This window comes from Dendrobium catenatum, unplaced genomic scaffold, assembly GCF_001605985.2.
Source record: "Dendrobium catenatum unplaced genomic scaffold, ASM160598v2 fragScaff_scaffold_114, whole genome shotgun sequence".
In the NCBI taxonomy this organism is placed as follows: Eukaryota; Viridiplantae; Streptophyta; class Magnoliopsida; order Asparagales; family Orchidaceae; genus Dendrobium; species Dendrobium catenatum.
Genome location: NW_021318576.1, coordinates 1442244 through 1582249, shown reverse-complemented (window position 1 = coordinate 1582249; position 140006 = coordinate 1442244). Strand labels below are relative to the sequence as shown.

The 140006-nt window shown below is 33.6% G+C and overlaps 2 protein-coding genes across 4 annotated transcripts; both read right to left on the bottom strand.

Annotated features, from left to right (window-relative positions):
- Positions 1-53321: 53321 nt before the first annotated feature.
- On the bottom strand, positions 53322-121331 carry LOC110105967 (protein timeless homolog). Of its 3 annotated transcripts, none has more exons than XM_020835667.2 (19): positions 121154-121331; positions 120909-121061; positions 120618-120777; positions 119491-119809; positions 107521-107655; positions 107246-107435; positions 107042-107169; positions 97288-97506; positions 84763-84929; positions 76346-76424; positions 75519-76070; positions 75081-75442; positions 74861-74974; positions 74652-74753; positions 74186-74401; positions 63871-63939; positions 63431-63646; positions 55937-56053; positions 53322-53915 (listed from the first exon to the last, which is right to left on the bottom strand). In XM_020835667.2, the coding sequence occupies exons 1-19, from the start codon at positions 121266-121268 to the stop codon at positions 53633-53635; spliced, it is 3696 nt and encodes a 1231-aa protein (XP_020691326.1). In that variant the 5' UTR covers positions 121269-121331; the 3' UTR covers positions 53322-53632. The 3 variants fall into 3 exon arrangements, with proteins under 3 accessions (XP_020691326.1, XP_020691327.1, XP_028553467.1); XM_020835668.2 differs by having other exon boundaries at positions 63871-63936; XM_028697634.1 differs by lacking the exon at positions 55937-56053.
- Positions 121332-123383: 2052 nt separating this feature from the next.
- On the bottom strand, positions 123384-125264 carry LOC110105965. Its single transcript, XM_020835665.1, has 3 exons — positions 124626-125264; positions 123902-124448; positions 123384-123829 (listed from the first exon to the last, which is right to left on the bottom strand). Exons 1-3 carry the CDS (start codon positions 125262-125264, stop codon positions 123384-123386), a joined length of 1632 nt encoding a protein of 543 aa, XP_020691324.1.
- Positions 125265-140006: the final 14742 nt, after the last annotated feature.

Genomic DNA, 140006 nt, shown 5'->3' with positions numbered 1-140006 from the left:
ACAAAATTTAAAAGAAATTTTTATTTCGGTTTAATAATTTTCAAAAGGGTACTTAAATTTTTAAACTACCAATTCACCCCCCCTCTTGGTAGCCTTGGGACATTCACTTAGGCTTAACAACCTAATTACTAGACTCAACAATTTGTGGTGAGGAGACTACTCATATAGTGTTTGATGAATTTGGTCCTAAGAAGTCTAGAGTTGAGGAAGAAGATGAAGTGGGAGAAATTTCCTAAGGAGTAGAAAGTACAAATCTAGATAAAAGGATAGAGCCTCAAAATACTGATGTAGTAGGTGAGATTACCCAAGGATTAGAACCTACAAATTTAGAGGAAAGGGTAAAATTTCAACACACTTTACCTAAAGATTAGAGATATTATTTGAGATATTCTAAAGAACTGATCTTAGGAGACCCTTCTAAAATAATGAGTAAGGAATTTGAGATAAGTATGATGGGAGAATTGTCCAACTTTTGGGGTTTAACATAAGACAATTTGATGAGGGAACCTTTCTTAATCAGTTAAAGTATATCATAGATATCTTAAAGAAAAATGAAATGGATAAAGTCAAGCTAATAAACACTCCTATGAGCTCCAGTATTCAGTTAGATAAGGATTCAAATGGAAAATTTATTGATCAAAAGAAGTATAGAGGAATGATTGGATCACTATTTTACTTGACTGCTAGCCAACATGATATAATATTTAGTATTTGTCTCTATGCTAGATTCTAAGCTGATCCTAAAGAATCCCACTTGACTACACTGAAGAGAATCCTCATATATCTCTTAGGGACCCAAAACTTAGGAATATGGTATCATAGGCACAATACTTCTTTTGAAATTATTAGATATTCTGATTCTAATTTTGTAGGGTGTAGGATGGATAGAAAGAGTAGTTCTAGAACTTATAAATTTGTAGGAAAATCCTTATTCTCACGGTCTAGTAGAGAATAAAACTCTGTTACACTTTCCACTGCTGAAGCTGAGTATATTTCCTTAGGAAGTTATGCGGCCCAAGTCCTTTGGTTGATGCAACAAATTTTGGATTTAGGATTACCTGTAGGTATAATTTAAATTCTATGTGACAACACTAGTGCCATCCGCATCTCTAAAAATCCTATCCAACACTTAAGGACCAAACACATTGACATAAGGCATTAATTTATTAGGGACCATATTACCAAAGGAGATATAGAGTTACACCATGTAACAACTGAAAACCAACTGGCTGAAATATTTACTAAACCATTGGTCTTTGACACATTTAATATCTTAAGGACTAGATTGGGTGTAACTGACATAAATATATGGACTTGATGATATATGAACTCCAAACTTTATATTTTCTAATCTTTTTCTTGTTTTTGCATTCTGATTTTTCTTTTGTTTCTAACATTTCTTTTGTTTTGCTTAGATTAATGATTTTTTATTTATTTGTTATTATTTTTCATATTTTTATCTTTTATGTCTTTATTTTTCTTTCAATTTTCTTTTGATCACTATTGAAATGATATTTTATGTTTTTTTAATTTGTAATCAATGATTGACATTCCTATATCAGTTAAAGGAAGAAATACCGTTGATTGTTTCCTTCCTCTAACTCCTTTAGAGGTGTAAGTTTCTTTTCAAAGCAAAAAATCTTTTTTAAATTAAAAATAGGACTTTGAAATTGACATCTTTTTTATCTTCCTATAGTAATCTATCTCATATGAATGACGTTCAAAGACATTAAATCACTTTCAAGCATTTCTTGATCATGTTGTTGCATTTATCATATAAATATGATTCTAATTTATGGTCTATTCTTCCTTATATTAGAGAGTGAGATTTTCTTCTCTGTTATCCAAAAGATGTTCTCATAATTGAGAGTCATTAAAGGTTTCGAAAGGGAGCTTGCTCACAAAAATGACAAAAGACATAAAATGAACCCAAAAAGAAAAAGTGAAAAGATGCGCAATGATTACAAAAAAAATTGAAAGATACACAAAGTGCATTAAAAATTAAAAGATATGTAAAGTGTGCCAAACAATTGACAAGAGGCATAAAGTGAGCCCACAAAAATCAAGCTTCCTTCTCTTTAAAACCTTTAAATCTTAGAAGAATTCTAAAGTCACTTGATATCTTCAATCACTTAATTTTTTAAACCCTTAATTTTGACTAATTACTTTGGTACATTACTCTTTCAGATATATTTTCTAGAACGAAATATTGAATAGATCACTTTTCTTGGTTGATTTTCTTTTTGAGTTAGATTTTTATTTTCCAAAGATCTTTACCCTGTAGGGAATCCGAGCTGTGGATAACAGGATTGGTTTTTCTATCATTTTTCAGATTTCGATGATGTTAACTCATTATTTACAAATTTTTAATTCAATCACATGGAAAATTTATCATATTCTTACTTTCGATTAAAAATTTTTTTTTGTTCTTTTTATCAATTTCATCATCTTTTATTATTTTATATTTGATTTTTACTAGGTTTTTATGTTTGGGTCACCTTCTGATCACCTCCCTCCATCATCAAAATTTTAATTTTTTTATCACATCATCATGGACGATATTCATATCATCCTAGATGATATCATCAAATCACCCTTCATCAACCATCTAATGGTTAGTCTGACTCAATCATCTTTGATCGTCCTGGATGATCCACATTATCCTGGATGATCTAATTGAATCCTGCTCAATTATTTATGATCACCCTGAATGATTCACTTATTCATCCTGAACAATCCATGTGGAAAAAATGGTTACATATTTTAAATTTGACCGGTACGATGCATTATTATTGATCATCCTGGATGATCCACCTAATCATCCTAGATGATCCATTTCATCAATGGTAATCCAGCATGACTCCTCCGGATGATCACCTGAGTCTAATCACCTTAAAAAAATGTCTAATCATCATGGACGATAGGATCGCCTTTCTAACTAATCATCCCAGACATCCTAAATTCGTATGATCGTCTTGGACGATATGGCCAATTCTTTATAAATAACTGAATTCAAATAATTGTCTCACCCCTAAATGCTTCAATCCCTCTTTCATTCTCCCTCAAGTTCTAAATCCTTATCAATGGCTTCTGGGAAAAGGTCTAAGATGGTGATCGATAGTTTCTTGAGGGCGTCTGTCAATCCTCATTTCACTAAGGCGGCTGACCAAGCCACTTATCTTTGATACAAAACCACTAGGATCACACCTTCAAGGATCATCAATCCTTGAACACTCACTTACCCGGTACTTGATCTATTCTCTCACACCTCCCTCACTTTCATTCTGACTCTGGCTTTCCCTTTCAACTATGAACTATTATATGAGTTCTTTGCTAGTTTTAGGATTAACTCTAGCTACACCTCCCTATAGTATTATATATATAGACGTCCGGTAGAGATCACCTATCAGGATTTCATGAACTCCTCCAACTCTCTACTACTGGAGAAAATATTCATATTTTATCTTCATATCTTGATCATGATTGGGGCCCTTCCAAAAACTACTGAGACACACAAATATCTCCTACCATGATGGGGTGTCAAGCACCTTAGTCAAGTATGCTAGGACAATCCAACATGTTTTTAGAACCTCAGTAATCCCAAATTTAGGTGACCATATCCACATCACTCCCCTACTCTTAATCACCACCTTTTATATAATGGCCCATAGGGAGTTCAATGCCATTGATCTTCTCTTTCGATATATTGAGCACTTGACCAATATTAGGGATCCAGAGCACTAAAAATCCCAATCTTGTCTTAGGACACATCATAGATTTTATCCTAGAAACTAAATACAATTTTCAATATTCTACCCCACCAGATTATCAGCCTGTTTACTACACCAATAGCTCCTTCCATGTTCTTCACATCACTTATCTACATCTGGGGCACGAGGAGGCTAAGGGAGCTGAAGAGGAAGATGCTCCTGTACCTGCTCCTGCACCTGTTCATGTATCTATTTTAATCCACTAGCATTCACTGTTGGATCAGTTGGTGGAGCAATTCGTTCAATGGGAGGCTAGGTTTGACTCTTACATTGTTGTATAGGAGCAGCAGCATGCGACAGATGTTGCTAGATTACATGTATATGTGGCACACCAACAGCAGTAGCATGACTAGGATATGACATGGTTTGGGAAGTAGTTTGCTTCCATCCAAAGTTTTTTTCAGCCACCACCACCTCCTCCTTCGCCTGATAAGGGACCCTCATACTTGTAATCTATTTTGATATTTTTATGTGATGTTTTTCTTATATTATTGTTAGTTTCTATGTTATATTTTTTTCTTTGTGTCTATTTTCTATTTCCTCTTTTTTATGATGTCAAAAGGGGGAAAAGTATTAGTGTTAGTTCATTATATTAATATTTTTCATACTACTGTTGTTTAGTGTTTGTACCACCTACTTATTTTTAGTAAAATTTCCATTGCTTGGTTCATGTTCATACTATTCTCCTTTACTTTTTTTTTCATTAATCTGTTTGAGTTGAATTTTCTAACAAATATTTGTCATCATTAAAAAGGGGGAGATTATTATAAAACTAGATTCAAGAATTATAGATTTGATGATAACAAACATTTATGGCATTTTTGGTTCTCTATTATTGCCCTACCCACTAACACTTCAGGTCCACAAGATCGATTGCAAATCAAACCATCTCAGTATTGGGTAGATTAGAATTGAGTAAGTATGTGAGTGTAATTCTAGTATTTTTACCTTTTGTTGAGTCAAATATAATAATATGGTTCCCGATATTAAGAAATATTGCACACACACTTAGGAGAGAAATTCTATAGGACTAAGAGTTTTTATATTTTGATCACATCGTACAGGATGATCCAAAAATCATCCTGGATGATATATTAAAATCAGAAACCCTAATTAAGACGTCTACATTAAGTCAGTCGCATTAAGCAAATTGTCCTAGACAATATTTATATCATCTTAAGTGATATGCTCAAATCATAAAGAATTAGCTGCCAAACAATTTTAGTTATGTTATTATTTTTGGAAAAGATATAGGATGATCCCAAATCATCCGGGACAATTCAATTACAATCATGCATAAATTAGTTAGGTGATTAAGGAAAGAAATTAAGGTTTAATTTGATCGACCATATCATCCCAGACAATCGCAGGATCATCCTGGATGATTAATTAGAAAAATCTTAATCATCTCCTAGATCACATGGATGACCAGAATGATATGCTAGATGATCATTGAAATTCACTATTATCCAGGTGTTTCATGTGGATGACCAGAATTATGTGCTGGATGAAAATCCCTATTATATAGGATGATTAAAGAATCGTCTTGGACGATATATTATGTTTATTTATCATCCAACATGTATCTTCTGGATGACTAGAATGATGTTCTAAATGTTATATAAACTAATCATATAGAATTCTGTCTACATCATCCTAAATGATCAGAAAAAATAAGGCTTCAAATCGTTCAGCCCTCCTAGATTGTCCTGGTCGAATTGGCTCAAAATACACTAATCGTATAGAAGGATCTTTGATGACAAGTTGCAAATTAGGATAAATTTTAAGCCCTTCTTTATAAGATCTCTTGATTATTCAAGAATAGATCTTTTATTGTTGTCCTAACCTAAGAGAGCCAAAAGGAGTAGGAGAGCTTGGGAAAGAGAGAGATGATCTTGTGAGGGGGAGTTTGTGAGGGGTTCAAAAAGGTTGCTCCAAGAAAGAATCTGAGTCATCATCCCTGGTTCCTTGGAGGCTCTAGGGAGGTCTTCTTTAGTAATTGATCAAGGTTCTCTGCCTGCTTTAGGAGAAAACAAAAGGAGTCTGGGTTCTCTGCCTACTTCAGGAGAAAGCGAATGAATTCGGGTTCTCTTCCTCACCGAGGTTGGTGGAAAGGAGTTTACAAAGGCTTCTCTGCCTTACTGTGGGAGAAAAAGGAGAGTCACTGTGTTTGACAGTAATGCCAAGAGGAGAGGCTCCGGGGAGTGGACGTAAGTCAAGTTGACCGAACCACCATAAAATATGGTGTGTTCTTTCTTATTATATTTCTGCACTTTAATTTATGAACTTTATTTTCTTGTGGGTGAACGTATGATTTAATGTTTTAAAATAACTCAAAATTTTACTTTTTGTTTAAGGTTTTTTAAAATTATCAATTCCCCCCCCCCCCCTATCAGTTAGCCTCGGGCTAGTTCATAAGGGCTTAACAACCCTAATGAACTTTCATAGCATATATAGATAGAAATTGTGGGGAAAGATTAATGAATATTTATGTTTAAACTATTCATTAATCAAACTATTGTTTATGTTAATTATTTTTATTAAGTGTATGTATAGGATGCACAAATGTACTTAGCTTAGGCTCTCATAGTTCTAGGGACTTGAGTGTGATGTTTGTGCCTTTATATGTGTTTTATAAAGGGTTAGTTGAACTTTTATTTGAAACCAATCAACCTAGTGAAATAAATAAGGACTAAAACTAAAAAATAAGCTTAGAGTATTTAAAAAATTTTATGGACTAAGTCATGTGTCCAATAGGTGTAGAAACTATAACACTGAAATATAATGACATTACCCATTTAGATTAGGAGTTTGTTAGTCTTGAAGTCAATTAGGACCTAAGTGCAAGTAATCCTAAGTTAACCCTTACTTAGACTTATGATTTCAAAAATTCATAATTAATTAAAAACAAATCCAAAAACTATAAATAAAACATCAAAATTCTAAAAAATAAACCCTCAATCCAAAAATAATAAAAGCATTATGATTAAACCCTTAATTTAATATAAATTTAATTTTTATTAAAAATAAATAATTAATCCAACTAATTAATTTAAAATATTTAAAAAATTGAAAAAATATATAAATGCTTGGAAACATCCCCTCAGACCATTTCTGACCTTTGGGGATGATTCTAAGAGGTTTGAGGCTGATTTGAATTAAAATCTAAAAATCTCCTTAATTACGGCAATTTAAAAAAAAACTTAAACTTTGAAAAAGCATTAATTCCAGATAATTCCAAATCAATCAAACTCAAATCTATTGAACTCTAATTAAAATCTAATATTTTATAAAAATATTAACTTCCAAAATCAAGTCAATGTGAAAAATTCAACTCTCCGGTCAACTATAGCTCAAATTTTGGTCTGAACTTTAAAAAATCATAAAATTTCATAGAAAACTCCAAATTAAGCAACTAATAGTCTAACAACTCATCATAAGGTCTAATATTTATTAAAATTCTAAAACCTTCAAATTTAACTTTAATTTAAAAAGCCAACTTTTAATGCCTTAATTAACACATTAAAATAAGTCTAATAATTTTAAAAGAATCCAATAATTTATAAAAATTCCTTAAAAAACTTTAATTTTATGAATAAAATTATTAACCAACATTCTGATACATAATAACAACTTGAAATATGAAGTTATTAGTTGGACTACTCCGGGTTATGTGGCTATGTGTCCTAAGAAGGACTAGTTCCTTGAGCTTAGTGGCACAACACCATGAATGAATTCAATGGAGTGCAAAACTTTAAATCAAATCATTTTCAATTCTTTAACTAAATTAAAATCTTTAATTCAACTACATCAGTAAGATTTTTAGGATGGACTACTCCAAGCTGCGGGGCTATGTGTCTTAAGGACGTTATATTCCTCCAACTTGGTGGCACAACGCCTCGTACATGTTGATGGAAAATATAAATTAATTTAACTTTCAAAATCAATAATTAATTAAATTAATTAATATTAATCAACCCTTAATTTCTAATTGACTAAATCTACTTAATTTACCCTGTTTGCTACTAGGTAATCCATGCCTACAAGGCTATTAACTTAGCCCCAAAGAAGGTGAAATAAACTTCATGGCCTCGATGAGTAACGAAGGTAATAATCACTTAATTGTTAAAATATATCTTAATTAAACATTTAACACGTTAATATTTAAACACAAACATAAATCTCCCCTTTAACCTTTAAAAAAATATAAACATTAGACAACCTCAACAAATAATCCAGTTTAGGATCTACCCTAGCCACAGTGCCTTCTACACACACTTTAGATGATTTACAAGGACAACCAACTCAAACCTAGGCAAGGCAAGTGTTTAATTTACTAATTTGTGCTGTGTTTTCCAAGTTTTCATTACAAGTTGTGACTGAAGTTGATTGGTGTATTTATTTACTTTTTTATACTTTATGGATTAATGTGATGGGAAATTAGATTACCCTTAGGTTTGGAATGATCTGGATGCTCATTGGGTTTTTTGCAGGTGGTCGTGCTCATATAGGACAACAAAAAGAGGTTAATAAATAATAATCATTATAAATGTTACAGGTCCTTCTGCTGATTAGCCCTCAAATAAATAAGAGCATGGCTTAGCATGGCTGGATTGAGTATTTTAATTTCATTATATAATTGATTATGATTATTTTATATTTAAATGCTTAGGATAACCCTATAGAAAAGTCTAGCATTTTCCTTTTTATATTAATGTAATTTATTTAAAGTTAAGATTTGTAATAGAGTCTTTGAGTTTGGGATACTTAGACCCAAAATTGAATTCATAAGAGGAAAGGATACCACTTTGCGGGATAGTTCTTTTTCATTTGGAAGTTCAATTTTAGATCATTACACTACCCAAAGTGGGAAAATAACCTCCCCTTTTGGAGTAGAGTTGTCTTTCCCATTTGGATATCCAAGTGCAATGACTCCAAGGAGTCTGAAGAGGAGGAGACCAAGGAGCTAAATATAGAAGAGTATCCCACTCAAAGTCTATTTGCGTCTATCCTAGGATTAGATTATGGGTTTGTGGTTTGTGGTACATCACCACTTTTAATTTATATAATTCTAGTTTGTAATAAATAGGGCACTTTTCTACAGATATTAATTTGAGAATTAATTATATTTATTGATGTTTAATATACATTACTTGCATATAGGATCTTGCTGACTTTTCCAACTTTTTTAGTGCTTGTGTGTTGATTTTTCTTTAGCCTGGATATGCGGAGGCATGTGAGGGTACGCCAAAAAATTTTCTACTAAAACCAAAATAAATTTTAAATAACAAAAAACTCTAACGATCAAAGAAGCATATTTTTACCTTATCTTCCATGTTAGGCACCTCCCCTCTTGTGGATTTTGGCAAACCACCTGGCCTTTGAGGGTGCAGATCTATCAAGGAGATATTATGCAATCCCTAGGAAAAAGTATTTTTTCAAGCCTTTTTCAAAAATTGCTTCATGTCATTTTATGCTTTTAATTGAGTCAATCAGAATGCATTGCATTGGAAACTAATTTAAAAGTATGTCTAAAACTTTAATTGCATTCTACTTTAGCATTTTTACTATACATAAGTCAAGGAACAAATTAGAACAAGCTCTAGATATTGGTCCTGATTCTTAAAAATCTTAATAAAAAATGTTCCTACCACTCTTTCATAAAAAAGACCGGACTCATGGATTTAAATTTGCCTAGGTGGTTTGCTAGCTCCCCAATCCAGGCCAGGGTAAGTCTAGGTTTTTTGCACTATATAAGTTAGGTTTGAGTCACCATTATTTGGTGCCTAATTAATATTTAGGATTTGGGAAAGATTCTAAATCAAAAGACCCCAACCTCTGAGAATATAATCCTAAATTAATAATAAAATGCTCAACTCAAACTAAATTTTCTATTAATCCAAAATTTAAAGCCCAAAAATTAGCTTAGGTCTGGGAACTTCTGAATTATTTTAGAATCCCAAAGTGCCTCCTACACTTCTTCCTTTGACCCCAAAATAAGCATTCAATCTTGCTCCAATCCCATTTAAAATTTCATTTCATCAGTTTTGACATCACTCCTAGGAAGTTTCCAAACAAAATTTTGTCATTTTTTTAAACGACTGTTTTCATAGGGGACTTTGATTCCCTATGATGTAATTAACTATGAGGGCTTATGCTTGTAGGAGTTTTAGAATCCACACCCACCTTTTCAAAATCAATTTTCAAAATTTAAAAATTAATCTTATTTAGGGAAAATTGAGTTTTCAATGATCATTATTATCATATTCCATCAATCAATAGTAGTTGATATTTTCTCTCTTTGAAGAGATTTATGATTCCTTATTGTGATTTAGAATATGAAATTAATGATCTTTCATCTGAATTATAGTTGCTGAATATTGTCAGAATCTCATTTCAACCCTTTAGGGTCATATATAATTCTCCCTTAAATTCAATCACTACAATCACTATGAATTATTTTATCTAAACTCGTCAACGAATGATATATTTTCCTTTAGAGGCAATATATCATTTATAACAAGTCATTCGATTTTGAGACCATAAGTTTAAAATCAAATTCCCCAAATATGTTTATGTTTTTCCAAAAGTTTCTTTTTTAAAAAAAATTCCACCAACACAAATAAATCAAAATTTTTAAAATTCAATTGATATTTTTTAATTTGGGAAATCTAATTTATAAACATTGTTATCGTCATAATCAAATGATTTCTAATTGATGATATCTTCTTCCTTTGGGAAGATATATCAAGTGTTAACATAAGTTCGAATATGAAAATAATGATCACTTCTCTTGATTATAGTAGTCTGATATTTAACTGAACTTCATTTTGACCCTCCGGGTTCATATGTGGTCCTCCCTTAAATCGGACTATGACATTCAAGAGAAAATTCATAATTTTGAGTCTGAACTCGTTAGAAGATTTTATTCCTGTCTTTCAAGGAAATATAATATCCCTAATGGTCTGTTCAATCTCTGAATTGAAATTTAAACTTAATTCCTAATTTTCCCAAATAAATTTAATTTAGAATTGCTTTACACCTCGCAAAGCACATCACTCTTTTCAACATTAACACTTCTCTTTGCCTAAAAATTGTTACTGATGAATCATGATTATGGCATAGGAAATTATGTCATACAAGCATGAAAATTTTTAGAAAATCATCCAAAAAAGAGTTAGTGAGAGCCATACCCAAACTAGAGTTCACCAAGGACCACTTGTGTGATACCTATCAGTTAGGAAAGCAAGTCAAATCCTCCTTCCACTCAATCAAGGATATTAACACTAGCAAACCTTTAAAAGTTCTTCATATAGATCTCTTTGGATCCATTAGTACTGCAACCTTATGAGGAAAAGTTTTTGGGTATGTGATTGTTAATGATTACTAGAGGTTTACCTAGGTTAGATTCTTATCCCATAAAAGTGAATCATTTGAGAAATTTAGATCATTATCAAATTAAATTTAAAGGAAGCTAGGTTTTGATATTTCGATAATTCACAGTGATCATGATAGAGAATTTGAGAATGAGAAATTTGAATCTTACTTTAAGAAATAAGGGATATATCACAATTTTTCAGTTCCTAGAACCCCTCAATAGAATGGGGTTGCTGAAAGAAAGAATAGGACCTTGGTAGAAGCTGCTAGAGTCATATTAGCTGAGTACTCACTTCCTAAATACTTCTAGGTAGAAGCGATGGATATAACCTATTATGTTTTGAATAGGGTTAATGTTAGATTCAAGCTGAACAAGACACCCTAAGAAATTCTTTAGGGTATGACATCCAACCTCTCTCAACTCCATGTATTTGGATGTAAAGTGTTCATTCCTAATAATGGGAAATATCTACTAGGGAACTTTAACCCCAAATCTAATGAAGGAGTCTTCCTAGTGTACTCAAATGTTAGAAAATCCTTTTAAGTTTTTAATAAAAGGACACTAGTGGTAGAGGAGACCACTCATGTTATATTTGATGAATTTGGTAACTCTGGAGGGTCTAGGGTAGAAGAAGAAGAAGTTATAGAAATCACCCATGCAGTGGAATATGAAAATCTACAGTAAAGGGTAGAACTTGAAAAATCACTTCCTAGAGAATGGAGATATTCTTCAAGTCATCCTAAAGAATCGATCTTAGGAGACCCATCTAAGGGTGTTAGAACTAGGCATGAACTTAAAAAAGAAGTGAACCACTTTACCCTCATCTCAATGATTGAACCCACCAATATAAATCAAGTCCTATCTAATGAATTATATATTCTAGCCATGCAATAAGAGTTAAAATAATATATGAGAAATGATGTTTGAGAACTAGTTAAAAGACCTAAGGCCCAGAGTGTTTTTGAAACTAAATGGGTTTTTAAAACAAAAAGAATTATTCCAATATAGTGGTGAGAAATAAAGTAAGATATAAAAAGAAAAACTATCAAACATAAAATTCCTATCCAAAGCCATAGTAGCACAATGATTAGCTACTTTATTACAACTTCTATAAACATGAAAAAAGATCACCTTATTAAACTCATCAAAAAAATAAAGCTTCTATCCACATGCAAAACCTTATTCTTCAAAGAATTTTGAATGAATGTAATAATATTAATGTTTTCACTCTCAATAATCATCCCTTTGCACTCAAGCATCCAGCTCTGAATAAAATGATGCACTGTGCATACCGCCTCCAGCTCTAACTGAGCAATATCCCAGTGGAGCTTGTTCTTCCCGAATGCAAGGATGAGCCTACCTTTGTGATCCCTGAAGACCCCTCCAATTCCGGCAGTATTTGAACTGAGCAATGAAGCATCCACATTGATCTTAATCCAATCTAGCGATGGAGGGCACCAAGCTTTTGGAAACTTCCGAAGGAGATTAGTACCCCAGCAATCTTGATATGGACTAGACTTGAAACTGGCCATAGATAGAGCATTTACCGCTAATACAGAACATGGTAAAGTAGTTTTACCATGTTTAACTTCATTCCGATTTTTCCAGTTCAGATAAACTATGGTACAATACATTCTAAAAATTCCAGAATTCCAGTTTGTTAAACTTGTCAGCTCCATTAAACAATCTTCCAAAGACTGAAAGATGGCAATGTGGATACCCAACTCACACATCTTTACAATAATATCAATCAGATGTCTACAAAGAACCATAATATACTCATAATTCTTGACCATCTAACATCCCCTAGCACACTGATCATTCAAGGAAATCCTTCTGTATTTAAGGAAATGATTAGTAGGAATCACAAATTTGCAAAGCCTCCACCAAAAAATCTCTACCTTTTTGTTAAGCTTTAACTTCTTGAGCCAATTACCATAACCATCATCATTCCCATGATAGCTATACTTCATCAAGTTCTCATATGACAATGCAAACACTATCTTACCCGAGAACATGCTCAGCAATTCCAGCTGATCCTCCACTTCAATAGCATTGATCTGAATTTGGCTGATTAATATAATGATCTCTGTATGAAACAACTGCTGAAGCAAGTTGTGATTCCAGCTACCATCTAATATAAGATGCTATACAGTCATACCTTCTAGCGCAGCACAATCGACAAAATTAGGCCACCAATCCAAGCATTCGACTAACAGCCACACATCTTTAAGCACATTTATTTTGCTCCCATTACCCACATTCCACTTAACAATACCTCTCAGATTTTTTCCCCCATCCAGTAAAATTTTCCAAGCACTAGAACCAGTTTTTCTGTGTGAATCATGCATAACATTCGTTCCATACTTAGCATTGACAGCTCTATGAAACAGAGTTTTCAGCTTCTGCAGATACTCCACGCCAGTCTTGCTCTGAGAGAACCAATTCTGAGCATAGGAGAATGTACAGCCCCCCACTTCTGAGAATAGGGGAATGTACACCCCCCCCCCCCCCCCCTATTTTGTGGTTTACATATCTCCCCCCAAGCAACATAATGCATACTCCTCTTACCATCATTTTTTTGCCAAATAAAGTTTCTACAAAGTCTTTCCAACTCAGACAACATTCTTTTAGGCATCAAAGAATGTGTCATTAAAAAATTCAGCATAGATAAAAGAGAAGTTTCAATAAGAGTAAGTTTACCTCCCATTGATAAAGACTTCTTCCCCCAAGTATTAAGTCTTTCCATAACTTGGCTCAATAGATCTTGAAAATCTTCCATCCTTAATCTGTTAAGAGAAATCTTCACTCCCAGGTAATGCAAGTATTTCACAATTTTGAAGCCAAACAATCTAGCAATCTTCTTCTTCAAAGGGTGCCTAACCGCCTTACCATATAAAACTTGAGATTTGCTAGAATTAATTTTCTGTCCCGTCCACTTACAGAAGTCCTCCACAATAGCTTTTAAAACTCTAGCAATGGCCAATGAAACCTGAGAGAAAACAAATACATCATATGCATAGAGGAGATGTGTTATCTTAGGACCATTAGGAGAGACTTGCACTCCAAGAACCTGCCCCCTTTGTTTCAAAGAGCTTGAAATAAGTTGAGAGCACATGATGAAAATATAAGGTGACAGTGGACATCCTTGATGAAATCCACTTTGAGAATTGATCCACTTGGAATTCCTCCCATTGATAATAATAGAAAACCTTACATCCACCACACACTCCATTAGAAGATTAGAAAAAAAGGTGGGAAAGCCATACCACTTAAGAATCTGACAGAGCGTCGGCCACCCCATACTCTCATATGCCTGCTCCATGTCCAACTTGATAGCCATCAATCCTTTCTTGTTTCTAGAAACTTTAAACTTGTGAAAGACTTCCTAAGCCAACAAATAATGCTCAGAAATAGATCTACCAGGAATAAAAGCTATTTGTTCCTCTGAAATCATCGTAGAGATACACTGTTTTAATCTATTCACCAGCATAACTGCAACAAGCTTATAAGTAGTCTGACAAAGACTAATCAGTCTATAGTTGGATGGAACTAACGGGTTCTTTAATTTAGAGATCAGCACAATAAGCGTGTCCTTCCAACCCGTGTTCATATGTCTAGAATTCAGAAATTTTTTTACAGCATTCCAAAGTGTTTCATACACAATAGTCCAATAACATTTGTAAAATGAAGAAGTTACTCCATACATACCTGGGGACTTATTGTTTCCTTGCTGAAAAACCAAAGTTCTCAGCTCATCCAGAGAAAAATCTGCAGCCAACATATTGACATCCTCTACATTTAGCATTTGGTTTTCTGTTATAGTAGGCCATCCCGACAGAGTGCAATCTCTGAACTTCCACTTTTCTTCAAAAAAAACTATAAAAAAAACTTTCTATATTTGATCATCCTCTTCAATCTAATTATCATCCTCTTCAATCAAATTATTGTTGGCATCCTTGACTTGTCTTATACAATTTCTATTCCTCCTTGCCGAAGCATAATTGTGAAAGAGCTTAGAGTTGGTATCTCCCTCTTCAAGCCATTTTGTCTTAGCTCTCTGGTTCCACCTAGTGAACAACCTCCTTAATGTAACATTGAGTTCATGGATTTTACTTCTGAGAAGAAACAAATCAGCATTAGACCATTCCTCACCTAAAGCTTCCTTGTATTGTAACTCCAGGATTTCCTTTTTCAACTTCTCCTTCAACAGATTTAAACTCTTGCACTTATTTTTGTTCCAAAAAAATAGTGCCTTAAGAGTTCTGTGAAGCTTTCTATCCAGAATTTTACTCTCATCACCGAAATCCTTCTTCCTCCAAGAATGTTGCACTATGCTTCTAGCCGCCGGGTATGATCTACAAGTGCGCTCAAACACCCCCCCCCCCCCAATAATAGACGACATAGAGCCCTCCATACCCTTCTCAAGCTGGCTCCAAAGAACCTCCCTCTCCTTACAGCATCTACTACCATAAATCGTAGCTACCTTCCACGATCCCATACAGGGAATAGTAAGAATACCCAAAACCATTTGAGAAAAACTCTCCACCACAACAAAAGAAGCAACCTTCCTATTCCATAGTACCAAGATACCTCCTGAGATTCCCATAGTAGGGAAGTGAAAAAACTCCCAATCATTACCAATAAGGCAGTCAACATCTCTCCTATCAATACTGCTTAGCTTTGTCTCCATTAACCCTATGAAGAAAACATCCTGATCCTTGACAACCTCTTTCGAATATAGCGAAGCCTCCTTCTTCTTGGCCCCCCCTACAATTCCAGAATAAAATGGAAGACATTCAAAACCTCTAAGGGGATCTCTCCCCACCCAAGAGATTCACCTTAACATCCCTCTTTTTCTTTCTATGATCAGGCTCAAGAGGACCCAGGAACTTCACCTCTTTGGGTAGCTTTGATTTGGTGTTTCCACTATATGCTGGAATAGGTTTACCCCTCTTTCCTTGCAAAGCCTGAACAACAGCCTCATTCTTCACTTCCATGATGTCTTCATATCTTTCTACATTCACTTCTTCATTATCCTCACATAAAGCATCAAAACGATTAGCAACAACAACCTCTGTCATCTTGTTTTTACCAGCCATTCCATTATCATAGGTATTCTCCGTTACCACATGATTTTTATCAGCATTCAAAATTTCAACTGCACTATGCACCTGTTCACTTGGCATTTCCACAAGAGTTGTATCAGCATTCAAATTTTCAGCAAAACTCTGCCTCCGTTCACCTGGCTCTGTCACCTTCCCTTCAGGATTATGATTACCCGTGTTTCTCAGCTTGAGTCCACCGACACCCCCTCCTATTCTTCCTGCAATTCCCCCATTGATAAACTTCTCCTTCTTAAAATGGACGTGTATCCAAGGACCATACTCAGTCTTTATTACTGAAGACTCATTCTCAGGTTTAGATCCCTTGCCGTCCTCTATTGCAGAATGTTGTTCCTTATTCACCTGGTCTTTAATACCGTGAATAACATTCTCCAGGCATTCCTTCCTATCATGTCCAACTCTACCACATTGATAACATAATAGATCGATTTTCTCGTATTCAACTCGCTAAAAAAATCTCCCAGTTGAACCTTCAACCCAAACTCCATTGGGTAATTTCTTCTCCAAATCTATCTTAACACAGACCCGAGCAAACTCCCATTTTCTCCATTTAAGCGTATTATCATCTATATACATTGGTGATCCAATCTGCGAAGAAAACCTCGCAATGTTTTCCTCATCCCATCAATAAAGAGGCAGATAGGGAAATCTTATCCAGACAGGAGCGGAGATACCTCTTAAGGAATTTGGATCAAAAATAGGGGACCATTTATCCATGCCGACTATATGCCCACTAACATACCATGGGCCGCCATTTAAGATTTCATCTACAGCCTCCTTCATTTTGAATGAACAAAGAATCCAATTCATCCCAATCGATGTCATGTGAAACCCACCATAGCTTCTCCATTATCTCCTCAGGTCCACCATGCAAATAGAGAACGACACATTACTTCCCAAAACTTTTATCACCACTGAATTCTTTAGAACCTGAGAATTCTTTGTTTCCATTTCAACATTCAGCTTGACTGCAAACCCATCATCGGAGAGTTCACAAAATTTTTTATCAAAATCAATCTTTAAATGCTTCGTCTTCACCCAGGCAAAGGCAACTTCCCCCATCTCCTCTAATCTATTATTCTTTTCCACAATGTTAGACAAACCTATCCTCATCATAGCTCCCTTCACTGAATTACTATTATCTTCAACCATCTGTGATTCTATATCATTCACAATTTGACGAAATCCATTCATCTCAAGATTTCCATAAATCTTCTTTGCTCTTCAATCAATGACGATGTATCAAGAAAAAAAATACCTGCTCCCTTTATCACATCCGCATCACTACTAACATTCGTATCATCAATATGCACATTCTTCCCTTTGCCTTCAGCAAGAAACTCACGCCGACTAGCAGGTCCAATAACCTCCTTGCAACCGAGACTATTATTCAATCTACTAGTGATATGAAGGGTACCAGGTGGTCGAAAAACAGCCATGTCACCGGCAAGGAGTGCGTGTGAACATCCGGCACGCAACCCGCCATCCGTAAAAAAGGCGTGAAAAATAAGAATTCAAAAGCGGTGAATTTTCTCTCTCTAGAATCTCAGAGCTTCTCTCCCTAGCAAAAGATTCCTACCCCAGACAAAACCATCTAAAGACCTTTATCTCTTCCTCCAAAAGTTCAAATCATTCACGAAAGAAAAAAAGAACTTCCTTTGAAACCCAAAACTTAAAATTCGATATCGTTGGCATATCACTTCCTTTAAAATCATAGAATATTCTAATTCAAATTTCATAGGATATATAATTGATAGGAAAAGCACTTCTGAAATGTGTCAGTTCATAGGATAATTTTTAGTCTCATGGTCCTGTAGAAAACCAAACTTAGTTACCCTATCCATTGTTGAAGCTGAATACATAGCCTTAGGACGTTGTGTGGCCCAAGTTCTTTGGTTAAAGAAATAACTCTTTAAATCTAGGATTACATGTAGGCACCATTCAAATCTTATCTGATAACACTAGTGCCATCTACATTTCAAAAAATCTAATCCAATACTCGAGGACAAACCACATAGACATAAGGCACCATTTCATTAAGGACCATGTCACCAAAAGACACAGAGCTACACCATGCAGCCACTAAAAATCAAATTATTGATATCTTTATAAAATTACTAGTTTTTAAAAACTTTAACACCTTAAGAACCATATTAGGAGTGATAGATATTCATGCTTGAAATTGATGTTTATATTTCTATTATTATTTATTTTATTTATATATTTGTTTCTATTTATGTGCTTTTATTTTATGTTGTTGATTTTCTATTGTTTTCCATTAGTGTTTTAAGAATTAGATTATTGCTTACTTTTACTGTTGAATTTATTTCTTAAATGACATTTTTTTCATATCCACTTATGAATAAGAACAAGGCCTCAATTACCTTATTCTTTTCAAAATTTGCATGTGTTTGTTGCTAATTATTTTCATATTAAAAGTAAACTCCCCTTACGTTAAAAAATTCACCTTCTAAGAGGGGGATGAGGAGATAGCAAAGAATCTAAGAATCCTTAAACAACAATGTTTACCATCATCAAAATCGGGGAGAGTGTTGCAAATATGATCCAAGCACTATGATTTTGATGATAGCAAATATTATTATATATGTTACTGCTTTCTCCTAATTTTATGATATTCTATTTTTTTGTGTGTACTAACATTTCAAGAAAATAGTCCATCGTTCACTTGAAATTTTAATAGGGTTATAGTCTGTTTTTTTCAATTTGTTATGTATTTTTTCCTTTCTTGAGTCGTATCATATAATTTGGTGGATATCATTGATGAGTAACCTTGCACAAATACAGGGGGAGAGAAAAAAATATTTTGAGAGATTTTTTTTAGCAAATTGCACTGTATGACTTTGGAATGTTTAGTATGACATAGGTTTGTACTATACGAATTTGATTCATACTATATAATATGTTGTGTTTAGTCAAAACCCTAGTCGTCATATGTCAAGAAATATACTAATTTTATTCTGATCGTATGGTACGATTTGGTTTGTTTTATATGCCCTAATTAATATCTTTCTTAATTAATCATTTAAAATCATGCAATCAAATCATGGCATTTATGATCACCCGAACATGTAGTATGATACCGTTTATATAATATGATAGAAAGAGTATGACTTTGGTTATCATAGAGGTTGTACCAAATGAAAGCAATGAGTTTTGTACTAATCGTACGGTACAATATCCAAAGTGCTGGATGATCGACAGTATACAAAATTGGTCATCCCAGAGATCCTACCAAACAAAAGCCATAATTTTTATACTTATCATATTGTAAGATGTCCACTGTGCTGGATAATTGACATTTTATAAAATTGGCCATCCCAAAAATCATCCCTAATGAATGAAACAAATTTATGTAGTTTGTACCATATGATCTTATAATCGTACGGTGCGAAGTGTTATGAGTTCTAAATAGTACATCTAAATGACCACTGGACAAACCTAATTTTGTACTGATCTTATTGTACGATGCTTATATCATATGGTATGAATAGAAGACATAACTCTTGAAAATTAGGGTTTCTTGAAGCCACTACTTCATATTTTCTAATACTCTTATTAAAAAATCTTTGGATGTTTACACTTCAAGAGAGAGAGCCTTGAGGGAGAGAAGAATGAGAGTTTTGTAAGAGAAGAGAGGGAGATTTTATAAGGGAGAAGTTGTGAGTGGATTCACAAGGTTGATCTAAGCAAGAATCTTGCCTAGTATCTATAAGTGTTTGCATGGATTCTCTATGGCTCTGAAGAAGAAGTTCTTCAGTAAAGATTGTGATTCTCTGACCATCACCTGGAGGTGAAAATAGAGATGTGGTTCTCTGACCATCACTTGGAGGGTGAATATAGAGTTGTGGTTCTCTAGCCATCACTTGGAGGGTGAAAATAGTGTTGAGGTTCTCTTCCTATAATGAGGAGGCAGAGATAGTGCACTTCCTATATAAATCTAGCCTCCAAAAGTTTTTTAAGTCCCTGATCAATTGCTAATTGGCAATATGGTACAAAATTTCATTTCTTCTTGATAGTCAATTCTAGGTATATTAGCTAGATTCAATGTAAAAATATCATGGTTCTCACATAAAAAATATACATATTTTTTCTTCTCTTCAATTGAGAAAAAAGATCCAATCACACAGTCCTTAAAGGATGTTCTTTTGATATATATACAAAAGTGAGTTATTCTACGAGAGAATCCCTATGAGGGATATCTTAATTCTAGATATCAACATCTTTAATGCTCATGGTAACTTATGGGTGTGGTTAAGCCTATCTAAGATAGCATAATTGTGCTACTTATTGATCCTTGCATATTATACTGACTCTTTCCATGGTAAGAAACTTTAGTTTAAGGTGAGGGATTAAGGCAATAATCCCAAAGATCGACTGAAGTATCCTACCAAAGATAGCATTATAAGCTAATTTTGATTTTACTACAACAAATTGGATGGAGTGTGTAGTCTATCGATAAAATTTTTCAAGTGTAAATGGGAGACTTATATTCCCTTCCACTCGTATAGGTCAATTATCAAACCCATAGTGAACCTATAGCACGTTGAAGTTCTTCTTTAGTGAGACCCATACTAAGAAGAGTATAGCATAACAAGACATTCATGGAGCTCTCATTGTCCACCAAAATTCTTTGGACATTGTAACATGGGTCACATATCCTTGCAATAATCACAAGCATATCTTGATGAGGGATTTTTAGTCCATCCAAATCAAAATCATCGAAAGTAGTAGAATGATCAATATGATACTTCTTCAGTGTCGACTTTTCTTTTATTACAAATAAGATTTGATTAGGTAATATGAAACTCCCTGCATTGATTTCAATCTCTCCAACAATTTGATGATTATTCAACAATTGTATTTATTATTGTTGATTTTACTCCCCCTAGTGGTACGAACTTCCTCTCGAGTAGGTAAATCTTGAATAAATCATATAAGGTAACATTTGTGGATATGTCTCTTAATTTCATCCTTGAGCTGCTTACAGGTTTTAGTGGTGTGCCCATGACTATGAAGAAAATGATAATATTGATCCTGATTTATTATATTTGACTTCAAAGGGTTTGACCACTTTATATTCTCTTAATCTTGGATGGACATTAGTATATTTTCTCGAGATGTAATGAGTGGTGTATAGTCTTTCCCTTACCAAGATTTGTGTTATGGCAATGAGGGTCTTAGAGGTAGGTTGTCCTTCCCTTGTTTATTTTGTTGTGAGAAACAACTATCCACACATGGCGTACTTCTATGTTTTCTATTTGTTTGCCAAAACTAATTTCTATGAGTATTGGTGGCTTCATCTATAGAGATTTGTGCCTCCACAAGATGGATCTGGTCAGTGTATGAATGAACTGTGTCTCGTATGAGTGCTGAGTAAAACAAACCAGGATGGAGGACTCCAAGGAAAACTCCTCTTAGTAATTCAAGATCTACTCCTAGAATTTTTATAGCCTCAACGAAAAATCATTCAAAATACTCCTTTAGCAATTCTCCTTCATTTTAGAGGATCTTAGAGAGGTGAGAAGAATCATTAGTAATTCCTTGATTGGCGAGGAATTATTTTATGAACACTTTGGCCTATTTGACGAATGTAGGAATCATTCTGTTTAGAAGTAAATAAAACCACATTCGAGGTTGTCCCTTGAGGGTGGAAGGAAAAACTTGGCAAATGAGTGCATCTAAGGCTTGTTAGATATTCATTATGGTTCCATAATTTGATATGCTTGTAGTGGTGGGATGTCCCATCATAAGAATCAATGCCTGGTAGTTTAAATCCTGGCATAATGGGGTGTTGAAGGATGGCTTTAGTAAAGGGTGATAACATATGGAAGTCCCACTAACGAAGAGACTATCTTACACCTCCCATGGGGAACTCTTCTTGGACCAATCTTCATAGTTCATGTCATAGGGCATTGCATGGTACTTTAATAACTTACGACCAGTCTAAGTCATCAGGGATGTATGGAGGAATACAAGGTTTATGAACTATGTGTGAAGGATGGGTAGAGCTTAATGAGTTAGCAAGTTCATTTTATTGACATGACGGAGGATGCATCCTTGACTGAGGAAGAGGAATATATGCTTGAAGATGTTTAGATCAAACACCTTCGGCTAGTGGTGGATCTCAACTTCTTCTTATTATGCTAGCACTGGTTGCCAAGTCTCTCATAGAAGTTGAAGGATCTCATTTTGAAATTCTTCCATCTTTTGGATATGATCTTCTAGGGAAGGTCCTACAGTTCCTTCTCCAATAGTATTTCTCCCACCATGATGAAAAGAGGTAGATTCTTGATGTCTATAATTCATAGACTAATTTTTGGATTGATGTGTGTTATAGCGGGAGGATCCCAAGATGCGATTGCTATGCTTGTTGGCCATTGAAGCAGTGCTTAGGATAGTGAGATAATAGTTCCCATATATGGATCCAAATTGTTGCGCACTAGAATATATGTAGCGATAGAGTTAGAAATTTTTGACTTAGTGTTCTATGGATATCCAGCACACAAATAGATGGAAAAATAAAAACCAGGATTTTTATTTGGAAAACCTTAAATAAGAGAAAAACCATAGGGCCATGCCTAGTTGAAATGATTCCACTAGTGTTTGAATATATAACAGGTGACTGATTTGCCCTTGAAATTAAGGATGATTAGATTGAAAGTTCATGTAGGTTGTTAGACCATATAGAACTATCCCAAGACTAACCAAGAGGGGGGTGAATTGGTTATTTAAAAAATTTATTGGATTCTTGAAAATCATTTCTAAATAATTTAATCAATGATTCTAAAATATGCAGTTATTTAAATATAATTATCACAAAAGATTTTTTAAAGTATGGAAAAATAAAAATATAGAAAAATTAAAGTGAACAAAAAAACACCAAAATTTAAAATGGTTAAGTCCAAATTTGACCTATGTCTACTCCCTATAGACTCCTCCAAGTATTGCACTAAATCAAATTTACTCTTCTTTTGCTCACACAGTAAGGCGGAGAAGCCCTTAAAAACTTTATTTCACTAACTCGGTGCAACATAGAACTATTATCCTTTTCCACCTTCCTCACGAAGGCAGAGAACTATTACGAATCTGGATTTAGGAATTATAATTTTGATGATAGAAAATATTTCTGATACTTTTATTTTTTCTACAACTGCCCTGCTTATTAACATTTCAGGTCCACAAAATTAAATTACAAATCAAACCAGCTCAAGATTGGGTAGATTAGGACTGAGTCAGTCTGTAAGTGTATGTCAAGGGTTTTTTACCTTTTCTTGAGTCAATTCTAACAAAATGGGTCCTGATGTTAAGTAGCATTGCGCACACACACACTAAGGGAAAAATACTAAACGTTTTTAAAGTTTTTTATTTTTGATCATATCATCTGGGATGATCTCAAATCATCCTGGACTATCAGTTAAAAATAGAAACCCTAATTAGGGCATCCTGGGTTAAGGTATCCTTAATTAAGCAAATCGCCTTGGATAATATTAATATCGTCCTAAACGATAGGCTCAAAATCGAAAGAGTCAACCGCCAAATCCTTTTAGGCATGTTTTATTTTTTGACATCATCCTAGATAATGTACAAAAGTATGTCTAAATTACTATGGTAATTAAGGAAAGCAATTAAGATTTGATTGTATGATCATATCATTTGGGATGATTATAGGATTGTTCATGATGATCAGTTAAACAAACATTAGTTTCTTCCTAGATGACCAGAATGATGTTCTGGATAATGTGTATTTTTTGTACTAATCGCCCTGGATAATCGCAAATCATCCTGGACAATCTATTATTTTTCCATCATCCAGACATACAACCATGGTGATGTTCTAGACAATATTTGAAATTTTGAACTAATATTTCAGGACATTCATGAAATTGGCCTAGACGATCAATTTAGTTTGCCATCATCCATACATACAAACAGGGTAATGTTCTAGATGATACTCAACAATTTTGAACTAATCATACAGGCCGATGTTCTATCATCCTAGACGGTCAGAACAAATAAGTCATTTAATCGTCCAGACTCACCTAGATCATCCTAGCTGATTGAGATGAATTTATACTAATCATACAGGATGGTCTATCAATCGTCCTAGATGATCTATGTCAGTTTGTTACAATTAAGAGAAAATTTAAAGCTATTCTATATAAGACCTCTTATTTACCCAAGATTGTATCTTTTGCTATTGTCCTGGCCTAAGAGAGCTAAGAGGAGAGGAAGAGAAAGGGAGAGAGAGAGAGAGGATCTTATAAGAGGGAGTTTGTGAGGGTTTCACAAAGGTTTCTCTAAGGATCCACATCATCTTCTTCTGTTATCATCCCTAGTTCCTTGGAGGTTCTATAGAGGTCTACTTCAGCAATTGATTGAGGTTCTAGATATTTCCTACCATGCCACTTGAAAAGCAAGTAGAGAATCTCGATTAATTGTTGAAGTAGACCTCTCTAGAACCTCCAAGGAACCTGGGATGACGATCGAAGAAGACGATGTGGATCCTTGCTTGGAGTAACCATTATGAAACCCTCACAAACTCCCCCTCACAAGATCCTCTATCTCTCTCTCCCTTTCTATCCTTCTCCTCTTGGCTCTCTCAGGACAGGACAGCAGCAAAAGATACAATCTAGGGTAAATAAGAGGTCTTATATATAATAGCTTCAAATTGGCTCTTGATTGCAACAAACTGACATAGATCATCCAGGATGATCGACGGATTATCCTGTATGATTAGTACAAAATCAACTAAATCAGCCAGGATAATTTGGGAGAGTCTGGACGATTAAAGGACTTATTTGTTCTGATCATTTAGGACAATAGGACATCGTCCTGTACAATTAGTTCAAAATCATTAAGTATCATCCAGAATATTGCCCTATTTGCATATCTAGATGATGGAAAATTAAATTGATCGTCTAGGCCAATTTCATGATCATCCTAGATGATTAGTTCAAAATATTAAATATCATCCAAAACATCACCTTGGTTCCATGTATGGATGATGGAAAAATAACAGATCATCCAGGATGATATGAGATCATCCCGGATGATTAGTGCAAAATAATATGCATTATCTAAAATATCGTTATGGTCATCCGGGAAGAAACTAAGGTTTATTTAACTAATCATCCCAGACGATCCTGCGATCATCCTAGATGATATGATCATGCAATCAAACCTTAATTGCCTTCCTTAATTACTATAGCAATTTAGGCATAATTGTAGTACATCATCTAGGATGATGTCTTGGCCAATGTCTACAAATAAAACATGCCTAAAAGGATTTGGCAGTTGAGACTTTTTATTTTGAGTCTATTGTCAAGGATGATGCTAATATCATCTAGGATGATTTTCTTAATTGTAGCTTCCTTAACCAGAATGCCCTGATTAAGGTTTCTATTTTAACTAATTGTCTAGGAGGATCTAAGATCATCCCGAATGATATGATCAAAAATAAAAAACTCTAAAAACATTAAGAATTTTTTCCTGAGGGTGTGTGTGTAAGATTACTTAGTATCAGGACCCACTTTATTACAATTAACTCAAGAAAATGTAAAAAAACCCTTAACATATACTTACATATTGACTCAGTCCTAATCTATCCAATCTTGAGCTAGCTGGATTTACAATTTGATCTTGTGGACTTGAAACATTAGTAGGCAGGGCAGTCGTAGAAAAAATTGAAGTATCATAAATATTTATTATCATCAAAATTATAATTCTTGAATCCATATTTGCAACAATCTCCCCCTTTTTGATAATGGAAAATAAAAACAATTTAATTAGTTTAATTGAAACATCACGAGAAAAAAATAATGTGAAATAAAAAGTTTGAAATTTTACTAATAACAAACTGATGGTATAAACACTAAACAAAAAATGGTACAATGAAACAACATAAAACACTACCACTACTCCCCTTTTGACATCACAAAAATGAGGAGGGAATTATAAAAGAAAAAAATAGAATAGAAACTACCAAAAAGAAAAAAAATGACATCACAGAAAAAATAACACAAGAAAATAAACTACAAGTAGGACGACCCCTGATCATCAGAAGGAGGTCGTGGTGGCAACTGAAAAAAGCTGGAAAGAGTAGCAAACTGCTCCCCAAACCAGGCCATATCTTGATCATGCTGCTACTGCTTATGAGCCGCATATGAATCAAAATGAGAAACATCCTCTGCATGTTGATGCTCCTATACAGTAACGTAAGAGTTAAACTAAGGCTCCCACTGGTCGAATCGCTCCACCAGCTGATCCAATGGTGAGTGCTGGCGAAACAAAGTAGGTGCATGAACAGGTGTAAAAGATGCCTCCTCGTTAGCTCCTTCAGCTTCCTCATACTCTGAGTGGAGACGAGTAATATGAAGAACGTGGAAAGAACTGTTGGTGTAGAAGGTAGGCTGAAAGTTTGGTGGGGCAGTGTACTTAAGGTTATACTTGGATTCCATAATATAGGCTACGACTTGTCGTAATGTAAGGTTTAGCTTCCTACTATGTCCTGGATCCCTAATGCTAGTGAGGTTCTTAATATAATAAAAAATAAGATAAGTGGAACTGAATTCTTGATGGGTCATGATGTAAAAAGTGGTGATTAAAAAGAGGAGTGATATGGACATGATCACCAGCTTTAGGAATAATAGATGTTCGAAGCACGTGTCGAATTGTCCTAGCATCCTTAACTAAGGTGTTGGATGCCTCATCATAATAAGAAATAAAGGTGTTTCACAAAAGTTGATTGGCTGGAGCCGAGCCAAAATCAGGATTGTGAGAAAAGACGTGAAGCTTGTCTCTAGTGGTGGATAATTGAAGGAGCTCCTGACAATCTTGATACGTGATTTTGACATGACACTTATTGATGTAAGACTGAAGTGCAGTGTATGAAGAGTTGATTCAGAGGCTAGAAAAAAATTCAAAAAGCATTTCATAATTGAAAGGAACGATGAGGATAAAGATGAATATAAGAGAGGTGTACGCAAAAAAGGTCAAGAATAGGGTAAGAAAGCGTACGTGGATTGACAGTCCAGGATAAGGTGATCCAGACTATCTTATAATGCAGGTAGGTAGCTTGGTCGGCCGCCTCAGTGAAATGATGGTCAATGTTGGCCCTCGAGGAGCTTCTAGTAGGCATACGGGATCGCTTGCCACCCACCATGAACACAAAAAAAGAGGAAGAGTGAGAGCAAAGATGAATGGAGGAGTTTGGCTGAGAAAAAAGAATTTAAAAGCTTCAGTTTATAAAGAAACATATCGATCATCCAAGACAATTGCAGAATCATCCAGGACAATCATGTGAAATTATTGTGTCCGGGACGATTAGTCAAGAAGGCAGTTATATCATCCAGGATGATCATACATCGTCCGGGATGATAAGACAGATGATCTTGCCCAGGAGTCATTCTGGATGATCATTGAAAAAGCAAATCATCTAGGATGATTAGGTGGATCATCCAAGATGATAGACAATAATGGATCGTACCAGCTAAGTTTAAAACATGTGATGACTTTTTCCATGTGGATAGTCCAGGATAAATAGGTGGATTGTTAAGGACGATCAATAATAATTAAGCAAAAATTAAGAAGATTATCCGGGATGATCACAAATAATTAAAACATAATACGATCAAATCATCCAGGATGATAATAGATCGGCTAGAACGATTATAAACAGGAAAACTATATCAACCGTTAGAGGGAAGATGAAGGGTGCTGTGAAAATATCTTTCAAGACAATGTGAATATTGTCATGGACGATGTTATTAAAAATTGAAGATTTGGGGATGGATAGAGATGATCAGAGAAGGCCCAAAAATAAGAAAAAACCAATAAAGAATAAAAATAAAACAACAAAAAAGATTATAAAAATGACAAAAGGAACTAAAACAAAAGTTTTTTTTATCAAAGCACAAATATGATAAACTTTTCATATGATTGAACTAAAAATTTAAAATAATCAATGAGTTAACATTATTGAAATCCAAAAAATGGTAGAACAATCGATCCTATTAGCCCTAACTCAGACTTCTCATAGGGCAAACTGTCTTTTAAAAATAAAGAACTAACTCAGAAAAATCAATTGGATAAGAAAAAGAGATCCATTCAAAACTTGGTTCTAGAAAAATATCTTATAGAATAATATACCAAAGTAATTAGTCACAAACATGAATTTCAAACATAAGTCCTTGAAATTATCAAGTGACACATGAATTCTTCTAAGATTTAAATGTTTAAAAGAGAACGAAGCTTTCTTTTTGTGGGATCATTTTATGCCTCTTATCAACTGATTGGTGCACTTTGCATATCTTTTAATTTTTGATACACTTTGTGTATCTTCTATTTTTTTGCATTCATTGCACATCTTTTCAAATATGACCTTGTCATTTTTTTTTTCAAACTAGATCCCTTTCAAAACTTTTAAATACTCTCAATTGTGAGAATATCTTTCAGATACTAGAGAAGAAAAACTCACTCTCTAATATAAGAAAGAGTAAACCATAAAGTATAATCAAATTCATATGATAAATGCAACTACAAGATTATGAAAGCTTGAAAGTGATTTATTGACTTTGAACATTATTTATATAAGATAGATTACTATAGAAAAATAGAAAAAATCTCAATCACAAAGTTCAGTTGTTAATTTGAGATAGACTTTTATTTAGAAAAGAAAATTAAACCACTAAAAGAAGTTAGAGGAAGGGAAACAATCAATAATGTTTCTCTCTTTAACTGATTTAGGGATGTCAAACATTGACAACAAATTTTTAAAAACAAAAATAATGCACAAAATATCATTTTAGTAATGATCAAAGAAAAAAAGAAAAAAAAAGTTAAATTAAAACTACATAAATTAAAACACGAAAAGAATGATAAACATCAACAAATAAAACTAAAATCAACGTAAAGAAAAGAAAACAACAAACAACAGATCAAAAAATAAAATTCATAATTCAGTAAGTATCAAGTTTATGCATTTATGTCAATCACACCCAATCTGGTCCTTAAGATGTTAAATGTGTCGAAGGCCAGTGGTTTAGTAAAGATGTCAGCAAGTTGATTTTCAATTTCCACATGGTCTAACTCAATATCTCCTTTGGTCACATGATCTCTAATAAAGTGGTGACTTATATCAATGTGTTTGGTCCTTAAATATTGGATTGAATTCCTAGAGATGCAGATGACACTAATATTTTCAAAAATGATTGAAATTGTGCCTACAACTAATCTTAAATTCTGAATTTGTTGCTTCAACCAAAGGACTTGGGCTACATAACTTCCTAAGCCAATATACTCAGCTTTAGAAGTGGAAAGTGCAATATATTTTTGTTTTATACTCGATCAAGAGACTAAAGAATGTCTTATGAATTTGCAAGTATCAGAAGTTTTCTTTCTATCCACCTTACATCCTGTAAAATCAGAATTAGAATATCCAATAATCTCAAATGAAGTGATGTACCTAAGATACAAGATTCTAAAGTTTTTGGTCCCTAAGAGATATCTTAGGATTCTCTTAACTACAGTTAGGTGGGATTCTTTAGGATCAGCTTGAAATCTAGCACAAAGATAAACACTAAACACTATATCAGGTCGGCTAGCAGTCAAGTAAAGCAGCGATCCAATTATTCCTCTGTACTTCTTTTGATCAACAGATTTTTCATTTGAGTTCTTATCCAACAGAACATTGGAGATCATGGGAGTATTTACTGGCTTGGCTTTATCTATTTCATATTTCTTCAATATATTCTTAATGTAATTTGATTGATTAGAAAGGTTTCATTATCCAATTATCTTATGCTAAACCCCAAAAAGTAGGACAACTCTCCCATCATACTCATCTCAAACTCCTTAATCATTATTTTAGAAAAATCATCACATCGCTTTTTATCAGAAGATCCAAAAAGTATATCATGAATATAAATCTGAATAATGAGTAACTCATCTCCTACTTTTCTTAGAAAAAGGTTAGTGTCTACGACCCCCTTAACAAACTCCCTCTCTAGTAGGAATGTGCCAAGCCTCTCATACTAAGCTCTGGGTACCTATTTTAATCCATATAAGGCCTTTTTTAATTTATAAATATGATTTGGAAATTGGGAACTCTCAAAACCTTATTAGACAGGGCTTGATTAATGTTGGTGGGTTTAGTAATTGAGATAATGACAGAGTAGTTCACTTCCTTCCTAAGTCTACGCCTAGTTTTAAAACCTTTAGAAGGATCTCCTAAGATCCGTTCCTTAGGATGACTCGAAGAATATCTCCAATCTCTAGGCAAAAAGTGTGTAGGTTCTACATTTTCCTCTATATTTGCATTTTTTACTCCTTGGGTAATCTCACATACTCCTTTAGTGTTTTATGGCTCTATCCTCTTCTCCAAATTAGCAGCTCCTTGGGTAATCTCTCCAACTTCATCTTCATCATCAACTCTATACTTCTTAGGATCAGATTCATCAAACACTACATGATTAGTCTCCTCCACCACTAATGTCCTCTTGTTAAACACCCTAAAGGATTTCTCCACACTTGAATATCTTAAGAACACTTCTTTATCAGATTTTGGGTTAAATTTTTCTAAGGGTGACTTCCCATTATTAAGAATGAAAATCTTACATTCAAAAACATGGAGGTGGGAAAGGTTGGATGTCCTACCCTTAATGATCTCATAGGTTATCTTATCTAGTTTGGCTCTAACATTCACCCTTTTCAACACATAATAAGTTGTGTTTACCACTTCATCCCAAAAGTATTTTGAAAGTGAATACTCAACAAGCATGGCTCTAGGCTTCAACTAAGGTCATGTTCTTCTTTTTAGTTACCCCATTCTATTGAGGAGTCCTAGGAGCTGAGAAGTTGTGGTTAATTCCTTTATCCTCATAAAAGTTTCTAAATCTCTTATTTTCAAATTCTCCTCCATGGTCACTATGAATGGTCAAGATTTTATAACCTAACTTTTTCTGAATCCAAGTGGGGAATGATCTAAACTTATCAAAAGACTCACTCTTATGTGACAGAAATTTAATCCAAATGAATCTCGAGTAGTCATCGACAATCATAAGTCCAAAGAGTTTTCCCCCTAAGCTTGCAGTGCTAATGGGTCTAAACAAATCCATGTGAAGAACTTATAAAGGTCTAGAGGTGCTAATGTGCTTAATGGAATGGAAAGAGGATTAGACTTTCTTCCCTAGCTGTCAGGCATCACATATGTGGTCTTCAATGAACTTAAGCTTGGGAATATCTCTAATTAGGTCTTTTTGGGTCACTCTCCTAAGGGTTTTCATACTGGCATGACATAACCTCCTGTGCCACAACCAAGACTCATCAGCAATAGTTTTTAAGCAACAAGAAGCAAAACATTCAATGTTATTTAAATTAAGCATGTAACATTTTTAATCTACTTTTCATACAAAATAGTGTTGTTATTCAAGCTAATAATGCATGTATTTGTCAAAAAATTATGATGAAGCCCTTATCACATAGCTAACTGATGCTTAGCAAGTTATTTTTTACTCCATATACAAGCAAAACATTTTCAATCAAAAGGTTCTTTGAGTTTCTGATTATACCTGCGCCCACCACTTTCCTGGTGGTGTTGTCTCAAAGAGTGAACTTGCCTCCAGCCCTGGCCTCCAGTGAAATGAATTGATTGGCATCTCCTGTCATGTGTCGTGATCATCCGCTATCTAGGTACCACATGCTCTCACGAGGTCTTTGGTGAGAGCACACCTACAAAATTATCAAACATAAAATTTAGGAACCCAAACAAGTTTGGGTTTCTTTTTATGGAAAGAAAAATGCGATGCATATGTGTTATAATGTGAATCATGTAATTTGGGTTTTCACACCCAATGTGTACTACTGTGAAGAGTGCAAGTGTGTGGGATGTGTCCTAGCATGCCACATGAAAAATATTAATACCAGGAAAAGGTTTTATTTATTTATTTATTCGGGTTATGGTGTCTCTTCCTAGGTTTTAAAACTTTTAGCTTTAGATCAAGATTGAAAAACTATTCAGGTGTGGGTGGAATCTTATTTTTCTCAAGTCAATCCAAAAGTGGTGCTTTTGCTTTTTCCTTAGAAAGCTTTTGAATTACCTAGAGATCAAGGCAACATCATCACTTTCAAACCCGAAAGTATTAGTATCTATATCGTTAGATTTCAGCGCCATAGTTTTCTCCTTCTTTCGCTCACCTGTATCAAATTCTCTTTGGTTCATTCTTTGCTCGTAAGCAATGAGTAATCCAAGTAAGTTATCAACATAATAAGTATTAAAATTCTTAGATTCAGTAATTGCAATAATCTTAGTATCAAAGGCAAAGGCAAACATCTCAAAATTTTATTCACTTTTTTTCTCTTCCTAAGGCATGTAGTGAGGTGACAATTTGAGTAAACCTAGTCTACATGTCAAAAATTGATTCAGTAGATTTTATATAAAAAAGTTCATAGTCATGCAATAAAATATTCAACCTTGATTCATTAACTTCATTTGTTCCTTCATAAGTAATACACAATCTATCACATATTTCTTTACCACTTGCACAAGTTAAGACACGAATGTAATATTCTAATTTCAAAGCACATAAAAATAGTTTAAGCATTTTTCATTAAGTTGCATTAAATACCTATCATCAAAATTCCATTCAATAAAAGGAAGTTCAGTTTTCATGCCATTGATTTCAAAAGTTGGTGGTGAATATCCATCCTTAACAAGTATCCGCATGCGATAATTAATTGATTGTAAAAATATGGGCATGCGAGTTTTCTAAAAATCAAAAGATATATTATCAAATAAAGGTGGTCAGGTAATAGAATACCCTTCAGCAGTATTGTGATTACTGAAGATAGCCATGGATTGAAATTCAAAAAATTTCAAAAACTTGATTTTATGAATCCAGCTCTGATACAACTTGAAAGTTCATTAGAGATGTTAAGCCGTTATGAACTAGCCCGAGGCTAATGAAGAGGGGGGTGAATTGGTGTTTTAAAAAAATATCTTAAACTAAAGATAAAGATCTTTTGAAATAATTTAAAATCACAAACTAAACAATCAGTCACCACAAGAATAAAGTGCAAAAATGCAATAAGAAAGAACACATAGAATTTTATAATGGTTTGGTCAACTTGACCTACGTCCACTCCCCAGAGCTTCTCCTCTGAGTATTGTACTACTTAGTGACTCTCTTTTTGCTACCACAGCAAGACAAAGAAGCCTGTACAAACCTCCTTTCCACCAAATCCAGTGAGGCAGAGAACCCGACTCCTTTCGCTTCCTCCTGAAGCAGGTAGAGAACCTCGATCAATTGCTAAAGTAAATCTCTCTATAACCTCCAAGGAATCAGGGATGATGATCGAAGAAGATGATGCGGATCCTTGCTTTGAGCAACCTCTGTGAAACCCTCACAAGAACCTTTATCCTTTTCACCCTCTTAGTAAAGGTACATAACCTTCATTCTTTTTTACCTTCCTAGTGAAGGTAGAGTATCTTCTCCCTTTTTTACCCTTCTAGCAAAGGTAGAGAACCTTAACACAATGTTGAAAATCTTCCCTCAAAAGCCCACAGAGGAAATGGGTAGAAATTTGAAGAAGATAAAGAGATCCTCACATTGGGCAACCTTGTGAATCCCTCACAACTCTACCTCACTAGATCTCTCACTCTTCACTCTCACAATCTCTCCCAAACACTCACGTTCAATGGACACTCTCAAGAGAAATTCCTAGAAAAAGTATTGAGAGTAAGTTTTAAGAACTTATATAAAAAATGCAAAAAAAAAAGTCCAAAAACTAAAAATTACAAGTGAACCAACTTCAGATCATACAATACAATCGTGGATCATTTATATGAATAGTTCAAAAAATATTGATACGACCCCATATTAACTTAATTTCATACATTGATAGTCATCTGTATGAACTAACATTGTACTGTACGAATAGTTTAAAACTTAATGTGTTTATATGGTAGAAATCTTATTTCATACACTGTCAGTCTTCAGTATTACTTGACATTGTACAATACGAATAAATATTACAAATCACACTTTGCCTAATACGATAGTGGATGAACCCAATTTCTTACTATGTTAGTCATCTATACGAATTCATAATGTAATGTACAAATAATACAAAAATGAAAGAATTTGTTTGGGAAGAACTGGTATGAACCCCTGATTTTATATACTGTTAATCGTGTGTATAAATTTATATCATATTGTATGAACAATACTAAAATGAATGAATTTGCTTAAGATGAACTGATATAAACCCAATTTTATACATTATCGATCATCTGTATGACTAAACATCGTTCAGTATGAACAGTTTAAAAGTATAAGAACATGATTTGATTAACTATATTTAGGAGAAAAACTATCAAATCATATAGTACGAATAGTTTTAATATTTTAAGTTTTGACTTTCACCCTCTATATGTGTCTGCACAGTTAGCCAATTACAATCACACTCTCTCAGACTCAAGAAAAAAAATAAAGATTTATAGACTTTATTACATGAAATCCTTATATAGTCTGTCATGAAGTCTTCAACAGTCAGAAGTATTATTTTCCTAAAATGTTAGTGCACATAAAAAATAAATAGAAAATGACCAGTATATGCTTGGAAAAATAATAAAATTAATAAAAAAATAATATTTTGTTATCATAAAAAATTACAATCTCAATCTGGATTCCTGAGTTGTAATAATCTTCCCCTTCTTTAAGATGAAAAAAATAATTATTGTTTGAATTATAAGTAAAGGTTCTATACTACTAAACTCCCCATTAATGAATTAAAAAGAAAAGTCATGGGGAATAATAAAATTTCATCCCTATTTTTAATTTTGACTTTTATAAACAAACACAAAACAAACTAGTACGACACGAATCATAGGAAAACCAAAACCATAAATAATGTTCCCCTGAGAACATTTTATGATAGAACATAATTTACAAATAAACTTAAAATAAAAGATTTATAAAACTAAAAACACAAACAAAAAGACTTCAAACAACCATAAATAATAACCTCCAATTTTGTCATCAGAAAAAAAAAAAAAAGAATCCCCAAAAAAATAAGTTGATTTAGACAAATCTAATAGATGATGAAGAAGAGAATTTTAATTTATTTGCCAAGAAAATATTAAAGTCCTGATGGGAAAAAGAAATACTCAAATTTTAAATCAAAGAACAATTTAGATAAGAAGAGTTGAACGGTTTAATGTTCTTTCAAGAAGGTAGAAATATCAAAAAGAATAATCATCACAAAATTAATTAAATATAAATCATATAGTTTCAAATTCAATAGTTAAAATTATCGTTCAATGCAAGGATTTTTCTAAGAATTAAAGATAAAGAGGAAAGAACTAAATGTAATATGAGCTCATTTTATACCTCTTTATCAATAAGAATTATTTGAGTGGCGAATATTGCGCATATTTTCATATTAGGCTCATTTTGTGCCTTTTTTCAAATTTGGTGAACATTTTGCAACTTTTCATGTTGGGCTCATTTTGTGTCTCTTTTAAAATTTGATGCACTTTATGCATCTTTTGATATTTCATTCTTTACACAACCTAACTTAATAAATCTTAGCTTGTGTGATTATCTGCCAAACAAAAGAAAACCCTTTCTCATATAAAGAAGAATAATCCACAAAATAAAATCCTATTTTTAAGAATAAAATTAACACATTGAATAAGAAAATAAAAGAAAACATAAATTACTAATTTTGCAATAATTATAACTATAAGACACAAATTTATTAGAACATTAAAATGATCTTCTTATCTAAATCTAATTTGTAAATTGATTTAAAGTTTGAGAAGAGAAAAATAATTTTGTTAGAAATTAAGATGCAGAGTAAAATATTTTAAAATTTTCTCTTATATCAACATTAGTAATTTGAACAATAAAAACTTAAAGACAGCTTAAGAGGATTAATACAAATACAAGACAAGTATTTCATTAAACATATAATGTAGATACAATTAATATAGAAATACAAACATCTAAATATCATCACATGAATATTAAAAAAAATAAGCATACATCAACTATAATAGAAAAAAAAAAACTAAAACGCTGGAGGATCTTGATTTGAAGGTGGCCGAGGAGGAGTGAACATAGTAAAGTAGCCATTGATGGTAGCTACTTAAGCGTTGAATGAATCAAACTGTCCTCCTACCCAGCCTATATCTTCATTTTATCTAGCATCCTGCTAGTCTAAGTGAGTCTCAATATGAACAAATCGTTGATCAAAATGAGACTCAAGTAGATCAAATCCCTGGACCATTTCTTGATAAAAATGATGCTCAGTCCAAGAGCAGTTGTAGGTATAGGAGCAGGTGCTTCTCCTTCTCTAATTTCATCTCCCTCATCCCCTTGATCATGGTGAATAAGAGTATGAAAGGAAACATTAGTGAAATAGATTGGAAGATTATTTGGAGGATCATGATGAATCAAATTGTATTTCTTTTTAAGGATATAGACAATCAAGTGTCCTAAAGCCACATTATTCTTCCTTCTAGTGGTAGGAAGTCTAATATTAGTAAGATTATTGATATATTCCAAAAACAACTAGGCTTCATAAATTATAGTGCTTAACATTATAAGATATGTGACAACAGAAAGCAAAGGAGTGAGGTTGATTCGATCAACAGCTTTAGGAATAATGCATGTTCTTAAAACATGATGGATGATCTTGGCATTTTGGTTCAAAGAGTGTACACATGATAAGTGATAAACTGAAGGTACACCTCTAAGGGTTTGATTTATGGTAGACTAGTCAAAATTAGCTCTTGAAGTCATAGTGTGTACCCTTACTTCAGTTCTAAGATATAGAAAAGTACCTAAATCCTCCTTAGTGATTTCTACCCTTTCTTTAAATACAAATGATGACATTTTGGTATGGTTTTCTCTCATTCTCATATTAGCAAGAAAATAATAAAATGTAGCAGAATGAAATGCATAGATTAGGGTGAGAATGAAGGAAAATTTACTAGAATCGAATAGAGGCGTTACATAAAAATTAATGTCTTCTTGAATAAGAAGACGAGGAGTTATTTTTGCCTCAATATTGAAATGGTCAAAGGCTTGCTTATTTTAATTTTGAAGAAAAAGTTATCATCTACTTGATTGGAACAAGATGAAGAGCCTTTTGAGTGTTAAGCTTGTTTATCGCTAGTGCTTTCCATAAGGAGAGGGTTGAAGGCAATATACTTTGAAATTGAAAGAGATTGTGAACAAAACTCAAAAAATTGCTTTCAATTTAAAGAATTTGGGTACATTTGTACAATACAAAATAAGGTTCATACATATGACTATGATTTCATATAGGATGAAAAACATTTTGTACATACGACTGGAAACAGTCAAAAACATTTATTGCAATGAAACGACTCTTCATAAATTATAATTCTCGAAGAGTCATTTCATATAACTTTTGACCAATCTGATTGTATAGATGAACAAGTGTTTATCTGGAGTAATCAGGAAATAATGATCATACCTGACAGTTAGGTTCATCCACATGCAAATTGACAACATAATCATACAAATTAATAGGTGTTCATACATATGATCTTTGAAAAAAATTAACTTGGAATTCCCTCCCTATTCATACAGACAAAAAATTTACTGATTAGTATAATACGTTGACATAATCATACATTACGTTGTCTTATAAAATCACACTTTTTCATCTTACCAACTCAAAAAAATTATCATGTAAAATCTAGTGTTTTTGTACAGTATGAAAGTGGTTTGTACAATATGAAGAGAAAAAAGAATTTTTAGATTTACTCATGATAATCATGATCAACACAATCCATGAGACACAAAAATGAAAACAAAAATAATATAAAAGAGAAAATAAACCAAAATAGAGAAAAACAAAAATCAAACAAAGATAAATCACAAATAAAGAACCAAAAAAACAAACATTAACAAAAAGAAATACACTATAAATGCAATTCATAAAATTACAATTGTCAGGCATGAATATCAATAACACCCAATATAGTTCTTAAGGTGCTAAACATTTCAAAAGCAAGCAGTTTTGTGAAAATGTCTGGAAGTTGATTTTTAGTAGCTATATGATGTAGATCAAATTCTTCATTAGTGACGTGGTCTCTAATGAAGTGATGTCTTACATCTATATGCTTGATTCTGGAGTGCTGTATAAGATTCTTTGAAATGCATATGGTACGTGTATTATCACAAAAAAAAATTGGAATAGCGTCGATTAAAAACTCTAAATTCATAATTTATTATTTTAACGAAAGAATTTGTGCCACATAATTACCTAAGATAATGTATTCTACTTCAATAGAAGAAATGGCTACTGAATTCTATTTTCTATTAGACCAGATAATTAAAGAAATTCCAATAAATTGACAAGTTCTAGAAGTACTTATTTGATCAATCCTACATCCTACAAAATCTGAATTATAATATCTAATGATTTAAAAGAAGAACTATGCCTAGGATATCATATCCCTAAATTTTGAGTTCCCAAAAGATATCTCAGAATTCTTTTAACAACAGATAAATGGGATTCCTTTGGATCAGCTTGAAATATAGCACGAAGATAAACACTAAATATAATATTTGGTCAACTAGTCATTAAGTAAAGTAATGATCTAATTATTCCTCTAAATTTCTTTTGATCAATAGATTTGCTTTTAAAGTCTTTATCTAATTGCACTGAGGAACTCATTTGTGTACTTATTGGTTTAGTTTTATCTATTTCATATTTCTTAAGGTTGTCATTAATATATTTTGACTGACTCAAAAATATGCCATCATCTTTTTGGTTTATGCTAAAATTAAGAAAGTAACTCAAGTCTTCCATCAAACTCATTTTAAATTCACCCCTCATTATTTTTGAAAAAGGTATTGTATGGACTAAAAGAGCACCTAGGGCATGGTATGAAAGGCTAAGCACATTCCTACTAAAAAGATTATTTATTAAAATAAGTGTGAACACCACTCTCTTCTTAAAAAGAGTAGGAGATGATATACTCATTATTCAAATATATGTTGATGATATCTTGTTTGGATCCACTAATAAAAATCTTTGTGATGATTTTTCAAAAATAATGATTGGTGAATTTAAAAGGAGTTTGATGGGAGACTTGAGTTGCTCAACATAAACAACCTCTTGTATCACCCCATTAAGAAAAACACTCTTAACATCCATTTGAAATAATTTAAAACCTTTAAAATAGGTAAAGGCTAGTATCGCCCTTATTGCTTCAAGTCTGGCTATAGGAGCAAACATTTCCTCAAAATCAATTCCTTCATTGTACCCCTTGACCACTATTCTTGATTTATTTCTAACCACTACACATGAATCATTCATTTTGTTTTTAAAACCCACTTTGTTCTAATAATACTTTGATTTTTAGGTCTTTCAATCAACTCTTAAACATCATTTCTAACAAATTAATTCAATTCTTCCTACATGGCCAAAATTTAAAATTCATCAGAAAGTATTTGATTTATATTAGTAGGCTCAATCATTGAAATAAAGGCTGAGTTGTTCACTTCTTTGCTAAGTCTATGCCTAGTTCTAACACCTTCACTGGGTTCACCTAAAATTAATTCTTTAGGATAACTTTTAGAATATTTACATTCTCTAGGCAATGCATTTTTTGTTTCAACCCTTTCTTTGAGATTTATATTTTCAATTTCTTAGGTTATTTCTTCAACATCTTCTTCTTTCAACTTAGACCCTCCAAAAATATTAGATTTAATAAAAACTGCATGAAAGGTCTTCCCAACTACCAATATCCTTTTGTTAAAAACTTTATAGGATTTGCCAATGCTTGAATATCCTAAAAAAATTCCCTCATAAGATTTATAATCAATTTTTTCTAAAAGAGTTTTACCATTGTTATGAATAAACTCCTGACATCCAAAGACATGTAGATATGAGAGATTCGGTGTTCTTCCCTTACGAAGTTCATAGGGTGTCTTGTTCAACTTAGATCACATGTTCACCATATTCATAATATAACAAGTTGTACTAATCACTTCAGCCCAAAAATATTTTAGAAGTAAATTTTCAGCCAACATGGCTCTAACAGCTTCTATCAAAGTTTTGTTCTTCCTTTCAACAACCCCATTCTATTGAGGGGTCATAGGAGTTGAAAAGTTATGATCTACTACTTGCTCTTTATAAAAAACTTCATATTTTTTATTTTCAAATTCTCATCCGTGATCACTTTAAATTATAAGAATTTCTTAACTTAGCTTCATCTAAATCAAAGTAGAAAAATTTCTAAACTCACCAAATGATTCACTCTTATGTAATAAGATTCTAATCCAAGTGAATCTTAAATAATCATCAATAATTACATACCCAAAAACTTTCCCTCCTAAACTTACCGTACTAACCGGTCCAAAAAGATCTATGTGAATGACTTCTAATGATTTGCTAGTTCTAAGATTCTTAAATTAATGAAAGGATAACTTGACTTGTTTTCTTAATTGACATGTATCACATAGGTGATCTTTAGTGAAGTCTAATTTGGGTATGCATCTAATCAATTCTTTCTAGATAATCTTCATAAGATTTTTCATGCTTGTATGACAATCTTCTATGTCATAATCAAGATTCATCATTGATAGTTTTGAGATAAAAAGTATTAGAAGATTTAACATAATTTAAATGAACCATGTAAAAATTATTTACCCTATTTTCTTACAACATATCAATTCCATTTTAGCTTATAATATAGATTGTAGGTAAAAATTTAATGTTAAAACTCCTATTATAAAGCTAACCTAATACTTAATAAGTTATTTTCTTAAGCTTTCAACTAACAAAATAATTTATATAAAGAAATTAATCTTATTATCAATCATACATATACCTACCACTCTCCTGGTGGTATTATCTCTCAGAGTTACTTTGCCTCCATTCATGGCCTTCAGCAAAATGAATTGAGTTGTATCTCCAGTCATATGTTTCGAACATCCACTATCCATGTATCAAATGCTCTCACGAGGGCTTGTATGAGAGGGTTTCTATAAAATTATCAAACATTATTCTTGGGAACCTAAATAAATTTGGGTTAATCTCTTGAAAATGATAATCTAAATGCATGTTTGATATGTTATGATTTATACACCTTGGGTCTCCACACTAAATATGTTCTACTATAAATAGTACAAGTGTCAGAAATATGTCCCATCATTCTACATGAAAAGCATTTGACTCCAGGACTTGAATTTACCAATCTATATGAGTTTTAATATCTTTTCCTAGATTTTGAAATTATATGCTTTTGATCAAGATTATAAAATTGTTCCAAGTGTGGGAGGTGTCTTATCTTATTTAAAAGCTTTCAATTTTTCTTTAAGATATGAGTTTGCACTTTCTAAGATTGAATTGTCAACTCTCAACTCATGTTCCGTTTGATCTGATTTAGCCATAAACACCTTAAATCATTTTCAAGTTCAGCATATGATGTTTTCAAAGAATCATGCTTCTTATTCAAATCATCAAATTCATCCAACAAAACTATGTGGTTGTTATCTATGGATGTATGATCTTTCCTAAGATTTTTATACTTTTTTTTTTTAAATTCAAATGCTCGAGGTTAAGATTAGCATGAACATTTTTAAGCTTCCTATATGCATTATGAATTTTCTCAAAAACTTTAAATAATTTATCATAGGATAAATCATATACCTACTCTTGATCTGAACAATCAAGTTTATCTGCCACTAAGCATAAGTTTGTGACTTCCTCTTCTGCTTCTATTTCTAAGGAGTATGAATCCGAGTCAGCGTAGAAAGCTCTTTGCATTCTTTTCTTGCCCTTCCTAACATTAGTTTTCTTCTCAACTTTCTCCTTTCTAGGATTTGCTTTGAGGTTTAGACAATCAATCTTTATATGTCCAAGCTTTCTATATTCATAACAAATGACTTTATTAGAAACTTTTGAATTCTTATTGAACTTATCTTTGTTTCAATATTGACATCTTCGTTGCTTTCTTCTAAAGAAACTTTTGAATTATCTAGTCATGAGTGTAATATCTTCTTCATCCTCAGGTATTGATTGATCACTTTCTGAATCGTCCACTTTCAAAGCTATATTCTTATCACATGCATTAATATATCTTTTATTCACTCCTTGCTTATAAGTAATTAGTGATCCATGTATATTTTCAATAGAATATACATTCAAATTTTTAGACTCAATTATGACAATTATCTTTGCATCATAAGCAGTATATAAATAATATAGCATTTTATTAACTTTTTCTGAATTAGTTAGTTCTCTACCTAAAGCATATAATGAGATAACAATCTGAGTAAAACATGTATACATATCAAAATTTGACTCATTTGGTTTCATGTGAAATAGTTCATAATTATATAATAAAATATTCAACCTAAATTGTTTCACCTTATTTGTTCCTTCATAAGTTATGCAAAGTCTATCCCGGATTTCTTTTTTAGTTTTACAAGTTCAAACATACATGTAATCTTCATATTTTAAGGCACATAAAAAACTATTTAAACATTTGGCATTTAATTATACTAAATCTTTTTCTTCTAATATCCAATTAGTGAATGGTGCTTCAACTCTAATACCATCAACAAGTCTAGTGGGTCTAGTGTAACATTTATGTACTAATATTCACATGCGATAGTCATGAGATTACAGAAAACTAGACATGCTAGTTTTCCAAAAATCAAAATGAATGTTATCGAATAAAAGTGGTCTAGTGATAGAGTAACATTTAAGAGTATTCCGATTTCGAAAAGTATCCATGATCATTTTTCAAAAAGTTGTATAAACCTTAATTTTTTATATAGGCTTTGATACCACTTGAAAGTTCGTATAGGTTATTAGACTTTATAGAGCAGTCCCAAGGCTAACCAAAAGAAGGTGAATTGGTTATTTAAATTTTTTTTTAGATTCTTGAAAACTGTTTCTAGAAAATTTAATCAATGATTTTGAAATATGCAGTTGTTTAGATATAATTATCACAAAAGATTTTCAACTATAAAACTTTAAAGTGCAAAAAAAAATACAAATAAATTAAAATGAATAGAAAAAAAACTAAATTATATAGTAGTTCGGTCCAAGCTTGACCTACATCCACTCCCTGGAGACTCCTTCTCCAAGTATTGCACTAAATCAAAGTGACTCCCCTTTTTCCCCCACAACAAGGCGGAGAAGCCCTTATAATCTCTCTTCTGCCAACTCAGTGCGGCAGAGAACTGTCGTCCTTTTTCACCCTCTTTGTGAAGGAAGAGAACTTTCATCTTTTTTCACCCTCCTAGTGAAGGCACAGAACCTTCATCCTTTTTCACCCTCCTCATGAAGGCAAAGTACCTTCATCCTTTTTCACCCTTCTAGTGAAGGCAGAGAACTTTGACATAATGTTGAAAATCCTCCCTTGAAATTCCCCAGAGGAGATGGGCAGAAATTTGAAGAAGACAAAGAGATCTTCACTTTGGGTAACCTTGTGAATCCCTCATAAATCTCCCTCACTAGATCTCTCACACTTCACTCTTATAATCTCTCCCAAACACTCACATTTAATGGACACTCTCAAGAGAAATTCACAGTAAAGGTATTGAGTGTCAATTTTTAGGACTTCTTACATAGAAAACATAAGAAAAAACATCCCAAAATTAAAAATTATAAGTGAGCTGACTATAGATTGTACATTACAATCGTGGATTTTATGTATAAATAATTCAAAAAATCCTAGTATGACCCTATACGAACCTATTTTCATACACTATTAGTCATCTGTACAATTGACATCGTATTGTATGAATAGTTCAAAATTGAATGTACTCGTCTTATACGATTTAGAACAAAACTTATTTTATACATTATCTGTCATTCGAACAACTTGACATCATGCAGTATGAACACTTAACACAAATATGCTTTATTTGGTATGATCATGGAATTTTGTACTCTATCAGTCGTTTGCACGAATTCACATCGTATTGTATGAACAATACAAAAATGAATGAATTTGTTGGGATGAATTGGTACGAACCCGATTTCGTACACTACCAGTCGTCTGTATGAATTCATATCATATTGTACAAACAGTATAAAAATGAATTAATTTATTTATGATGAACTAGAATGAACCTGATTTTGTATACTATTAATCATCTGTACAACTGGACATCATACAGTACGAACTGAAAGTTCGTTAGGGATGTTAAGCCCTATAGAACTGGCCCAAGCTAACCAAGAGAGAGGTGAATTGGAAAACTTTAAAACCCAAGATAAAACTCCAACCAAAATCACCACAAATAAAGTGCGGAAGAAAAATAAATGCGGAAGCGATAATAAGAAAAGAACACACCGGATTTATAGTGGTTCAGTCAAACCTTGACCTACATCCACTCCTTGGAGGCACCCTCCAAGTATTGCACTAAAAAAAGTGTCTCTCCTTTAGCCCCCACAGCTAGGCGGATAAGCCCTTACAAAATCACTTCCACCTTCCCCGATGCGGCGGAGTCGCTGGGTCCTTTGACACCAAAGAGATCTTCTTCTTTGGTGAACTTACCTCGAGACAAGCCTTGAATCTGATGGTACTAAGGTGCGAGTTCGCCGGAGCAACCGTGTGGAATCCCCTCCGCAATCCCTTGAGTTCCCTCCCTCACAGGATCTTCTCCCTCTCAAACTCCACCCTTTCCTCTCTCCCTTTCAAGCTCTCTCTTCAAGTTTCCCCCACAAGAACGAACCTACAATGGCTGCTAAAGACACTTACAAAGTGCCTTGCCATAGCTTAAATAGAAGCTCTCAAAATGAGCTCATTAATGCAAGTTGCCGACATTATCATCCAGGATGATAGGCATATCGTCCTGGCCGATTAGTTCAAATTCAGCTCAACGGCCTGGGACGATTTGGTACGATCAGAAGAAAATTGGTTATATCATCCTGACCGATCTCACGATCGTCCCGGACGATTAGTTTAAAACCAATTTTAATCGTCCTGATCATAGCCCTGATTTGGTGCTGGCCGAAGTCAATCGTCCAGGACATCGTCCTGGCCGATCATAAGATCGTCCTGGACGATGTGATCGTATCAATCATCCATTAATGATTTCCAAATAATACCAGATCAATTTAGGTATAATTGAGTTAGATCGTCCTGGATGATAGGAATATCGTTCTGGCCGATTTCCTAAAATAAAGAATACCTAAAATGATTATGGCGGCTGATTCTTTCTGAATTGAGAATATCGTCCTGGCCGATACATGTATCGTCCAGGCTGATCTGTTTATGAAGGCTGCCTTAATGAGGATGCCCTAAATAGGCTTTCTATTTTTGGACATATCGTCCAGGACGATATAAATATCGTCCCGGTCGATATTACAAAAAATAGAAGTCTTTTAGGGAATAACAGGAAATCTTCCAAGTTACAAATCAACAGGTCCCACACCAAATACAACAAACTCAAGAAAGGAAAAAGATTACAAACTGACTCAGACCTAGTCTACTTAATCTTGAGCTGATTTCAAAATGTAGTCTGATCGTGTGAACCTGAAACGTTAGTACATAAAGAAATCGTAGAGAAATAAGGAATGTTTTCTATCATCAAAATCATAAACCATAGATCAGCAACACGAACAATTCAAAAGTATAAGAACATGATTTGATTAATTGTATTTAAGAGGAAAACTGTCAAATTGTACAATACAATTAGATAACATACAATACGAATAATTTTAATGTTTTATGTTTTAACTCTCTCCCATTGTATGTGTGTGCACAGTTACCCAATTACAATCACACTCTCTCAAACTCGAATAAAGGAAAAATAAAGATTTATAGATTTTATTACATGAAATCCTAATATACTCTGTCTAAAATCTTTAGCATTTTAGAGCATGATTTCCCTAAAATATTAGTACAAATAAAAAATAAATAAATAATGTCTAGTACATGCTTGGAGAAATAATAAAATTAACAGAATAATAATATTTTGGTATCATCAAAAATCACAATCTCAATCTGGATTCATGAGTTGCAACATAGATTATAATGGTCGACTATCAGGTTGAAATCTAGTTAAAAAGGAGGTCGGACGGAAGTCCGACGTCAGTCCATGACTGAGCAGAAATCCAGTGTCGATCGGTGGCCTGGTGGACGTTTAGTGTTAGTCGGTGATCGGTCAAATGTTCAGCATCAGTCAGCAGTCGGGCGAAAGTCTAGTGTCCGTCGCTGATCGGGTGGAAGGCCGATGACAGTTAGTAGTCGGGTGGAAGTCCAATGGTGGTCAAGGAGTCTGGAGGCAAGAGAACTCTCTTCCTTGCTTCCTTCCCCTTCCATGAGACATGAGGGGTCTATTTATAGTTTCTAAGAGTGGCATGATCAGTAAATAGGATGGAGATTAAGGGTAAATTCGAAGTGGTTTGAATAAATGGTTGATATATATTTCCTTAATCATGAACCAGTTATTACGAATTTAAATGTCTTAATGAAATAAAAATTTGGCGATCTTAGGCTCATTGGATTTGTCTCGTCGAGCCGAATGATTCAACTATAAGCATGTCATGTTTGGAAACCATTTGGTAATTCAAATTATGGTTTAAACCTTCCAAATGTGCTTCGGGTGTTCGATTTGGACCCATTAAGCTCGGATTTGGTCGAACTTGGTGTCATTGGGTTCATAATTCTGAAATGTTTAGTTCTACTATAAGTTTGCTTAAATCAGAGTTCGTATGGTCCCAAATTTAATTTTGGAACTTTCCAAAATAATTTCATCTTAACCTTTGGATTAAGGGCTTCAAGGGGAATCCTATAGGAGACTTCAAACCAGAGGATAAGAGCCAAAAACATTTAAACCAACTTCATTCATCAGAGTATAAATCATATTTAGATCTAGCATACCCTCGGTTGTATTTATATTTTAAATAAATGAATAAAAATTTTATTTATGCATTTACTTTATACGTCATACATAACGCTAGTTAGACGTATTTGCATATCATATAGTCTTGATTTAATTATTTGGATTAAAATCCTTCATTCCTTAGGATTAAAGCTATCTTATCTTACATTCATAAGGCGATTGATTGTGTTTAGGATGTTAGCTGGTAGCTCACTCTAAGTAAGCATAAACCAAAATTGTAAACCCTTTAGTGTCTCCTCTAAATCATAAATAAATTCTAAACTTAAATTTCTTCTTAAAGGATAAAGTAAAATTTAGGCTTTTAAACTCAAATTTTTAATCAAATCTTCATATATTTAAAAAGTCCAATGCTCATTTTAATCAAGAGTTTTCTCCTCATAGATGTACTTAACTATAGAGATTTAACTTTGTAGGGAGTCTAGAACCCAATATAAAATAAACCCTATTTTAGTTTACTAAAGTAGGAGAAAAATCATTGGATACAGATTAAAATTTATTACTTGGTTAATTTCATAATCAAAATGATATTTGAAGGTGAATTTTATCCCTCGGGACGAATTTTACATTCCTTATGCTAAGTTTGATTATGAAAATAAATTTGTTTCTCATCCTAAGTCAATAGTGTAGAAATAGTCCATCTCTCGAGGTAGTATAATGTTAGCTATACATATTTAACTAAAAAAGCATTATAGCGAATCAGTGGTCATACATTTATTTATTTATAATGTCGACCGAAGATAAGTGGAAATGGTGGCAGCTAGCGGGTGGCATCAATTGATGAGTGGTGGTCGTAGTCAAGCGAGCTTTCTTAAGGTGTAAATGATTCTAGCTCAAAATTGGGCAAGTTTAGTTTACCTCAAAAATAAATAAAAATGATTTACACTATATTTGTTTTACTTAGTATTCATTTTTCATCCAACCAAACACCAATATTTTTAAAACCCTATATTTGAAATATTTTACAACCTCTTTACTTTAAACCAAACAACCTATTAGATAAATTCATCCATGATTTGAAATAAAATGATTTGGAGTAGGCTTAAATGGGTTTGGGCCAAAGTTAACTGCACTGTCAAGAAAGTGAATAACATGGTCATTCCGGCAATCTTTCTCCTTGATACCCTTGATAAATATATAAACACTTTCTCCATGAAAGGAAGGTACTAGACTTGTGTGGCACTTTTTAGAGCTTATGAAGCGTACCAATTATAATTATTTGTATGCCAATGTTGTAATGTTTTTGAAGGACAAATCAAACTTGTTTGAGGATCATATTCATAGCTAGCTAAGATAATTGGTGATGAGAAAAACGCTACTAAAATTTTAGAAGCAGCCATAGCATCAATACATTAGGACATGTCATCCATTGATCTAATAAATGTCAAGAACTTTGATCAGAGGGTTATGAATTTATCTAATTACATAAATAAGGTATACAAGTATCTTGTTACAAATATGAAGGTCATAAAACCAAATTTGGCATCTTTAGCTGGTGAAGTTATCAGTACACGTCTTATTTCTCATGCTGGAAATCTCATATCTTGGCGCAAATGTGCTTACACGTTAAAAACTTATTTCTCTACTGCCGTGAATGTTCTAGTACACAACAATATGTGTGTGTGTGATTTAGATTTATATATGTATGTAGAGTCATCTTGATTTATATTTTTTTGTCTAAAGAAATATAGAGAATATATTGTTATCAATTTGAATCGCTCTATGCAAATATGTTGTAATTCCTGAAGTACCAAATCAATATTAAAATATAGAACTATGCTATATATATACATTATATTACCACTAATGCACTACAAAATTTTAAAATAATTAAAAAACAAATGCTCTCATGTGTATGCTACATGGTATAACATCAAAACTTGGTGTATAGTAATTTGGGCTTCATAAAAGACATTCTCATGGATTATATTGCTCTATCTTTTGGGTGTACAATTTCAATGTAAGATAAAGCTTAGTAAGATATATCTATTATGAAAATTTGAAAATATACAAATTAGTCATGATGCTTCATAGTTAAATAAATTAAATATTTTTGGAGATGCTTCCACTCAAGTGAGTTTTATTAATTTTTAAATTCTTTTGATTTAGAAATTATGGTATGTAATAGATAACTCTTCTCGCCACATGTTGAAGTACAAGAGTGATTATCCTCAGAGGTGTCTTCATGTTATAGATTATGAATGTACCATCAAATTCATATTTGCCTCTCTACTACCTCCCCCTTCCAATCTCTTGAACCTAGGGTCAATCGGCTACATGTTTATACATTATATAGCTCCAAACTACCTCATAACTTGATATAATAAGTGCAACTCAACTCAATGCCGCAAATGACAAACACATAGGATTGCTAAATTGATAGCGCATATGTGTATGAATTAATAATCTCAAGTATAATGTAGAGATTATAGGGCTCATAAATCACATGTATATGGAGATTAAATATGTAATATAACATTCTAGTGAGAAGGATAAAATATAAACAAATAAAAAGATAAAAAATAAGCATATTAGCTTTGTAGCAAGCAATCAATCTTATACCTATAAACCTTAATAATGCTAGGTTGCATCTCCCAAACTTGATTCTCACTCCACCTACAAAAGAAAATGTAAGCAAAGATTGAATAAATTAAAGTTAAAAAATATACACCATTTTTTATATTACTTTAATCCCATGTATCCTATGCTTTTTTCCTCAAGCTTCTTAGGGTAAGTAACTGGTAGTGTTGATCTACCAACAAGCAAACACTCTCATATCCTAACATAAGGTGCAAATATCACGCCATATACACATGGCTAGGCTTTGTGGCTTCTTTTAACTCTACATATAAATGTGTTAATATTGCTCCACCAAAATTGTACTGTAAGAAAATAGCCAAGACCTCCATAAGTAGTAGATATGCTTTAAGTTATTATATTTTGCATAAAAATTCCCTTACATTATCATTTTGTGCAGGAAATTTTCATAAAGCAAATAAAAATAAGCTATGACTGAAGTGACATCGTGGCACCACACCTCAGAGCATCATTATGCTAGGATCCAAAAATCTAGAGAGAAGAGTACTGAGACATTACCAAGTAGCACCATAATGCTAGATCATAGAGTGCCATGATAGCATGGAATCCTAACCAAGACAAACAACAAGACACCACAAAGCCTAATTTCCTAAACCCCACAACCAAACAGTTACTACAATTATGCCACCAAAATTACATGTTGATTCAATCAGAGCATTGGGACAGAGTGTCTATTAAGCGATGGGCATTAGTGCATTTTAGAGTGTTGTAGTGTTTCATAAACCAATGTCATGGCATTATGCTAATTTATTGGACTTCTAAAATAAATTGTGGCTAAATTTCTAAGAGGGGATTTTTTTTTTTTTAATTTTTGTTGAGTGTTCTTCATTATTTTTTTGTGTTGTAGGAGAGGGAGAGTGAGAAGGAAGATAGAAAGGAGATTGGGTGCCATCTTGTATCATTAATTTAGGTTCTATTTTTCTTACTCAAACTTTTATAATTTTTTTTTAGATTTGAAATGAAGCAATTCCTAATTATTTTTATTACAATGATTGGCTAAATCACTTTTCTAGGCTTATGATGTGATAGGAATACATGAGTTACATAGAGACAATCTAAGTACTGAAAGATTTTGCTTTAGTATTTCTTTTCCTCTCAAAACTAATTTAGTTGTGTAAATGTCGTGAAAAAATTAAAATGTAGTGTGATCTACGTCCTTGATGGCATGTGGTGGAACAAATAGGGGAACTTGAATGAAATGCTTATAAATATAGATATATGTTTGCATAGGACTTTAGAATTATTAAGGAGAAATTTAAAATGCGATTAAGTAAGTGACTTTGCTAAAGATCCAATGAGCTCAATAGAGATGAGGAGCTACTAATGATTTTATTCACTGTATATATTTGGTGGACCAATCTATGTGCACATAAATTCTCATCCTTCATAAGTTTAAATTACTAAAATTTTATAACTCATATGTAATGTACTATAATTTGTTTCCTTTCTCTAGAACAAACCCTTAATCTGCGGTAAGATAAATCTAGCGACTAATAAAATTAGTAATAAGTTGATAACTGAGAATATTTAGATCCTGTTGGAACTATACTCAACTAACTTCTTTTCCACTTGACATGACATGGCCACTTGCGTATTACAATTTTAGTAGCAAAAAAAGGAATGTTATGCACCTAACAACCTGATGTGTTGGTTAGAAGGAAGTTATGTATGTATGCAACATAACACATGATCTAGAACTCAATGTCACTAGGTGTATGTATGATTCACAACAAAATGTCTAACGAAGATATCATAAGCACAAATATGTCTAAATAAGGGTTTGCCCCATTCAGAATGTGGAGGATAATGCTAGATGACCAAAATAATGGTAAAGACTCTTGGCTTGAGATGGCACCCCAGAAAATCATCGGAGTAAAAAGGCCAAGTCAACCACCTACAACCTCCAACATCAAGTTTTTGCCAAATCAAAGGAGGGGGGCATCAATATAGATCCATAATATATAACTCCATATTCATGTAGTATGATGTTAAGATTAACCTCAAAATAGTCAAATGTATTGATCTAGTGTGACTAATGCTCCATAAGTGTTCTCAATAAGTGTTGGTTTAGTCATGTATAATGCATTTGCTTATGAAAATCCAGGACTGAAATCCTCAAACCTTCAATCATAAGGAGCATCTAATAGGCACTTCCTAGTAATAACTATTATGGATAAATAGAATAAGCAAATGATTCACTTTATGTTTCTTTAGTCAAATACACATAATTAACATTATACTACCTTGAGAGATGAACTAATGCTTCATTATCGACTTGAAAAGAGAAATAAATTTTATTTTTATAATCAAACTTAGCATGAGGAATGTAAAATTTATACATAAGGATAAAATAAATATTCACTTATCATATTGGAAATGAAACTAATCAAGGATTCGCTTTGGCTTGTGTTCAAAAAATTTTCCCCTACCATAAAAAGGAATTTATGCATGATATAATTTAATATGGGTTCTAGAGTCCATATAGAGGTAAGCCTCTGTAGTTATTTATATCTCAAGATAAATCTTCAGAAAATCCTTGACTAAAGAGAGGATTAGTCTTTCCAAATGTATAAAGTTTTAAATAAAAAATTTGAGTTTAGAAACTTAAAGATTGATTTACTTTTAAGAAGAAATTTAGAATTTTAAAATTTATATAGTATTTTGACAAGACACTGAAGGGTGTACAATCAGAACTTATGCTTGTCTTGAGTGAAAAGTTAGCTAATATCATAAACACAATCAATTACTTAAGCATGCAAGATAGGATTACTCTATTCCTAAGGAAACGAGGATGCTTAGTTTAGACAATTTAAGAATAGAATAATTGCATAGGGTCCTTAAGATTTGATTTAAGTATGTTAATTAGTGATTTAAGAGATAATTATTATAAAGAATGTGTTAATTAAGATACTCTAAATTTCTTTAAAGTACTCAACCCCACATCCTAAACCTTACGAATCCAAAGCATGTCGGCCCTCCAAATGGAGTCAAGCATAAAAGGCTTCTGATTTGGTTTAAGTATTTAATTAGGTGTGTTGGTGTTTTAGATTTAAGTTAAGGTTGTTTGGTTCAATTATCTTGAGTTCAAGTGACGTGATTTTGGTAACTTGAATGTTACATGAAGTTCTCTAATTTAATTAAAAAAAAAAAAGACTCGATCAAATTACTTAAAGTTAATGCAGTAGCAAGGAGACAAAAAGAAAAGCAAGTCGTTCCACACTGGCACGATTTTCTCTTAACGTGACACACTTTAATCCGTTCAAAATTTTTTAATTCCATTTGGCACCTACTAAAAAAAATAAACCACAACTTACTTCAAAATTTCACTAATCTACATCAAATGCATATATTATGAGAATTTGAATATTTAATAGAATAAATTTAAGATATAATATAATTCATTGATAAGTTTAAAAATTATCATCTAAATTTAAAAAATAATACCTTCCATTTTATTATTTTCTTATAATAACAAAATTGAAGATGATATACACCATACTACACAGATGTTTGAATGTATGCACTCAATAATACTTCATACCAAAAAGCTTTAATGTAAAATGTTCAGCAAAAATCAATTTATTTACACTTTCAACAACGCGAAGGGAACATGTTGGGAGAATCAATAGCATTAATTAAAACATCTTTTTACATGGTTACTTGTAGCCCTACGAAGCCAACAAAAAGTTCTGGGCATTGAATTTTCAGCCATTGTTCCCCCCGAAACATTGATATTCCAAGCCAAATACTAGCAAATCTTAGCTCATCAACCTGTTCAAAAAATTTCCCATTCAGCTAAATAAATTTTCATCAACCAATGGATATGGTTTCTATAATTCAATAATCATCTTCTTCAAAATCGAGTATCATTCTTTTTTTAGATCCCATTGTTTTAGGTGCCACAGGACCCATATCATCCCCTGAATCTATCGAGTCCTCTAATTCAAAATCTTCAACCTGCACATCTTGGTTTGATGCAGAAATTTCACTCATCTGGTTACTTTTTCCTCTATCAAGTTCAATTGGAGTGTTATTCATAACCCAATCAACGGAGTCAACTGCTTCTGGACCATTTTGATCCTCCACAGATTGTTTTATCTTGCGTTTGGCTGATGCATCTCTGTATGGAAAAATGGTTGTCACGGGTAATCAGAACAAAATTTATAAAAAAAAAATAAAATCATGTTGTGCTGCATTCATAACGAGGTACGTGTTAAGTTGCAAAGCATAATTTGGCTAACAAAAAAAACTAGATAAGCAAACCTCTTCCCAGCTATCTTAAGCTTCACTTGAGACAATTTTCTTATAGTTTTCTAAAGTAGTATTTAAGCACAAATTTTTTTAAAAACAACAAATTAAAAACTATTTCAAATGAAGCCTTTGTTTTCACTTTATAAACAAGAGGGGGTATCTTTATATTGCATCTAAAAATTTAGATTCATAAAACTAAATAAAATTATAATAAAATGTATGATGATGACAATAGGATGTAACAATTAATTGAATGCACACCTCATAATTATATAGTGAATTGATCTTTTTAGTTGTTTGTTCTTTTTGCTCTAATTGGTTGAATTATGGCCACATCTCATCATTTAAAAATAAAAAATAAAAAACCTACTGCACTGTAAAAGAAAATACGTGAAAGCAGAGATGAAGAACTTTATTCCAAAAATATTGGTCTAAATGTAATATCGTGCAGTAACCTGTCACGAAACAAAAGTATAAATTATGGTTCATGAAATGTTTAATGCATTAAAAGCCGAGTACCTATGATGCACCGACACTTCTCCTCAAAGAGGCGTGCAGTGTCTGACACCGTATCCGACACGACACTCGTCCGACACTCCTCCGACACGTGTCGGACACGCCGAACGCCGAAACGTGTCCGATTAAAAAATATTAAATAAAAATTGGACACGCGTGTCCGACACGCGTATCTTAAATATTTTATGAATTTTTTTAAATATAATTTCTTGTATTTGGCGGCATTTAAACTAAATTTCTTATTTCATATCCACAACATTAAATCAACTTCCACACTTAAAACCCAATTATCGAATATTCTCATTTTCATTTCTTTTTTGCAGTGAAGTTATTTTCATCTCCTCTCTCGGTGACTGATAAACGGCATCAACGCCTGACTCTCAACATCCTAATACTAATCATTTTAAGCACAAATTCTAGTTAAATGACTTATTATTTTCAAATTATTTTTAAAATTATACTTATTTAATTTTTAAACACTATTTTTTAAATATGAAAACTATAATAACGTGTCTAACCCGTGTCCGTGTCCTATATTTTCAATAACTGACGTGTCCGTGTCGTGTCGTATCTGTGTCGCCGTGTCCGTGTCTGTGCATCATAGCCGAGTACTTATGGAGAAATCATGCATATTACCATTTGGCCGGCACAAACAAAGAATTATAGCGAACTAATTGCTCAGAAGAAAAATCTTAGGAGAGCTAGAGGTTGGCTCACAACCACTTGATTGCTTTGATATTCGTGATATAACATCACTGAGAGTTGATCATCTCAGAGTTGTACACTTTCAAACCAGATCCAATAAAACCTTCTTCGTGCATTAGCTTTTTTTTATCTTCGGACTAGTAGCTTTAGAGCACACAGTTACCATGATTAATGCATTAAGCATAGTACGAAAATGGACATGCATTCATGCACACACACTTCATTTTGAAGATAAAGAGAACAAGTATACCGGAAAGCTTAATAACTACTACTTGTTATGGCATGAGATGTATGTGTTTTTAAAAATTTAAAATTCTAAGAGATCCATAATATAAGTAGATTTGCCAAATCAAATAAATCATCTATTTTTGCCATCAGTAAGAGATGAACTCTTAACAGCGTCTAGTATAATGTCCATGCTAATTTGCGACTACTGCATCATAGGTGCATTGCATAATTCTTAATATCGTAATGGGAAAACCTGAATGGCGTATAATATTGCTAAGTGGAATTTTTGGGTTTTAAATGGAAGATGGCGGTGATGAGGTTATGGAAAGTGAAAGAGTGGTGTTTGAGCCTGATTAACGTGCTTAAGGATTAAAAACCTTGTGTTGGCACCAGTTCAAATGAAAGGGTTGGCGCTTTAATGCCAGAAACAAAAGGACTTACTTGAAGAACGAGCTCAAAACCAAATCATGAGAATCATTTTCTTGAGGAGCTTCTTTCAGGGTAGGTGAACTACTCGTGGGAGCACGTGTTCCTGGCACACGTTTCTTTCTATTGCTTCTGGAATGAAAATAAAAGACAAGAATTAGCATGATCAAGCATCTAAAAATACAATGTGAGTTGATCTAATCTTCCCAGGTGATAATTATAACTAGATACTTTCAGTTCATAGGAAAACATCTTATTCGTCATGTAGCTGTAAGATGTGACACAAAATCCTTTTAGATTAAATCTTGTTACCATGAGATGTAATCGATGCTATCCTTGAATGAATTGACAAGATGAAATGATTTGCTTACTCTGCAATTGGGATGCAAATGAAAAACTGAAAAGTCAAGGATAACCTTTCTATTTTTTGAGGATAACCTTTCAAGAATGGGGAGTTCCACAGTTCACTTGAGAGTAACAGCTGAGGATAACCTTTCTATTTTATTACTATAAAGCAAGGTTCAATTTCCATATCATAGCTGAGGTAAAATCTCATTAGATACATCAGAATGCCTAACATGATAAGAGAAATTGCTAATCAATTACAAAATGACTATTTTCAAATGATATGTAATTTTAACAGGATTCAAGTCTTGATGTATAAATTACTTGCCGATCCATGGGTGAAGCAAGGGACTTTTGTTAATTCCATACTGCATATTAAGTGCAAATTCAACTTTTATTTGTAAACTTGATAATAAGACCTAAGCATTGCTAAACTAGTTTCTTTTGTACTGTAACTCCGTATCATAATTCCTTGCAAATCATGGCCTGCGGGTCAAGAGATCATAATCAAACAGGCTCACCACTACACATCAGCCCCTTAAAAGACCATTGTGATGGGAGTTTCATCAGGTGCGCCCCTATCTAAATGTTTTTTAAGGCATGGGAAATGAATTCTAGTCAGGCTCTGACCTATTGGTGGGACAAGTGGACAAGTAATCTCCTATTTGCACCTATTTTCATCCAATGTAGCATTTTTAAACCTTTAATAACGTGTATTGCAAAACTAACACAAACCAAGGCATTTTGCATAGGATGAAAGAATAAAATAGTATAAATTAAATAATCACCACACATAAAAAGAAGGATAAAGCATCAGGATGAACTATAGGAAAAACGATACACATAAGCACCAAACATCATTAGTTAGATGTGCCGCACAAAATGCTCATTTTGTTGAATGTATTGAAACTTAGTGATTTTCAAGAAAAGCAAGAGAAGCAAGCGAATAAGTAGACTAGAACTCTAGTACCCAAAGAAAGCTCTATTAGAGAAGAAACACTCAGGAGTGGAAAAGAGCAGAAGAGTTAAGGAAAAGGGCTCTAGAAAGAAGGGTGTAGTTAGCTAGAGATTTGTAATCTATCGTTTGCCAGAGGGGAATGCGTGTTAATAGATTGCCAACGAGGCAGGGTGAAAACTAGATCTCTTTCCTTTGGCATATAGTGACCTTCCACGCATGGGTGTAAAGTGTTGAATCGACCGAAAGCCTTTCTTTAATGTGGAGGGGGAAACCTTGACTCTCCCAGTCATGGCAATCATTGCATTTGGTATTAACATAAATATTAATTAATTAAAATTAACTTTAATTAAAATTAATTATAATTAATTTAAAATTAATTATAATTATTTAATTAAATTAATCATTAATTAAAGATAATAAATATAATTAATTAAAATTATTACAATTAAAACAAATTATAATTAATTAAAAATCAACTCTAATTAAACTTAATTAAGTCATTAATCACCCCTGACTCCTTTACCTCTGTTTGGCTGACTTACGGGATTTGGCTGGAGAAGTGCGTGAAAGGCAGAGAATTACCTTCACCGCAAGCTCCCTTTGCTTCTTCCGATCCGAGAGAAAGGGAAAGTCGCAGAAGGTGCGGTCGAACAGCAAGAATGGAGCCGGAGAGGGGATGAAAGGGAGGTCGTTAGCTTCACAGTGAGCTCCCGTCTTTGAGTCCGACCAAAATGTCGGAACTCCCAATCCGATTGTAGAGGGAAGCCGGAGAAGGAAGCAAAGTCGAGCGTCCACGAGAAGCCGAAGAAGTTACGCAAGGGAGAAAGTAACTTCGCAGTGCGCGAGCTTCCGTCCCGCTTCCGATCAAAGTGTCGTCATTTTCGATCCGATAGGAAGGATAAGTCGTCGAAGGAGCAGAGCCGAGCGACGATGAAGGATGTCGAAGAAGTGATCGAAAGGGAGAAAGTTATCTTCACAGTGAGCGGCTCCCGTTGCTTCTTCCGATTAAAATGCCGTAACTTTCGATCCAACGGAGAGGGAAAGTCGAGGAAGGCGCGCGAAAGGTACACAGTTATCTTCAATAGCCAGCAAACTCCCGTTTCTTTGCTTCCGATCGGGTGTCGTAACGTCCGATCCGTGGGAAGGGAAAGTCGCAGACCGAGCGAAGTCGGATGTCCCGGGAGAAGCCGAAGAAGCTCGCGGAAAATGGAAAGTGAGAGCGAGAGTGATCGAATGCCTTGCTTCCCTCTCCCTATTAACGACACTAAATCGTGCGGAGATGTGGGGACGCGACATCAGTCGTGAGCGACGTGCGGAATTTGGCGCCGAACAGGTACGTTATTATTATTTTTTTTTCTTTTGTATACAGTTACGGGTCAACATTGGTCGAAAAGACTAAAGCAAAGAGTAAATGAAAAGATCCTAAAGAGTGACTCAAGACCAGACATTAGAATTGGGTGTGAGAAAGCATAAGCGGATATGCCGATGGCCGGAAAGTAGCTACACGCCTCAAAAAAGAGTTTATTGGGCAAGGAAAAGTCGAATATCGAAGTCCGTTCAAGCTTTCAGAGTGATAGCAAGAAAATCAAGAGCAAAGTAAGATGTTGTAGCGATCTAAGCCGTCAACGAGCAATTCATCTAAGTTGAATCCAAAGAAAGAGATCTAGGCTCGAGGAAAGAGAAATAGGAAAGAAAGGGAAGGAGCTATTCAGATGGGTCGAATCCACAAGGTCATGATCGTGTTAAGCTTGCGCTTACATTTTACAGCATTGAGAACTTCAAATCATCCTCCACAACCCTAACCTCACAACCCAATCTTTTCAAATTCTCCTTTTAGCTGTGATTTGAATGTATAAAGTTTTTTCTTCAACCGCCTTAGTTCAACATGGGTTCAAAACTCCCATTAGATCGATTAAAAAAAAAAAGGAGCGAATTCGATTATCATAGGTAGTCGCTCATCCGCATTCCTCATATCTTAAGCTAAACCAGGATATGAGAATATGAATAGGAGTCTCAAGCCAGGACATAGGAATATAGATATAACCATATTTCACCACAATATTTAGTGTTGGATGGAGGCTTTCAATGGGCACAAGCCCTCATATTAAATTACATCCCCATCTCCTCTTTTTTTTGGTGCAGCATTCATCAACTTTTGCAATTAGAATCCCTTGGGAAACCATCAGTTCATTGTATATTCTTACCAAAAATCTTAGGCCAGGCTACTATCTTAATCTTAAAATTGTCAGCAATTATTAAATATTGTTATTAAGATTCTTATTGCATCTTATCAGTGTCATATTTGATATGGCATGTTATAGGAACTCAATATGGATGTTTTATGAAAACTTCATGACTTGTTTGAGAAAATATGGTTGTCCATATAGATGCCATATAGTCTTAACTTAGCCATGTTGAAAAAAAATTTAATTAGTTGACATAATCATTATTGTGGGGCCTACAAGGTTGTAAGTGACTCCAATCTCAAGCAAATCCAGCATTGAATTGAAATTAGCTCAAAATCATTTGTTCAAATCAAGCTTGCCTTATTTATTTTGATGAGAGAAAACTTCGATCTTTGAATCAAATTCATAGCCCTATTTATACTACTAATATGGCATAATCTTTGGTTAACATATGTTTGATGCGTGTCATATAGAGCCCACTTTTGAGTAAGAAATATTTCAATTCATTTTGGCGAGGCCTATATATCTAATATGGCTTAATCCCCACATGGATAATAAGGCCAATACATTTAGAATGAGATTTGGATGGACTAACTAAATGCATTGAATTAGTCTATGGGCTCGTTGTTTAATTATTCCATTAATCCATTAATCCATTGTTTGATTGTCATTTATCTAATTTCATCCTTTTTATATATATTTGATGGCAACTCAATAGATCGTAGTGTCAATAGGATCTTCAGCTTCATAGAATAAAGTGGTAGGTGATTATGCAAAGCGGTTCGAAATAGAAAGACTTATAGACTGATGCCACAAGGATTTATAAGAGTTCTTAATAGCATTCATAATAAATTAGGACAGTAGCACCAGCATTGAGATCCAAAATATTTTGATGATGATCATGAGGTCACACTTAAGATATTAACATGAGCTTCATTGTATGTGACATATGTTCAATGTTATACAATGATGTGATTTTTTTACATTGGTTGTTATTTATCTATTACCTCTTGAAGAAAGAGTTTTTATTGGAGGAGATTTAAATGGATATGTTGGTAGAGAGGTAGATGATTTTAAAAGCATTCATGGTGGCCATGGATTTGGAACGACGAATGAAGGTGGCAAGACCATATTGGATTTTTGTTTAGCTTATGATTTTTTAATTGCTAATACCTTATTTAAGAAAAGGAATGAGCATCTCATCACTTATAAAAATGGATATATTATACACAGCACAGAGTTGGGACAGCATTTAGTTTCTTATTAGAAAATTAATCGTTTAGTATTGACAAAATTGAAAGTTATTCCGTACTGTGAAAAATTAATCTGACCCAACAATCGATATTAGTTTTTTACTTTAAATAAATAGGGCTATAATAATAAAAATAAGTAAACAATTATTCTAGGATTAGGTAATTGGGGACATTTAAAGAATCCTTACACAAAAATATTTTTGGAAATAAGAGTTTGTCTGGCATAGGATGCTAAATATTATGCTGGGAAAAGTGGCTAGTATATTAGAATAATTGCCAAAAGAATGCCTTGGAGTATCAAAGGGAAAAGCTCCTAATACGTAAAATAGTGTGGTGTGTGGACATCTAATGTGCATAGAAAGAATTAAAAAGTAAGAAGGCTAGTTGGTGTATCAAAAATTGGATTAATTTTTAAAAATCATGAAAATAAATCTGGGAATATATAATGAGTGCCTCGTCAATGGATGCTAAGTAAGCAATATGCGATGCCAAATACATAGCTTTAGTTGTTATTTATATATAATAGAGTTAGATACTAAAGAGGGAGAAGGTTATATGTATTAAGTTAAGCCAACAGAAGATCATGGAAGCTAGCTAGGATTGTTGCGAGTTCAAGGCAGTGTATTAAAAGAATGAGATCACAAAAATTACTTTTCTTATATAGGATGATTCAACAAAGATGGAGAGATTTTGGGGCTAAAAGGTATTTAATGAATATTAAGGTGACAACATAAGATGCCTGAAATATAGTGACCTCATAGCACCCTAATACTAGAAAACATGAAGACTGAAAGTTAGAGAGCTTTAAAGAAAATGAAGGAGTGGAAAAGCTGTTGGTACCGAATGAGAGTTATTCCAATAAGGTGTGGGAAATTGGGCTTTAAGGAGTTGAGGAATTTTATGGCTACTAAACTTTTAATACATTTTTGAAAGACTAAGAAGATGTCATGAATGACTTAGAGAATGAGTGTGGTTTAATTCCTCATTTTTTAAAAGAATAAAGACTGATGCCACGACAGATTGTGTGAATTATTGATGAGTATTTAAGTTAATGTTCATACCTTTAAAATATGGGGAGCGAGTTATGGAGCCAATAGTTGCACGCTGAGGTACCTATTAGTTCTCAAATCAATTTGGTATATCTTCGCCGGCGTTAGGTCGACTATGGTAAGCCATACATTTATTAGAGTTTATTTGAGAAAATATATGAGTAAAATAAGAGATCTACATATGATATTTATTTGATATTTAAAAAAGCAATATGATAAGTGTCTAAGAAAGTGCTATGGAGAGTTTTTCTTGAAAAGAAGGAGTCATACTAATGCTTATATCAAATCATCTAAGATATGTATGCAAGGAGCTATTATCTTGGTTCAAATACAAGGATGAATTCTTGCACACTGTATTTCCTCCTTATTTCCGGTTTGGGTTACATCAAGGACAGCCTAAGCCATATCTTTTTTGCTTAGTCGATGATGTTTATCACTAGACATTGTCTAATAAGATGTACGTTGTGTGTATCTTTCTTATTGCGATATATTCTCCATTGTTGATAAGCTAGAGAGGGAGTTAAAGGTAAACTTGAATTATGGTATGGTCAACCTAGTAGTCTAAAGAGTTTTCTGCTGAGTAGATCTAAACGAAATATATTGAGTGTAATTTTTAGTAGTAATAGACCTAGTCGAGGGGATTGTGACTTTGGGCTGAGCAAAGTCACTTAATAAGAGTACAACGTTTGTTCAGATATCTTGGATCTAATTGCGTTCAGAGTGATGGTAGAATTAATGGATGGGGATAAGCATCAGCAGAAATTTAAGTTGGATGGTGAAGTGGAGGAATGCATACGGGCTTTGTTATGTAGAATAGAAAATGGTGACCCCTCAAACTTAACGGGAAAATATTCCTATAAGAGTTTCAGTTGAGCGCAACTGCAATGACTTAGGATGGTGCCGATTTTGTTGGCTTTAAAAGAGAAGCATAATACTAACTTAAGTGTGGCAGACATGAGGATGATCAGGTGGATGAGTGGCTTTACCCTTAGAGATAGGATACGAAATGAGCATATACGTGAAAAGGTTGGAGTAGCTCCAGTAGAAGATAAGATTAGAGAAAGTCGCCTTAGATGGTTTGGTCACATAAAACGGCGGCCTTGCGATGACCCGGTTAGGAGAGTAGAGGTATTAGATTTGACTTATGTTAAGAAAGGTAGGGGTAGACCTAAAAAGACTTGGTTAGAAAATATTAGGAATGACCTTTCTTTATTAGATTTAAACGAGAATTTGACTTTTAATAGGACACAATGGAGAAAAAGGATTCATGTAGCCGACCCCACGTAGTGGGATAAAGGCTTGATGTTGTTGTTGTTTGTTGTCGGTTGTTATTTATCTCTTTCTTATTTTACTATTTGACTTACACTATATGTTGAATATTCATATTTTCAGAAGGAATATCTTATGAATTTATATGACAAATACTTGAAACTTCTTATGGGAATTCATTCAAACGTTATGCAGAGTCTCCATGGAGCTATAAAGTTTAGTTGGGAAATAGTACTGATAAAATTTGTAAATCAACATTCTTCTATAATTTCCAAAAATTAGTAGACTTTGAATGTCATTTTATTTCACAAAATAAATTAACACAAAAAAATAAACTTTGTGATTTAATAAAGTTTAATGTGTTAAACATATCCAAAAGAAAATAAAGTAGCAGTGATAATAATAGAAATTGTGATAACACAATGAAGATGAAACTTCTATAAGTATACCTCTCTCGAATTGCTAGCAACGTTTCCTCATCGGAGTTCTGTCTTACTTCATTGATTTCATTCGTTTCCTTGCCTTTCCCTGACGTAGATGAGATCTTACTATGAGGCAATACACCAAGTTGTTTAAGCTTGCGTGAAACTTGGGCCGCAGTGAATTTCTTGTCAGGGTTCAGAGTATTAGCAATCATGACATTACGCTTTTTATGGCTTTTGAACCTGAAACGGGAAAAGATGAAAAATCAAACCTGAAAAGGATGAAAAGGGCAGCATGTAAAGTTCTTGTAATCATAATGGACACATTTCAAATTTAATCACAATTAGCTGAGAGAATGACGTAGCACATAAAGTATATAGCTAATACAGAATAATTAATGGCAGGTAGAAAAGTTGAATTCCAGAAACACATGCGAATCAGCTATTATAAATCACTGCATGCTCACTTTTCATAGAGTATTTTGATCTGAAGCTCCTCTTCTATGCTGAAGGCACGTATTCGCTTTCTTCTGCTGCTAATTAAAAAAGGAAAATAAGAGGAAGTTTTAGTTGAAATGAAATACTGCTCCAATGTTGATAAAAGAAATATTAAAGAGTAAGGTCATAATATGTAGCGTTAATGCTTAAAAGAGAAAAGTCTGACTAACAAACAATTTAAAATTTTCACAATAAAAAAATAATAAATTGATTTCTCGGAAGCTAGGAAAGGACATCAGGGGAAACCAGTTGAAATGATTGTTGTTGTAGTCCATAAAAAAAAGAAGATGAGAAAATCATGTGTCATTTTAAATGGCTGATTTAGTGAGGCTGGTATGAATACAAAAGGATCAAATTAATTTGTTTTTGAAAGTGTGGTATGAATGTGTTGTTTCCAAAAATTCAACGAGCCCCAGCCTCTCCACACCAGACTCTTTTCTTTTCTATATGACAGCTGAGAGTTTTAACAAATTTAGGTTCTGGATGAATTTTTAGAAGGCAGATTGGGTTTTAGATAAGACACTACCCAGAGATTTCGCCCTCATTTTACGAGGACTTTATAATTTGAGTTCTAATTTCCTATAGGCGCAAGCCCCTATAGTCAACTACCCCTCTCGATAACGAGAGATAACTTTCAATTAATGCTATCATAAGATAGACACTGAGTACCCATATAATAGTAGCAATTTTATGATTTAAATTTTGGATATGAATTTTATAGTTTGAGCCTTAAAGTTTATCACCTTAAACTTAAAACAGGTAATGGGGGCAATAAAGACAAGCCCGATGGAGATCCCATGGTTCTGTTGTCCCGGGCTGTCATGATCCCTAGTCTACTTAGTCAAAGGAGGTAGTCGATCCAATCTGACAGAAGGCACCTTATTGACAGGCATGGATTGCTTCGTCCAAGGATACCTTGTAGACCTTTATCTAAGGAGATAGATCTGAATCCACCTTAACTGACAAGTCTTTATTCCTATCGAATATATCTTATGATTCATTACTCAAGAGTTTGAAGCCGTTAAGGAACATGCGGGCTTTGGCCATGATCGTAATATAATGGTGTCATTTTGAGGGAAAACCACCCGAGTCACGTCCCTGCTCGCAAGAGACTATTTAAAGATGAATCTTAGTGATACACCCGACAAGACATTTACTTTTTATGAGCTAAGCTTAATTTAAAATTTATCACCCCCGACAAACGATTGCGGGTGGTGGATGGATTTTAATTTTAAGATTTTAAGTGACATGCTTTATTTTAAGAATTCAAAATTTTATTGGTTTTGAGATTTAACCCCTCCGGTTGATATTTGCATTCAACATGACCATCATCAGAGTGATATTAAAGTAACTGATATTTTTGTAGGAATTTGGGAGGCAATTTATGATTCAAGTTAGGTTGACTCCAGTCCTTTCATGGGAGAGGACGAAACTTGAACTTTTGACCCGAGCAACATTCTCGAACCATGGATTTAGGAATCATATGTGATGATCAGAGCACATCTATGTTGCATCGATACGGATACAGTGACACGGATACGACACGATACGGATACGGGACACGTCAATTCTTAAAAATACAGGATACGGGTACGACGCGAACACGACATTATAATTTATAAATCATACATAAAAATTAAGAAAGCAATCAAAACATAATGTTTGAAATTACAAAAAAAATTTTGAAATTACATAGTATTTTAATTGGATACGTCTTTGGCATATCCAACATGTATCGGTGGAGTATCGGAGGCGTATCCGTGTATCGGTGTATCGGATACAACACACCTTCATAAATAGGTGTATCGGTGCAACATAGGAGCACATGCAGGTTTTGTTTAGTTTGAAATTAGAATGTTATATTAATGAACATTTGACCCAGTGCATCAATCTCATACATTTGTGTTTGTAACTTTAACATGTTGATCAGAGCATATGCAAGATGTTATTTTCAAGTGTATCTTCAATATTATCATAAGGATATCGTCTTCTATCAGCTTGTATAAATGTTACGGATCCGGTGGCTTATCTTAACTTAATTGTGATCTTCAGTACTCCACATTTATTATAATGCTATCTATTAACTGACCCGTATACACAGATCTAAAACCACCTTCTTCAATCTTGTTAGAAGAACTAAGGTTACTAGTAGTAGCTTGAATTTACCTTAGAGAAAAAGAGATAGTTTCTAGACTCTTTAGATTTATCTAAAAATAGGAGAAACCCCACATTATCATCATTGGGGAAGTGAGCTTTTAATGTATACCTTGAACAACAAATAACTTTGCTTTACACCTCAATCATTTCTTCCATTTCTGCACTTACGTTTATGATAGTTTCTACTTTTTTTTTTTAATGAGGCCTACAAGCTGGTGGAGTACAAACATAACTAGTTGTGGCAATGTTAAGAGAACTAGAACCCACCGAATAGGGAATTTTATCTTCTTGACTTTCATCATCACTTGAATTATGGAATATCTTCTCGTATATCATAAAATACTTCTCCAATATCAATCAGATAGTCCCATATTGATGAAGTCATTAACCTAAGAGATTGTATCTTCTTGATTTTATTAAAAATTATAATTGTTCCATTTCCATAGATTTGGAGTTGTCATTGAATGAATGTAACTTGGCAGCTAATGTATCTTCATCTTGTCTTTGTTTGATTTTTGCAAGTTGTTTAACTTTTTTTTTTTTAATATCAACTTTAAAGTTCAACCGTTCAAATATCAAAATGCCTCCTCTCTTCTTACTTCATTTTTGTTTAATCTCCACATCAATATAAATGAATCATTTAACAATGAAGATGCTTCCAAAGTACTGCTCCTGTTTACTATGACTCTTGAACTAATAATTTCTTTATTAAAATTAATAACTTGATCACCAATAGAATTAGCTAGATACAGGGTTTCAATGAGTTGTCATTTCCAAAAACATGATCAAATTCATCAAATTCTTTTAGTCAATGAGATTTATCAAACACTTAATCATAAAATTCTCTTTAATGCTAAACTAAATCACAATGTTATATATATATAAAGTGGGGATCATTTGTCATTTTTTATTTCGGGAACATCCCAATGTCCCCTTTCCGCGAAGGGAGGTTGGGGAAGGCACTTACCCTTTTGGCTCGACTCGACCGGATCAAATTAACTGCCAAGAGTTTGGGGGACAGAATCAACCCCAGAAGTGTCTTCAAGTATTCAATCCACTCTGCATGATTAGTTCGACAACCAAGGGCTTCGGGGACCGACCCCTGTGACTTCCTTCAAATATTTTCCTGCTGTCGTATTATTTGATTAAGTAATTAAATTCATTTTAATTTTTTTTATTCCTCTAAAAAATTCGGCAATCTTCCGGTGCCCACTCCCCACGAGAAGAGGTTGGGGAGGTGTGGGCTCCAAAAATTAGGCCCCGGCCTCCGCCCGCTATGCTTTGCTTTTCGGGGGAGTTTTAACGGATTTAAGTTATGGGATAAATTTTGGGAAGGCAGATGGGCTTGTAGATAAGACACTACCCAAAGATTTCACCCTCATTTTGCGAGGACTTTATGATCTGAGTTCTGGTTTCCTATAGGCGCAATCCCCTATATTTTTAATTACCCCTCCCGATAACTAGAGAGAACTTTCGATTAAGGCTAATCGTCGATCAGATACATTGTATCCATAGATACATAGTATCAGACGAATAGTAGCAGAAATGGGCTCAGGATGATTGAGAGGTTTGAATATTTAAAAATTTTGGTTGAAATATTTGAGAAGCTTGATATTTAAAATTGAAAATTTTCACCATCTTATACTTAAAGCGAATGGTGGGGGAATGGATGATGGACCTGATCAAGATCCCATGGTTCCGTCGTCCCGGGCCATCATGGTCCCTGGTCTAATTAGTCAGAGGAGGTAGTCGACCCAACCTAACAGAAGGATCCTTGTCGGCAGTCATGGGTTGCTTCGTCCAAGGGGACCTTGTAAACCTGAGGTGAATGTTTGTCTAAGGGGACAAATTTGAATCCACCATAGTTAACAGAGGGATTTGTGCCCTATCAACCATATCCTACTGATTCATATCTCAAGGATTTGATGTCATTAAGAAGCGTATTGGCTCAGGCCATAATAGGTATTTCGTGGTGCCATTTGGCTGCAAAACCACTCAGTTCAGAAGGCCCCGGGTCATAACCGTTTATCCTGCGATGCCATTTGATGGCAGACCGCCGATCAGAGGACACGTACCATGTCCTTACTGGCAGAAGATTATTTGATAATGGAACATAATGATATTTTTGACTAGGCATTATCTCTATGCGAGGTAAAGTAGTTTTTAATTTGTCCACCCCGACAAACTGTTGCGGAGGGTAGATGATTTTGCTTCGAGTGGTTCATGATGTCGAATTTCAATTTTAAATATTTTGAAATTTGGGATTTTTTGGATTTTGGGGAGATTTGGGATGGCATTTGAAATCATTTATGAACCCCTCCGATTGAGATTTTCTGTCAACACGGCCATCATTGGGATGTACGGGGTTATTTCCCTTTCATTGACTGGACCTTGTTGACTCTGTCAGTTTACCGACAGAAGATTGAGTTTGTCATAAGCTTTGTACCTTTATTAGTGAATTCTCGTTGATATAAACTTTGAAGGCCTAATATGAATGTATTAAAATAAATATATCGATCGCTGTAACCGTATATTTATTTGATGGTTCAAATCCTGTCAACTCCTATTGATATGCATAGAAGGATCGGGTTCAAACTTGAATTCACTTATTGACCCGCGCAGCATCCCTAAATGCCACGTGCATATTTATAACACGCTCACCGAGATCCATGCGAGTGTTTGGGAGCATTTTATAATTATTTACTGAACCTTGTCGACTCCTATCTACCTGTTTAGGAGGATCAAGTTCAAATTTATTGACTCGCGCAGCATCCCTAAACGTCACGTGTGTCTCCACAACACGCTTGTTGGGGCCCATGTGGGTTTTGTGATCGCATTTACCCCTTGTGTGCATGTGCGGGGTTGTTCTGAGATATTTAACATTGCTCAGTTGTGTGGGTGACCACCATTTGAATGCAACATTCTATTTGGAAGCTAGTACACGCCTTATGTCTGCTTGTATACGGGTTGCAGATCCGGTGGCGGATTGTAGCAGCTTCTGAATTGAGTTGTTTGCTGCTTTATACAGGCAGATTACCGTGCACTAAATGTTGCTTTCTGTATGTGGATTATAGTGCACTAACGAATCTCCTGCTTGTGCAGAAGCTAGTACGAACTTGCATTCGTTGCATTCTTTATACATTTCCTTGTGGTTTTGGTCCTTACAACATATCCACTACTAATGCAGATAAATATTCATTCACAGACTGAGGTTGACTACAGGATATTGCATTTACTGAAGTCTTTTTGTATCTACCCATGGGTGGTATGTTGCATATACATTTGCATTCGTAGAAAGATTGTAAGTACTACAGATCTTCTATCCTTGCTTGTATGTAGATCAGTGTGCTTATTTATATATTGATATAGATTGCTGGAGTGTTATAAAACAATTGTTTCATCTACTAAGTTTCCTTCACACCCCTTTGCATTTTGATTAGCTTGAAGATCTCCCAAAATTCCTTGAGAACTCTATATTATTGATTGATTTTAAGCATGTTGTTATCCTTTTAATTTGATCTCTATTTGCAAGAAGATTGTTGTATTCGTTGTAATTCTTCTAGTGTTGCTTGTATGGATGTTGTATACATTGCAAATGTAGAAACTTCTGTCATCATTTGAGGTGTGACGAGCATTAAAACCTGCTACATTTGTTGCATGTCGAGTTCTTTTACCCAAGGGGAACTGTTGTATAAATAAGGAGTCTTCTACGGCGACTCGTAGGGACTTCCACATGTACTTGTAAAACCACTACATGAAGTGTTATTGTTTGCAATAGAGTTAATAAACTTGCTTGGAGTTGAACATCATTGATTGTGCATAGACCTTCCTTTTTCGTGATGCTTAAGAGTCATTTGCTCTTTCTTGCTTTTCCATCAACTTTTATTTACAAGCAAGTTATGTTCTTGTTCGTGGTATAAGTGATAACACCAACATTTGATATTAATTGGCGATTCACATTCCAATCAATGTGATGATTCTTTGATGTCTCAATGTCACCTTAAAGTTTTTTGTTTTGATTGTGAGCATATCATGTCCAAAGTTCTTAATCAAGTGTAGGTGAATGCACTTTCTTGTTCTCATATTATTCCTCGTAGGCAATGAGTTCCCTTTTATTCAACTCAGAATCAAGTTCAAAATAAGTTCAATCTTAAATTCAAGTTCTAGGCTGAGTTTGAATAGAAGTTCAAATCTTTTTCCATATTCAAGTTCAAGTCAAAAATCCTGGCACTAAGTTCATTTGGGTTCAAGTTTTGTCTTGAGTTCAATATGTCGGTTCAATTCAAGTCCAAGATGAGTCCAAGTTCATTGTCATTTGTTGCAAGTCCAAATTCATGTTTGATTTCATTTAGATTTGAGTTCATATAAGTTTGGTTTATGCTCAATTTTAACTTCAGTTCATTATCCAAATCAAGCCCTTTATTTGCCCAAATTTTGTTCGAGTTCCTTGTGCCTTCAGTCGAAAATTTGACAGGCGTCTCCTCCATTTAGGGGAAATTTTGGGAGACTAGCCTTCCCCTCCACGCCACATGGGCGCTTCAAGTAGATGCGTAGACACCACGACTGCATTCTCTTCAATCCTTAAGATCCTAGAAGAGCGCTTAGGGGTCTTGGACACCTGTTGAAAAGAGCACTGGGATTTTCCCACGTATGGATACTTATTTTTGTCCCCCTCATGCTACATGAGTGGTCCGGAGATTACGCACCTCATCACAAGCGTCGTGCTGGTTCCCAGCCCTATTACGCCACGTGAGTGCGTAGGGGGTTTGTCGGCTCGTCGCTGGCGTCGATAGCATGATTTAAGTTTAGAAAATATACCTTTGAATATGGACCGGCTCGTGGATCGAGGCGAGGGAAGGGGCATGCATATATTTTTTTTAAATTATAATTATAATTAGTTAATAATTAACTATAATTAATTGAAATTAATTATATTTAATCAAACAATTATAATTAATAATTAACAACTAATTATTAATTAATTATAATTATAATTAAATATAATTAATATTAATTATAATGAACCCCTTCTCTCTGTTTCAGACGAATTTACTGGATTTGGCTGAAGAAACACTCGAAAGGGGGAAAGTTACCTTCACAGATGGCGAGCTCCCTCAAAATATCATAACTTCCAATCCTTAGGGAAAGTCGTCGAAGGGCGAAGTCGAACAACCCCGAAGGGACCGAAGTGTGCAAATGGGAGAAAGTTTCCTTCACAGCACATGTGCTCACGTTGTTGCTTCCGATCAAATGTCATAACCTCCGCACCGACAGGAGGGGAAAGTCGTCGAGGGAGCGTGGTCAATCGGGAACGAAGGGTCGAAGAAGCTACTTCACAGCGAGCGAGCTCCAAGTCGTAGCTTCCGATCAAAGTGATGTAACTTCCGATCCCTCAGGAAGGCAAAGTCGCCGAAGGAGCGCAGTCGAACAGCACGAAGGAGCCAAAGAAGCAGCGAGCTCTCTCTGTTTCTTTCGATCAAAGTGTTGTGACTTTCGATTTGACCTGATGGGAACGTCGTCAAAGGAGCGCGTGAGAGGATGTGGAAGAGAGCGAAAGAAGAGCCCGAATGCCTCATTCCCGTGACCTTTTAACAATGCGAAGTTGAGATCGTGCAGAGCAAGGTTGGAGCGGTCTCAACGTGCAAACGACGTGCATGGCTCAGGTACGACGCTTTCCCTCCTTTTTTTTGTTTTGTTTGCTCAGATATGCAGGTCAACACGAGGGCACTTGATCTTTTGGCTCGACTCGACTGGATCAAACAAACCATGGGAGTATGGGGAAGCAAATCAACCCCGACAATATCTTCAAGTCTACAATCCACTCGGAAGAATCAAATTGATGGCCAAGGGCTTCGGGAGACCATATCAACCCCGGGACTTCCTTCAATCTTCAATTTGTTGCAAATTGATAATTAAGTGACTTAGTTTTAATTTTTTTAAAATATTTTTATTCCCCTAAAAAATCAGGCAACCTTTCGGCACCCCCTCCCGTGAGGGGAGGTTAGGGAGGGCACTTGCTCTTTTCGCTCGACTAGACCGGATCAAATCAACAGCGAGGAATTTGGGGGAGTAAATCAACCCCGACAATAGTCTTTCAATAATCGATCCACTCGGCCAGATCAGATCGTGGGAAGCAATTGTGGGATCGTGGGAACGTGGAGTCGGTGGTTGGGTCCGATCATGGGCTCACGTGACTTCTTCGTGAGTTCCATTCAGTATTTACAGGTCAATAATGAAGTCAATTTCGCTCATAATAAAATCTTTGTAAAATATAAATGAATCTTCTTTTTAAATGAAAAACCTTTCATTAACTTCAAGAGATTTTATCATATCTTATAGAATCTTAAAATAAATTCATTTCAAAAACATTTCTTATTATTATAAATAAAATCTTAAAAGGAAAGGTTAGACATCACAAAACCACAAGCAAATAAAGAGAAAAAAGAAAGAATCGAGAGAGCAGCTATCAATTGAAAAGACAAAATAGTTTTTCTAGTGCTTGTAAAAGGGAGGTTTTTCACTTCTTCAAAGAGATATTTCTGGTATTTATACCAAAGTAGAATAAACTCCAATTTAGCCTCTTGCAACAACAACAAAAAGGAAGAGAGTAACATCTCGTTTGGTCCAACTCTCATCGTCTTAATAGATGGCTATACTCTCCCTCAGTTGATAGAATAATTAATGTGATATCTTTATCCTTACCTCTAACTTTATGCCCATTTTATAGTTATGCATAATTAAATGCAATCTCTTCTTATACCCATTTTGAAGCCTAGTAGTTATTTGATATATGTGCAACCAACGATACAGGTAAATATAATTAAACTACATAACTTTTATATATTTGTGTTTGCATATTTTTTGTATTTTGTTCTGGTCTTTATGTGTTTTGTTCCTTCTAAGAAACAATCAGATCATCAATAGACGTTTTGGATTAAGAGTGACATGGATTATTATGTGGTAAGAGATTATACTAATCTTGGCCAAATTTTATTAGAAAATAATATGCCTAATTTTATGTTGTGAAAGCATCAATCAAGGAATAAGTATGATGAATCAGAAAATAAATGCAAAAGGGGTCAAACATCAAAATAAAGAAAATACCAAATTTTACGTGGTTCTACTCAAGAAAGCCTACATCAAAAATCATGTCATACAAGAAAAATGAATACTCATCAGCCATTCTCAAAACTCAAGTACACTCTCACTCAATTAAAAAATCTCAAGTCTTTGAAGATAAGAGAGAATAACTTGGAGAAATAATAAAAAAAAGATGATTATATGAATACAAGAAAATTATCCGATCCAAAAATCCTTTTAAAAAGCACTATAAATTCACCAAAATGATGTCTCAAACTCTTGGAAATACACTTCTTGTGGTTATTTTCTTTTTTCTTTATGCTTCCCTCTCCTACTCTCTCTTTTTAATTCCTACTCAACTCCTTTACATCAAAAAAAAAAAACCTAAAGATTGTCTTATGCTTCTATGCCAATTAATCTTCACTGCATCAAATTATCTAGTCAACAATTCAATATTAAATTATCCAACTCATATACAAGCTTTCAGACATGTAATTTATGAATGAATATTAACTTAATAATAGGAAATCATCTAACCCATTTTCAAATGTCATACAAGAAATATTAAACCAAGCTCATTATGTAATTCATGCATGATATTCAATACTTAACAACTTTACCCAACCAAATAAGTCGGAAGTGGGACTCAATATTTATAAGATCCCAATTTGCTACCAACCACTATCTAGCTAAACTCTACAAGCTTGTTACCTACCACCCTAAGTTGATATTAGGAGTACAATTTTTATAGCAAAAATCACATGTAAAAATTAAAAGGTTTAACATTGAAGCTATGTAAGGTAATTTTTTGTATCACCAACAAATTGATTAGTAGCATTGGTCAAAGCTTCAAATCACTAAAGTTACAAGAAATGGCAGCGTGAAGAAATCTTGTAAATATAATCTATAGAGCTACATAGTATCTGTTCAGAAGATTGTAAGCTTAAGAATTAACAGAAGTAAAATTCATGAAAAAATGATGACCTGGCAAAAAGGATGACTGCTTAAAGTTTCAATACAAAAGTTTTTCTAAGCCAAATCACTTACGAAATTTTTGGGGAGAGAGCATTCTCTAAAGCTGCTCCAGAGATAGTAGGATCGCTATTGGCTGGAAAAGGTGCATTAGCTTTGACCAACTTTTTCTTTGGGACAACCATGAGGCCTAGTTGTTTGAGCTTTCGAGATATATAAGTAGGAGATATTTTCCCATCAGAGTCCAAAGCCGCTGCTATAAGACGGCTGCACTGTCGTTCATTTTTATACCTGAAAATTTCCAACAAAAAAAAAAAGCAAATACAAAAAAAAAAGAACAAGATCATTTATGCTCACCATGAAATTCACAAAAAAATGTAGCTAAATGGTCCCTTCGCAATTGTGTTTGCTTATTTATACTTGAAAATTTCTTATTGATAACAAGAAATTTCTAGAAAAGTATAATGAAAACTATGTCGCTCTAAACCAAGAAATGAAACAAGTTGCAAAAAGATCTCTAGCTCAGAGTTTTTAATCTCACTTTTCATATAGTTCATTTATGATTGTGTCTTGTTCTTTGGTAAAATCAGGATAAATATCTCTTCTCGAAGTTCCCTCAGCTTGTTGACTATGAGTGATTTCACTGGATACATCAAGAGGGGAAACAATAACAAAATTAGATAACCATCCACAATTAAAAGGCATCTAAATAATCACTCTTCATGATGACATCTTTTTATTGTTACTGACCATGTATTCTTGCTTATCGCATTTTCTGAGGTATAAGCCACGGTGCTCTTTTTGACTTGACTTGGCTTGGTTCTATAAGAATTACCTTCAACAGAATCAGCTGAATGTTCTGCCCTAATTTTTAGAAGGATGAGGCAAAATCTTAAGAAATTAGCCATGAAAATGAGGATAAAGAGCTTGAGATTCACAATCTTGAAGAAGAAAATTTAAATAGCTACACCTTCGGTCATGGTGTATTTCAGGCAAATCCAAGTTGATTTCATCTTCACCAAGAGCATCTGCTATGCTTCTATAGCCCATCTCTCTATGACAATTAAATGCCCCGGTTGGTTCATCAAACATCTTTCTTATATCTTTTTTCAGCTTGCCAATGCTTTCCATAAGAATTTCAGCATTGAAATACTGACATTCTCTACGAGTCTTCCAAAAGAGAATTTCAACAAAAAGCAAGGGCTGAATTTTCATCATCTTAAACATCTTTCTTATAAACTTGGTAAGAAAATTTACGATGTTCATGTATTCCCTGGATTTACATATCTTTTGCTCAGCTAAGATATCATAAAATATAGTGAGTAGTGATAGCTGCACGAGAGGACAATAATGCATATCAATGAAAGTTCTCTGGGGGATGTAAAATGAGCTACTTCACATGGTTTACCTGATAGAACATGGGGGAAAGCTCCAAATCCTCACAGAACCGACTCAGCATGCATAAGATATAGTGATTAGTGCTAGCAGAGTTGGCCTTATAATGCTTCAATAACCAGCATAAATTATGGATAATAGTGTTGCTTGCAAAACTAGAAACCATTGCGGAGATGTTAAAATTGACTTCACTGGTTGCAGGCTCTTCAATGTTTGAAGAACTGCTTGTTTCATATTCTTGATCAACTGGTTTCTCATTTTCTTCATCATCCTGAACAGCAGCTGAATGGTCATGCGAGTGTTCGGTATTCTGTAGAGGAATGTTAGGCGCAACTGCTGGGCTAAGGTTGAAGGACCTTTCTTCGTTAAATTCTTGCTCCCTCTCAACAGAATTTAACTCCAAATGTTTCTCCTTAACCGACATGCCAGGGTCTATGCACATTTCAGAGACAGGTTCTACACGTTCATGAGCAATTTCTGGTTCTTTTGTAAGTTCTGATTCTACTTCAGTCATGTCATTTGAAGCCTTGTCTCTCACTCTTCTTCTTCTAAACTTTTTAGATACCTGAAACATGAAGTAATTTCCAGTATCAAGGTTCATTGCAAAAGCTTTCTGTCATGTAGTAAGATTAAAATTATTGTTACACAGAAAAAGAAGCTCAGAACTCGTGAATAATACTGCCAGAGACAAATACTAGAATAGAATCTGCTATGAATGCTAAATACATGTTAAAACAATTGAGTGCCTAATTCCCTAGACATGAAAAGATCTACGAAAGTCTGACAGGAACAGCCATGCAGTATTTTAGAAAGTACATAAATATTTTTTAAATCACATACCCTTAATGTGCCGTGAGCCTGAAGTTTCTCCACAAGCCGTAACATAATATGTATGATTTCTAACAGATCTGCAAGATCACTGATAATGAAAAGAGGAATTAGTTTGAAGATACTATAATATAGTTATGTGCATGAACAACATCGCTGCTACTTTAATAATGTCTAAAAGTGTTAAGAAGTGGAGACCTTTTTTTTTTTTTTGGTTCAATTCAAGATGAGTACACAATTAAAAAAAAAAGGCTTTTATGGATAAATACCTAAATTAGTCCTTGGATAATTATAGGTTCAAAGTTTGTTGCAATTATGCCATTGTGGATTAGATTTGAAATGCAATCTGAACATATTTTTTGTTTTGAATTTCAACCTCATTATCTCTAGAAATACAAGACCAGAACAGAGCATTTTTTTTTCCAGTCCTTGTAGCTTGGCTGTGGGTTTCGCTGGTGGGAAATGAGATAAAGGATAGCTAGACAAAGAAAACAAAAAAGAAAAGAGAGGGGGTGGGAGAAGAGGAAGGAAATGGATAGAGAAAAACAAAGAGGAAGGAAGAAAAGAAAAGGAAATCAGCTCTCTTATTTTTAACATGGTAAACAGTTTCAATGTGGTGCAAGCTTGATGGTGCTATGTAAGCATGATGGTGTTGCAAACAAGTTTCAGTGTCGGAGGCAAGTCTAGTAGTGCAAACAATTATAGATTGCTATGAATAAGAAATACAACACAAGGACTTTGGCATCAGTGCAGTTAACTAAGAAGATATGGTCTTGAATGCCTTCAGCATCCAAACAGAAAATCAATAATCTTGGATCATCGATTCTAAATCCTCTGATTATACAACAAGGGATGCCTCCTTATTTCAAACCTTCCATCTATGTTTAAAAAACTATACAGTCAAAATTGTTGATGGATTAACATAACAAATAACTGAAATTGAGAATATCAATCTCTCTCTAGCTTGCTAATTCTTAACTCGGTTAGATTGATTTCTAATCTTTCTTGCAATTTATTACCAATCAGCAACATTACCAAGATATGAATTGAACATGAAATTCCTCTTGGCCTAATAGTTGGGAGCTTTTGCTCCAACCATATTTCCATTGGTTTGTGGCCTAGCATATGCGTTGTGTGAAGTTTAAGATTAAATTCGTTCAAAGTCCCCCCAAAATAAATATAAATTAGATTACTAAATATTTTCCTATTTCTTGTGAATTTTAGGATATGGGCATAACAAATGATATTCTCTACCTACTAAATTATGAAGCGAATCCTAAGATACCTGAGAAAAAAAAAACTCAATAACAAAAACGCAATAATGTCATGACACATTTGCCTTTAGTCATCCAAATTTTATATACCTAAAAAACAATTCCCCACTTATTTTATTAACTCATATCCAAAAGCAATTCAATATAAAACTTATCAATTACCTAAACAAACTCAAACTTCTAGTCATCCTTATGAAACCTCTCAACCTTTTATGATAATCCAAAATAAAATCTTAAGATCAGCTACGTGAACAAAACCTCAAGTGCTAGGTGATTTATATCTTTCATTGATAACAACACAAGAATCACCTGGAACTTTCTAATGAAAGGCAAATCTGAAACTCTTTTTAATTTTTTTTAAATTTCACTTTTTTGTAAAAACCCTATATAAGTTTTTAGAACTAATAATGGGAAAGAATATTTCATTCCATTCCAAGAAAATATCTCATCTAACAAGAAATTGTTCATGAAAATTCTCGTATATGTATTCCTCAACAAAATGAAATAGCACACAAAAAAAGATAACCATCTCGAACTTGTATGATCGATTTTGGTCACTAATAACATCCCAAAACATTATTAAGGGGAGCTTGTCCTGTTGCACATCTCATTAATTATATGCCATCAAGAATCCTCTAGAGGAGTTCAATTACCATGCCTTTGTTCATATTCCTCACCAAATAAGCAAACTTGCCCCTAAAGCTATAAAAAGCATTTTTAGATGGATACTCCCTACAATAATAAGGATTCAAATTTTATTCTCCGAGTACTTAAAAATATTACATCATCATGAATATAACCTTCTTCAAAAACCAATCTGTCTCTCCGTGAATGAGTTTTGTTATAAAATCAATCCAAGCTTATTAGTATCTTGACCAACAACTCTTTCAAACCTACTTGAATCTTAGCCATCTAAATATCAACCCCTCAAATATCACGTCCGAGCAAAGCATGCCATAACTCGGCCCAATATAGCCCACAAACAGAATGGGTCATACCGTATCGAATGGTAACATGATCAAATTATTAGGATCTAAATTGGAGAGAATTTTAGAACTTTCAAAAACTTGCTAATACAAAACCGCTAAAACTTTAATTTAAAAAAAAATACTGATTATGAAGAGCTCTTTCATTCATCTCAAAAATATTTAGAATCAAAATAATTGTATACAAATAATAAATAAAAATCTAATCAATTGTTCGACCGTCTATTTTTGCCTCGTTAATTCGAGCTTCCGAATAAGGTCGTGACGCATAGCTACCAATAAGAATCTTTCAATCAGGTTAGGTCGACTACCTCTTCTAAGAGGTTTAAAATAACCTCGTACAATGGAACCAGAACAAAACTCTCAGAGTAATGTCTTATATATAATATAATCTCTCTTTTAAAAATTTAAACCAGAACAAAACTCTTTCAAAAGATTCAAGAGTGAATTTTCCAATCCCACACCCTCCTATTTGAATTCCAAGACCCTTGACAACTTCCCTCCTATTTGAATTCCTATACCCTTGACAATAGAGTGCGGGAGATTGAGAAAGGAGCTAATGATCCATATCTCTCATGTTTTCCTTCTAGTTCCCCTTCTCTTCTCACCAACAGCTCCTTGGCATCGATGTAATACCATCACAACTTCTCCCTTACAGTCAATTTTAAGCATGCTAACAAGCAGCTCCAACATCCAAACCTCCCATCTACTAAGTCAACTCAAAAACCAACAAAACAAGCTATTGACAACCATCATGGCAGCCTTTGACTCTTATATTCACCTATCTCAACCTCTTCCCCCTTTCTCTCCCTTCCACTCTCGTTCTTTATCTCTACCTTTCTTTCTTTTTCTAAAATAATTAGAGATTGAGTTAAGAAAAAGAAAAGGGAAGAAAAGAGAAGGGGAAAAATATCATGACCCAGCCCGGAGGCAAGAATAGACGATCTGACGGTAGATTAAATTTTATTTACTAAATCAATCTCCAATACATTGAAAGAGCCACTAAAACTTCAAAAAAAAATATATACTAATAAAAATGAATTAAATACCTTTTATTCAGCCCGTAACCTCTATGGTACACATTTTCACCTCTTCTACTCATTTTGATTATATTAAATTATACATGAAAATGTTAGAGGAACTAAAAGTAAGCTATAACTCAATGAATAAAACAAGCTTATAAATTATAATAACCGAAGGCAATTGGAATAATATGCATGAGCATTTCAATTCATATCATAAAGTAATTCCATTTATATTCATTTCAAAACTTTTAATATTATGCATATACAATATATTTATCTATCTCTTTCTTCTTTCTCATAAATAATGCAACTATCACAGGAGTCATCGTCTAATTTAATACCAATGTAGGTACTTATTTTCCATTTTCTTTTCCTTTTCTTTAGCTTTTTTCCATTTACGTGAATGGGTATATTGTATCCCCATCCAATACATAAGAGGTGTGTTCCATCAGTCAACATGCACATGTAATCACATATATCTAGTCATTTCATTCATATTATATTCATTTACTTTATACAGTAATATAAAATATAACATGTTAATTATATTAAATCATTTAATATGCAAGAGATGAATCATTTGCAAGAACAATTAAATGTAATCAGTATCAATACAATTGTCATAATATAGAAACATGCATACCTTGATTTAGGTGCCTTAACAATTTACTTTAATAATTACTCAATCGTTGACAGTTTGATATCTACATAATTATTAATTACATTATAGTTTACAATTTATCTTTAACTCATAATATTCTCAATTTTTAATATTAAAATTACTCCCATAATTCTAACGATTAAGTATTATTTTATTATTATAATATTTCTTTATACAACATAAATTTCACTTTTGTCTCTAATTACTTATTAAAATAACTAATTATTCTTGTATTTTATTTATCAGATTATGATAAAATTTATTCTCTCTCTAATTAACTAATAATTAAATATACTCTCATTTTTTAATAATTTTTTTCATTATCTTTTATAAATAAATATATTTGTAATCAAAACTCTAATATACTTCTATCTTTTAAATATATATTTTTAAATATTAAATTTATATTTATTACATAGTCTAATCATTTTAATAAAAGAAACACAAATACTTGCCTTTTGCTCAAACTCCTTTTCCTTGATCGCCCAAAACACGACTCCTTCATCATCTTCAATCAACAAAGCTGGTTGTGAACAGAAGGCCAAATGACATTGACGCTCCTTCTTCCTCTCAGTACAATTCCCTCTCAGCCCAAAGCTTCTCACGCGTTTTGCATCACTAGAGTGAGCGAAACGAAAATATCTCCCATAAGGAATCGCTTCTTTTCGCTTTCCAATGCGCGTCCTCACTCAAACGCACGGTTCGTCCCCGCCAGCTGCACCCGAGATCGCAATTTTGCTACTCGAGTCGCCTACTTCGTCCGTCGTGTCGTTCGATCCTACTATTTGATTAAAGCTGGTCAATTGAACCGACTGGCTGGACCAATTCTTACAAAAAAAAATAGTAGATATTCCAAATAAAGAAGTATTTAAAAAAAAAAGAAATAAAGGACAAAAAAGAGTGATTGTGTCTTTTCTCGCCCATCATCTCGAATAATCAATCACAACACTACCTAGTACATAAAGGTATAATGCAAATGCAATATCGCCACATTGCCAAATATAAATACTTCTATGCATCTTTCTAAGCACAATAGGGAAATTAAATATTGTGTTTCTCGTGCAGGTGACTCACACATACTTTTTTGGCATTATAGAAAGAAATCATATGCACTTTTCTTGGCACATTAGAGAAAAAGGGACAAATCACCAAAGAAAATAATCATATGCATCTGTCTTGATGTGATAGGAAAATCTCTTACAAAATTTTCATGCATTTACGAAGACACATGTGTCTTGCTTAACGACTTAATGTGGTGAGGTAAAATACCTAGCCAAGTTTGTTACAATATCTAGCCGAGTGTTTTACACCACATATACATGGCTTTTTGTATGGTGGGCAAACCTAACGCTCCACCGAATACCCCTATGTGTGAGAGACCCCAAGGGACTGTCAAAATTTTTAATGATAAAAATTAAAAAAAGAACAAAATGAAAGGAAGCTTCTAAACTATCAATGTGACAAAGAATAAAAATGAAAAGCTATAAAATTTGTAAAAATAGGACAAAATGAACACTGAAAATACACTACATGTCGTAAGGACTAAAACCAAGCTAAACCTACAAAGGAATTATCTGCAGCCCATCTAGAACTCTCTTAAACAAACTACGGATTAAATGTAAACAAATTGGGTTGCTCTAAATCCACAACAAGAACCTAAATTAGGATAAACTCGCAACCAAATCCGCAACATACACATGCAAGCAGACAAAATATGATCTCTTTAAAGCACAAAATAAAATATTATGCGTATTACATCGACAAATATTTGGACAAATGATTAAATCTCCTGAAAACAAATCTTAAAATGAATTAAAAAGCCTCAAAAAATTGCATAAGTGCATCAAGTAAAATAAATTTCTCAGTCTATGCCTCCACAAATGTGTTAAATGCTTGCCATTCAAATTTCTCCCACTCCGAGAAGCTTGTAATCACTATGAAATTTAAGAGAAACTCCTCTTTGTTTTAACTTAAGACTGATCAACATGTTTTACACATACTCTCAAGCACGCTATCCTGCCTGTAAGGTAGGGTCATAAATCCCATACTTTGAAGTTTTATCATTTATGTTCTTAAGATTAAAGTTAACAAGACTTCTACCGCTTAATGAATTATTGTAACATCAAGTAAAAGAGGGTATTCTAATCAAGTAAATTTACAATCCAAAAAAGCAAACTCACGAGGTCATCTCGGTTATACGATGGGCCATAAGTTTAAATCTTAGAAAGACCTTATTATCTACATATGTGGCTAGAGTCAACAAGGTCTGTAATGCAATAAATACTCAAATGAGTTCAAATGAGCAGATAAGCACACATGGATCCAATCCTCTATAGGCGGAGTCAATAAGATTCAAGCAATAGAATTCAAATAAATACCCCTATGAGATTATTGCACATCATAACCAAAGGTGTCTATTTTTAAATTTAAGATTTCCAATTAAAAACACAATCGATGTAAAGAGTGTTACCCCAATGTTGGGTATGGCTAGATTCATTTTCAATAAAATCAAGCTTTCAATTTATAAAGAGAAAGGCTTTAGATTTCAATACTTTGATGATGGTCGTTTTAACAACAAATCTCAATAAAAATGATCTTATTTTCAAAATACTCAAAAATTTCAAAACATATTATTTTAGACTCAAATCTCCTTAAAAAATATGAAAATCCAAAAAAATATAAAAAAATAAAAATATTCAAACAAAATTCACCACTTAAATATTAAAGCAAAACATCATAACAAATGATCAAAAGGCGATAAATTTAAGATAACCTAAACTCACTAAGCCTTTTATTAATTAAGATCGATTTAAAATTATCCCCATAAAAATAAGTATCCACCCCAGGTCTTTATGATTCCCTTAAACAATGCAATACATGGTTGCTAAAAATTATTCTTCGATCAAGTTGGGTCGACTATTTTTTATGATTATTTTTGCTGACTAAGTAAACTAGGATCTACAACAACCCAAAATGACAGAACTATGGGATATTAATCGCATTCATCATCATCCCCCTACCATCAATTCTAAGCAAACAAGGAAAAATTTTCTCAATCATAAACAAAAATTGTTGGTACTATAAGCTAAGTATTTAGTGTATATCAAGTAGCTACAATCGAAATCTCTCTCTCTCGTGATCGAGAAGAATAATTAACTGTAAGGGCTAAAGAATAATTAGCACAAAAACACACCAATGAATCCTAAAAAATTTAGGACTAAGGATTATTCTACCCTAAATAACAATGATACCAACAGCCAATAAGGAAATTTATCTACCCATCTCACATAAGACCAAATATTTCTTTTATTTATTATTGTTAGTTTATGAACAACCCCACAAAGGAGCACCTAATGTTGTATACAAAATAAGGTATCTTAAAGGGTTCCTAGAAAAGGAATGTTGTTCAGAAAGGTAACTAACACAAGTAAAAAAATATTTACTGATGTTGATTGGGCTAAATTTGTGATAGATTATAAATCCAAATTAGGATTGCTACTTCGTACGTAGAAATTTATTTTCATCAAGAAAAAAAAAAAGTCTATTGTTGCTCAAAATTGAAATACAGTTTATAGGTTTTAACTACAAAACTTATAATAATGAGGTCTGACAATAAAGTTACAATTAATATTGCTAAGAATCATGCCCACCGTGATGGGGCTTAGCATCTTGAAATCTAAATACATAAATAAAAACAAAATTTATTCAAGAAATCTTCCAAGCTAATTAGGTTCTAGCGAAACTTCAAATTGTGGATATCCGCATAGAGGCTATTAATATTTCTTGCGAATTTTGCGGGTTCGACAGTCCGAGGTGCGGGATTTCTGCACGGTTTTGTGGATCCAACAGGTATGCAATGTATGTATGCTGGATTCATGGTTTCTTTTCCTCTTGTTTCATTTATGCAGAGGTTAACATATATATAGAAAGTCCACATATTAGTTCCTCAAGTCATGCTCCTACAAATCACTTCGACAACCAGCATACCGCCAACTTGTCGCCAACAACCAAGATTGAAGTATAGATACAACCAGCTAGTAGCAATATCAACTGCACCATCTCCTGCCAGCCATAGTTTCCTCGTTAGAATGATTCATTTCTTCCCACAATATTGTATTGCAAAATTAATTGGGCAAATTTCTTTCTTAGGTTTTCCCATTCTTTATGTGGTAAGTTATTGCCCTATGTAATACCTTGTTTTTCCATTCTAGGAGACCTTGTATCTCCTGTAGATTGTGTAAAATTTATATCATTTGAAAATAAGAAAAATGGAAATATTCTTCCCTTATATGTTTCAATGATAATATATTATAAATTGCTAGGATAAGACTAATGATAATGATGAGATAATTTATTTTTAATAATAAGATTGAATTTTAAACAAAAAGACCCTTCTAAACTTACGGAGTGAAACTAAAAATACCAAAGAATTTCAAATTTATATTTAAGGATTTAAATTTAGAATAAGATTCTGTAATCAAACCTTCTAGGTTGTTTATGAGAATCAAAACATTTGAACCGGTTCAGAAGGAACTGTGTAAATCCCTCATCTGTCTGATCATAGAACAATTTATAGAACAGCACACGAGCTGTTTGACACTCTTTAGAATCTTCAGGTAGCAATTTCATCACCAAATCCAACATTCGAACCTGCAGAAAAAGATCAGAAGTTAAATCACCATTTCAATTTTTCAAGGAAATGGAAGGACCGAGATCTGGACAAAACTGCTTAGGATGTCATAGTAATAGTCATTTTACATATAAGCCAATTAATTCAATTACAAAAATGATAACACGAACTAGTCACAGATAGAAAATTATATTTCATGCAATCAACTTAAATAATTTGAGCAAAGTAATTCATTAGAAGGAGATTGATAAAAAATATCAGGTCTATCATTATTGCCATCAAGAAGCTTCTAGAAATCAATAGAATTTGATGAAAAACTTCTCACAGCTTAGAGCTTCCTAGGACATGCATAGAACAATTTATACAACAGAACACGAGCTGTTTGACACTCTTTAGAATCTTCAGGTAGCAATTTCATCACCAAATCTAACATTTGAACCAGCAGAATCAGATAAGCAGTTAAAAGAAAAAGGTCATTAATGGAAAGCATAGAACAATTTATACAACAGCACACGATCTGTTTGACACTCTTTAGAATCTTCAGGTAGCAATTTCATCACCAAATCTAACATTTGAACAAGCAGAATCAGATCAGCAGTTAAAAGAAAAAGGTCATTAATGGAAACTCATACAATACCACGTTTTTTAACAAATAATCCACTACAGCAAAAAGTGCTCACAGTAATTGAATCACCCTACATAAATATGTTAAAAGACCAGACAACCTCAGTTCTGTTCATTCAACTACATTTACTAAGGCTTCATTTTAAACAGTTTTCTTCCTGCCTTTTAAAGCAACTTTTTAGTAAAAAGTTCTTAAAAACAGTGAAAAAATAGCAGTCTAAAGCTATCCAAAATGAAGCCTAAATTTGACACTTAAAGGTGTTCTCACCATACTATTGAAGAAAGAAATTTTGGGCAGTTCATTCAGAACAGTGGATATATGTTGATTTACCAATAAATTCTATTCAGTGGGCCGTACATGCCAAAATCACCATATCAAGTTTTCAAGCAAATGGAAGGACCGAGATCTGGACAAAACTGCTTAGGATGTCATAGTACTAGTCATTTTTACATATAAGCCAATTAATTCAATTACAAAGAATGGTAACACGAACTAGTCACAGAGAGAAAATTATATTACATGCAATCAACTTAAATAAATTGGGCAAGTAATCCATTAGAAGGAGATTGATAAAAAATATCAGGTCTATCATTATTGCCATCTAGAAGCTTGTGGGAATCAATAGAATTTGATGTAAAACTTATGCTTAGAGCTTCATAGCATATGCATAGCATGAGAAAGAAAGATTTATAAATAGAAAGCTTGATTCACTATTTTGTTAAAAAGAAAAAATAAGTCAAAGGAGACCCAGCTTTTGAGCAATTAGAGGGAATTTAATACAAGATCTCATTCGGAAAAATAAACAAAAATGCAAGGAGATCCGGCTTTGAGCAATTAGAGGGAATTTAATAAAAGATCTCATTTGGGAAATAAAAAAAGGCCATGCCAAGGATACCAAGTTTTGTCCTTCTACATCGACTACAAATATAATAGAAGTGTGTAACAAACATTCCCGAATGGTGTGATTTGTATTCGGTAGCATCAACATAGACCATGATGCTTAGCTTGCTAAGGTTTTCAACATCGTTTGGTCTTCAGATGGCAAAGGATAATGTGATTGCTGTGGTCCTATATGACGTGTCCATTGCTATTGCATGAGCAATACAAACATTATGGGAGCAATGAGCAATGTCCATTCTTTAGATGGCGGCGAAAAATGACAGGCAATACTACCAAAGTTATTTTAGAAGGCACATCACACAGCTATCAGTAGAGGATGGTCATAAATGGTAAACGAGCATTATTTAATTTTGGGAGGTAAGCAGAATACTTGAAAGAAACACTAGATCATAAAAGATATCATATCGGAGTTTTTTTAAAGAGTTTTTTGAAATATCTAAAAAATTATCAAAAAAATAATCCATATTAATATATTTAATGAGCATTGTAATTCTTTTTTGAAATATTCTTCGTAAGAAATCAATAATAAACATTATAGATCACACACTCCTATGATCAATTTGTGATTGAACAGTTCTTGTAAATTAATCTAGCCAACCGGCTAACTCCAGATGACCAAAATGACTGGTCATGACCCGACAAAGGCAGCTACAATAATATCTTAAATCAATGAGTTGAGTATATCAAACACAAGCAGTGACTTCGCAAGCATATTCTTTCAACAACCTTCGTCAGGGTTTTTAAATAATTTCACTTAATTCTTTTAGACCTTCTTGACTCTGCCAACTTGCTAGTAGAGGATCAATCTCAGTTGTGATCTTTTTTTCTTTTTTTTTTTGTGAGGCATTATCATACATAAAATTTGAACATTTAGTGCACTCATCGTAGCACATGCAATTGTTTCAATTCAAAAAAGAGATTCTAAATAAACTTGCTCTTAACTCTATGCAATATTCTAAGACTTTGTATTCAAATTTTTAGCACATTTGACGGAGCATGTGCAAAAATATGAGCAAAAATCTTACTTTCCTTCGAAAAGGTGTCCACTATTTTCAATGTGTTTGTATGATGCACTTGCATATTTTTCGGACCAATTATAATGTGTGTTTGCATACTTTCCAAGGCATTTTTGTGCACTTTTAAGTGCACTCATGTGATGCACTTGCATACTATTTTATGAATTTGCATAATGTGGCCACACACTTTCAATGTACTTCATTTATTATGTATTATTCATAGTTTTAAAATAGGTACCTTTTTTGAAGCAACAGCACACTCTTCGAGGCAATAGCATACTACTCCAAATTGTGGCTGCTTCTCAAGCCTGTGACATGCTTCTAAAAAAAATGACACGCTTCTTGAAGAATTGAAAAACTTCTCAAGAATATGCACTAGTTTTTATAAGTTATGATGTGATGTAGACAAGATCTTAAAAATATTCGTGTTTGATTGTTTGCACGAGAGTTTGTCGTTGAAAGGCATGCAATGCTTTCATTTTTAAATTTCCAAAAGATCACCTCTGTGCCTTCTTTCTGTTTGCATACTTGTGTTACAAATTTGGTGGCATTTGTTACAAATAGGAATCTTTTAAGTACTTTAGGATGTGATGCCATTTTATCTTTAAATGCATTTATCATTTTGCGCAATGGGTCCCATGGGGAATCATTCCTCCTTCCCATAATAGAAGGGGTACAACTTGGCTCACTTTGTCGTTCTCAAATTCATTTGAGTTTTCATTTTGTTCAAGAGTGATTGAGATAGTCTTGAGTGCAATCGAAAGATTCTATTTGCAACCATAAGCAAGTCGATTCGCTAATCACAAGTCTTCGATATATTCATTTAGTCCAATATTTTTTTTTAGTTAGAGCTAAATTTTCTTTTTAGTCCAATATGGTCATTTTTATGTTATGGTCTTTGACTTTCTATTTAAATTATATTTTTATAATGAGTTATTAGTAATTTTATTCTTTGTGGGTCCATTTAATCTAAATTTTGACAATCTCCCAAAAATTCCTTGGCACAGGGGCACCATCGTGCATCTTAGGCCTACTAAACGCGCTTAGAAAATCGAGATGGTTGGTAATGCAACACCTTGACCGACATCTTCTACCCTAACAGCCAACACGCTTAAAAGAGTTGGAGTCTTCATTACAAGCATGAACAAAAGCACAAATTTTCCCGCAACTTTGGAATAACACGCAAGTGTACTATTTCCACAAATTTCCCAAACATGCATGCGTAATTATTTTGCAAATTTATCCCCTGCATTAGAACAACACCACAAGTATTTCTTTAAAGAAATTAAGTACTCACTCGCTTGTTTTGCAAATTTCCTTGTTGTTTTATTCCTTGACTATCTTAAACAGGTTTAATCAAATCGGTCTCTTATTTTTTCAATGCATCAACCAAGCGAAAGAAGCAGTGAAACCGAAAGAGAGGAAAATAGGAGTTTAGGGTATATATATATAGTGAAAATGAAAAGTTGAAGGAGGAGAATTGTTTATTATTGATGTTTGTTAAAATATTTGTACTCGACGAGAGGAAGAAGAAGAAGAAGAAAGAGAAGTTCGTGAGTCTCCATTTCGATGAAAAGGAAAGTGTAAGTGATTTTTTTTTTCTTATTTTATGTTCAAATCTAGAAAAGAAATAAATGTATATTTTTTATTTTTTTTACAGAAACAGTTAGTGTATAATTATTCAATAGAAAGAAATTTAAGAGGTGATGTCTCGACTCGAATTGGAGAGAGAAAGTTTAATTGAGATAATTAATTTTAATTTAAAGATATTTAACTTCAATCATTTTAGAGATTAAAAGTAGATGATGTAACTGTAATTACTGCATGATAAATTAAAAAATATCCAATGTTGTTTTAATGATATCCGATGCATTTGAAGTTATCTTTAACAATATTTAATTTGTTGACATTACTTTGAAGATGTTTCAATTCATTAGAATTTAAACTAACAATATTTAATGAAAATAAATATTATTTTGAAAGGTTGAAAGAATTTAATTGTTGGTAGAGATGAAATATCGTAATCAAGCTAAGATTCTCAGAGAAAAGTTAGGGTAAAAGTCAAATATGTTAATACAATGTGATTCTAAAATAATTGTGTTAATTTATATATTTGTGGTCTTGATTTTAGGTGATATACTAAAGAGTACTATTTAAGAACTAAAAGAATTTAAAAATTAATTATCGGGTGTGTTCTAATGTGGTTACATTTTTATTATAATTTTATACAATTTTTATAAAATTTTCTATAATTATCAGGTGTGTTCTAATGTTATTTATATGCATATAGATATAACCATAAGGAGATGATATTTTTACCCTCCGGGGTAATATATCGTATTCTTATGCCGCGCCCGATTATAAAATATGCAATCCGTTTGAGGATACAAAAATTCTCCAACAAGATGATGCATCTGTAATAAATGTACTACTAAAAGATTACAGTTTAAAAAATTAAAAGTTTGAAGATCATTTTATCAATAAAAAATTATAATATTCACATCTATAGTAAATATCATATATAAGTTAAATAAAAAGTTTAATAAATAAATATGAATATTTATATGTATATTTTATTGCTATGCTATAAACTATAATTGACCGTTGAATTGTTATTGAAAACTCAAATTATTAAATTAAAATTTTCAAATTAATCTCATATTAATTAAATGATTGATCAAGAAGATTTCGGGTACAAAAGAAAAAAAGCAATTGAAGATAGGTAAGAACTATTTTACATATGCTTATATTAGAAATTATTTTAATGACACTTCAATTATTTGAATATTTAGTTTATTGAATAATTATGAATAATGAAAAAATTGTGATATCTGTTTGGTTTTATGTTCCTGCGTCATCCTACATCTTTTTTTTTTTTTTTTTTACTTTTATGTCAGATCATGACAAAAGTGGTATCAGAGACCCCAAGATAAAAATTGAATGATATGAATCATGTTGAAAGAGATAATAGGTTAACTATTAAATTTAAGAAAATTGATTTGATGTCATTTTGGAAATTAATCAGAAGTTTTATTTTATTTTAGGGCTCAAGATGGTCTCGAAGATAATGTAAAAATAGATGTATCGAGTGTTGTTGTCAATATTGATGTGTTAGCTCAAATGATAATAGCAATGACTTAATTAATTCAGGACTTAAGATCTCAACCTTCAAGAAGTAATAACAGTAATATCTCAATGGATAAATACCTTAAATTATTTCAAGATATGCGGCCGCAATTATTTAAAGAAATTGAAAGACCAATAGGGGTAGAGAATTGGTTACTACGAATTGAAAAAATATTAAATGATATATTCTGCCCAAAGAAAGAAAAGTATCACTAGCAATTTTTGCTCTTGATGAAGGGATAACATCGAGACAAGTTTAAAGGGATGCCTAGTATCCGAATTAAATGAGAAGAATTTACACAGGTTTTCAGAGATTGGTCCATGCCTCTTTCTATAAAATGGTAGATACAAGATAAGTTTATGAGGCTAGTCCAAAGAGAGATCACTATTGTTATATGAGGCAAAATTTACTACTTTATCAAGATATACTCGGTTCATACTACAAAAAATGTCAAAAAATTTTATCAGGTTTAAAGTATGAATCAAACAAACTCTTATTCCTATAAAGATTGATGATTATAGTATTTTTGAAGGATAAAGCTAAAAAAATATAACAACAAAATAATATATTAAAGAATAACATATTCACTTTTTATTGAACAGTGGATAAATAAATTAGCATACATATGAAACAAAATAGCACAAAATGAAAAGTGGCTACGAATAAATTGCATGGAATAGAATTGAAATCCAAATATAATAAGAGAAAAACAACATTAAATATAAGAATTACATAAAAATACTATATAACAAAAAGTTCAACTCTAAATTCCTTCTTTCTCATCATACTCATCCACATTTAATTTCTAAGGAAAGCTAAAATAATATGACAATAACTTAGAAGTCATATGCACTGTCAACACTGAGAGGATCTTCATTTGAGTTGTCATCATAACGAACTCTCTCCCCTAGATGATCAACTATGAAATCCAATGCCTCCCAAGCCGAAATAGTATGGCTAAGGCGGTGGTGGCTAAGGTGGAGACAGTAGGAGAGGAAGCTATTGTAACTTGAAAGCACGTAGAAGTGTGGTTTGTTCAGGGCTTTAATATAGGATTTTTGTAAGTTTTAATATGTATATATATACAAAGTGAGGCGTACGCCTCATGCCAATGAGATGAGATGTGCCTAGCCAAGCTGAGTTGCATGCATCACAAAACAAGCTCGAAGCCTTTTTCATTAAAATTGTATTGAGGCGCACCTCACATTGCACAATTTTAAACAATGAGAGTGAATGTTTATTGATAGGAAATACTTGAGTTCGCAAGTAACCCTAAGTGAAATACTCGAGTTCGCAAGCAAACCTATCACTAATTGGAGAAAACATTCGAGCATAATGCAAAAATCTGGGTGAAATCAGCCCCAAAAACGTTGGATTGCAATAAGAGAATCAAGCCAAACAAATATCAAGCAAGATAAAAAAGATCATTCAATTCGAGAGATGATCGTTCTCTCCCAATCTCTAGACAAGCAATCTAGAGTCCAAAAGAAACCAAGAACTCAGAGAGAAACAATATTCAGCATAAAACTAACCCTAGCCCCCTCTATTCTCATTAATACCAAACATTACTCATCCAAAAATCCCTCCAAAGCTCAACCGGCCCCACCCCCACCCACGCCACCCACCACCAACCATTCAAATATTGAAATCTTAAGTCAAGTGCCACGTGGGCGGCGCAACTCAAAGGAGGGCGGCATTTGTCCGCTCCTATATACCCGAGCCGGCCCTTGGGCCGGTTCAACCTGAACCGGTCTATCATTTTTCTAGAACAAATACCCTTTTTTGGTGTCATCAACCAAGACATAGCTAAACACTGCCTAAGTCACTTGACAAAAACCTTCGGTAGAAATGAAGGCCAGCATTGGATTATCACAGAGGAATTTTGGCAGACAGAATAACAAAGTCAGCTCTCCAAGTCAACCTAATACACAACCTAGAGTGTATGCATTATCACAGTAGAATGTTAATGCTTAACCTGAAGTAAGTACAGATATGTCTTCCATTTGAAGTAAAAAAAAAACTTTTATTTATTTTCTAAGAAAAGTTAAATATTATATAAATTGTTAAATAAATTAATAATAATATTTATATTATTCATTGTAAATCATAATAGGTATGATAATAATTTAAGATAGACTTATACAAATTCTATTTAATGCTGGAGCCTCACATTTATTCATCTCAGAAGATTTTAAAAAATCAGCTGGATTGAATATTTATAAAATACTTATAACATTAGAAGTTTTGATGCCGAATGGATATAGTATAGATGTTAACAATTTATGTTGAATAGACTTCAATATAAATGAGAGAAATTTTGAGACAAATCAAAACGTATTATCTTTGCATGAATTTGATGTGATCTTATAAATGGATTAACTATCTAATCATTTTGTCACTATTACAGTAAAAAGAATTGTTAAATTCAAAATTTTGGGAAAAAAATATTATAAATTTTATGGAGATAGAGGACTTATTTGGAAGTCACAAATTCCTAAATAAAGAACATCAAGGTTTTCTTATTCAAGTAAAAGATACAATTCAAGAAGTTAAGAAATTGAAAGAATATTCAAAAGTATTTTTAGATGACATGTTTGGTTTGCCACTAGGAAAAAAAATTGATTTTACTATTGAAATATTATCAGGTTCAAACCAGTAGAAAAAATTTAATTAGTGATAATCTCGACTCGAAGTGGAAGGAAGATTGAGGTAATTAATTTTAATTTAAGAATATTTATCATTTTAAACATTAAAAATAGTTGATGTAATTATAATTATTGCATGATAAATTAAAAAGAATTAATATTGTTCTAATGATATCCAATTGTTTTGAAGTTGTCCGTAACAGCGTCTAATTTGTTCAACATTACTTTGAAGAACTTTGAATTCTTCAAAATTTGGACAAACAATATTTAATGCAAATATATATTATTTTGAAATAGTGAAGAAAGTTAATTGTTGAGTAAATGCAAAATATCATAATCAAGCTAAGATTCTAAGAGAAATGTTAAAAGTTTAAATACTTGTGTACCTGATCAGTACAAAAATATGGGCACATCCGAAACGGATGATAGTAAAGATATTATGCATTATACTGATTCCTTTATGCTTTTTCTTCAAAGTAAGAAAAGTAATGTTTAAGGAAAGTAAATGATAAATGAAAGGTTTTACATTGAGGAAAAATAATGAAAAAGAAAATGCTTCTTTTATGTACTGGTACGAAATTATGCAAATTTGACAAATCTTTACATGTTTTCATACGAAAAACTGCTTTATTTTGTTTTATGTAAATTTTTATTTAAAGACATGAACTACCTGCTGAGCGTTGGCTCATTCTACATTTAAAAATCTTTTTCAGGAAATAAGTGATGGCTGCATAACGACCGTTCACGTATCGTCGTAGGGGACCTTAGGAAGAAAGGTTCCTTTTTTATGATTTCAATTTGAGTCGTGTTATGTATATGTGTAGTTTGTGAGTTTAAGTTTGAGTTTGGAGTTTATGTAATTGTGAGAGCTTATGTAATGTCGATGGGTTTAAAAGTTTTAGTAGTTGTGTGAGAAGATAAAAGATTAGAACACATTTCAGTTTGATGTTGTTTAGTGGCTCTTTCATTTAATGTTGGATGATGTTTAAATTCCTGTTATTATAAAAGATAATGAAAATGTTTGGTATTCGCTGGTTCAAAAAATTTGGAGCATTGACACAAGCCCAGTGGTTTCAGCGAGATTTCGGGTGGGATTCGCGCGTTCGACAGGTACGAAGTAAGATTCATGCGATTTTCATTCTCTTTTTTTTTAATTTTAACAGCAGAGGTCAACAATCCATTTCGTACAAAATATTATTTTCAAACCTTTATTTCTCTATGTCCTCATCAATCTGGTCATAATCTCGTTGCAACAGGTAATCAAAAAACTAGATATGCTTATTTCCTACTAAAATTTTCAATGTGGTTATTGTTTACCTGCATCTAGTTATTATAAAACTCCATTTGGTATTCTCAAACATATAGGAAACACGGAATTTCGAAAGGTGATAATCAGAGAGAAGTTGGGAGGAGGTTTGAAATTGACAATAATTAGGACTCATGCTTTTCATACAAGGAAAATGATAGAAGTATACTTAGCATCACAAATCGTCACTTAATAAGATATTAAATTCAAAGTTTAATAGGACAAAACAATAATAAACATTCAAATACCCAATAATTGATGTTCAACTCAAGGACCTTGCATGAATTCCCTTATTTTTAAGCTATGTTTCAAACAAGAGCCACAAGAACCAAGATTGTCAGTCAATTAAACACATCATATTAGTATAGTTTTCAAAGTAATGCACACATTACTTTACTTGAAAACAACAGACGCTTATGCCAGTTTAAAATAATTTGGACCTATCGCTTTCTGCAATTCACATAGTTTTTAAGTTGCATGATAGCTACTATGCAGAGCTCTTTTAATTGCACAAGGATGTCCTCATATAAGCTCAATAGTAATACAACAGTAATACAATAAACAAGAATGTCTATGATGAGGAAATCCTACCGTGGAAAGATTAGCAGAGAAAGATCTGGAGATCTACAGCCACGATCGCGCCGATATATTTTCTTTTGTCATTTTATGTATTTGATTTATTTTTACACTTTTTCATTTCTACCCTCACTTGAGAGTCTAGTCTTATGTATGCCCTAGGGGTAAGTCTGTCTTTTAGTTTTTCTTTCACTGTATGAGGCTATTTATAAGCCCCTTGTTATTCTTTTAGAGTTCATGAATGATTATTATGAAAATTTCTGCATCCATGTGTTTGGAGAGAGCTTGAGAGTTCGAGAAGAGAGCTTTGGTAAAGTCCCTTGGTGGAGGGCAACAGATCACCCACCTTCCGCAGGAAGCATCCAGGCTCGTGGTTATCTTTCTTTCTTTTTTCCTTCCCTTCCTTACCCCTCCACCGCCGGTCAATCGTCCCCAAGAGTCGTAGGCTTAGCCCCAACCCTTCCTCCTTCTCCCTTGGGCCGCCGGCATCCCCACCAAATCCCCTCTAAACCGCCAGCCATAACCCCTCTTCCTTTCTCGGCCAAAACCCCACCGCCACCACAACCCCACCGGCCACAAATCCCCTCCTCCCTCCCCCTTAGCCGTCGGCCACAATCACCTAAGCCTACTAGCCGCCGGCCGCCAACCACATAAGCCATCACCCGCCGGCCCTACTTGCCCCTACTTCCTTTCTTTCCAAATCTCCCCTAAGGAAAGAATTGAAGACTTACCTAATTTAGATCATCTTAAATTTGAAAAGATTTCAAATTTCAAATTCAAATTTATTTGAATTTGAATCCTTTCCTAAAATAAGATAATCTAATTTGGATACTTTCAAATCTCTTCAAATCTGAATTTAATTGGAGATTCCCTCTAATTCCCTTTCCTTAATTAAAGTCTTATGTTTGGGAAGGATTCCAAAATTCCCCAATCAACCCCCCCCCCTGCATGGTTGGCCCCTCCCTCTCTCCTATCTAATTAATGCACCCAATTAAGCCTCCAATCAACCCATTAATGCTCCCATAACCAGTCGTCACCTTCCTCCTTTCCAAATTAGTTTGTGACTTAATTGGCATGCTCCCTAGGCAAGGAAATTAATTCCATATTTCCCTCTATTGCTGGTCACATAATCCCCCATAATATTCTTCTAGTTTCCTTGCAACTAGAGGAGCAAAACCCTGAATTTTCCTTGTCCAAATTGCTGTCCCGAAGGAGATCAAGTGTTGTCCAAAATTTTGGAGCTTGCAAACCTGCTGTCCAGAGTTTCCCGCAGGCCAAAGCTGCTGTCCAGGCAGTTGTATTTGTTGTCCAGAGAATTTTGCACCTCCCCATTGCTGTCCATCCCTCCTCATGACCACCCTCTTGCTGTCCAAGAACTTCGATCCGACATCCCACAGTTGCTGCCCAGACTTGTGAAAAGGCTTCTGATTGTTGTCCTACTTCAAAAACAACCACACATCATCACCGTTTTCTCGTATCTCCTGATTTTGGATAAACTCTCTCCCTTGCACCTTTTAAATCCTCTCTCAATCGTGGCATTGTTTAGCTATGAAGAACTATCCGCATGACCCAATTTAAGAATGTGAGTGAGCGGATTTTTATAGTGACTAATCTAATTGTTAAATTAGGGATTCTTTTTGAAAACCCTACATTTGCGTGGTATAATTTGATATAATTGTTTTATGATTCAAATCTTTTCTTGTGTAATTAATTACTTAAGCTTAATCACCAATTTAATGGTTTAAAACGTAGCTAAGGAAAGCAAGAAGTTACTTAACTGCAAAGCTATATTCTTATTCGTGTAAGTTCAATCGCTTGCATTTGTCTTTACATGTAGTTCTACATCTTGCATTCGTCTTTACATGTAGTTCTACATCAGTCTATCATGCTTCCACGTTGATTTTTGTTCAAACATTTCAAATGCCATTTATATAAACCAATACAATGGCTACTCTGTCATTTAACATCTTAAAAGTTTTGAATTCATATTAAGTAATATATGATTCCTTAATCATAAAATTGAGTGGAAATAGATACTTCTAAAGAAGGAAAATAGTTGAGAATATTCAAGATAAATCATTATCTGCGGATTAAGAAGACTAGCAATCACATTTTAGAGACTAACAAGTTTTGACTTGTAGCAGTGGAGAGAATTCATTTAGTTTAAAGCGCAGCACACTTACCATGCTCTTCATAAGAGATCCAGCAGCAGAAAGAAACTTGTAATCATTAGTTATCTTCACTCCATCAGAAGCTTCACGCCATTTAGAAATGACTAAAGAGTACATTGCTTCATTCATAGTTGCTGCAATTGGTCCACATAAATCCTGGTGCAACGAAAGGTAGTCCACAGATTGATTGTTGATAGACGATTCCTGTTCCATATTCTCCATAGTTTGTCTCTACATAAATCAGTTTGTTAGAAACTGAAAGTTTGATTTCAAGCATGAAAACTAAAAGTCGGCAATTTTCTGGTTCTTAACTTTCAAGACATAAATGAAGCCAGCCTTGAAATACAATTAGTTGAACATAGTACATGGTCCAGTTTCTGATTAGAGGAGCACTTTGCACCTCAAAAGCTCTAGAAATCTTTTTTTTTTTTTTTTTTTTATAAACAAGTTTTCATCGTCTCTTCTTAGATTTTGTAATTAAGATATACTTAAAGTAAATTGTCATTGTATTCCCTTTCAACAAAATTTCTAACTCCACTTGGGTATTGTTTATGCCTCTGGTATTGCCATGCTTTGGTTATTTGCCTATTCTTTAGGTGAGGAAACCACTCCTTCAAACTCCTCTCAAACCCTAAACCTAGATACCTTCTTACCCTTCTCTACAACTCACAACAAAACCTAAAACACATTATCGCTCTCAGCCTAACGGCCCTAACCATAAAACCAAAAAAATATATATATCATAGATCTGAATTTTTATTTCTTCACAAACATAGTCCTCCACTAGCTCCTCCCATAACAACCGTTCTGTTCTTACAAGCTTAAACTTTAATTCCCCTTACAATAGCTCTTCGTCAAGCCCATCCACACAGCAAACCTAAGTCGTTCTCCCCATTAAACTCCACAAATAAATCCTACAATGCATCAACTCCCAGCCACCTGCAAAACCCCAATAACCTACATCCAATAGCCTACAACATATTCAAAATCCTTAACACCGTCCTTCTAATACTCATGTACAAGAAAGATTCTTCACTTAGAAATTTTATCCACTACCTCCACCGCTCTTACTAGCTCTCAAACTTGAGATCATACACAGGAGAGAGACCCCATCCTCATATAAGTTCCACAAACCTCAACCACAAACATTAAGAATATTTTCCTAACTACAACGATTTTCATCAACCATAATAAAAAAAGGACTAGAGTTATCCATAAGACTCTAGAAATTTTGAAAATGTTCAAAAAAATACTTTCGAGTTCTAGTGATTAAGCCAGTTCAAGTAAAATGCAAAACACGAGATAGCTCCACATAACTGCTAAAAGAGAGTGATGTGTCACAGCCATAACATCCATGAATTGAATGCTTGTGGACATGCCATAAAGCTGTAAATGCATGGCATTCATGACATTCTCCCTCCACCTATTATGACAACGCACATCCACCTCAGTGTGTAATGCCTCAATCTTCTACTGAAACTATCTGTAAAACCCGAAAATGACGTTCGTAGGTCGTCGCACGCTTTTCGATGCGTCGCGACGAAACATGAGTGAAATTTTCGAAGTTAACGGAAATAATTTTAGAAAATCCACGCAAAATTCTGCTCGTTTTGATATATATGACTTATATTTAATTATATGTATTTAGGGAATTATAAAATTCAAAAGATTAGAAATACCCATTTTACCCTTACTCTTTTCTTAAGCCGGAATTACTTGAGTGCATAATAGACATTTGACAAATCATTTCTCCCTAAATGAATAAGCCGAACCCTCCCCCTCTCATATTCACGCAAGTTTTGGCCAAACCGAGCGGAATAGGGGCGGACGGCATAGGGACGGCGGGCTCAGCGAGGGTGACTCCGGCGACGATCTTCCGGCAAGAAATTTAGTCCAAATTGAAGAGCACGACGAGAGGATTGCAAAGGTATGATTTTTTCTAAACGAATCCCTCTCAATCTCAAGATTTTTGGAGACGAATTTTTTAGGGTTTTTCTAAAATCTATTTTTCTTTCAAAATTTCTTTAAGAAATTAATAGGGAATGTTTAGGAGAGCATTTTAAATAAAAAATCAATAAAATTGGAGGCATTTTTGGAGAAAAAGAAATTAGAGCTTTTTGTTAAAACCTAATTCCTATTAAGTGCCTTTAGAAAAGTTATTCCTAAGAACATTAGGAATGTTTTTAAAACATAAAAGTGAGTTTTTAATGAAAATATTATTTTCCATAATTTCTTTAATTAATTAATCTGAAAATAAATTAGATAATTATAAATATGTGTTTAGGAATATTTTTAGAGCAATAAATTGAAGATTTGTGATTTTTTCGAAAATTAAGATTTTATTAAATCCGAAAAATGCTAATTAAATTTAATAAAATTTAGTATTATGTAAAATGACTTGGATTTTTATGTGCAATGTTAGGTATTGATTGTTTAGAGGAACGACAAGTGTCGGAACGACGTCGTACGTCGTAGAAGTATATTTTAAAGTCGTAAGGTAGGTGTTCATACCTCATTTAAATTTATAAGTGCTTAATTCTTTTTATGCATTTATTTTACTGTTAATGCATGTTTTATAATCAATGATTTAAAGAATACCCTGCAATTTCATATTTCAATATTATCCATTAATTAGAAAGCATATGAAGAATACTTGAGCATGAAAATATATAAAGCTTATGAAGAGCAATTGAACATAATTGAAAATATTTAAATTAAATAACAATTTCATGTGCATGTTGATCCGGAAGTGCCAAACAAATGGTAATGGGACTTGCAAAAGCCAAATGGTAATGGGGTTCTTCGGAGCCAAATGGTAAAGGAAATGGTCAAAATTTGACTGCGTACCTGGTTAGTACGAACATTGGTACTTCCGAGACGGGTGTATACATTTAACATAAGCATTTTTGCATTTGAATTGCATATGAAAATGGTGAAAGGAAAGAATGAAAGAATGTAATGTTAAAGAAAGAAAAATGAAAGTAAGATTGAAAATTCAAATGTTATGACTTGCAAAATGACATGAAGTGATTTCATTTATAAAAGTTTTTGTTTTATGCTTCTTATGAAATTAACTGAGTTATGAATTACCTGATGAGCGAGTAAGCTCATCCTACGTTTGAAATATTTTTTTCAGGAGAGAAGTGATGGCTGCACGACGCCTTACACTTATCGTCGTAGGAAACCTCAGGAAAAAAGGTTCTTTTTATGTTTTCTGTTGAGTTTGAGTCTGAGTTTGAGTTATGTAGTATGTACCTGTGTATGAACAGTATTGAGTTTATGTAATTGTGGATTTTAAAGTTTTTTAGTAGTTGTGTGAGAAGAAATAATTTGGGACAATTATGATATTGATGTTTTCTTAGTGGCTCTTTCTTATATTATGTGTTGAGGATATTCATATTTTGTTAGAAAAGTTTATATGAAATGGTAATGATTATATTATGATGTTTTATATACGACTGTCTGCTCCCGCCCCATTAATTCGGGCTAGCAGGGTCAAGTCGTGACACTACCAAAGTACTTCTAGGCATCTAACTCGTCCCTCTCAAGCAATACATGTTGTTGGATCAATTAATCAAGCTTCAAAGTACAATATCATCTCAACACAACTCAACTATCCAATATGCATGTGATGTTATAATAATACCAACTTTTCACCCCAAATGGAGCATATTGAAACTTTACATAATTCTAGTTGTTCTAATCCTCGTGGAAGTGATTGTACATATACATACATGGAACATTAAACAAAGTTTGAGTTTCAATAGGAACTTCATTTTACATGAGATTTTTCTACACGTTTAAGGACTTGAAAGCTTCTTTCATAATAATTAGCCAACACTTCTTGTACATCCTTATGGTAAAAAGCACATAGATTTTGAACATGAGATCCTCAACTTGGTACTTGATATGTCACCACTTTTGATCATCCAACTTTTTCATTCACTTAATAACATAACCATGCCAAGTCAATTCACTTGTTCCACTCCTTGGTGAATTTGTATGCCACCAAGCTACTCCTCTAATAGCATTCATCAGCAGTTGAAGTCCCCTCAACTACAAAAGAGCTCTTCATAGACCCACTGCGTTGCAAAGTGTCCAAAGAATACAACATATCTACCAATTTAACCTACTTTTTCACATCATGTTCACTGTTCACTATGTTTGAGGTGTAAATCTAAAAGCACTATCACCCTCTTTATTTGACCATTGATTTGGAAATGTGTAATCTTATTCAGAAATTGAGTTCTTACCCAATAGTATTGAAAAGATGCATCAAGAACTGATGTGCATCAAGGATCATGATTACTCAGAACTATTTATGGTGCTCCCAAATACTTGGCAACATGTTTCAAAAATAATCTAATTGCCTATCCATTGTAATCGGAATGAATTTCTCATAGTTCATGTCAACCACAATCATAATAAATAGGTATATATCAAACTTTAACAGATTCATGTAGTCCATAATGAGGCTTTCCTATGAATGTTGTGAGCGTCCAATACATCTTCAAAATATTATTGCTTTAAATTGGTATATTGTTAAACAAGACAAGTATTGCAATTCCCAAAAATACCATAAGCACCCTAATGCAATAGATTCCAGAAGACTTACCCACTTGGAATCAAGGCACACATAAAATCTCCCTTTGCAACTTCTCATATTATGGCACAATCCATTGGTGTAGACTAAGCCATCCTCAAACTAAAATCTCAGGTCAAGCATACTCGAAAAGAGCGTTTATTGTGGTGCCACATTGTAATGCCTCTTTGATTTAATCAACAAGTAGGCATCAATTTAACTAATGATACACAACTTTAATTTTCAACTCAAGTGCAACACCAATCACGACTTTTTGAGTTCTTATTCAAGCTTGTAGTTCAACTATACAAGGAATTCTTATCAATGAACCAACTTCAAGTGAGCTTCTTTTGGTTATGGAAGTAGCTTGCGGCTATATTATCTTTCTTTATGGAAACTTTAAAATAAGTAAATAATGCTACCATGCATGCAAACAATGCACCATTGCAATAATTTCCTCACTTGCAAGTGTACTTGGTGATTTATCTTTGAGCACTTAAATGGCACTGAAGTCCCTCGCCATGAACACAATAACAATAGCATAGTATGAGGCATTTATTTTGTAACAACCCATAGTACCCCTTAACAGTACAAGGAGTATTACTAACATAGATCTTTCATTAGTTGATCATACGATACTTTTGAACATTTGATAATCTTTATAAAACAACCAACGGTTTAGTTCTCATACATCTCATCAAACGGGAGCAACAAATAACTTTAAATTTCAACATAAGATACTTACAGAGCCACTACAGAAATCCAAAGTAATACATCACTGGGAAGTTTACATACCTTAAGTTTATACTTCAAATAAAGATAAACACTAACATAACATAACATATGTAATACTTGTCAATTTAATCTGCAATGATTTTCTCCTTTCCCTTTCTTATAACAACAGCCAGTAAGAAAATATTTGTGAGCTATGAGGCTCAATAAGCTATGCAATTCAATAGCAATAAAAATGCAATAACTTAATGAATGACAATATTGAGCTAATTATTGGATCAGTTTATCATTAACTGGAAAATATCATAAAATCATATTGGACATCATCATTTCTGTCATTTGAGGTAGATACTGAATATTTATTCTTTTAAAAGATTTGGTTATAGTTTCATACAATATTTAATGGAGTTCAAGTAGACCTGATATTATCACCATTGAAATTCATAGAGATCCCTTTTGCCTCTTTAGGAGTCCCTTTTTCCCCACCTACTATACATGTATCAATTTCCTTGGGATCCCTTTTGCTCCATCAACAATACAAGTTTCATATTGGGTCCCTTTTGCCCACCTGACAATGTAGATATCATAATATAGAGTAGTCAATCTTAATAATTAAATATTCAATAACCCTCATATATTCATAAATCATAATCGATTCCAATGGTTATAGACTTTCCACCATATTTATAATCATTCATTAGATGTAGGAAGAATGTAATATGTATTACTTCCAAAATCTATCAACTAAGAAAAGACTGCTTTAAGCATACATCTTTGTTTATCAAATTCTCATAATTCCATGAATCAGTGATTGTGAATACCTCAACGTATTTTCATGATTACTCATAAAATTAACATAATGCATTTCAGTATTTCAGTCATTAACTCATTCACACAACATTAGAAAACTACCAAATCATTGCAATTATAACTCTTTTACATATCTTACCTTCTTGATGAGGGGCCTCTTCCAAACCTACTCCACGTAATCTTCGTCTTTGATACACTATCCCAAAACTTTCTTTCTGCATAAATCTATGAATAATCCTACCATACGAATAGGATATCATCTTTAGAAATGTTACTAAATTTAAGTAACATAAAAGATAAAGATAAATAATATACTTCTTACCTTCTTCCAATATTATTAGCTTCTACTATTTATCTACATTCTTTTTTTATTCTTACTCAAAATCTTTCCAAAGTTTATTGTTCACTGTTTTTAAATCATTTTACACACATATCGAACTATAATTCATCATATAAATTTAAACCAAACATAGAATTCGGTGTACCAGATTTCTCATAACTTCATTTCCACTTACCTGAACCGTTGATTTTTTCTTCAGAATTTCCTTCAACACTAAACTGCACAATTGCTCAAGAATCCAAAATTTTTCACAGAAAATTCATTGTGACACCTCCTGCAACAGTAAATTCTGCGACATTTGCAACAGGGGACTGTGCGGAACCAAGCTACAGGACCTTCTATCTCCGTCTGTATACCTCCGTCCGAATAGATGAACAGGAATTTCAGGATTTCCGGTAAAAACAACCTCACGGAACTTCTTCGCACTGAACCGAACCCCTTCCCTATCTATTTCTATGGAATATCAACGGTTATGCAGATAAGACCAATGGGAAGTGAGTCCCATCTTCTAAGCACTCACCAAAAGCCTCTTCTGAATACATCCTTTCAAAATTATCAATGCTTTAAATTAAATTATTCTAATAATTATTTTAACTAACTTACTCATAACATAAATCTATTTATCTAAACACTAAAATAAATTAGTTTATATATAGATAAATACCTGAAAATTTTTGGTTCTCACATATTTATACCTCATACTGCATGGAGAAGTCAAAGAACGTCAAGATGGCTTCCTCCATCCTTGCCTGGAACATCACCTAACATCAAGCATAATTTATCACTTTGGTTTATGACTCCCAGTTCAAGATAACTTGGACTTTTGCACGATTCATCCTTCCTCAACCGCCAGCAACAATAAGTATAAAGGGATGTCCAACTATGCAAGCACATACTTCTCCTACTTTAGTACATGTTCTGATGTTCTTCCAGAGCGCTTGAAACACCTTCTTGGGATGCTCAATATTCTCCTCAACCATCCAATTGTACATCATAATTTCATCTAGATAAATCATGCAAAACCAATCAAGAGGCTAATTGAGTATCTTTTTCATGAGTGCAAAATATTGTTGGTGCATTGGTCAACCCAAACATGATAACAAACAATTCATATGACTTGTGATATGTCACACTTGTAATCTTTGATTCATCCCATTTTGCTATCCAAATATAATAATATCATGAATATAAGTCCATCTTGGTGAACCATCAGACAGCACTGATCAAGATAAGGAACTCAATCATCACCATCAACTTATTGAATAATTGATAATTAATGTGCGAACATAAGGACGCAACATGCTTCTTTTAGAAAATACAACACCACCAAATAATACCACAATCAACAAATGGTGCAATTCATGTCTTGATCATACAAAGGAAATCCTTCCTTAAAGCAAGTCAAGTCATCAAGAGAAATTACCTTATTGAATTATTTGCTCTACCTCTAGCTAATACACGCCTCTACATCCACGCTACATCAATCATAACGGCCAACTTAAAGTTAACCTTCTTAAGCCACTTAACTCACTGCCTTACAAAAAATCCCAACTTCTTTGCAACCTCCTCAGAGATGAAGAGGTCAAATGCACGGTTGCAACTAATGTGATCATTTTTATGCTAGCAATCTCGATGTCAATACACATTAGTCCCTTAGGCTTATTTCCTTCTTATTCTTTATTGATATAAGGATTTACAATGAACCAAGTCACTTATCCTCCCAATTTTCATCAAATTTAATAAAAACATAAAAGTTTTGCCCAAGTAGGCATTCAAGAGCTTTGTATGGATTGTCGCAAGAGCACTATAAGGATTGGTGATCTAACTTATCATTCTCACCTTTTGAGCTCAACTTCCAAATACTACTTGGGGTTGATCTTCGCCATTGTTTCTCTCGTTCTTGGTTTAGAATATGGCATGTCCTTTGAAATGCATTCGATAAAATTCTCCACCATAAAAATAACATTTGATGGATTCTACATGCACTTATGTTGCGGCTCAAAGATAAACTACAATTTCAACCTATCTATGAACTAAAAAATGTTCTTTTTAGCTCATGAATAGAATATACAGCAATAACTCCAAGACTGCCTTCACAAATTCCTGTACTTCACCCTTATGCTCCAAATAATAAGTTTAATCTGAGCTTCATCCTTCATCCATTCAAAGTAAAACTAATGGCCAAATCTTTATACTAACTCCCACAAGGTAATGGTATTCCTGCTTCCATCATACTTACGCATAACATCAAATAAGGTAACATCAGTAAGCTGCATGGATGTGGGGCTTAACCATAAAAGATCATCCATCATATTCATTACATAGAATTCTTCACTGATACACAAACTGTCCACCACTTTAGACAATCGCATGCCTTTGAACTCTTTTGAATTTCCAACACTTATGTTTCCTTTCCTGGAGACCTCTACATTGAGCTCCTCTATCTCCTGACATGTACGGTCTCCACTATAACTTGATAATATTCACATACATTGCATCTCCTCATAAAGCTTTTCCTACCTTAATTTTAGCCCTCTTGTCCTTCAAATATGTCCTCAGCTGTTCTTGGACGACTCCATGGAATTTTCAACCTTCACCATATAAGATTACAATGATTTAAGCAGATCTTTCTAACTCCCGTGAGAAATCTCATCATTGTGTTTGTGTTGATGGTCATTTTGAACTTGCTCTCTAGTTGATGAACCCTTCATTGTCATGGCCCTTCTTTGATCTAATAACAATTTGTCAAAGCTTGCAAATATAATGTCTACTTAACCCGTGCCATTTTAAGATTCTATGGCCCCAAATCAAACATCACTTGCACTAGCTCACAGGAACTCAAGAAGGAGAAAATCACTCCAAGAAATTTTATTATATCTCAAGCTTATGATGATACAAACAATAGGCATCTCCGTCTAGAAGTTCGTAAAGCTTCAGCACCAAACAGTAAGAACAATATTTCTACTATAAATAAATAGAGTATAGAGTAATTTATAAGACTAGAAGTTTCGAGAAAGTTCGAGAGCAATCTTTGAGAACCCAAAGAATAATAAGTCAGCCCCACTACATGCGGACTCATCAAGAGACAAACCCATGTGACTGCTAAGAGGGATAATAATTTGTCATGGCTAAAACCTTCATGCCACTCGATAGCCCATGTGTTTCAACTGTGGAAATCGCATAAACATTAGCATACATCTACAAAGATTGTTGGTACTTTAAAAACTTAATCTAAATCATAAATTGAAAATATGTTAAATGCATAAACACAATGCCATAGAATAACTCAGAGTTCGACAAACCTTTTTTAAAATTTTTTTTTGATGGAAAGCTGTAATGAAATGGGTGACTTCAAAAAACGTTATAATGTCACTCTTTTGCATGTCCTGTTGTTCTTTAATAACATCATCCCGAATTGTCTTCATTAGATCTGATGAGCAAATCAACAATATGAGATATCAGAGTTAGCTAGGAAAGAAAACGCTCCATGTACCAGTAAAACACACCATTATAGCCACCGGCTAAGAACTGATTTATGAAATTGTGTAGTAGTTCTAGAATATTTTCCTCTTGTACAGACAAGACTCCATTGTCAGAAGCAACTCTTTTTAGCGGACCTCGCTGAACCTTGCGAACTTTTGCTAAGCCATTTGTTGAAGCAGAAGCAGGATCTTTGAATAGCATTTTTGAGCCATCCTATAGTTGTAAAAGTTAAATCAACATAAATTAGAGCTACGGCACATGATGGTCTTCTGAGAAGCCACTTTAGGAAACTTCATACCATAGCTCGCCGAGTAAATGTTCCACTGAACAGTGGATGGCATTCAAGGTTCCTTTGTTTGATTGATCTCCTCTTTTCATCTTCTGCCTCTATCATTGATCTGAGAGAATCTGAAGATGCACTACCTACATTAACCTATATTAAGATAATACAATAGTGAGTTAACAAGCTAAGTGGACATGTTTGAAAAATAAAAATTTGACATAAAACTTAGCCTAAGAGAACCCAAAGCCCAAAGAAGGAAACAAGAGCTTTACTCTTAGAGATAAGATGTGATAGAATGTGAGACAAGTATATATATGAAAAAGTTGCAGAAGATCCAGTGACAAATAAGATTAGATAGACGTCTTAGATGGTTTGGTCACATAAAATGTTGGCCTTCTGATGATCTGATTAGGAGAGTAGATGTATTAGATTTGGCCTATGTTAGGAAAGGTAAAGGTACACCTAAAAAAAGTTATTAAAAAATGTTAGAAATGACTATTTTTTTATTAACTTGAATGAGAATATGACTCTTAACAGGGCACGATAGAGGAAAAGGATTCATGAAGCCAACCCCATTTAAGAGGGTTAAAGGTTTGTTGTTGTCTGATACATCAGGGGACACACCTTGTGGGGCCCAGGGGAGTTAATATTCACTATGCAAGGAAGAATCAAGGGAGAGTTGTTTAGAAAAGTTTTAATTATAATTGGGACGGAATTATTTAGGGAAAAGAGGCTAATTTGAATTTAGATCGGGGAGGCAATTAGGAAAAGTTTATTTAAGGAAAAAGGACTGATTTGAAATCAGAATTTTGAGGGAATTAGTAAAGATATATTTAGGGAAAGATTGCCAATTTGAATTCATATTTGGAGAAAAATATGATGGTTTATTTAAAGATAATTAGATTGTTTTACCTTCATTATGTGATTTATATTTGTTATAATTTCTAAGGAGTTGTTCCTAACGACATCTAAGGTTTGTGGGAGAGCTAATCGACCTCTCAAATAGTAGTAGATCATTTGTATATTTCTTTCTTATATAAGAGAAAATAAAAAATCAGCCGCTATCTTCAGATTCCTGGAGTTTCTACTTGTTTCTTTCGTCGTTTTTACTTCCAAGATGCATCAAATTGGTACCAAAACTAGGTTTTTTTTTTTAAACAATAGCAACAAAGAAGGTGAATGTATTAGAAGGATAAATAGAGCAATTTAAATCCTATGTAGAGGAGAAATTCTCAACCATGAAGAATCAGATGGAGAGCAGATTTGGAAGGTTGGAAGTGATGATGAGGAAGCTCATGGAGATGCAATCCAAAACTCCACTGGTGCTTCAGATTGCTAACCCTAACCAAAATTTGACAGTGATTCCATTGGTCGAATCTAAGGGAAAGGAGATCAAGCGGGAGAAGTTCAATGAGAAGAGTTTCTTTCATCAAGATTCATCTCCTTTTTTTTTCTTTTTTTTTTAATCAAGATTCATCTCCTAAGGTTGTGATAAGGGATGAATTAGGGTTTCCATATCGAGGGAGAACAAGGAGGAAATTTTGTGGTGGAGGTGGTGAGATGGTTGACCAATATGGGAGGCATTTCGAGCAAAGGGAGTGGGCGACCGGAGATGGAGGGGGTCAAGCTGAGCCATGGGGGATCGGGTCATCCAAGGAGGATGGAAGAAAGGTTGGAGTCCCACCCACGATGCATGAGGGGAACCATTGGAGGGAGAGGAAGTTGGAGTAGAAATGTTGGGGTGAGGAAGTTGAAGATGTTGATATTTGAGGAGTAGGATGCCCATGGGTGGGTGTACCGGATGGAAACGAATGCATCTTGATACAGTCTAGGAGCAATACTGTAAAACATGAAAATGCCAATTTTAGACCTCGCACGCTTTTCGATGCACTGCGACGAGATTTAAGTGAATTTTTCAAAGTCGTCGGAATTTGACGAAAATAATTTTATAAAATTCTACACAAAATTCTGAACAAGTTGATATAAAGAACATATAGTCAATTTTGCTTAATTTTGAAGTTGAAATTAATACAACTCACATAATACCCAAATTACCCCTAGTAGCTATTTAAGCGGGTATTATTCAAGTGAGGGCATTTAATACTTTTTATAATTAAAAACTAAATCCTTCTCTCTTAAGGGAACCGAATTTCATTCGGTCCCCATTATTTTTGTTCGACCGAAAACGAAGAGGAGGAGGACGGAAGAGGCGGGGAAGAGAGAGACGACGGGCGGCTCCGACGACGATTTCCGGCGAAAGGATTTGGGGGAAATCGAAGAGGAAGTCAAGGGAAGGATAAGGTATGCCATAGATTTATGATTTTCCCTCTAATTCTCTAGATTTTTGGAAGAGAAGATTTCTAGGGATTAAGAAAAACTTTGAATCTCTTTAAGAAATTAAATGAGAATTGTTTGGAAATATTAGGAAAAATGTTTTGAATCTAAAAATGAAGTTTTCTTCAAGAATTTTGTGAGTTCAGAAAAATTAGGGTTTTCATTATTATTGGATTTTTAAGAAAGTTCTTAAGAGGTAATGTTCCAAATGATCCTAAAAGAGCTTCTAATAATATAAATTAGGGTTTTTCATGAAAATTATATTTTCATAATTTCTATATTAAATAAATTCGAAAATGATTAAGGTAATTATTAAATTAGGTTTAAGGAAAACTTTGGCATGATGATTTGATGAAATTAATGAATTTAGGGTTTCCAAAAATTAGGGATTTTAATAAATCCGAAAATTAGTTTTCCATAAACATTAATTTGATGATTGAGAAATTTTAGCATGCAAAATTAATGATATTAATGAAAATGAATTTTTCCAAATTAGGGTTTTAAGTTAAATCCGAAAATTTAAAATTAATTAGAGAGGGAGAGAGAGAACTTAGAGTGGTTTAAAAAGAGAAGAAGAATTTTAATTTAGATTTTATTATGTAGATTTTTTAAGGAGAAATTAATGCTTATAGGTGATAATTGTGGACCTCGAAGGAAGCCGTTCGAGCGGAGAAATCAAATCAAATCCTTTAAATCGAAGTGAGTACTCATGATTCTTTATTACAGTTATACCTTTGTTTCTCTCCAGTTATATATGTTTTGAAAGTCCAATCATATTTATGATTACTTAGATCATGATTATGTTATTCTTATCCTATGATTGATCATGCAATTTATATGTTATACTTCATGGCATTATCACATAAAGTTCATATGTTATATAGATATGATATGATATGATTGTTATATTGAGTGATTGCATGTGCATGTTAAAATGATGGAGCTCACCACCTTATGGTACTAGCTGGGGACAATGTACCATACTTCATGGCATTATCACATAAAGTTCATATGTTATAGATATGATATGATATGATTGTTATATTGAGTGATTGAATGTGCATGTTAAAATGATGGAGCTCACCACCTTATGATACTAGCTGGGGACGCTGTATTTGTGCATGTTAAAATGGTAAAGGTTATGGAAAAGGATATGATAAAGGAGTATCTTTATGGTATTAGACAGTGGCTCCTATGACGGTTATACTATGTATGAAATGAGAAGATTATGAATATTGATATAATGAATATGAAAAAAATGAATATGAAAGAATATGGATTTATGATTTATGTGTATGTTTAATATTATGTTTATAGGAAGAAAAATTTATGATATGTTTAAATGAAATGTGGCATATTACTCATTCTGCCTTGAATTATTGTAGTTTAGAGATATGTTTTACTTACTAAGCATTGACTTACTGTTAGTTGTTCAAAAATATTTCAGATATAATTATTTTAATCATAATGAGTAGAAGAGGCGCGCCGGAAGAAAGGTAACTATATGAGTCTTTATGATTTTATGTTTATGTGTTTTCGAATTTAATGTTTTAGTGACTCTTTCAAATGTTATGGTGATAGATTTAGATATTTGATAATTTAGTCTAATATACGACCTCAATTCCCGCCTCGCCTATGCGAGCTTACCGGGCCGGATCATGACAAATACTCATACAATATCACCAACTCATTGCTTATTTCAACAAGGTGCTTACAATCAGGGCGATGCTCAATCCGTATACGAGTGGGAGTTGATGGTGATTTTCTTAATTATCAAAAAGTGGCGACCCTATTTGTTGGGGTAACACTTTATCATCAAAACAGACCAGAGTAATCTGAAGTTTCTACTAGAGCAAAGGATGGTGACTAAGCATCAAAGGTGATTATCCAAATTCCTTGGATATGATCGCCCAGGATTAGACAATTCTCATCCTTCCACCTCAAGAACAAGGTGTATTTTGGGGGAGTATTGATACGTGAGGGGACCCACTTTATGGTGCCTAAGGGAGTTAATATTCACTATATAAGGAGGAGGAATCAATGATAATATTGTAATGCCAATTAGCTTCAAGCATCCAATCTTGATAATATTGTAATTATCTCCTTCAATGATAATACAATTAGCTTCAAGCATCCAATCTTGCAAAACTTTCTTCAAAGAATGAATGGATAATAACTCCAATTGAGATATATCCCAATGTAAGCAGTTGAAACCAAATGCAAACAAGAATCTTCCTTTATGATTTCTGAAAACTCCACCAACACCTTTATTTGATCTTAACAACATTGGCAATCTTCTCAATGATTTTAAAAGGTCCTATATACCTAGGATTCAATTTGCCTCCCTGTCCAAATCTAGATGTACCTTTCACGGGCTTAACCTTCAAGAATACAAAGTCACCCACTTCAAACTCTACTGCTCTATGCTTGGTTTGATAGTGATCGTGCAGCTTTTAATCTTTCTCTAATTAATTTGATTTTCTTTGTTGCTTCATCCGCTAGCTCTGGGCCTATTAGTTTTCTTTCTCCTACTTTAACCCAAGTTAAAGGAGTCTTACACTTTCTGCCATAATGTGCTTCTTATGATGTCATTTGTATACTTGATTGGTAATTGTTGTTGTAGGCAAATTCTACAAATGGTATGTGATCTTTCTAACTACCTTTAAAATCTAAAACACATAATCTCAACAGGTCTTCCTATGCTTGAATGATTCTTTCAGATTGACCATTAGTTTAATAAAACTCTGTATTTTTTTTAGTATATATGATATTTAATTGAGGTATATTACATGCTTCTTGTTCTTAAGTATAAAGATTGATATGTTAGGAGAGTTTAAATAGATTACTTTTTACTTATCTGATTTTGATAGAAGTAGCTCAAAATAGGTGTTAATAAGAAGTAATCTATTTAGATTTTCCTTCTATGTTATACTTCAGGTTGACCACAAGGGAGACCAAAATGGAGTGTGAGACCAGGCGCATATTATTCTCGTTGCCACTAGACCCAAAAACTGACCCCTTTCCTCTAAACGAGAACTCCACCTCAAACACTTCCTTTATTTAAATTTGCTTTCAGCTTCATCATGAAGAAGGAGATCCAAATTATGCTTGGAGAAAGCCTTTTTGCTCAGCGAGGTGGGCTTCAAGGGTTGGTCGTAAAAACCATTCTTTTTTAACTAAATTTAAAGTAAGAAAATAAATAAAATTAAATTTACAAATAATTTAAAATATCTAAAAACTTTTTATTTTATATTTAGAGGCAATCTTATATTATAAATCCTCATGATTAATGCATTCCATGGCTTTTAAATGAAGATTGCCAACACCTAGTAACCCTATACAGCTAAGAGTTTAGCTTGAAGATCGCTCGAAAAATAAACTCAATTTTTTGCATAAATCACTATCGGCTTGAAGCAAGTGAGCGAAGTTATAAGCCGAAAATATAACACCTAGTATTATGATATTTTAAACTGGTATAAACTCGATGAGCTATGAATTTTTGCATTCTGTTATGTGCATGTCGGTGAATGCCTCTATATGCTTGTAAATGCATAATTTCTATTCTAGAGCATATCCTGTAACACCCCATTATAAATCTTACCGATATTGTAAAATACCATAAAAATAAACATAATATTTTCATTCTTAACATATGATATGTTTCATCATTTGAATATTTATATGAAATATCCACTAACATTTATATTTACTATATAAACGGAAGCATCTAATAACTCCAATTAGATCAAACAGATACTTACATAGCTACTAATAAAATCCAAAATAATACACCACTGAACAGTCTATGTACCACAGTTGTAGACCCACAAACAAAACTAAATAATATAATATAAAATGAAATAACTTGAACATATTCTAATTTGACCTTTTCCTTTCTGTTTGCTATAACAACAACCAGTATGAAAGCAACTGGTGAATTATAAGGCTCAATAAATTATGCAATTTACATAAAAATTAAATGTCATATTATAAAAAATAACATAATTGAATTAACTTAAAAATATTTGCAAAATAATATAAATTATCTTTTAAAAATCATTCTTGCATTCATTTGAAGTCTATATAGAATATCAATAAGCTAAACTTTCATAAAAAATGTTTAATTGAACCCAAGCAAACCTGGCATTATAGTCATTGAACTATACATATATCAATTTTGCCTCTTTAGAGGTCCCTTTTGCCCCACTTGCTATGCAGGTATCATATTTGAGATCCCTTTTGCCCCACCTATAATTGCAAGTATGATACCTAGGATCCCTTTTGCCCCACCTGCAATTGTTAGTATCATATTATTTTATAGTCAATCTTTACTAATTTGATATTCAGTAAATTTCACATATTCTTAGTTCTTATTTATATTATATGGTTGCATATTTTCATAACAATATATCTATTATATTGTTTGCATGAAGAGAATGTGTCTACAATAAATGAGGAATTGAACTTCTTTTCATAATATTACCAAATAAGAAAAGTTGTAAACATTCATACTTGATATTACTTCAAATTTCAATTAGTCATATGGATATGCAATTGTTTGTACAGGAATACTTGAATGTATGCTCATATTCATTATTGGAATCAATTTACATAACTTACTTCCCTAACAAGCTGACTCCTCAAATCCTCCACCTCTTACCCTTCTGCAATTGTAAGTAACCTAAATAATTCCCTTCTAAATTTTCTATAACTTCCATTAATCATACTTCTAGTAATTTGCATAAATATAGCTTACCTTATAACAAGATTCCCTGCTCCTCATATACCAGATAAATTCCTACATAATTTATTTACTTTTTTCTTTTAATAACTTTTACTAATATTAGGCAAGTTTACAAAACAACAATAACATCGCAATAAAAGCAATTCACTAACTTTAACTTCTACTTTCCTCAATTTCTCTAGTATTCTTTTTTAACTGGAATTCTTTATTGAAATTCCTGCTCCCAAAGCCTACCAAATATGTACTCTTCTCTGATCTTCTGTTTGCATTTAGCACTTTCTCTACCGAATATAGATCCTACCCTTAAGGCAAAAAATAAACACTTCAATATCAACCAATTTCTATTACTAAAAATAAAAACATAAAAACTTCTGTTAAAATTACTACCTGCACTATGTAGAGCCCTTCTTCAATGCACTATGCTAAATCCTATTCGAAGCACTGCGTTGAATCCTTCTTCTAAGCACTGTGCCGAATTCCTCATAAACACTGTGTCGAATTCCTCCGATGCACTATGCCGAATTCCTCACTAAGCACTCTATTGTGCCAATTCCAACTACAGTATTTCCAATGCTTGCTTACAGAAATTTCTAGCCTGCGTAACTTATTGGAAGAGAGGGCCCACCACAACAACTGCTCTTATAACTCCTCTAATGCCAATAGATGCATCTAATCAGAATTAGGGAAGAATTATAATTAAATTGAATTTATTTAATTAACAATAATAATTGCTAATATTAAATAATAATTTTCTAAATATAATTTTATTTTATTAACCTAGATTTTGGATATTACATATCCAATGGGTCTGTGTGAAAGATCTGAATTTTCAAAATATTTCTTCGAAGCTTCACAGCATTGAAGGCAACGCTAAGTTCTCTACTTTTCTAGTATTTAATTACGATGTTGTGGCGCTGAGGTGCAGCGATTGGGTGCTATTTATGATCAAGGACACTGCAGCATGAGGTCTAGGCATTTCTATTTGATAGGGTTCCTGAAGGGAGCGTTGTGACGCTGGCTCTTTAAACGTCCCGGTACTAAGACAAAATTGTTAATAAATATCAATTTTCACTAAGTTTTCCCAAAATCAAATTAATTTCATTTCCTTGAGCAACCAAGCTAGAGAGAGAAAATTTTCTAGTGAAAGAAAGTTCATTTCAAGTTGCTTCAGGTTATTTTCGCTTGTTGGGGTAATTCAAAAAACTATCTGAATTGAGATGGGTTAAATTTTTTCTATCATAGTTTTTAATCATTCATAATTTTTCAGATTTTTTATATTTTAATTAAAATTTTGATACAAATACAAGTATACCATAAATTTTCACATTGTAATTTTTAATATTTTGATGTTGACAATATTATTGGATCAGCTTTATCAATGTTTTAAAAACTGATCCCGGTTTGACCGGTTCAACCATGAACCGGTCACAAGACCGGTCTGATTCAGTCTTAAAACCGCTTCTACATCGAACCGGACTGAACCTGTCAAAACCGTCGGTTCAACCGCGAACCGATAAATTGGACCCGGTTATTTTGAACCTGCTGGTTCAAATTCCACAAATTTTAAATAAATAAATTAATATATATTTAAAACATTTAACTTAAATTATAATAAAATTTTTATTATAAACATTTGCCCTCAAAACATCATTAAACATCTTCACATGAGCCCACCACTACATGTGAGCTCTTAATACAAGAAAATTCAAAAGTCTATATTAAAAATCAAATTTAAAATTTGAAAAATATTTAAATTTAAAATTATCATATTTTTATGAGTGTAAATTCTTATGATTATGATATTTAGATTTTTTTTTGCTTTTATGTGAGATTTTAAAATAATTCATTTACTTAATTATATAAGTTTTATGTTTCATAGTTTTTTTTTTAGTTTAATTTTTTATCTCATACTTTGAATGATAAGAATATAATTATGTTAATTTTATTAAATTTCAATAATATTTATTATTTATTACGTCATCATGTTCGACCCCGGATATACTGGTTGAACTGTGAACCTCACTTTTTCCGGTTCGTTGTCCGGTCCGATTTTCAGAACCTTGGCTTTAAGGATAATGTATGCAAGAGTTGTTATTTGTGTCCAAACACAAGGTGGTTTGACCAAGTGTTTTCCTATTTCTGTTGGATTACATCAAGGATCAATCTTAAGCCCATATATTTTTGCTTTAGTCATGGATTTTCTCACTAAACATTTGCAAGAGGTTGTACCTTAGTGTATGATTTTTGTTGATGATATTTTTCTTGTTGATAGGAGTTGAAGCTAAACTTGAATTATGGAGGTCAACCTTAGAGTCTAAAGATTTTTGTTTGGGTAGATCTAAAATCGAATATATGGAGTATAATTTTAGTAGTAATAGATCTAGTTGAGAGATTGTGACTTTGGGCAATCAAGTCATTAATAATAGTGCACATTTTAGATATCTTGGGTCTATTGTTCAGAGTGATGGTGAAATAGATAAAGATATTATTAGTATAATTCAAGTTGGATGGTTGAAATGGAGGAATACATCAGGCTTGTTGTGTGATAGAAAATTCCACCTCAAACTTAAGGGAAAATTCTATAAGATGATGGTGAGATCTGCAATGCTTTAGGGTGCAAAATGTTGGCCATTAAAAGAGAAGCACAATATTAAGTATTGTAGAGATGAGGATGCTCAGGTGGAAGAGTAACTTTACTCTTGGAGACAGTATACGAAATGAGCAAATACGTGAAAAGATTGGAGTAGCTCTTGTGGAAGATAAGATATAGAAAGTGGCCTTATATGATTTGGTCATATAAAATGGCAGCCTTCCGATGACCCGATTAGGAAAGAAGATGTATTGAATTTAGCTTATGTTGAGAAAGTTAGAGGTATACCTAAAAAGAATTGATTACAAAATATTAGAAATGACATTTCTTTATTATATTTAAATGAGAATTTGACTATTAACATTAAACAAATGGAGAAAAGGATTCATATAGCCAACCCCACATAGTGAGATAAAAGCTTGATGTTGTTGTTGTTGACAATATTATGCACATATTAGTGTTTTATTTATAAATTTTCACCATATAATTTTAAAAATGTCATTTTAATGATCAAAAAAATATTATTACATATAAATATTGTTGAAGTACAATAAAAGATTCGTAATATAGCTATAAACAATGTGTAATAATTTGAAATGTTTTTAAAAAATGTTAAATTTCTCCCCAAATTCAATAATGGATAGGCACTAACTCATTGATATTTTATATTTATATGTTGCTGGTCAAAAAGGCCACTAAGTTTAAGGCATACTTATCAATACAATTATAACATCAAATCCAATGCAAGGGTATGAGTGCACACATCAACCCCTCAACAAATCATGCATTAAGAGGAGTTACATACACTTGGTTCACCCACACCAATCAATAGTAAAAAATAACATATATCACCACTTGGTTAAGTGACATCATCTTTAATTCCGAAGTAAAGGTCCAAGGTTCAAACCTCTATAAAAAAAAGAAGCACCCTATGACTTATTGCTTTATAGGTGAAGACCATAATACAAAATGAAAATATAGTATCTTATTTTGTTCAATATAGGAGACATAAAAAGGATGAGGAAGTTATTTGGTTGAAGGAAAAGATGATGAAGAAGATTATGATATAGAATATGATAACAATAAAGAATATAAGACTATTTTGATTTATGATTATTACAATTTCAAATGATATTAACTATTTACTTAGAATTCAAGATCTATTAGCCATGAAAGCTTACATTTCAATGCTTTGCATTTTGTTGTAATGGTATTTTTTTTTATTGCATCTATAATTATTTTCCAATTAAACTGCTTTGTCCATGATAATTTATTTCAATATTGTCATCTTTCAATAATTTTCCTATTAAAGAAATAATGTTATGTTCAACATGTGGCATTAACATTTTTATGCATAATTAAATAATGCATGTCTTATAAGATTTTTGTTACTTTAAATAGCATGTACCACCTTATGCATGTTTTATAGCTTCAAAGATCCCCAGCAGACAAGCATGATTTATAATTACCTTATTATGAATAATTTATGGTTTGTTGGTTGGGGTAAAGTGGCATATGAGGAGAAACATTTTCCAAATAATCAAATGGAACTTCATTACAAGAATTTCCCGTCTATTACAAAATAAAGCTCTCATAGCTTCATGTATATATTATAATAAACATTTTCCCTCAAAATTTTTCCTTTCACAATCAATGATAAATCTCATTTAGGATTCAAGAATAATTCGCTAACTATATTAAAATTTTTGACAAAATGTTTTCCATCCTCGTAGCAAAAGACCGAACAAAGATATAAAACATGTGTCACTTGGTAAAATGAACTTTTATTGATAGCGTTACTTCCTAGAAAAATATCAAAAATATCATGCTAACCCAATATGAATATGTTACTCAATTTTGGTTAATCATCCCTACTATGGCTGAATGGATATGTTTCGACCATGTGTTTGATCCTAAAAAAGCTCAAGAAATCTTGCAACCTAGACTATCTTTTCATTAGTTAAAATTAGGTAAAATATATAATTTTCTAGCTACAATTTGTAAATGAACTTTTATCATTGAATCATGACTAAAAATCTTAATATTTTGGTTCAATGGACAAGTACCAACAATTTATTTCTATGTTATTATCTCTCTAACCGAACAGCGAATGTTCTGAGATAGTTATCTACATAAGAAAGTGGAAGAAAATGGTACTCACCCTTTATTTGGAACTAAAGAAGTGAGTTACATTTGTCAAGGTTGATTTATTGGCCGCTCAGCGGTATCAATTCACGGTTCTAGACAATTAACATACTCCAAACGGACAAAGTGACAAAAAAGCAATCACCTACAGAGAAACAACAAAAGAACACACCTTGGAGTTGTTGGTGAAAGTTTTTGCAACCAATTCTGGTTCTTGTCCAAGCAGAATATAGTAAAAAATCTCCAATAAAAGTATATTGTCTTGACGAAGATAACCATTGGGATCATCAACATGCTGTGCCAAAACTAAAATCAGGTCCATGATATTCTCCTGGAACATGAGTTCCAAAATCCTCTCTGTCAAATGAAAATACTGAGTAGCATATCCAGATGCCTTCTGCTGAACTGTAATGTCTTGAATGGCAAGGATATTGCGAAACAATGTAAGCACAAGCTGAACTAACTTCCAGTCATCCTCTGTAAATGTGCCGCTGTTTTCCATTCAAATATTGAACAAAAATACAAGGTTCTTAAGGGATAAATTTATTAAAGACAAGAAAAAGTAGAAGAAATAATGCACTAAATCATATAAGATTCATCTTTGGCCACAACTTATAAACCATTTATTCAAAAAAAATAAAGACATAAGAGCAGCTGTTTATTAGATTAAAGAAACCAAGGGTTGTTTGGTTCAATACCAATGACTCAATAAATATCAGTGATCTCCAGGATCGAGTTAGAATTATGTTCATCGCTATTTAGTATGGATAAACCTTAAGGAATTGTTCGGTATATTAGAATTCAAGCAAGATTTAGCTTGATCATAATCACTTGACAAAATTCATTTAAAATATGTTATTGGTTAATTCCAATATTTGTTAAATTCCTTCATTCAAAGAATTTAACATATCTAAGAATTTTTTACTCTCATAAATCTTAAATCTTGAAACAAAAAGTCAAACAATTATTCTTGCTTTAACAAGATTTGATCGTTTTCTCTCAAATAATTTTTAGGTGTTAATGCCCACACGATTTGCTATGCTTGCATTTATATGATTTACTAAATCCTACTTGTTCATGCTAGGTACAGGAAATGGTTCTAGTAAATCCTAAAGAATTCATAATAAAATTCTTCCCACGCCAAGATAAAGGTGGAAAATAAGTGGATTAACAAAGTTGAACTATCTGATCAATCAGGTCATAAAGAAAATTTATATTCTGTTGGATGAATTAGAATCTTAATCCATGCCTAAACATTAGTTAAACAGAAATTGGAGAAAAATTAGGCTTGTAGCTTACCTTTCCAAGTGACCCAATGGTTCTTCAAGGAGGGATACTATTACAGCCATCGTGACTTCGCGAGTCAGCGCAGCTTTCAATTCCCAGAGATACTCAATCTGTAATGCCACTTCCTCGGAAGCAGGGTCTAGTGGCATTGTAAGGAACACCAAAATTTTCACTGCCCGTGAAAGTAACACAGTAAGTGTTTTTTTTTTTTTTCAGTTGCGAAAATAAATCCTTTACAAAGAAAAATCATAAATAAATTGAATTCAGTAGCATCAAGGAAAAATAAAAAAGAAAGATTTGTACCTGAGTTCATTACCAAATTCCTATCACCCTGGTAATGTTCGATGATAGGTACTATATCACGGGACACCGTATTCCATCTGCAGATCTGCTTGAAAACATCCCTCCGCTGCGGATCATCCCTCCTCAGAAATCTCTGGAGATCCTTCAAATTATCTGAGGAAAATGCCAAGAACAATAAGATCCTCCAGGATTAAGATCGTTAACACAATTCAAATAAACTTCATCAGACCATTATCAAGTCATACCTAAGCAGTATTCGGTCTTCGTGTAACCCCTCACATTCCCATTATCGTCCTCGTCTGCGATTCCGAGGCCGGAGCAGATGATGCATAGACCCTCCGTATTCATGTCCCTTCCCATCGGAAGTTCAAATTTGGGTCTGCGGACGGACCAACGGATCGCTGGATAGAGGGGAAACAGAGAATCGCGAGAGAGAGAGAGAGAGAAACCACAAAGTAAACCTATAAACCAAAAGCATCAAATACAAAAGAAAAACGAAAAACATAGAAACCAAAGGAGATTAGTGTAGCCACGGGCTCAGGAGTTGCCGCTCACTCAACCTGGTTGCAAAAAGAATCCTGCCATCCAAAGGGGAAAATGGCAACCCAGTCATCATTGCCCCTTTAAACGGAAATCCACATAAGCCCAATTACTAGCCAAACAACAAATAGGCCCAGCCACCATAAAAGCCCCCAGTAAGAACAGAGAAAATACAGATTCAGGCTTGCCACCACCCAACCGCACCATACCAGAAAAACTTAAATCCAGCAGCAATTTCATCAAAAACCATCCAGAAACCTTATAGCAGTTCCATCAAAATATCCCTAAAATTCCATTTCATAATTCTAGAGAAAACAGCACTTTTGATTTTCAACATTAGAGAAGTAGAAGAAAGAGAAGAGCCCCCAAATTTTCTATCGTTCCGTTCCCTCCAAATAAAGTAAATTGAAGAGCAAATAAGAAGATAATAGAAATCTTTATGCTTATCACGAGTGTCATTGATATACTCGAAAATTTGTAAGATACTAGGCCTGAGCAATAAAAACCCCATATTGGATACCAGCTTAGTAAGTATGGAAAAAGAATAGTCAAATTCAAAGAAGAGATGACTGGCAGTTTCAGCATGACAGTGGCAAAGGGAGCAAATAGGATCCACAAAAATATTTCTCACTATCAAAGAATCTGCAGTTTTTAAGTCACCCGATAAAGCCATCCAGCAGTAAGTGGAATATCTCAGGATATAGTGTTTATGCCAAACAAATTTCCACCAATTCACTTTAACCTCCTGGGAATAATAAAATTCCCTATAATTCTTATGCTTACAAATTTTATCCGCACCCCAGTAGATAGAGTTCCGAGAATCAGAAACAATAGGAATAGCATAAAGAGTTTCCAGAACAGCAGCCGGTAAGAGCTCAGACAAAGCCCAAACATCCCCATCCATAATAGCATTCACCCTCTCATTAACATGAATAACATTAAAAAGAGGAAGAAGGGAAGCCATATCCTTGATACATAAATCATTACCCAATGATCCCAGAACAGAGAAACATTAGAATTAACAGTAACATTAAAATGAAATTTAACTTTGGCTTTGATAGCATCCCTACAAATGTTCTTCCAGAATTTAGAAGCTTTAGAGATAGGGTCTTTCCAAGGAGAGAAATAAGAGTGTAACAGCCAACTGCTCAGGGGACTATTCCCATTGTATATCCTTAAAATAAGAGAGCAGTTAAAACAAAATTGAAGAGACTGCAAAGAGGGTAACCCAATACCACCCAATTCTTTAGGCTTGCAAGTGTTCCTCCATGAAATTAAATGCATTTTTTTCTTATTTAAATCCCCAAAGAAAAGGAATTTAGCACATAGTCTTTCAATTTGTTTTAGAATGGTTTTAGGTATAATACTACCACGAATCCAATACCTAATAGTGTTCCAAATAGTATATCTAAGGAATTGAAGTCTGCCAGCAAGAGATAAAGCTTTGGCTTTCCATCCCGACAACTTAGTAATAATACATTCCATAAGCTTAGAAAAGCAGCCAATTTTCGGGTGAAAAGGGGATAAAGGGATCCCCAAATAAGTCATAAAGGAGGAAGCAGAGGGAATGTTAAGGGCAGAGCAGAGAGCCTCAGAATTAATATAGTTTGAGGGTAATATAACAGAACTTTTCCGAAAGTTAACATGAAGACCCGTGGCTTTAGAGAAACACTCTAAAATAGAAGTAAGCTTATTACAATTGGCAATATCAGCTTTACCAAAAATGATCAAATCATCAGCATATAAGAGGTGAGTCAGCCTAAAATTCCCAAAAGAGAAGCCCTCAAAACAATCCTCTTGCCAATTGCAGTCCAGAAGACAAGAGAGCCCGTCCATCACAATACTGAAAAGATAAGGGCTAAGGGGGCAACCCTGCCTGAGCCCAGAGGAGGATTGGAAGAACCCTTCCAAGGTACCATCCATACACAAAGAAAATCAGACATCCATAATACAAGCTTCAATCCACTTAATGAAGGAAGCCGGGAAACCTTTTTGCTCCAACCTAGCAAGAAGGAAGTGTCTAGAAACACTATCAAAGGCTTTCTTAATATCATACTTAACACACATAAGCCTGATTTTAGAAGATTTCCTAGAAAATTGAAGAATCTCATTGGCAAGAATAACATTATCCGTGGATATTCTATTCTTAATAAACCCTGCTTGATTCTCTTTGATAATTTTAGACATGATAGGTTTCATTCTCTCAGCCAATAATTTAGCAATAATTTTGTAAGAGGTATTGCAAAGAGCAATAGACCGGAAGTCAACAATAGATTCAGCATGACTAGATTTAGGAATAAGAATGATGGCTGCTGCTTTAATAGATCGGGGAATAAAAGCATTATGAAAGAAACCTTTGATAGCATTGCAAACAGAAGGCCCTATAAGTACCTAAGAAGTTTTATAGAATTCAAAGTTGAACCCATCCGGCCCAGGGGTGCTATTGGAGGAACCTTTGAAGATTGCTTTCTTAATCTCAGTTTCTATGAAAGGAGTAGTAAGATTATTTCTTAAATCTAGATCAACCACAAGACCTGGAGGGAAATCATTGATATCGAAATCCAACTGCTGATTAGCATTAAAAAGAGATTTGAAGTAAGAAATGGAGTCTTTGATAGCTTCAGAAACAGAAACCTCTGGGGTAGACATAGCTAAAGCTATAGCAGTTTTTTTATAACTCCTTCTCAAACGAATCCTAGAGTATAGAAACTTGAGGTCATCTTCCCCCTGGGAAAGCCATTTGGTTTTAGCTCTTTGTTTAACCCAAGAAAACCACATAGAAGAGGCAGCCTCTAACTGGATATTAAAATTTTTCAGCTTAATAGAAGAATCACAAATATTGACTTGATCATTAAGATGGCTAAGGCAAGCAAGTTGCTTAGCTTGAAGGTTTTTAATATGATCAGCCATAACATTGGCATTAACCCGCCTTTTCCTCTTAATACTTTCTTTCAACAATTTGAGCTTGTTAGCAAAGTTCACAAGAGGGTTACCCACAGCCTTAACCGCAAAAATATTAAGCAATAAAATCCAGAACTGCTCACTTTTGCCCCAATAATTCTAGTACATGAAACGATGCTTCTTAGAGTAATAATTCCCAGAATTAAGAAAAATAGGACAATGATCAGACCCAGCAGGGCTGTTGATAGAGTAGAAGGAATCAGGATAGGAGGAAACCCAATGTTCATTAACCATCATGCGATCTAGCTTGATATGAATTGGACAATCCGTCCTTTGATTGAACCAAGTATAGGAGGGACCAATAGAGCCCAAATCCTTGAGATTAGTGTCAAAGATAACACTATTAATATCATTAAGGAGATTCTGATTAAGTGGGTTACCACCTAACTTATCAGAAGAGAAGTGGCAAGTATTGAAATCCCCCATTAGGATCCACGGGACATTATCAGAAGGAGAGATAGATCTAATACCATCCCAAAGAACTTTCCTCTCTACCTGACTGTTAGAAGCATAAATGACATAAAGCAGAAAAGGAGTGGAAGAACCAAAATAAACCATATCAACAATCATTTGGGACGAGAAGAAAGATGGCTGAAAAGATAGCCTATCAGTAGACCGTTTTAACCAGATACGACCCAGAGAGGCACAATGGAAGTTGTGGCAGCTAGCTTCCATATCAAAAATCAGATGACTGTTAGAGAAATTCAAGTCAGAAAGACTCTGAAGTTGTATTCTATTCTCAAGAATACAGATCATATCCAGCCGTAAGGACTGAACAAGCATTTTGCAGTAAGACACTTTATTAGAAGAAGAAAATCCTCTAATATTCCACGCCGCTATATTAGGACTGATCATTTACGTTTAGCAGAAGTGGAAGGTGGCTTTTTAGAACTTTTCCCTTTGGTATTTTTAGGAAGAGAGGCCTTGGATTTTTTCCCTCCACTGGTATTAGATGTCTGCTCCGATAATGAAGTGCCTTCATTATCAGAATTAGTAACCACCAAGTCATCGGAGCCTTGAAGAGAAGAGTATTTGTTACTAGTTTTGACACTAGGAGGGTTCTGAATACTGATCTGACCAAAAACGGTATCCCCTAAGCCTTCATCTGTAGGAGAGTTGAGATTAGGAATAGTTGAACTATCAAGAGCATTAGAATTAAGAAGGGGTTGAACAGTAGCTTCAACATTATTAGAAGATAGAATGACAGTCAGCTGCGGAATAGAAGAGCCATGAATAGCAGTAGTCTCAACATTAGGTCTAACTGCAGAGATACCCTTAGGGACCCAAATCACCTGAGACGGGACTAGACTGATATTCGATCCCAAAGCATTTTGAGTTTGAATAGAAGTAGGCGGATGAGCTAAAGAGGAATTCCCTTTGTCAAAATTGTGAACCGGAGGCTTGGAGAGAGAGTGAGATTTATTTCTTTGCCCCCTAGAAAAGCTGCAACCCCTATACTGAGGTTGAGAAATCTGCTCAGAAGGAAGACCAGAGGGACAATTCGTGGAAGCATGAGCTAAAGAAGCACAAGTAGTACAAGGAACCGGTTTCCATTCATACTGTATTTGTAACTTAATAACATCTCCTTCATTGGCAACAGCAACAGTTTCAGGAAAGGTTGAGGAAGTAGAGACTTGTATACATACCCTAACATATGTTAGTCTAGTTTTAGCGGCTGTTAACGCATCTACAACAATCGATATGCCAATTTTTGATGCAATTTTAGATATCCCTTCCGAATTCCAACAAACTAAAGGAAGTTTATGGATTCTAACCCAGACAGGAACAGAAGAAAAATTTTCCCTAGTAGGATTAAAATTTTTTGTCCACTTTTGCACTATAAATGGTTTTCCATGAAAAAATCAAGCTCCTTTTGACCAAACCATGTCAAAATCCTCAGTTAGAGAAAACTTAAACAAGAAGGAACCATCCGTAAGGGCTATCAGTTGGAAAGAACCTTTGAGTTTCCAAATCCTTTTAGTTGTTTCCTTAAGAGCCTCATAGAAGGGACGCTTACCGATCGAATACCCCACCAAGCAAAGATCCCATTCTGCAGCAGCAGGTCCAGTGAAATCAGCATCAAAAGGAATCACCTCCTCCGGGGTTTCCATGAGAGAAACAGGGATGTGCGGAGCAGTGGGAGCAGGAGCGGCGATGATGTTAGACCAAAGGTGATCTAACATGCGAGGGGCAGGAGGCCCAGCAGAAGAGGATGCATGAGCCATGGGAGGGAACAAGGAGGCGTCTTGGAGATCCATGAAAACCACCGGCAGAAGGCCGGTGATGCCAGGCGGAGGAGAAACAGGTAAGGAAAGCGGAGAGGGAGAAGGCGGCTAGGGCATCCCTCCAGTTCCCTTGCAAATTTGTCCGTTGGGCGCAGCTCTAATTTTTTTTTTTGGTCATTGTTTATTATTTGTTTAAACATGTGATTTTTTTTAGTTAGAAATTAATATTATTTATTGGAATTAGATTATTTTTAGAGTGTTTTGGGCTCCAGCCGGCCCCTAGAGATTTGAGAGAGTTAGTTCTTCCTCTCCAATTGAAGATCTACTTATATCTTGTCTTTTCTTTCACAAAACTTTTAATAAAAAAGTATTCGTGTATTTTTTCCTGATTTTTTTAATAAAAAAAAAAGAAAAGGAGAATAAATTCGAAAGCATGGATTATATTTGTAAGATAATAAGGTTTGATGTTCGTGTTAAACCCAATAAAAAAGTCATTAATTGGGTTGTCTTTTCCCTTATTCAGCATCTAATTGATTAATGGAGTTTTTCTTCTTGTTCTTTTTTTATTTTTTCGGTTGGACTATAATGTATGGGCATCTTCCTTTTGCTCTTTTTGGATGGTTGGATTGGCAACCTGATTTTTTTGGGTGGGCTGATTCGGCAACCAAAGGTGAGATTATTTGGGGGTTGTTTGAAAGTTTTCCCTTTTTATTGATCCTGGAGATTGGAGTTGGTTTGGGGGTTTCTTTGCGCCTAAAATGCCTATGTTGGTTTCATTTTATCTTTTTATCTTTGGTTCTGTTGGAGGGTTTTTTTTGCTGATTTTTTTTTTTGGAGTTGGTCGGTTGTTAGATTGATGTTTAAGGTTGTTCATGGATTTCAGACTCTCAGTTGGGTTGGTATTTGGTTGGGTCCAAGGTGATTTTTGGATGGCTTCAGCTGGAAAAATTATTAGGTGCGGAGTACGCATCGTTTGCATAAGCACTGGGTACCTAGCGGTACCCAGCGGTACCGAGTGCGGGTTGCGAAGCGGCTAAGCAGCGACGCGAGGTCAAGCAGCGGCAGCACGTGAAGTTGCGAAGCAATGCAGCAGCAACAAGCGTAGCGACAGCAGGGCAGGTAGCAGGCGCGGGCTGCTTGTTTCAAGTCATTTTCGGGTTGCCAGGTCAACCCAAACCCAACCTGATTTTTGAAATGGGTCGATTTGTTCAACCCGAACCCGACCAGTTTCACAAAACGGGTCGACCCGAACCCAGATTTTTTTGGGTCGGGTTTCGAGTCATGTCAAAAATTGACACCCCTAGATAGTGGTTAAAATGATTGTAGACAAGCGACGGTGGTCGGACAGATTGTAATCAAACAACATAGGTCTGAAAAAATCATGGTCATGCGATAAAGATCGAAAGGACCGTAGTCAGGCCAAGAGGTCAAAAATATCGTATCCAATGAGAGATGATATTCAGAAGGACTATAGTCACGAGGAAAAAGTGGTCAGAAGGATCAGAGTTGGCAAGAGATAATGGTCAGAAGGAGCATTGTTAAATGGTAGTGGCTGGAAGAATTGTAGTCAGATGACGAAAGTTGGAAGGATGGTAGTCCAGTGACGGAGGATGGAAGGACTCAGAAGGACTGAGTTGGCATGAGACCATAGTATGATGATAGTGATCGGAAGGATCGTAGTCTAGCGATGGAGGACATAAGGACTTTAGTTGGGCGATGAAAGTCGAAAGGACTACAATCGGGTGACAGAGGTCAAAATAATAGTATTCGACGAGCGACGGTGGTCTGAATGACCATAGTCGACAAGCAACGATGGTTAGAAGGATCGTAGTCAACTGGCAACAGTGGTCGAAAGGATTATAATTGGCTAGAGATAGTGATTGGAATGATTGTAGTCAGGTGATAGTGGTCAGAAGAATCGTAGTCGGTCGATGGTAGTTATAAGGATCGTAGTGGGTGAGTAACGGTGTTCGAAAGGACGTACCGTAGTTGGGTAACGGTGTTTGGAAGGAAGTCTAGTGACGGTCGGCGGCTAAGTGAAAGTCAAAGAAGCGATAGGCGGCCTAGCGGTACAAGCTTTAAAAAGTAAGAAAGATCCTTCATTTTCATATCTTCTTCTTATCCCCATTTGTGAAATGAGGGGTCAATTTATAATTTCTTAGGAGTGGCATAATAAGTAAATAGGGAGAAGATCAAGGGCATGTTAAGAGCGTTTCAATGGACGAGCAATACAACTCCCTTGATCATGGAACATTTAACAAGCATTTGAGTGTCTTAATTATATCAAAATTCGATGAACTTGGGCTCGTTATATTCATCTCATCGAGCCGCTTGATTTGACTATAAACATGTAACATTTGGATATCATTTGGTTATCTAATTGATATTATGAAGTTTCTAAGGAGGCTTTGGGCTCTCTATTTGGACCAATTTGGGTTCAAATTGAACCGATTTTGGCATCGTTGGGTTCATCTCCTTGATATGTTCAATTCGACTATAAGCCTGTTGAAATAAGAGTTCAGATAGCTCTCAAATTAATTTTGAAAGTTTCTAATTAAAATTTGCCTCTTGATCCATGCTCGATCATGATAATTTTTTGATGATATATCAAGTATAATTTTTTAAATCTTTTGTCATGGAATTATTGTGAAAATGATTGCACATGTTTATCACTATGGTTGTATTTCTGTGAAATGGCCTTTCACAATAATTTTGGAATTGTCGAAGCAGCTGCATCATAGTAAAATACTTTTGCGGTGTTAAATAATTCTTAGATATATCCATGGCCTCAAGTGCTTCAATTTTGGGCAAATTTAAGGGGTTAAAATATCTTCAATTATGAAGGATAAATATTATAATGGTTTAAAAGGCTAGCAACATCAATTAAAAAAATAATTTATTACTATAATGCTTTTAAATACATGCATGAACGAGTTCAGCCGAGCTCAATTAACGTCAGGGTTGAGCTTAATTAATTAATTGAGTTCGAGCTCAGGCTTTATTCTTCAAGTTCAAGCCAGCTCATGTACTACTACAAGTTTCAGCTGGTTTAGTTACTATGAAATAGATAAAATGATTATGATTCAAGTAATTATTATAATAATAATAAAAAGAATGAAAATTTGTGGAAAAATAAATAAATAAAAAATCACTTAATATAAGTAGATGTATTTTTTTGTATTTTTAATTAATAACTATGTACTTAAAATTATGAATGTTAGTATATTTTAAGCCCATTTTATATTAATGTTTTTTAAATGATCCGACTTGCGAGCTAATGAGTCAAGTCAGGCACATGAAAGTCAATAGTTTGTGGTAGACTTCACCACTGAAAATTTCTTGTAAAAAATGTCGATGTATTTGCTATGAAATTTGTTGCAAAAAATATTTGATACACTTTGCGGTGGATTTGTGGTAGAAATTAACCTATCTAATTGATTGCTTGTGATCCAATTCATTTGCAGGTTCGATTCTTTGACTTCACTCAACCATTTCTTCTTTTCGACTTCGACTTTGCTCTTAGACTTCACCTCCGTCGTCGCTAGTGTTGTTCTCCGGTGCTCATTGCTATTCGACTTCCGCTTTTGAGGGGATATTTTGAATGAGACGCTAAATAACTTCTTCACCTACTTTGACAAAGACATTCCTTCATGTTGCATCCAAAGTCATACTTTCTCAACATTCTTCTATTAGATTAGAAGGACCGAAGGAATAAGGATGACAAGAGCTTGGTCTTTGCGAAAGTATCAATCTTTCTTCCTTTTGCTCTCTTCTTCGTCCAAATCTCATAAATCTGTTGAACTCCCGGATTTACTAAATCTAGGATTTACACCAAAAAGATGGTCAAAATGGATAAACTATGTCCTTACTATTGTTTGTTATGTTACTACAATTGATATTAAGTTCACATTGATGTAATCATGTTTAGTGGCAACACATGATATAAACAACCATGTCAATCTAATAAAAATTATATTTTATTATTTATACAATGTTCAATTGTAATGCAATTTTTTCTAATATGAATATTGATTTTTTAGTAGGTTACGAGTATCCTATTAAGCAACACTTGCTCTCCCTACATTGCTTGTTTATGTATTTTACAGAAGGGTAAGGTCCTAATTGAGTAGGAGTGGTTGATATAAGTTATTTATTTGGGTTGAGTTACTTATTCTTAGTATGTTCATTGCATTGGTTATTTTTTTGTCAGTCATGAATGTTTTGTGTTTTGGCATAAGAGAAAGAGTATCATGTTTGATTTATTATTCTTTTGATCATATAGTACATTAATGAAGTGAAATAAATTAATGTTGTTGCTTTGCTATTATTTATAATTGACTGATTAGATAAGCTCTATATTATGCATATTGAAGAAAATTAAATTAGAAAAAATTCTTTCAATTAGATCTTGAGAAATCAAGTCAATTGTCAGAACTTTTATTACATCTAGTGAACGTACGCTCCTCTACGTTCGGTTTTAGGCCAAAACAGCGCAATACCGAGTTTTTTTAAAAAACTCGGTACAACTCGGTACTCGGTACTCGGTACTCGGTATTGCGCTTTTTTTGCCTAGATCCGAACGTAGAGGAGCATACGTTCACTGGATAAAATAAAAGTTCCAATTATCATGGCCTCAACATGATATGGCATGCTTCAGCATAACAGATTGTATAAGGTTAGGTTGTGACATCTTCAATCATTCCAATCTACTATGTTTTATTAATGTATTTTTAAATTATTAGAAAGTGCATCATTTATAATATATGACATTAATTAGTGGAACCATGTTAAGTTTTCCAAATCCCATGATTTTTCCCTTCAAGTATTTTTTAAAGTAAAATTTCTCAAATCTTTTATATGATGCTCATACCTTATGTTATCTACAACTGTTCAATATTTTTTTAATATCACTAATGTAACCTTATTTGTGATCATTAGTTTCATATGTAATCTTAAGATTTTATTTTGAGCATCCATCCAATGATATGATCAATAAAATAATTATATATAAATAACATTAAATTGATACAATTCTCATTATTTGGTTGTATGAATTTATAACTCAAGTGTGTTATGAATATTCGAAAACATGGATGTTGGATGTATAACCAACTATTGCCTGGATGCAAGGCGTTAACATATAAATTCTTGAATGGAGTGAATTTTTTTATCTAGGCAGGCTATCAATTACCTTCCTTTATATTAGAGGGAAGGTTTTATTGTCTATGCTTCAACTAAAAAGCCTACCTCACACCAGATGAGACTATTGTTGATTTATATCGTAGTGGATTCATACCAGAATGTTGGTATTGGACTTCACATGGTGAGTGTGAACCTTATTTTGACTTTCAATGTGCCAGTCTACACATTTTAACATTGTTGAGGAAGATCAAAATATGATGTTCGAGGATTTAATTTATGATACAACTAGGCCACAATATCAATAATATATAGAAGAGTTCTCAAATAAGAAAGCACAAAACTTCTATGATTTGTTACATGCTACGCAACTACTAATTTGGAATGGGTGCACTACTCGCTCAAAGTTATTTATTGCTGAGAAGATGTTAAGCATAAATACAAAATATCATGTATCGAAAAAATATTTTAATCAATTCATTGGCCTACTTAAGAACACAAACCCGACAAATAATATAATCCTAATATATGTGTACCGGACTAAAAATTAGTTTCTAAGCTTGGTTTGGCAGCTATAAAAATATTTTATTATGTTAATGGATGCATATTGTACTATGGAGATAATTGCCATTGATTATATATCACTAATATAATGCGTTAAGGTTTAAACAAAAAATTTTGAAAAAAAAGAAAATATAAGGATGTTCCAGTTGGTCAATTATTTTACGTATCTATCATTCCCAAATTGTAATGTTTGTATGCATCTACGAGCTCTGCTACACATATGGGACGGCATAACAAACATATCTTACAAGTAGTTGTTTTGACACATCCGTCAAATGTAGAAGCCTGGAAACACTTGAACTGTATACATCCCACCTTCACCATAGTTCCAAAAAATGTAAAATTAGATTTATATGCATATAGTTTTACTCCATTTAGCCAATCTACCTCGATTTATTCATGTTGACCATGATAATAACCCCTACAATCTTCCTCAAGAGTTGTTTGACTATACCTAACATGTTATTGACACTTATCATTCCAAGCCCACATAATCCATAAACAAAAATAGATGTGTTCATATAACCTCTAATCAATGACTTAAAATTATTATGGAATTAGGGAGTTACTACATATGATATCTCCAATAAATAAAGTTTTACTTTAAGGGAAACATTGGTTTAGACAATTATTAACTTCCCTGAATATGATATACTTTATGGTTGGACCATTGGAGGCAAGCTAGCTTGCCCATATTACATGAAAAATACTAAATTGTTTACTTTGAAGCATATGGGCAATAATACTTTATTTGACTGTTACAGCATGTTCTTACATGCAAACCATCCATTCAGGAGAAATAAAGATAATTTCTCTAAAAATAAAATAGAGATGACACAGCCTCCACCAAGGTTAACCAATAATAAATATATATAAAAAAATAAATTTCATACCTATGATAATTGATTCTCTAATATTAGTTATTCACAAAGTGCCCAGGTATGGAGTTACTCACAGTTGGATAAAGAAGAGCATTTTTTAGTCTTTACCATATTGGAGAACAAATTTGACTAGATATATTTAGATGTAATACATATAGAGAAGAATGTTTTGAATAATAGTTTCAATATAGTGATGAACATCAAGGGTAAATCTAAAGATAATGTAAAGGCTAGGATAAACTTGAAAAATATTTGGAGGTAAAGACTTGAGTTGAAGGAAGATAGAAATGGTAAACTTCTAAAGTCAAAAGTCCCATTAACCTTCACTTTAGAGTAGAGTCGTACGGTTTGTGCATGGTGTTGAGCCTACAGTTACTGTTGGATATGCTTCTAACCTCTATAGATGTGTTGACATGAGATCAAAAAGATTATTTGGATTAAAAAGTTATGATTGTCACATATTTATGGAAAGTTTATTGCCCACTACTTTCAGTTCTTTTACAAATTCAATTTTAAATCCATTAACTGGATTAAGTATCATCTTTAAGGACTCATGCTCATTAAGACTGAATGAAGAAGCTTTGGTCTATATTGATCATAACATTCCTTTCATTCTATGTAAGCTTAAGAAGATATTTTCTCTATGATTTTTTTTTATTCCATAAAGCATTTGCTCATGTATTTACCATATTAGACTAGAGTTGGTGGACCTATACAATATTAGTGGATTTCTCCTTTTAAGAGGTAGTTTCATGTAAATAAGTTATAATTTCAAAATATATCTATTATTATTAACAAGTTATTATTTCATAATCATACACCATTCAAGTATTTAAATAAACTTAAGAAGACTATGAAGAATAAATCACATATTGAATGATTAATATGCGAAGCATACTTGATGTATGAGACTACCCAATTTTCCTCATAATACTTCTAATTTCAGGGGCCTAGGTAGCTCCATCCAATTAGGAGCTCAGTTCCACACATTGAAAACATGCAAAGATTAGTAATAATTTTAACTAATTTTGATAATTTATTTGATTGTGCATGCTAATTTGAGTACATTACAGAAGGAGATGGGTTGACCTCATTTTTATATGAGGTCATAGGGATCTATCCATACTTCTACTTGTTAATTTGATGGTTGACATTCATCCAGATTTCAATCATCTAGATCTCAATCTAGATTCAAATCCATCCAGACTTCAAATCAATTTAAACTCGAAACTAACCTAGACTTCAGTTCAAACCTCAATCCAGCTTCCAACCTAGCTTCAATCCTATCCAATCATTAATAATCTTGTAAATGATATTGAATGATTTGGATAATTCAAATTCAAGAATTTAAATCAAGATTCCAAATTAAACATAGAAATCCAAAACAAAATCTAAGGTTAAATGGCTAAGTCATGAAAATCTTTTACAATGATTTTTCAAATATTTGAAACCTCAGTCAAATAACCCCCAAATCATGATTTATCAATTGTATATTGATTAGGCATGTCCATAGGGTCTACTCTCCAAACTTGAGCTCATTATGAGACCTCTAGTCCTATAAACTAAATCTATTTCTAAAGGCTATAAAACTTTCAAATATTTACATCTTATGTCATTGGACCCTCTACCCTATGGATTTTAACCATACAACCTTCCCTAAGACCTTTGATCATATCTAGACCCTTGATTATGATAAGTTAAATACGAAATTGTATTTTGGTGGTCCCAATTTGACTCCTATTTGACCAGGGGTCATAATGACCAAAATGCTCCAGAAGGGTAATTTTAAAGTTACCTCCAAACTTCAACATGACCCAATCAAATCAATCTCTAAAATATCTTCCAATACATCCTAGATATATATAGGAATGTATAGGACTCAAACCCAGGTCTTGGGTCAACCTAGTTGGCTAAATATACATAGGAATGTGTAGGACTCAAATCTTAAGTTTGGGTTAACCTAGTTGACCAAGTCAACCTAGTTTACCAAGTCAACCTAGTTGACCTAATTAACCTAGGTTGACCAAATGACCCTTTAAGGGCCTAAATGGTCAGTTTGACCTAAATAATCATTCTAACCCTTAGAACCACCTTTATCATACTACATTTAAAATTTTAAATTTGTTCAGAGCAAACTCAACCCTTGGGTCAACTTGGTTTCCTAGATAGATCCAATAAGCTTTAAAGGTTCAAATGGGTGAATCTAACCCATTTAATAAAATTTATTTTTTCAAACCTTCAAATCCACTCCAATGGCACCTAAACATCACTTGAATGCCATGTCACTTAGTTTGACTTGTTGATTGGTCAAACTAGTCAGCAAATGGTTAAAAGACCATTAAATGACTAAAAACCCCTTCCCTCATCATTAGCTAACATGGGCTACATCACCACCTACCCTCTTTATGACTTTTAATAGCTTTAGGAGAAACTTGGAATCAATTCAAGGTCTCTCTCCCTCAATTAATCCTAGTAATTATTAAGAAAATGTTGGGAAAAGCAAAAATCCCTCATGCTATATGTTGAAACTTGTTCCCTATGAATTAGGTTGTTAAACCTAAGCTTATATCCCAGCGGCTAACCAGGAGGGGGGGTGAATTGGTAATAAAAAAATTTCCCTCTTTAATATTTTAAACCGATAAAAACTTTAATGAAATTTTTGTAAAAAAAATAAAAAAAAGACTAAGGGAAATATAACAAACATGAGAATATTATAATGGTTCGGTCAAACGAATGACCTACATCCACTCCGCCGGAGGCACCTCCGAGTATATCCGACTAAACTACTAGTGACTTCTCCTTTTTACCACCACAGCAAGACGGATAACGCCTCTTCAAAACAACTCTTCTTCCACACTACCTGGTGCCGGCATAGAAACCATCATCCTTTTACACTACTTCCAGTGTTGCAAGATGAATCGTTCGTCCTTTCACACTCTCCTGGTGTTGGCAAGAGAACCCTTTCGTCGCTTTCACACTCTCCTAATGATGTGACAGTAGAACCCTTCGTCCTCACACTTCTCCTAGTGTGGACAAGAAAATCCATATCGGCTATATACACAACTCTACCAAGGTTGCAGAGAACCAAGATTACTCCTGACTGATAGATCTTTATTCACAAGAAGAATCTTAGAGAATGAAGAGAGAAAAGAGTGAAGTAATCAAAAACCAAAAAGTAGAGACTCTTACCTTTGAGTATCAAGTGAAACCTTCACGCTCCAGTAGTAAGAATTCTCCTTCAAACACTCTCTTCTTAACTCTCCTTTCAATTGGCACGAAGATCAATAGGCTAAAAGATTAAGTGGCAGTTTATATTGGACTTTATATATGAAAGACATAAAAAATTATCCAAAAATTGCTAAAATTTAAGTTTTCAGCAGTGGATCATCCCGTACGATCGTGGATCGTCTCGTATGATCGTGGATCGTCTCAGACGATGTTACTTAATTCAGTTGGAAATGAACCCAATGTATATTGGTATGAACTGACTTCATACACATTAATCATCCCGTACGAACCAGGTTCGTCCGGTACGAACGATTATACCATAGGTCAGTTCCAAAAACTGCAGGAAGTTGCCAATTTTTTCTTAAGAGTCGGTTCGCTTTGTCCTGGGACGAATATGCGTTCGTCTGGATGAAATTTTTATAGAGGACATTTCGTCCTGGCAAGAATATAGATTTCTTCTGAACGAAAATATTTCAGATGACATTTCATCCTGGAACAAATTGGAGTTCGTCTGGACAAAATTTTTCCAGAGAGTATTTCATTCTGACACGAATATAAATTTTGTCTGAATGAAAATTTTATAGAGGACATTTTGTTCTGAGATGAATTGGAGTTCGTCTGGACAAAATTTTTCCAAAGAGCATTTCATCTTTGCACGAATATAAATTTTGTATGAACGAAAATTTTCTAAAGGAGAGTTTGTCTTGGGACGAATAAAAATTCGTCATGGACGATAAGGACTTAGAAAAATTTTTGTCGCCTCCTATTCGTTTCATTGCTCTTCCGAGGAGATAACTGACATGATAATCTCGTACGAACTATGTTTGTCCCATACGATCCGTATAAATATTTAAAGATCTCCTCAAGTGTGTGTGTGTTTATTAACTCAATTATAATCACCCTCTCTCAAACTTAATTCAAAGAAAAGTATAAGCTTCAATTTACAAAATATCTCATGCTGAATTTGATTTGAAATCTTCAGTAGTATGGAGTTTGATTTTCCTAAAAGTGTTAGTTCACACAAGAGCAAAAACAAATCTTCCAAAAAGTGTTAGGAGATATCAATACATAAAACAATAATATTTGAAATCATCAAAACTATACAAGTTGCAAGAATGTAAAACATGCAAATAATAACTCTCTTAACAATCTCCCCATTTTTGATGATGACAAAACAATTATTGTCCCCCTTTTTTATGATGGCAAAATAATTATTATTTGTATAATTTCTAATTCTAAGAATCTTCTAAACTCCCCCTGAATTGATGATCATATGAAAAATAAGGAGGCTTTGCACAACAATTTTAACTTTTCCCCCTTTTTTATTTTATATATTTTTTAAAAAATATAAAAAAATAAAATACGAAACAAATACAAAGCAACAAAGATACAAACATACAAAAAGATACGAACAATATTTTCTCCCCTTTTTGACAACAACAAAAAGAGAAGAAAAAAAAGACCAGAAATGTAAGTAATCATATGATAATCCTTTAATAATTGATCATTGAAAGTGATTGAAATAAATCTTGCAAATACAATTAAAACATTAGGCAAATCATAGTAATTCATAGAATTTAAGAAGAGATATAACACTGATGATAAAAAAGTATATATTAAAAACATGAGTCAATTTAGACACTAAGATAGAGAAAAATATTGCAAAAAGGATGAATAGAAAAATTGTATATTTCAAATTTCAATATGAAATATAAATGTATAGAAGATTAATTTGAATTAAGAGATTAAATGATTATGGAAAGAATTAACTATCACATGTAGTGCTTTACGCATCTTTTTCAAATTTGTGGCACATTTTTGTGCATCTTTTCACTTGTGGGCTTATTTTGTGTCTCTTTTTCAAATTGCGAATCTTGCGCATTCCTTTTGATTTTTGTACATTTGTACATTTTTCAAGAGTAATTTTGATCTTTCCAAAATCAATAATAAAAATTTTCAAATTTTTCTAAGTGCATAAATATTTATTGATAAGTGAAATAGAAAATAAAAAAGTATCATAATTGCAATAATAATATTAGATATTAATGTATTCTAAATAAGAGACATGAAATTAACAATCTTAATTTCATAAAGTTATAAGCAAAACTTAAATTTAGAAAACTTTGATTTTCTAATAAATTTAATTTTAACTTGCATTTCAAAGTATTGCACTCGTAAGATAAAAAATTATAATGATTGTCATATTGGCTAACACACATTTCTAAAAACAAGATTAAATTCAAAATAGGATAACTTATATTGATATCAAAATAAATGATATTACAATCTCAGCAAATGATATCAATGCGACATAAGATAAAAAAAAAAAAAAAAACATCTAATGAAAAGAAAATGCATCACTTCCTAAATCACAAAACTAACACATAAACTAAAGAAAATAAAAAAATAAGTACATGTGTCACTCAGATGTACCCTGATCTGTAGAAGGAGGAAGAGGTGCAGCACCGAAGAAGTTGAAATAGCTACTCATCATAAGAATATTGGAATTTATAACGTTTATCTATTATCACATAAATCCCATATATTGAGTGTATTGTATGTCCTAATGTTGCATATGAGCTTCAATTTGATCAAACCTTTGATCAAAGTGAGTCTCTAAACGGTCAAATCTTTGAACCAAATCTTGATAATTTGGTTCATTAGCAGGTACAGGTGCAGGTTCATGTTCTTCCTCAATATCACTAATGACATGTGTTTTACTTGGTTCTTCTTTATTGAAGATTGCTCTAAATGATCCGTCATTGTAGTAGAGCGGTTCTTCAAAATCTTGATCAGGATGAACCAAATTATATTTCTTATCCAGAATGTAGGCAACCAGATGTCCTAAGGCAATGTTCTTCTTTCTTTTATGTTCGACATGACCAATTTTAGAGAGTCCATAAAGATAGTCAAGAATTAGTTGGGCTTCATCTATAGGTTGTTTAGTTATGATCAAGAAGATTACTATAGAAAGAAGAGGAGTAATGTTGATTATATCACCAGCTTTAGGAATTATAGAAGTTCTAAGAACATGCTGAATGATACGGCATTACGAATGAGACTGGATACTTTAGGCATATGCTCGTTAAAAACGATTCCTCTAATCACTATATTAATTTCAGACCATTCATATTCAAAAGTGGTGGTCAAGGTACGAAGCGCCAGGTTTGGTGATTTCAACTTTTTTCTTAAAGAGATAGGAACGGATAATAGAATGGTCAGAGTTGAAAGACATGTTTGTCAGGAAATAGTGAAATGTTTCTTTGTTGTAGAGATAAACTAGTGTAAGAATGAAACTAAACTGAGTTGAAGCAAACAAGTTCATTACCTGAAAGTTCAGTTTATCCTGGATAAGAATTCTAGAAGGTGTGATCTTAGCGGACACGAATTTGGGGAAAGACTCTTCATTGGCTTTGAAAAGAAAGTTATCAGAAGAGTTTTTAGGTGGTCCCTTGGCTAGAATATTTTGACGCTTGCTTGAACTTGCCATTGAAAAGGATCTAAAGGACTAAAGGTTTTGAAAGTTGTTACGGATCTATGGTTTATGATTTTGATGATAG

Excerpts from the sequence above, each read along its gene's own strand:
- LOC110105967 (XM_020835667.2), bottom strand. The coding sequence starts at position 121,268 with ATGGGAAGGGACATGAATACGGAGGGTCTATGCATCATCTGCTCCGGC. Across the intron at positions 74,402-74,651 it reads ATAAATGAACTATATGAAAA|GTATAAAAATGAACGACAGT; the intron begins GTGAGATTAAAA and ends GGAAATTTTCAG. Across the intron at positions 53,916-55,936 it reads GTTTTGAGCTCGTTCTTCAA|AGATGCATCAGCCAAACGCA; the intron begins GTAAGTCCTTTT and ends TTTTCCATACAG.
- LOC110105965 (XM_020835665.1), bottom strand. The coding sequence starts at position 125,264 with ATGATCAGTCCTAATATAGCGGCGTGGAATATTAGAGGATTTTCTTCT. Across the intron at positions 124,449-124,625 it reads TGATGGTTAATGAACATTGG|GCTGTGGGTAACCCTCTTGT; the intron begins GTTTCCTCCTAT and ends TTTGCGGTTAAG. Across the intron at positions 123,830-123,901 it reads TAAGAAAGCAATCTTCAAAG|GGCCTTCTGTTTGCAATGCT; the intron begins GTTCCTCCAATA and ends AGGTACTTATAG.